This window comes from Anabrus simplex, chromosome 2 (assembly GCF_040414725.1).
Source record: "Anabrus simplex isolate iqAnaSimp1 chromosome 2, ASM4041472v1, whole genome shotgun sequence".
Classification (NCBI taxonomy): domain Eukaryota; kingdom Metazoa; phylum Arthropoda; class Insecta; order Orthoptera; family Tettigoniidae; genus Anabrus; species Anabrus simplex.
The window spans coordinates 506700374-506844552 of NC_090266.1; positions in this window are offsets into that span (position 1 = coordinate 506700374).

Here is a 144179-nt window from a genome sequence, read left to right on the forward strand (position 1 = left end):
AACCACTAGTGCTTATCATCAACACCGCTACTAAACTAAGCAACTGCGTGTTATGTCATAATTAGCCATAATTACATTTTATGTGAGGTAAAAACAGTGTCAGTAAACTTTTAGCACCAGGCGGTTAGGGGCGAGCAGCTGTGAGCTCGCATCCGGGAGATAGTTTGTTCGAATCCCGCTGTCGGCAGCCCTGAAGATGGTATCCGATGGTTTCCCAATTTCACAGCAGGCAAATGCTGGGTCTGTACCTTAATTAAGGCCAAGGTCGCTTCGTTCCCATTCCTAGGCCTTTCCTGTCCCATCGTCGCCAGGAGACCTAAAGCAAAGAGCAAAAGAACACTGTGAGCGGTAAATGTGGATGGCACAGTAGTGGTGAAAATTTTATAAAAACACGCCGCGCCATTTGCAATTCCCGCATTGTTTCCAGTGAATGTGGGGAGACCGTACGTCGTTCACACTAACTGCGTAAAGTTGTAAAGGGAAGGTAGTTTTGGCCAAAGGTGGCTATACAGTATAACGTCATTTCCATGGGGGGAGATTAGCAATCAAACTACGGTATTCCGAAATGCCGAACCGTCATGTAAATTCACATCCAGGAAACAGACGGTCATTATAATGCCGAAATCCTGCAGTTGAATGAGAAAATATCATTGTTTTACTTTATTGCGTGTGCAGATCGGTGATTTGATGAACGCGTTCGGTTCGCTAGGAAGAGAACGTGCGAAGGGCATTTTTGTGTCGTTATTTTCAGGTGAATGATACCGAATAAAAATAAAAGTAAGATTATGTTTTGTAAAGCCACTACCGGTCGATATGGCTGGATAAATATTGAAATAGGCCGGTGGGCCTTTTATGATGTAAGGCCACGTACGTCTTTCCTGGTATGTAAACTCCCTTTTATAAAGTGTATTTGTTTCTTCATTATGTCACCATTTTATTTGTGTATCTGTGACGCATTATGGTCGCCCTTTTATTTAGTGAAAATATCAGAGGAATACGACTAAAGGTCATTTTCTTACGTTTCTTGGATAATCGGGAAAGCCGCGAAACTAGCTTGTGAAATATTGTACAGTAGTCGATTTGATGGCTGTAAAACGAATATAATGTCTAGAGGGAAGTATCATTTCCGTACGTTTATTTATTATATTTGTTGTTTGCCCAAGTTATGATATCAATTTATCACGAAATTCTGTTCAGTGTAAAGATGAAATTCCTAAGTGTAATCCGTATTTTTACCATTTAGAGCGAATGCGTAGTAATGACGGGATGCCCGCTGTTGTGGAAAGCACACACTCCTGTGTTCGGCGCTGTAAATTTGTCAAGGGAAGGCACGAGGCGAAAATGGTGTGTGATTTGTGGAAGGCAAATGTTATTCGAAGGGTCTGCTAAAATCTGTGTAAAATATATGAGAGGAAAGCAACGGTACACTTTTTGTAATCAAGTAGTAAGTTTCGGTTTTGGAAATAATTTGTTGTCAAATTCAGATATGCGAGGAGAGTTAGTTAGTTAGTTTGTCACAGATTGTGTTATGTAACAACATAGTGGATCACGTAGGTTAAGAGAGGTGTTCCATATTATTTCGTGTAGGGAATTTGTTGTAGCAAGTGGTGCAAGTGTTGCAGAGATAGGAAGGAATTTGGGTCAAGTTGTTGAAATCCTGTTGTGCTGAAGAGACTTTGTGCCGGGATTTTCATTGTGGGGAACCCGAGGATTTATTTCGTGCAAATTAATTATATGGCCATAGAGTCATTCCATAGGTAGGATCCCATGCGAAACCGTAGCACCGTGATGGATAAGAATATTTCAAGTGACGTTTGCAATTACATCTCTTCGTATATTCTGTGTTGGTCAAGAATTGTATTTCATGCGAGTTGTCAGTGAGGCGAGGTTTTCATTTGATACAGATCAAGATAACGTTTGTGTTTTTATAGATATAGCAAGGTTGGGTCTTCTTTCCAGGTAAAAAGCCACCTATGTTTTGTCGGCGGTCGAGCCAGTTCATTATTAGAAAGAAATTTTGACAGATATTGTCATTTATATTAAATGTTTGGAAGTAGATTTCATTATTTTAGAAGAGAATCGCTTAGTAGAGAACTTGAGATTCATTATCGGTGTGACGGAAATGACACGGTGTTATGTTGTGAATAACTATTTTCAGGTTTGTCAAAATTTGAGAACCCGTAGTGTTGCAATGTGCTTCGTGTTCTTGAGGGCTGTCCGCAGTTTTGCGATTATTGTATTTCAATGTCACGATATCTTGTCAATCCATAGAGTTCGTGATGGATGATTGTGTTGTTGTTGTTGTTGTTTCCAAGGCACATATGTACGTTCAAGTGATATGAGGTCACACTTGTAGAGCACGTGGGGTGCAGTTGTTCATCCACCCTAGAGTTAGTGAGGTGCATTAGGACAATTGAGTCTCATCGGTCTGAAATCATATCAAAGGAGGTGACGGAATTTAGTCCAATTTAGTCCGTAGGCGTTATAAGCGATTTGACTTCTGTTGTTTTATTTTGCGTTGTGTGTAAATTTATGCAGATTATAGGATTTAAGTTTAGGATTCTGTAAGTTAGTTTCTTAATAATTATTAGTGTTATAATGTAAACTTGTTGAGTGACATCATGGAGTAAATAAATGCTACCGGTAGTTATGACAATGTATTTCGCCTTCCAGCTGCGGAACAACTATGAGCATAAATCAAAAGCAGATTAAATATTTTCTTCAAAGGAATATTTCTGGTAAACATGTCCAAGTGATAACGGGAATTTAATTGAAACAGTTAGGAAGTTCAGACAAACCACTTCGTCCGGGATAGATACATTTGTTGTTAATTAGGATTATGAGATTGCTTCATTTATTAATTTATTAACTTCAGTGGAACCGTATTTTGAGAATTAGCTTAAAACCAAGTGACTAACTTGAAAATGTATTCTGGAAATCTTAGTTTTATTTGCTGGGGAATTTCAACGTATTAACGTAATGATTAACGGGACCTGTCCGATGGCAAATAACTTTACTGCCACAAATGTTGTGAGCGTTTGTTGTTGTTGTTATTTTGATTCTGATTTGTTGATCATCAGATGTGCTGGGGATTGATTAATGTGGAAACCTTGGTCATCAACTACTTTAACTTAATTGTGTTCAGGCTTCAGCTTAGAAGTTTGGATGGTCATGGCGCCATCAACCCCAGTGACTTAGAGTAGGGCCATATGCCAGTATAGTATTATTTTCCTTGCGGTCATCATCCACAATGACTTCAACGTAAATCACAAAGTTAGATGTCGGTTCATGACATAGCCGTAGGTCACATCATTTCAATTAAGGGTCCATGCCATACAACCACTGTGTGGCACATACTGATTGGACTGCCTTAATTACACCAAAAGTCCAGAGCTCGTGTTACGGGGGCTGGATCATCATGAATCATTACGGTGGTACATGCAGTCTCACATGAAAACCGATCTAAGGGATCTCCAGACCTTCTTTCTTTCATTCTTAAATTAGGACGGTTTTTTCTAGTAAGGATACCCCTCAGGCAATTGAATTAATGGCTCCAATGCCAGCGCCTCTCATCATCTTGTTATTACTATTTTTTTAAACGGGCAGAACTGAGTTCGTTGGTTAGGTGTTGTGAAACGTCACAAGTTGACAATTTTCGTCTCAAATGGTAAATAAATCATCCATTTCTTTTAACTCGAGTCAAATCATTGCAGGCAATAGTTTAAATTACTGAAACCCACCTCTTACCTAAGCAAGTGACGAAGAACCTATAAACGACCCAAGAGAGAGATCGCATGCCGATTTGGTCATACGTAAGGAAGGTAGGTATCCTTCGATGTGCCTTAAAGGGTTCAATATATATACTACCATTCATTAATGTCAATACACCTAGGTATTTCAGATTTACGACACAAATCAAACGTTATTTCTCACAAAAGATAATTATATTAAGTTACACATATATAATACAATTTCAAACATTATATTTTACTTACGTCAAAGTATCGTCCTTTGGAGTTAATGACTGCATCAGAAACTCGCGGCATGCAGTCGCTAAGTTTTTGTAGGTATAGAGAATCTATATGATTCCACACATCCTTAACAACATTCCAGAGATGTTCCTTGCTGGATATATTACCTTCCCTGATACGTCTGTCCACTTCATCCCATACCATATTAAAGGGGATTACAATCCGGGCTTTGGGACGCCCATACCATATCATTCAGTACTTTCTTTTTCCTTTGATGCAATGTAGTTCGTACAATATGCCGACCGATGTTTTGGGTCATTATCCTGTTGTAAAGTGAACCTTTTCCCTATTAAGCGCAATCCACTTGGTCTTGCATGATACTGAAGTATGCTGTGGTACTGCTTCTGTTCCATACATCCTTCTATTTTCCCAATGTCACCAACTCTATCTTCGGCAAAACATCTCCAAACCATAATAGAACCTCCACCGTGTTTAACTGTAGGTAGAACACACTGCTGGGCTACACTTTCCCCTACAAATCAGCGAACAAATATTCTCCTTCTGGTTCCAAAAATCTCGAACTTCGATTCATCGGTGAATAAGACCTTAATCCACTCTTCCGATGTCCAATGACTATGTTTGCTAGCCCATTCAAGTCTCTTCTGTGTATGTATGTGCCTTAGAAGGGGTTTTCTTGCTGTGACACATCCTTTCAAGCCGGCTTCAATCAGTCTCATTTTTACTGTTGCAACAGATATTGCTGTCGTGTTCATTTCTACGAATTCTGATTGAATTTGGGGCGCTTTTTTGAATCTATTTCTCTTACTGGTAATTTTGATATATCTATCATCACTTTTAGTGGTTTTACCAGGTCGTCCTGGTCGTGGTATGTCCTTATTGTTACCTGTTGTCTTCTGGCGGTGAAGGATGTATTGCACTCCCCCTATAGACACACTAAACTGTTTCGCAATTTGGCGAAGGGATAAACCTGCTTGACTAAGTGCTACAATTGCAGCACCTTTTTTTCTATGGATATCTCCACTCGTGGAGCCATACTAGCGATTTGCACACTTCAACTGTCACGAAGGAACGGACATGCACGAACCACATGTTATGTATCGTAGCAAAGCTTGCCGTTCGCTGCAGATATCACATCACTATAGGGAGCAACACAGGTGCACCAAATGCGACGTCCGTCGGCAAATAGGTAAACAAACATATCGGATAGGTACATAACGTTTATGTACTCAACATTGTTTGGTAGATACTATTGAATCTCGACGACCATAAACAAAAATCATGACATGTGTACAGCTGTTGTACTATTCCTTCTCTTCCTCAACTGTACCCACGCTATTAGACCTTATCTACAGAGAACTAGATGTCAATTATTGGGTGTATTGGAATTCAAGAGCGATATATATCGAATATATGGTCGGAAACAACGTGAACCAGGTATATGAGCGTTAAAGGGTTGGTCATGCTGATAACTAATTTGAAAGAAATAATATGATATCTCGCAACGTATCATTTTAACTGCTGCTGGAATTAGCCAATCAGATCACTTCGTGGCCGAATGCAAGTGGGTTTAACGAGGCGTCTTGGTAAATATGTACGTGCTTTAAGAATGGCATGGGGGCAGACAGAATGAAACTTTGCCAGAGAAGGGATTTTAATACATCTGACAGGATCGCGCTACGGTGACACCGGATGAAAGCAACGGTGTGATTCTGTTTGATTGCTGATTTCTCGGCATGGCTCCCAAGCTGTTCTTACCTCACGTAGAGATTTAGTAACACCGTTGCACATAGCCCATTTGAATTCGTCCGCGAAGCGATGTGATTGGCTAACTCGAGCAGGTGATAAAATGACAACGGCGATAAATACCGAATTACCTGTTTCAAATTATTTATCAGCATAACCAACCCACTAAGGCTCATCTACCCAGTTCACGTTGCTTCCGACAAGCTTGTTTATATAATGGATGGTAAAACTGCGTGTGGACGATGACCTTATTCCCCTTTAAACAACAAGCAACAAAAAGCAACAACAAACAACAAAACTCGGTAACGCGCCGCATATTTCTATTAAGGGCAAGCATTATATTTTAATAACGGTTTGGGATTGACAGCTTTTTGCAGAAGGGAAGAACAATATGTCCGCGTGATTATTAAACACTTAGTTTGTTATACAAAACTCACTTAGGTCCATATCTATTCAAGAAATGATTTAAATTTTAATTAAACTTAATGATTGTACTCAACAACATTACCCAGTGGATGGAGGCGATTCCGGTACGAGTACTGAGAAAATGTAGGGATATGTTTAAAAATTCACTGTTAACAATAGTTTGGCTCGGATTATTTTCAAACGTTTACAGCAGAGACTCGAAACAATGTAGTTTATAGTGACTTTATATTTACGTTGATGTGTACTGTTTGAGAAGAAACCTTCTACATTTTATAGGGAATGAAAGTGACGTTCTTGTATTTGCATTGGCTGTTTCACAACGCCACGAAAACTAGGATAATCGTTGCTTCGGAAAGTTTGAGGGGAAGAATCGGGAACAATAGGTGAAAGATTCATTTAACTTACCAAGAATTTCAGCTTGATGGGGCGATTAGTTCATGAGAAACAGAGTGTGTACTTTGGCGTGTTTTGCCGTCCGTTACTTGATTCCGAGCACCATGTGCTCCCATTCCTAATGTTATGCGTCGCTCAGTTCAGTAAGGTTTAGTGCTGTTATCGTCTGATTTATTAAAACTTAATTACTTTTCTTTCATTCAAACTGCATTGTGTCATTTTCCTGCACCATGCAATATAGTATTTCAAAGTGGCAGCGTGTCAAGTAATTAAGAGGTTTCAAGGCGTTGAAAATATTATAGGAATCCTCACCAGATGCTGTCAACATGCAGATGAGTGAAAGGATTGTGATTTATACTGTTAACCTCCATTAGGTACATAGAAGTCGGAAGAAATTTAAGTCTATATGCTCCCAAGAGGAAAGCGGTCAGACTGTTTAAAACTCTTTAGAAAGAAAAAAGAAACGCTGACTAGGACCGATTCATACATACAAGGACCGGGCTAGTTGGCCGTGCGGTTAGGGACGCGCAGCTGTGAACTCGCATCCGGGAGATAGTGGGTTCGGATCGCATTGTCGGCAGCCCTGAAGATGGTTTCCCGTGGTTTCCCTTTTTCACACCAGGCAAATGCTGCAGCTGTACCTTAATTAAGGCCACGCCCACTTCCTTCCCATTCCTAGACCTTTCCTGTCCCAACGTCGCCATGAGACCCATCTGTGTCGATGCGACGTAAAACAAATAGCAAAAAAATAGCATAGGCCTACATACAAGGAAGGCAGCGATCATCACATTCAAAGGTACTTTGACATCTCGCTACTTCAAAACATTACAAGCTAGAACAAAATGAATTCAGACTTACAGGGATCTATACAACGCATGGAGGTGTGTGGCATGTGAAGGAATGGTCTATACAACGTATGGAGGTCGGCGTCGAGGGGTTAACGAATTCCAATACATTTTTTACTGAAAATGAACATTGCAGATCCGGAAATCGAACCCGGTACCTCTGGCGTGGCAGCCGGCAACGCTAGCTACCTCTCCACGGAGTCGAATAAATAATAATAAAACATTATTTTCAATGGGGCATGTTGCTTTTCTCCTTCCCTCTTTTACATTCAGTTGGAATTAATAAGTTATAAATGAAAAGTAAAAGAAAAAAATTCTTACACTATAAAACTCAATACACGGTGCGGGGTGTCACCCTTGAGAGCACTGCGTCACGTGTCCCAAAACTACAGGACAAATGCCTCAGCCTGCTTTCAAGGCTGTATTGATGTAGTAATGCTCAACTGCACATCCAGAATGTTTACATCTTCTAGTACTGTCTATTAAAACTCCTAAATGCAAAAGAATTGAAAAAAACACACAAAACAAAACAATAAATTAAGAATTCTATAAAACATTCACAAGGAAAATATTTTACTTACATGTTTAAAACCAGCAACTCATAAAAATATAGGAGAAATCTTGCACACAAGTAATAGAAGCCTTTGCTACTGAGCTAACTCAACTACTCTCAGCACATATAGTGACATCCAGCGCCAAGCTTTCAAACTGAAGGGGGTGTGGCAAGCCTACCGGTGCGGCGCGTCACCCGGTCTTGCCACATATATATTTAACAACACTACGACTAACCATAATTGTTCCTTTTCCTTTCTTCAACCTGGGACCTGGGGGGATGTTTTCATTCCCTAGTAGTAGCCACCTAGTAGGTAACGCCTTCTCTCCGGCTAGGAGATCTCGCGGGGTTTGGAGGTTTGCTGAAGTTAGGAGATGGGTAAAGGAGGAGATTGGTGTTGTAGATGCGGTACGCTCGGCGGGCTGGGATGCCTGCTGTTTGGAGTTCTCGTAGTATGTCCCTTGTTGTGATGGCAGGGTCTATGCCTCGAATTACACAGCTCGGAGATGGAAGCTGCTGAGGTGCTGGTGTTGCGGCGGCTGCGTTTCCTTGTGAGGCTGACTGTGCTGCGATGGTTGCATCTGATTGGTTGGCAGGGGGTTGCTGGGGTCTAAGGGGTGTGGAATTTTGGGAGGTGAGGGGTCTTGATATTACTGGAGAAGGATGGCTAGTCGTGGTATTAATGGTGGGAGTGTGGGGGGAGTGTGGGGTGTGTAGGCCGAAGTAGTAGTAGTAGTAGTAGTAGTAGATGCGGACGAAATGGAAGTGGGGGCAGTGGAAGCTGCTGGGTTGTTCGAGGTTGACATTCGTTAACGGTGAGAAGGGTGGAAGGATTATTGAACATTTGCAGTAATATGTACTCTGGAGTAGGCACCACATCATGGAGTCTGCTGTTGATGGTCGCACCCCAGGCTTCGAGGACTGCCGTTTCATCCCCATCTCGTAGGTATGCCAGGACCTGCGTTGAAAATATTTTACTTACATGTTTAAAACCAGCAACTCGTAAAAAATATAGGAGAAATCTTGCACACAAGTAATAGAAGCCTTTGCTACTGAGCTAACTCAACTACTCTCAGCACATATAGTGACATCCAGCGCCAAGCTTTCAAACTGAAGGGGGTGTGGCAAGCCTACCGGTGCGGCGCGTCACCCGGTCTTGCCACATATATATTTAACAACACTACGACTAACCATAATTGTTCCTTTTCCTTTCTTCAACCTGGGACCTGGGGGGATGTTTTCATTCCCTAGTAGTAGCCACCTAGTAGGTAACGCCTTCTCTCCGGCTAGGAGATTTCGCGGGGTTTGGAGGTTTGCTGAAGTTAGGAGATGGGTAAAGGAGGAGATTTTATTAGGGTGATGTGGAGATGTGGCCTCTTCGCTAAGGGGTGCAGTTCTGGTGTTGTGCTTTTAATGAGAATTGTTACATAGAGTTACACATACATAGAGTTGTTACAGATACACATAGTGATGGTACAGTTTGCAGGTTCGATGTGAAGGTTTAGTAAGGAGTACTAGGGCAGGGTTGCGATGTAAGGAACTGGAGGGTTGTTGTAATATTGGCGATGGAGGTGGCCAGAAGGCGAAGAAGTTCTAGTATCGGGTGGGGTGGTAGGAAGAGGCTGGTTTGGGGACCGGGTAGCTGAACGGCTTGCGGGGGTGGGGTGGGTGGCGAGGCTGGCCGGGGGCGACGATGAGAGTTGTTAGGAGGGGAGCGCATGGTATGAGGTGGGGAGCGAGAGTGCGCCACTCGGTACTGTTGACTGTGGATTCGAACGCAGGTGGTAATCAGGTGATGTACTTCGTCTTCAGAGGGGAGTTGTAGCCGTACCATGAACGTTGGGCTATTGGTGTTGTAGATGCGGTACGCTCGGTGGGCTGGGATGCCTGCTGTTTGGAGTTCTCGTAGAATGTCCCTTGTTGTGATGGCAGGGTCTATGCCTCGAATTACACAGCTCGGAGATGGAAGCTGCTGAGGTGCTGGTGTTGCGGCGGCTGCGTTTCCTTGTGAGGCTGACTGTGCTGCGATGGTTGCATCTGATTGATTGGCAGGGGGTCGCTGGGGTCTAAGGGGTGTGGAATTTAGGGAGGTGAGGGGTCTTGATATTATTGGAGAAGGATGGTTAGTCGTGGTATTAATGGTGGGAGTGTGGGGGGAGTGTGGGGGAGTGTAGGCCGAAGTAGTAGTAGTAGTAGTAGTAGTAGTAGATGCGGACGAAATGGAAGTGGGGGCAGTGGAAGCTGCTGGGTTGTTCGAGGTTGACATTCGTTAACGGTGAGAAGGGTGGAAGGATTATTGAACATTTGCTGTAATATGTACTCTGGAGTAGGCACCACATCATGGAGTCTGCTGTTGATGGTCGCGCCCCAGGCTTCGAGGACTGCCGTTTCATCTCCATCTCGTAGGTATGCCAGGACCTGCGTTGAAGGTAGAGAAGTTGATCGATCCCGGAGCCTGCGAACATCGTGGACTGGGGAGCCGGACTTGCGAAGTTCGGTGAGAATGAAGTTTTCCGTGAGGGCAGTGTCCACACCTGTGATGAGGCAGGAATACATGTTTTATTGGGGAGGCGACAGCCAACTAGGCGTCTGCCTATTTATTTTTCTTGGGCCGACTGAGTTGCAGATAAAGTTGAGGGCCACCCAGCCTAAAAGTTTTTGAGGTGTGTTGCTTCGATTCCGAGTTTGGTGAGGAGATGCTTTCTTCAACGTCACACAAACTCGCCCAGGTATTTTGGCGACGATGGCTAGGGAAGGGCTAATTGATTAAGGCACACCCCAAATGGAAAACCACAGAAAACCATCTTCAGGTCTACCGATATTAGGGTACGAACCCACTGTCTCCCGAATGTATCCTAACAGCTACACGACTTAAATCATGCAGCCTAATTCGTTCAGTTAACCATAATCGTTTAAACTGACCGTACAGGAGGGAAGTACATACATTTCGAAAATACTTTACTTCGATAAAGAAATATTCATTTAATAAACTACATGCTATATTTGTAAATTGCATTTTTATCTTTTGTAAGAAAATTACCCACGTTAATATTGTCTCAAAGCTGCAAATTAAACGCTCTTTCTTTACTTAAGCGAAGAGGCTTGTAGCTCCAACGTCTGACTTGCAGAAACCAAGAGAAATATCAGGGAACAACGAACCGTTACTTAATTAAATTCGGTATCGACTTTCGTATAGCTGCTGAGCAGCCATGGTGGTTAGAAGCCTCGCAGCTTTCCTTGCAGCACGTGAAACTTAAATGAATCGCACTCAACACCGAGCAAAGTTACAACCGTAGATGAGGACGTTCTGTAATATAAAGAGAGGATTTTAAAATATATCTGTGCTAGCACTCCCACTCTAAATCAAGGACAACATGTAATCTGAAAAATGCCATGAAATAACCAAATATTTGATGGTAAATGATTGTGACAAGAGCTCTTAGGGTCTCCAACTAAATCATGAGATAATGAGGATACGTTTTCGTCGACTGAACTGTTGTACTGCTATAGGAGGGTCACAATACAATATATTATCGTCAGTGAGGAAACAATGCCTCGTATGGTACAGTGATTTTCCTATCAATTAGTTTCCTTATGACTTGACACGCCTCCCAGCCACATATGGACACGCAGTCCATCAGAACTGTGGTGGTTGCGTTCAATTTCCTATGCGGAGGTGTAAAGAAAAATAACCATATTACAGTATACTGCAGGAGATCGTAAATACGTAATGAAAACATACCTCCTATAGTATGGTGTGGTAAGGTTCATTTTCCCTTTAACTTATGCATAGGAAAATGAACAGAATAAAAGTTGTTCTGATTGATTTCGTAACCATAGGCTATGTGGCTGGGACAGTGACCACGCTTCAGGAAAGTAATGGATAGAAAGAGCATTGTCACATACGAGTCTTCGTTTTTTCATAGACGTACCTGTTCAATGTTCACGTCCATTCTGTAGTGATTGTAACAATTTTACCGCATCAAATCAACACTACCGCCATGCAATAGTGATAAAAGGGGCCTCTCAGAAAGTACTTGAAAGCACACCAACAATGCAATTTATTTGTCGTTATAAAACAACAGCGAATTATATTTCATTACATAAAATAACATATTTATTACTTTCCTAGGCTGAGCTACACAAAGTTATTTATAACACATTTCTTTTTAAAAATACTATTTGTTTTAGGTCGCACCAAAACAATCACATTTTACTCTGACGATAGGTTAGGAAAGAGCTAGGACCGGGAAGCAATCAAAAGTGGCCTTAATTAACTTAAAACCCAGCATTTGCCTGGCGTGAAAAATAGGAAACCACAGAAGAACATTTTCAGGGCTGCCGACAGTGGGGATTGAACCCACTGCCATCTGAATGCAAGATGCAACTAAGCGACCGAATCCGCGTAGCCAAATCATTGGCTATGACAGGTCATGAGAACACATAAAACTCTGCAAATTATTATTAATTATATGAACCGCACTAATAAATAGGAAGTACAATATTTTTGAGGTTCGAGGCCAGTATTCTCGACGGTGGTCGCCTTAAAACAACAATCAATTTCCTTCTGGTTCTTTCCTGTCTCTTCTGTTGTATTTAAGTGAATTTTCTTTGTTTGTGCCATTGCTTATGTCGGTATATATGTAAAATGACAGGTTGTACAGCTTTTACTGTGTGTATTTGTGTCCTTTTTTAAATGTTTCTGTATATTTATTTTGGATTAATAACTGTTGTACATATTACGAATCTTTGTAATTCTGTGCTATGCCGTTGCTGATCCTAATATATAAATAAATATATTATCATCTACCTGATATCTCTCTTACGAGGCACCGGAGTGTTCAGATGTTATTCTGGATCAGGGTTCATTAACGTCCATTCAAATCTTGTATTTTATTACTCTTAAATATAACCAGACTGGGTCGGGTTTTAGTACCGCAAGCTTGGGCATAGAAGGAGAGCGTCTAACCAACCAACACCTCAACAGCCATTTGCTCTCTAAAATAAAGCCAAGCCTTCACAGAATTTTTCTAGCTCGAAATAGACGATAGCTACGTACGCGTTTCACAAGTATCATGCTATTGAATGGTTTCAGTACATTTCTGTTACAAGGTTCATACAATTTGTTAAACTGCCGAATGAAAAGCGTTCATTTCTCGTTACGTATGTAAATGTGTCTTAATGAGGTATGGAGATGCTATCCACGCTATAAACACCAACTACAAAGAATAAGTAAACATATGAACCTCTTTTAATAACTCGGCCTATGATTGTATGTATACTGAATCCTTTAAGTGGACCCGCAGTCATTTACCTCAGCTGCATTGTAGGTATGTATTCGTAGATTCTTGAAGTCTCAGGGTGTTCACGGGCTCTTCTTCCACTTGGTGACATGATCGATGGGGAGAAAGAAAGGCCTAACTACTTTAAATTAAAGGGAAGAGTAATACTGACTCCAATTTATTTTACTCAGAAAAAATAAACGAAATCTGTAATGAACGGCGAAAGGAATAAGTTTTATAAAACAAATGTCGAACCAATTAAATATAATTAGGCAAATAAATAAACACAACTACATTGATTCCTTATGACATCTGTATATATAGCCTGGTGCGCTGTGTGGACCGAAAGCTGTTAACATTGATTAATGTTAACGCTGAACATAGAACATTATTGGTTGGATTTTGATTGTTTGAGACAACACAGTTTTCTACGATGATTACTATATTATCGTGCTAACTTTCTGGGTAACGTTAAGAAAGTTGCAACTCAACAATATACATCTACATAACGTATTCCTCAAGACGTAATTCATCTTAACTGAAGGAGTCAGTCCCAGCTCACCAATCAACGATATTATTAACAAGAATACAACATCCCTACGCTCACATCAAACACTAAAGGGGAAAAATAATCCAATACCAGTGAAACACTAATAATTTGAAATATACAACATAGTCAAAATATTCATTTTGCATGGAGTTCCATGTTGTTACGACCATTCTACATCAGCTAGGTTACCCAACACTGAATCGGAATGTTTACCCCCCCCCCCAAAAAAAAGTACCCTTGTCTTACCGAGATGTAGCTTGTGACCCTCAGTGATCATCCCGATATCGACTAACCAAAGCCTGAGAAGCATACTATTCTCTAATTACAGCCTTGCAAATTGGGGAGAGGTGCAATCTTGAAGGCGCATGTAATATGCTCACCCAAAAGGTACATAATTGCAACCATGAAGTTCAATATCGTGGAAAAACCCTCGGAGCTGCCGGTTGATTGGAAAAAATGGCCAGGATTTGCTGTAAAATGAATATCTGAGCGATATTTCCTTTCATATGTGAATAATAATGTCGTATTAACTTTCCTTCTAGGCAGATTTTCGCCTCATTTTTTCATGTCTTTTCTGTAATTTAAAAATGTCGTGTGAGGTATTTTCCAAATATCGTTTGTCTTATTGCGAGTATGAGGTACATGTCGCTGTGGTCTTGCGTTAATTTTGTCATATTTTGTCGTGTCAGGAAGTGCTAAATTGTTGTAATAATTAAATTGTTGGTACTGCTGCGTCAGGAATTAAAATATTGTCATTGATCCTAAATTACCGTTATCGTCGTGTAAAGAAATGTATAATAGTCATCATTTGTTAAATTGATTTTATTTTCGTGTCAGAGAGGGTAAATTTGTCAATATTGCTAGTTGCTTTACGTCGCGCCGATACATATTAGGTTTTATGGCGACGATGGTACAGAAAAGTCTACGAATGGGAAGAAAGCGGCCGTGGCCTTAATTAAGGTACAGACCCAACATTTGCCCGGTGTGAAAATGGGAAACCACGGAAAACGACATTCAGGGCTGCAGACAGTGGGGTTCGAAACCATTATCTCTCGGATGTGAGCTCACAGCTGCGCGTCCTAATCGCACGGCCAACTCGCCCGGTAGATGAGGCTACAACCCTTGCAGTGATGTTAAAGTTGTGTTTTACTCTTCCCTGGTTAGCTTTACCTAGCACGCTGTGCAGACACCACAGGAACACAGGCACACTTCGGAAGTCTTCAGCTACACCGATAGTCGTAGATACAAGCTACATCTCGGTAAGACGGAACTACATTCCTTGCATTGTCACGTAAGGTCCGAATCTCTAATTAGAGCAAATGAACGAAATGCTGTATGTAAACTCCTATTGTTGACATGCGAAGAAGTATTGCGAGCTCTGATGTCGAATATGTCGTAGAGGTCTAATCTGTAAATAACTCTATGTAACATATACTAGAATACACGCCTTGAAATAGGAGATCCGACTGGAATTAGAAGAAAACAAGAGAGTTGCATAGAGGACCGATGGTCGCAATAACTCTACAGAAATAGCAACACTCTTAACCCGGTATCCAAAGAAACATAAACTATAGGTGGACGTTAAAATGTTTGCTTTAAGTGCAAGTGCAAGAATGGTAAGCTACGAGTCGATGTTGAAAGGCTTGTTTAAACACTGAATACTGATTACTGTTATTAACCTACAGAATTTATGCAATATTAATGTTAATTAACAGAAAGGTAAGCCGTAGGAGAATTCCAAGAGGATTTTTAAGAGCAAAGTAACGATGACATGAAGTAAGCGGCCGTGGACTTAATAAAGGTACAGCCCCAGTATTTGCCTGTGAGAAAATGGGAAGCCACGGAAAACTATCTTCAGGGCTGCCGACAGTGGGGTTTGAACCTACTAGTAGATTTTTTACAAATGAAAGGCATTAAATACCGTGCTAGCCTCTACTGATAACCTGTGATGACTCTGTGAGTAAATAGCTTCAAGCGAATAGTAATTCTGTTAGGATGTTTACAAGTAGAAGACCCTGGTAACTGTGTTGTCTATACTGATGGCATGTGTATATTGTGAGTTAAGAACTACAAGAAAATGGTAATCCTGTTAACATGTAATAGTATATTTTACAAATGCAAGTAACTAATAGCCATACTGGTCCTAAATGAATAACTGAGGAGTCATGACCTACAACGTGTCTATGAGTCAATTATTACAAGTTTATAGTAATTATGTTAGAATTTAATGGGATGTTTTCAAGTGCAAGGGACTGATGATTGTACTGTCTATAAAGAAATGAAAAAGACGAAATGTCGCTACGAGTGAAAGAAAGAAGGTATTTTATTAGCAGGACTGATATCCGCATTGTCTTTACATGCGATACCTCTATTAGACTGATTACTGTAATAATCATTGCCCCGAGATCGATTCATGGCCAGGCCAGGGATTTTACCTGGATTTGAGGGCTGGTTCCAGGACCACTCAGCCTGCGTAAAGACAGTTGAGGTGCTATATGTCTCGAGAGTCAAGATGAACGGCCGAGAGGATTCGTCGTGCTGACCGCACGTCACATCGTAATATGCAGGCCTTCGGGTTGTGCAGCGGTTACTTGGTAGGCCAAGATCCTTCAAGGGCTGTTGCTCTATGAGGTTTTGGGTTGGTTTGTTCACAAGTAGAAGACTCTGATAACTGTGTTGTCCCTACTGATGGCATGTGTTGTTTTTGTGTTAATTACTACAAGAAAATTGTAATGTAATAGTATATTTGACAATTGCAAGTGACTAATAAAAGAAATCGCTCAGGAGTCATGACCTACTACGGTATGTGTATCTATGAGTCAATTATTATAAGTTTATAGTAATTATGTTATTTTTCAAAAATATATTTGTTCAAGTGCAAAGGACTGATGATAGTACTGTCCTAAAAGAAATGTCTCTAAAGGCATTATAATAGTAGGATTGATAACCGCATTGTCTTTACATGCGATGACTTTAAGTGTAAAAGGACTGATTTCTGTAATAATCATACATTTGGTAATATTCACACTGTGGTATCACCACGTAGAATGATGACTCTATAGAAATCAGAAATATCAACAGCTTAAACCGGAAACATAAACTGTGGGAGATTATTAAAGGGTTTGTTGTAAGTTCAAGTGAGTGATGATCGCAATAACCTTACAGAAACTACAGTACATAATACCGATAGTACGTAATGTTTTATCGTCAACTAACTACAAATAGAATGTAATCCTGTCAGCATTTGCTATGCACTGATGGCTATACTGCTCCTAAAGAACTTCAGGTGAGGAGGTAACTTGCAACTTCTTGCTACGGAAACGATGTAATCTGGCTTCGGCGGGAAGTAGCTGTTACCGCTCTAACAATGGGGTAGGACAGGGTTAGAACTGGGAAAGAAGTAGCTGTGGCCGTGTTTTCACCTGGTGTGCAAATAGAAAATGACGGAATACTAATTTCAGAGCTGCCTACAGTAGGGTTCGAACCTAGTACCTCCCGAATAGAAGCTCACAGCTGCCACACGGTTATTAGGATGATCCTGAGGAACCATGTTATGTATGATTCGAGCATGAACGTCCTGCTCTATTGCTAAATAGTTGAGAGTGCTGGACTTTGGTTGCGGGGGTCCCGCGTTCGATTCCTGGACGAATAACACATATTACGACGATACTAGGGCACCATGTTATGTATGGTTTGAGTATAAACGTCCGGCTCTATGGCTAAATAGTTAGCGTGCTGGACTTCGGTTCCAGGGGTCCCGCATTCGATTCCCGTCAGAGTTAGAACATTTAGCTATAATTGGTTATAAGATCACGGGAATAGAACGCCCAATGGAGATACAAATTCAAAAATAGCTTTCACGGTCGTAGACCTTACGATGACGGGAATAGAACCAGTTTTAGGGTGGTTAGGCCGTGTGCGTTTTCAGAGTTTCGCCCAGACGTGCCATTTGGGCTCATCAGTTGGATTGGCACGCCCCTCCAGGAATCTGCTTAGCAGTGGCAGACGAACTGCGTGGTCCCGCCATGTAAGCAAATAGGGATTGCTAATCTGCTAAAGGACAAGGAAATTCTTCCCATTGAGAGACAATTCCTTCCGCATGAAGTTCATTGATAATATAGTCATCGGAGGTGCCAGGTCCAACCGACGGATCACGCAACTGACTAAACTGTGACGAGGGAGATGGGGTGTTCAGAGTTGGGGTGTAGAGGGGTTTAAAATATACTGATGACTCTAATTTTTCTGCATCTATTGTTTGAGCAAGTCTCTGAGCTTCTCCGTTGAGCTTGAGGAGCATCCCATTAGAAGCAGGGCGGATGTCAGCGATCATTTCACGTCTCATATTGTAGCGGAAAAAGGTATCGAAAATGTGGACCGGGGAACGGAAATCTGGGGTGGATTTGAGCAACAGAAATATACGAGTGCCAGGAGGGGGTAGCTGAAGTGAGCGGAGGTTGTTGATGGGTCAATGAGTTCTGGAGGTGGGTAGATTGGATGTGGCAGTTGGGTCATCGAGAGGCAGTAGGTGTTCACTGTTCATAGAAGTTGGTGGCGCTCCGGTGACGGGGTTAGTACGCAGTGATGGTGGAGCCACAGCATGACGCCGAGGAGCTGGTTCCTCTCCAGCAGGGAGTAGTGAAGCTGTGCACCTAGACGTTATTCGAGCGTCGTGGTGGTTACGGTCGGGTACATGATGTTGCTAGAAGTTCACTGCTCTGTGCCGCCGAAATTATCCCCGTAGGTAGAAAGATGATATTCAGTTGTAGAGATTGTATACTACTCGGTCCGTATGCAAGCCCGAGGAAACACTGTATCGCCGAACCACCACTAAGTACAACTACAGAAGATCAAAAGTCCAGGGGTGAGATCCCACGAATAGCATTCCGTCTACCTCTCACGAACACGTTTTCAGGCATCTATTAAATGCCGTGCCGGATTTGGGTATTTGAGCTCCATTGCACTGTACGACGAAGGATGCCCAAGTATCACCTTTTTAATATTTTTTACCTTTGCTCTTCTCGCTGACTGAATAATGATGCTGAGGAGCGAAAAACTTGTGGCTTGTGTGTAAATCGAAACTCGCATGAGTTGGCTGAAGAGTTTAATGCGTTACAACGGCATAGGAAGCCTTCTCTTGGAATCTGCTGATTAGTTTGACCACAGCATTTTGGGAGGTGGGCATACCTGGCCTTATCTTTGCCGACAACATATTCCTGTTCACACTAACGACAGCTGCAATGTAAAAGCATATTGGCTGTATTGTTAAGGACTGTTAAGTGTGGAATACGAAAACTTACGTGAAGAAATCGACAGCAGACTAATGGTGTGCCAAAAAAGGGAACAAATTTAAAACGAAGACAATATGCTGTTTCAAAGGAGTAAATATGTATATAGTTAAAAAGACAGAATATTTACGAATTATATATATCAGGAAAAGGAAATTGTATTGAATACATCAAGAGGACAGAAATGTTTGGCGCAGAGTACAGAATACGAGAAAACAGAATGCCTTATATTGATTTTATGGTGCAAAGAAATGTATGTTTTTTTTTTTTTTTGCTAGTTGCTTTACGTCGCACCGACACAGATAGGTCTTATGGCGACGATGGGACAGGGAAGGGCTAGGAGTGGGAAGGAAGCGGCCGTGGCCTTAATTAAGGTACAGCCCCAGCATTTGCCTGGTGTGAAAATGGGAAACCACGGAAAACCATTTTCAGGGCTGCCGACAGTGGGGTTCGAACCTACTATCTCCCGAATACTGGATACTGGCCGCACTTAAGCGACTGCAGCTATCGAGCTCGGTAGAAATGTATGTAATGCAGTAATCAGTGTAAATCGTTATTCGTTATACTAGGAGATTGATTAAAATAATTACAGGTTTACGAAGATGTGCAGGAAATAGTGGTGTAAGATTACTACGTACGGATAATAGTATAATTAATTTTAGGTTAAAAAGAAGAGGGGGATGAGAAATTCTAGATACAGCTTACCGACGCCAAATGTGGTAACAGGATGGGTACTGGGCTTATTATATAAACAAATTACTAGAAGGAATTGGAATCGGGAACTATTTGGACAGAAATCTAGAAGGAAGTAAAATATGTAGGGAAGTGGCACGGAGAGAATCAGATATTGGAATTCAAATGTAAGGAGCAGAAATCAAAAATAAGAGAACTCTGGAGAGATTCATGAATGTACAGAATATCCAAGCATGACAATAACAAATGAGGAGTTGACAAAAAGGGAATGTAGAGGAATGAGATGGTGGATGATGGGAGTTCATAAAACCAAGTAATTTGAAGAAATTGGGAAAGAAAATATCATTCACATGCTAGCAGGAGATTTCTTGAGATAACATGAAATTACAAGCGCATAAGGTAGAAATAAAATAAAGAGAGAATCTAAATATCGTACTATTGTTAAAATCATGAACAGAGAATGTAGAAGGACAGGAAAACTATCGAAAGTATTCGGTAACTGTAAAAAGTTATGGGAGAAACATTAAAAACATGAATGAGGGAATGGTACATGCATTTGAAGGTGTGAATAATTAGAGACATAACCATGGCAAGTAACAATTTGAAAACAGTGGAATAAGCATTAGTACTCATGGTCAAATATAACAATCGATGGTTATATTAAACATACAGAAATGCTTGTAAACCTGACGTGATGAGCCAAGTCTCATCTTTTCTGCCTCGGTAAACCGAATTTGTGAGATGCGGACTGCATAAATTGCCATTTGCCCGTAAATAGTAAAAAAGAACATATCTGACTTGAAAATAATATACGGAAAATTTGTAATTTCCGAGGTGTCATGTCTATATGGGAAAGTGGATATGAGGTTTACTAACATGTATGTACTCAACACAAAATTCTACCTCAAAAGTATGGAACAGAACAGAGCCAGCGATGAACATCTTAGACTCCTTTAGTGTCTTGCTGTGTTTTAATATTTTTTCAGTTTTGTTACAATCTTTTGCGTATTTTGCATTTTATATCTTGTAGTATTTCTGTTCATTAATATGTACTCCGTAGTGTATTTATTCCAAATTAAATTTGTTCGTGTTTGTTTGTTTGTTTGTTTCGGCTTTAATGGGTACGTGCCTAATTGCCAATAGCCTTATACTCTCTCGCCAGTTTCTGGTAATCCGGAACTGAAAGAGGGGAATATGCTATTATAGTCCATATGCCGACATCGTATGACACGGGGTACCGAATAGTGTTCTCGGCCCTTCAAAAATCGTACAAGGCCTACGTCGGCCGGGTTTGAATCTCGCTATCTAGGAATCCGAAGGCCAAATACTATACCACTGATCCACAGAAGGATATCGTACATTATTTAAATGCCTGACACCAAATCAAGGTACTTAATTAATTTCTGATGCAAAGAAAACCCGCAGGAATATTTTCTTATATTTGTAAAACATAATTATCAATTTATTTTTCTGTAGTAACAAAGTATTTTGTTACTTTCAGAATAGCATGTCTTCAGCTAACTTAAATCATGTATAGCGTCGAGAGAACATAAATAGTTAGAGGTTATTCTTTCGTAACCAGTCTCACGAACATAGACCTGGAAATAGTAGTTCAATAGGAAGAGGAGAGCGAATATAACTTTTCTATACGGATTACGGACTACACTTTTTATTTGAAATTAGGAGATACCACTAAAAGGAAAGAAAGAGCAGCCCTGGTGACTTCACATTTCCTTCCTCTATTCCGAGCATAAGTTTTATTGAAACTGAGAAATATACGAGCCTATCGGGAAGGAGCAGAAATGGCAGTCTTAAATGAATTATTGACCATAACTTTAAAGAAACGCCATTGAATATCATGTTACTACTGGGATCTACCTGAAAGCGTTCTTTTATGCAGGATTTCATTGTACGGATGGCTTAGCTAAGGAGAAATGCAAGCAGAAGCAAGTTTTTAATATTTATACATGCGCGTGTGGTTCGGTAGTTTGCATTTTCCAGTAGGCGGCTGGTCAGCACTGGCCGATATTGATTGGGAAATTCGGACGGCTTCTGCCTCAGCTGAAAAGTGGTGAGCCACTTCACATACGACCAATGAACTGATTAATTTCTCTGCGAAGTGATTTACGTTAATTCCAGTTATATTCAAACGATATGTGGGGAACACAGAAATTCCATAAGTGACAATGTACATTAAAGAAAGGCACGACTGGTAATGACGTATTAGACATTAGTATAGGAAGAAGCTTTCCCATCACCATACCGATACTGGATTGACCGTATACTAATTATTTAACTTGTGCCGCAAGGCTCTCAATTGATTAAATACCAGTACTGTAAGTGTACTGACATCTAAGGAATCAGTCCAATAAATGGAGAAAGGTTTTCAATTCTAACGGATTAACATTGATGTCGAATCTCTCGATTGATAAATAAGTTTAAGTACACTAACTAAGAAGTAACCAAGGCTCATGATTTAAAAATACTCTTGACATCTTGATGAATGAGAATGTGATTAAAAGAAGGTTATGGGCTATGATAGACAGGAATACCCTGTTTGACGTCGAAAAGTAAGAGATGACCGCAGAAGACTGTACATAAAAGATGAAATACCTGCTCTTGTTTGAATAAATAGGAACAATGTCAGAGTAGAAAGACGTAGTTCATCAAAATAACACCTGAAACTACATTTACCCCACGGCACTTAACGCCTTTGAAAGGGCTTTGGCCTGCCCAGCGACCGTTGCGCAGCCCGAAGGCCTGCAAAATACGGGGGGCCGTGTCGTCAGAACGACGCATCCTCTCGGCCGTTATTCTGGGCTTTCGAGACCTGGGCCGCCATCTCGCCGTCAGATAGCTCCTCAATTCTAACCACGTAGGCTGGGTGGACCTCGAACCAGCCCTCAGGACGAGAGAAAAATCCCTGACCTGGCCGGGAATCGAACCCGGGGCCTCCGGGCGAGAGGCAGACACGCTACCCCTTCACCACGGGGCCGGCTTGAAACTACATTTGAATGTGGGAAAAATTCTTAAAATTTCACACACGACTTACTGATGCACAAACCTACGTCCTTCAGAAAAATGTAATTTTTTTTTATTTGGGAATGGATATAAATGGATGTCTGCAGAAAGAGAGTGAACGGACAAATTGGTCGCTCGCAGTACGCATGATTCTGTCCGCACAAAACGACGAGCTACACTCGCTATTATCAAAAGAGCTAAAAAGTGCATTGAAGTCGGTGGTGAGATTTTTGAACATGTAATCTGAACTAATTCAAAGGATATGTTCGTGCATCAATAAAGTCATCAATAAGTCATTTGTGTTTAATCTAACTTTAACAATGGCAGGAATGTTGGTTTGTGGTTAAAATGGTACACGCAGCTCACATCAATTGGGGGTGTGCTTGAAAAGAGCTGCACCACCTCTGGACGAGGACACGAGTTTACTAATAATCCAAGTGGTGCTATCCCTGAACAAGACTGAATTATTGAAGAGTTTATCAGATCATTTATACTCAAGCAACAAGAAGCCACATTCTATCCGCCTTACCCCTTACGTTCCTAAAGCATACCACTCTGAAAATATAACAGTGAAAACTGCAATTTACTGCGCAGAGTACAAAAATATTTTTGACGTCCTAGTAACTCCTAATGTATCCGGACAATATACTGCACTCGCTCAAAGCCTGAGTCCCAACCAGTATTTGTCTCAGGGGTGTTACTGCTCGAATCTAACGCAAATAATAAACAACAACAAAACATATGAAGATACAGAATCTTCAATTAAATATATGGGCGCCGTTTAATTAGTACTATAGGGTTGAACGGGGTACTCAAGTTATTACATTTAAGGCTCATCATAAAAACAAACAAAAATACACTAAAACAGATCAAAGGGAAAAAGTGGAGGCTCCGTCCTAGGAAATAGGACGGATATTTTAAACGGTCACGAAGGGTTTGCTATTCTATAAGAACAAGAACTTGAAACTGTTTCCTTGCAAATGCTTAAGGAGCATTTCATTAAACGATAAACTGGACCTTGACCCTTATTTTGTCCATAATGTGGCAAATCATTCCTGAAAATTTTACATAGTAAATTTGATGCTGTAGACCACCGATCCAATTTCGATAGCATATCTTGGTTAAGAACCCGGGGACGGTATTGTGCTATCCCGGGTTGGTCTCATCTCAATAAAGGCGGAGGCGATGACATAATTCATGTGATCGCAACCACCTTGCCAACAGGTAAATGGTCTAGACCAGAATTGGTCGTGGCGTTGTCACAAGGGTCGTGTTTCAACCCTCGGCAATCAACGGTTCAACCAATTTCCAGTTTCATTGAAATAATTTAAAAAAGTCTAGGAAAGCAACAGATATGGTACCTGCCACCTGGGTGACTGCCCTAAATGCAGATCAGCACTGATTGACAAAAACTTGACATTATTACGTCATTTCGCCAGCTGACTTCCCTAGTCTCCGTCCACATCATCATCCGAAATAATTCACATAAAATATTATTATTATTATTATTATTATTATTATTATTATTATTATTATTATTATTATTATTATTATTATTATTAGTGGAGATCATCATTATCGTAACACTTAATCATCATTGATTTAGTATTTTAATTTCATTTCTCACTGTTATTATTATGATTAGGATTAACATAGGAAATTCTTAAGCTTCTTCAAATTATTATTATGGTACATTAATTGCACTGGTTACACGGCAGTTAAATATTACTATTTTTAATGCATAACCCTTTAGGGTTGCGATCTTGTTTGGCACTAAGCAATCAGTTAAGACACGATTTACCTGGTATATTATTCTTATTCTTATTGTTATTCTTAATTTGAAATTTCACTTTCGAATCTTTATAATTTAGTCGCATATGTTAAATCCGTCGCCTTTGCTGGCAGGACCTAGTGTTTACAGTGCACTATGTCTTCTGGTATGGGCTAGAGCAATTTTGTTACCTTCATTGATCTGTCTCTGTCTTATCCTTGGCTTTGACAATATGAAAGTGACTGAGGTATGAGCGATGCTAGTAATGCCATTCCTTCCGCAGCCAGTCCCTGCTATGAATGGTGTAAAAACGTTGCTCGTAGGGTCGGTTCGTGCATGCATTTCAGTGGGCTTGGCAGACTGATATGTAATAGCAACTTCTGGCTCGGTGGGGAAAGCAACGGGAAACTACCTCACTCATTATTTCCCTAGTACGCCTCTTCAGTGATACCTAGGCCATATATGACAGCTAATTGCAGAGCTGTTGAGGATCTGACCAGCCTTAGGGCTGAAAAATAAAAACATACAACAACATGTTGAATCCCATTTGAACCACCAAGATCCGATTTCACATCGGTCGGGAAACAATAACGGTAATCGAACCACAACCTTACATCATTTCGTACTGTTATTAATTTATGTGGACACCATGTTATCTCAAAACAAATCTCAAATCCCATGACACGTCGCGGCTGGGAATCTCCATCCGGTCCCTGCGAGGGGTAAATTATTCCTTCCTTCTCATTTGAAGTCCATTTATTCCACTGGAAACCTTCACGACATTTTATTTATTAATCCTCGGTGCGTGGACCTTTTCTGCCACTCATAACACCGGAATCGGCATATAATATCGACGTAGGCCTCAGGATTCATCTATTTCTTCAGCAACATCAGTGCGACTCTATTTTATCCCATGCCGGATTTTTGTCCCGCTTGACTTCCAAAATCAAAAATGGGCATAACCCAATGTGAGCCTTCAACATAGCGTGACCATCATATAAAAGTGCCTCTATTGCTTCTGAAAAAATATTTTGATTATTATTGAGTCAAAAAGCATTAAATCAACAAATAATATTAGGAAATCAAATTTACTACTCGAATAATTAAAGTGTTCCACGAACCACATGGTATCTCCACACTTAAATTACTTTAACTTGAAATCATTCTATAAAACTAGGCCCGTGCCTTATTCACACAGCATTATTATTAAACACTCATTTAGATATAACCCGTGTCCATTTATCACTCCGATACCTCTAACGATTATTATATTTGCTGTCCACTGGCGAGACTTCGCGGCACACATAATCATTGCTATTTACATTCAAAACTGGCACTAAGGAACGCGTGATACACCGGTATCACCTTCAACGGCTCGGCACGCACTCGAGTTTCGAACCTTTATAAATTTAATCAGCGAAGTTACTTTTTATAGCGCCTCCTATAGTATAATGTTTGCAACTGCTTCTCCCCGGCGAATTTTAATATAGGTCCATACCTAACCAGGAGTATGAAATCTCATGTTTTTCCTTTAAGAACTAACTGCCAGCTTCACAACCGTCTCCAGCCGTGGACTTTCCCTGACGTCATTTCCAAGAATCTTACGCGCCGTAATTAACTTGTTCTGAATATCACTTGGCCTTCTGGCTCGAGATTTTCCGTTGACTCGGAAATAACCATCCCCTTCTCTTTACAACTTGGCGATAATTCTGGAAATAATAATTTTGCTGGTCATTTTGTTTCATAATCTCCAGAGAAGAAAGAAGTCTGTGTGGGTTGAGCAATACTCCGAACTGGCCCGAAGGCCTACAATATATAATGCAAGATGTTCTGACTTAGCGAATATGAAATCTATTCCTTAATATATAATTCTAATTGAAGGAGCCAGCTAACGCTCCACCACGGTACAATACGTAAAGAGAAGATACTGCACCCGTCCACCTCCCGAGTCCCAGACTAGCATTTATCTCAGGGGTGTCGGTTCATTATTTAAGTCATGAAAAATATAAATATAGAGGCATCAGTGAACACGGGAATGAACGGGGCAACTAAAAGTAAAAATGGGGAAAGCTCGATTGTAACATGAATTTAAGGACTCCATGATAGGACTAGGAATTGACATTTAAATTTAAAAAGGGCATAACATCTAACTACAATAAAAATATTATGAGAATGGTTTCTTTTGAAATAATTGCCAGAAGGAGCAGTTTATTGCGCCATCCGGGGCGCTGAATTTTAATACATTTGATAACAACGATTTATTTGACAACACGTTAAAACAAATCACTTGCTTCACCGCAAGTGATGACAATATGCTGATGATGTTCATCCTGGAAAATAATTACAGTTGTGGGGTATAATTCACTGATCGATCGCATGAGGATCAAACCTATGTCCGTAGGACTCGAGAGCCCGAGGATAAACCATGTTTATTGTCGGCTTCTCGATTTAAATTAGATGAAGTACCTCCGACTGTCTACATTTCCCTGAGGTCGGCACACGGGATGGGAAATTTTATAATGATTTCGGGAAGTGTAATCACGAACGGGTTCTATTTTATATCCAGCTGATGCCATGCCACTGGAACTAACATCTACAAATTATTTACACACGAGCTGAATACTGCCCAACTCGGCCACATGGTTTCAGTAGGTTAGTGTCTCGATGAGATAACATGAGGAGTAGTGGGGATTACCGGCCGATGACCTCCACTCACTCCGCAGACGAAAATAAACAAACCAGGTATTACGGCTACTTGACTCACGCATGTGCCAGCTAGTTACGAGAAAACCATGATTATTACTCCGATGAAATCGCAAGCTGAATGATGTCGTCGTCAATACTTTAATTCATTATTATTAAAATATTAACGTTATTATTATTATTATTATTATTATTATTATTATTATTATTATTATTATTATTATTATTATTATTATTCTCCTTCTTCTTCTTCTTCTTATTATTATTATTATTATTATTCGATAATTCCTGACACCGCCACGTTTTATTATGATCCTGATTATTACGGGACGCAAAACACAACTGTTATTACCGTTATTATTATTATTATTATTATTATTATTATTATTATTATTATTATTATACTATCACTCATGTGATGATTAATATTATTATGATATCACTCATATGATTATTATTATTATGGGTTCTGAGTTCGTCACGTCCACAAACATCTCAACATACCGGTTACATTTACGAATCTACAATTATCACCAAACCAGAATGTGATTATTATTATTATTCTGATAATTCTTGTTATACTGATCACTACGATTTATCACCGTTCTAACGTTATTATTATTATTATTATTATTATTATTATTATTATTATTATTATTATTATTATTATTATTATCGGTCTCACACCATCAGTTACATTCCTCTTTAACATTTATCCTAGTTTATTTATTTAACACGGCCCAACTTCTTGATCTGAAATATTTATTATTATTATTACGGTATCATGATAATCATCACACGTCATTTTTAACTATCACAACATACGATCATTTATGTGGAATCTGAACCTCTCATTATCTTTAGGTCCGTAGTCTTACAACGAATAGCTGCGCAGTCTATTTACTTCGTACATGCTGTCACGGGTTCGAATCCTGCCCGCTACGTAATTCAGTATTACTCTGTTACATTGCTCGTACTTTTACACTTATTTATCTGTGTTCATCATTAATTTCATACATTTCCTCGTATCATATTATTTCAACACAGCTTCATCATAGGCTGTTTCCCATACGGAATTTATATCTCTTTCTATCTCAACATTATTTCATTCATGTAAATATCACAGTTTTCAACTGACTTAAATTTCTCATCTATGACATCATACGACCATTTTATATCCTGACTGCGTGATCTTTATAATATCTCTCTTCCCATCTGATTTATTTTTGAGGTCATTCTCCACAAATCATCGCAACAACTTGGAATTATATTGCCAACATTTGACAATCATGATGACGTAATTCATCATCCTACGTGTTCCGGCTAATACTTGCAAATGAAATATCTGACATTTATTTATAAAATATTGGACCGTAATTTAAATAATATGTTTGTTAACATATAAGGATTATTAGCACCGATCTCATTACTCATAATTATTAATTCACAAAATTAGATTATGACACAAATTCTCCGAATTAGAAAAATATACCGTCATTAACGATTCCTGATAATTTCAAAATATTATCACTCAAAATTTACTATTACTCACTGTTCACATAGAAAGACGATGTCTCATGAATTATTATTATTATTATTATTATTATTATTATTATTATTATTATTATTATTATTATTATTATTATTAGTGGCATTCCATCCAACATTTGACAACGTCAAACGCAGACTATTAACATAAAAACCTAAACACAGCTGGCCAGACACATGGCTGGATTTTCCCTAACCATTATTATATAACTTGTCTTCAAATGTATAACATAAAAGCAAACTCAGGGTCGAATTGAACACTACACAAAATCAAATTTGTCGAAAAATCTCGACTATAAAATACTAATAATACATGCATGACTTAACCACTATCCTATACCTACAGAAATTATATGTACAATAAAATGAATACATATTTCGACTCGATATTTACGTTAGAATTATTTAATCCCGTTCGTTATACAAATTTAAAATGGCATCGAGAAGCGACCCATTTTGTTACGTGAAGTAACCAAGTCAAAATCAAGCTACTACCCTTCACTTGTCATAGTAACATTCCCAAATATTATTTACATTTTGGTACTCATCTGGTAGTTGTAATCCTTAGGGGCATAGCAGACGAGAGACCCATTCGGCCCTCTCTGCTGTTTAGCCTTCCATCACGGCTGGTTGCACGTCACATGTAACTTCCTGGCATTCCGCCATACTTATTAAATTATCACACATTTACTATTTCAAATATTAACACTGTTGGTATTCACAGAAATACTATCATAACACTTAATCATCCTAGACCCAAATTCATTTATTTACACTGTTATCTCTTCGTCCCTGTTTCGCACCAAGGACTTAACACAACGGCGGAGTGTCAATATAAACGCCCGACGCGCTTCGCGTTGTCCGGCCCGTCCGAATCCCGTCGCACTCTTGAAGAGTTCATCATGATAACGGTTCGATTCCTACCATACAGGCTCCATTAATTTGTTGTTATTATTATATACTGTTAGACACACAGCAGCGTACCTCTGCTACTGTTTTCGGACAAGAAAGTATTTTCTCTCCTTGGAGATACTATCTACTCTTTAGACTTCACAAACTATATATCTCAAAGTATCAAATCGTAACATGATTTGGAATGTTTAACTTTACTCTACTGACTGGAACAAGACGTAAATACTACAAGTCACTTCGCCCACACGCGAGCACATCATGTAAGTACATGTGGTCGTTCGTACAAATGCAAATTAATTCAGCGTCAAAGTAAAATTTCAGAGTAAGCTTCACGACGAGTTAGCGTCAACCTGAATTGAGAAGTAAGCTCCACGACGAGTTAGCGTCAACATGAATTCAGAAGTAAACTGGTGAGTGTTCATTGCGCTCATATTTATCGGTGAATGTCTTCCTCGTGGCTTAGCTGACGTCATGTCTCAGAGAGAGGGGGGTGGGTTTTTCTCAAATCGGCACTTGCACTCCGAACTGGAAATTATAATTTATATCAAATTAATCCCCTCATTTGGAACTTACACTGGATCGAATATGGTCTCCAACGATCATAGATTTCGGAGATATGGACGGATTTCGCTCCTGACTTTTCGCGGGCTTGAAAGCGTCTCTCTCAACGTGGTCACATTCCAGCCAATAGCAATCGAAGTGCTCAAATTCCAAGAAAGTCCGTCTTCAATTTATTTAATTTGTAATTTATTATTGATTATTCTTCCATGCATGACATCTAAAAAGTTCCTTAAATTCATCCATATAACTGCAATAATTTATTGATGATTACTTTCGAAGCCAACTTTATTATTTCACCCAGATCTTTCAATGTGGTATACCTGAGTCGTCAACTAAATTTTGTGATTGGTCTACGAGCGAGCGGTCGATTTGAATTTTCACTTGCAAAAACTTAACCAACGATTGCTGTGGAAACGCTGTAATTTTCCATTCTCTGATTCCGAGAATCCGTGACGTAGCGGAAAGTTTGTGCTCACCCAAAATATACCTTCGCAGCGCTGATGTTGCAACCATTCTATTGTTTCTGGCTCGCCTTTCTCTTCTTGTACGAAACATATTTGTGGAAATCCGTATCTTCTGGTCGCTAAATGAATAGGCCCCCTGCTATGAGACAGCTCTCTACACATTGTGACAAGCTAATCTCCCAGGCTCCAACCTGTCCCGTCCTTAGTTCATGTTTCAACACTACACAGATGAGATATTGTCAACTAAAATTCTGTACTTCAATAGATGTACCCTATCTTCTTTCATATATCAAATCATGATTAAATTATGACCCCGATCATGCGGGTTCAATACATACATTACAACGAAAGTTATGTTGAAAATTACCTGGATTTCTTTTCATAGGAAACTAAAAATTACAGAATTCACTTAATACTCAAAGGAACGTTCACTGTTCATTGACCTTCACGGCCCGTGACGTAACCACAAGGTTGCTGCCGTTGAAGCTCATACACTGATCGCTCGCCCGCTCACTTCTACGTTATATGCCCGCGGGACGAAAAGCCCAGCGTGAGCACCTCTGACCTACTTACAAGTTGATTTACGGCGCACCGACACAAATAGATCTTATGGTGAGGATGGGACAGGAAATGGCTAGGAGTGGGAAGGAAGCGACCGTGGCCTTAACTGCAGTACAGCGTTTGCCTTCTATTAAAAAGGGAAACCACTGAAAACCATTTCAGGGCTGCTAACAATGGGATCCGAACCCACTATCACCTGAATACTGGATACTGACCACATTTAAGCGACTGCAGCTATCGAGATCGGTCCTTTGATCTGTACCGAACTGATAATTTTCACTTCTCACCATTTAACCCAAAGCCATTAAAAATTACACACAAGTTTCAACAGTTTGGACTATCTATTTGTCAGAATGGAAGTGATACAGCCTAATAACAACTTTCATTTTTTTCCCTTCTTTCGTAATTTTATAAATATGGGATAGGAGATAGATATAACATTCATCTACACGGTGTGTGCATGTAGGTAAACTTAAAAATTACTGTATTGGTAAATACGAAATTGGTACTTTAGTACTGAAGGGGAGAATTCATATATTATGTTTAAATATTTTTATTTTTCGATAGTGATTTGACGGCGTACCAACTCAGATATGTTCTTCGGTGACTACGGGGTAGGAAAGAGCTATGACTGGAAAGGAAAAGGTTCTGACCTTAATTAAGCTACAAACCCAGTATTCTCCCGATGTGAAGATAGGAGACCACGCAAAACAATATCCTGACTGCCGACAGTGGAGCTCGAACCCACCATCGTCAGAATAGCAAAAGAAACCAAAACGAGCAGCCAGCTCCCTCGGTTTTTAAATATATCTTGAAAGCAAGTGTATTATTATCAATTGCATTTTAAGATACTCCTTTGAACATTTCTATTATTATTGTTTCTTTAATATTACACGCAATCACATTCTCCGTGTTCAATTACTTTCACTCATACATCACCCTAACGTATTTGTGTCAACTTCAACTCATGACGAGAACAATGTAGTGGGGTTTAACCTTTCAGATGAATACAGTAGTCAGTGCAGTCAACTTCTTGCAATACTATCAGACGAATCCAGTTGTCAGTAAAGTCAACCTCTTACATATACTGTCAGATGAATACTGTCGTGAGTAAAGTCAACCTCTTGCACATACTATCAGATGAATACTGTCGTCAGTAAAGCCAACCTCTTACACATACTATCAGATGAATACTGTCGTCAGTAAAGCCAACTTCTTACACATAGGCCTACTATCAGATGAATACTGTCGTCAGTAAAGTAAACCTCTTACACATACTATCAGATGAATACTGTCGTCAGTAAAGTCAACTTCTTACACATAATGTCAGATGAATACTGTCGTCAGTAAAATCAACCTCTTACACCTACTATCAGATGAATACTGTCATCAGTAAGGTCAACCTCTTACACATACTATCAGATGAATACTGTCATCAGTAAAGTCTACCTTTTACACATACTATAAGATTAATACTGTTGTCAGTAAAGTCAACCTCTTACACATACTATTACATTAATACTGTTGTCAGTAAAGTCAACATTTTACACATACTATAAGATTAATACAGTCCGTGAAGTAAACCTCTTACACATGCTATCAGATGAGTACAGTCTTCAGTAAAGTAAACCTCTTACACATACTATCAGATGAATACTATCGTCAGTACAGTAAACCTATTACACATACTGTCAGATGAATACAGTCGTCAGTAAAGTAAACCTATTACACATACTATCAGATGAATACAGCCATCAGTAAAGTCGACCTCTTACACGATTTTTAAAATTTTTGACCGGCTATCTCACGGAATGTTCGCTGATCTAAGTTAGAATTTGATTCACTTTCAGAAGACTAAACACATTCTCTGATCAGCTGGTTGACAGTATTGCTAAAATATCATTAACACTATCCAAAGCGGAAATGTACACTTTCCCATACGTTGTTTATTGGATATCAAGCAAAAGCCGCACAGGCCTTAGTATCTGAAGTGCTCCTACGATCCGCCCAGAATTCAAAACACAGGACGTAATGAACCTATTGCACCGAATATATCTAAGACTCCTTAACGAGAGAATTGATAAACGTTAGAATTGTTTCCATTGTTTTCACCGTTTTCGACAAACTCAAACTGCAACGCAGCTGCTACCGACGGCTTGTGCGTAAATCCGCACGTGCATGGTAGCTGGTCTCTGTTGTTTCCAGCTCGTTCGCTACAAGATCAAGAGATCACTTCAGATTTAAATAATACTAGCGAATGTACCCGTGCTTCGCTACGGTATTCTACATTGTACTCAAATATCGAAGTAAATAGTGTACATGCAGTAAATAAGATTGTTTTAAAATTGCATGTCTTTTAGCGTTATCCGAGAAAGAGCATGGGGAGGTCCCCGTACGTTGTTTCCAATGTAAAGTGTTTGTTACGGATTTGTGATACAACGGCAGGCTCACTTGCCTACTGGCATTCACAATCGAGTTGGGAAGTTTACATTATAATTGCAGACCCCATTGCCTACTACGCGGACAGAATCGATTTGAGGAGTTTTCGTTAAAATGGCAGCCCCTTTTCCTACTTCCAGACAGATTACAGTTGAGGAGTTTCTATTATAATGGCAGGCAATTACCTTACTATCACTCGAAATTGAGTTGTGCAGTTATCATTATAATGCCAGGCCCATTTTCCAACTGCTAGCCAGCTTACTGCCAGTCACACCAAGTTGGTGAGTTTCCATCAAAATAGCAGGCCACTATGCCTAATGCCAGTCACATTTTAGATGAGGACATTTCTTTATAATGGCGGACACCCTTGCCTACTACATGTAATAAATATCATTTTTGGTCCGTATTGATGATATTTGATTGAAATAATAACATTAAGTTATTTATTAGACCACCTAATCAATACAAAATCGTCTTGGATGATTTACATAAATTTGTTAGCTAATAGTGGTACATGTTTCGCCTTCCCTGAAGGCATCATCAGCCATAGTCTTAACCTTAAATTAAAAATAAGCGTCTAAATAACATGTAGTAATGAAATGAATTTTAAAATCTTGAAGAGATTTGAAGTAAAATAATATTAAAAATAACAATGATGGTTTGATAATACAATGTGATGAGATATAATAGTGGAAGTATTAACAAAATTAACATTAGAAGGCTGCTAAAATAAGTACAATGGATAAAACAACAGATTGTTATACAACAAGTAGTAAGATTGCATAAAAGTAAAGTTGATAGTCTGGCGGTTATAACTAGACGATGGCGAAAAATCGTATATAATCAAAGTAAAGAAGAGAGAATAAAAGTCAAAGTTAGTTGAGAGATCCGAAGTTAATCATGATCTTGAAGATAAAAGATGAAAGTCAGATGCATATGGTGAAGTGGTAGAACACGTTGAGGATATGAAGTTGGTGAATAGAAGTTGAAGAACAGTTTCAAATAGGATCACTATGGACCATCTCAAAATTTGAAGTGATGTTCAAATGTTGTAAATTGTGAGTTTGTAGATATTCTAGTTGAAAAAGTATATAAAAGTGGAATCTGTAAAAGGAAGCAAGAAACGTGGAGTTAATTGTGTGAAAAGATATTCGAAAATATTGAAGTAGAATCGTGTGCACTTACCATTTGACGGTGACAAAGATAGCTTGTAACATTATCATTAACATTAATATTATCTTTGTCACCGTCAAATGGTAAGTGCACACGATTCTACTTCAATATTTTCAAATATCTTTTCACACAATTAACTCCACGTTTCTTGCTTCCTTTTACAGATTCCACTTTTATATACTTTTTCAACTAGAATATCTACAAACTCACAATTTACAACATTTGAACATCACTTCAAATTTTGAGATGGTCCATAGTGATCCTATTTGAAACTGTTCTTCAACTTCTATTCACCAACTTCATATCCTCAACGTGTTCTACCACTTCACCATATGCATCTGACTTTCATCTTTTATCTTCAAGATCATGATTAACTTCGGATCTCTCGACTAACTTTGACTTTTATTCTCTCTTCTTTACTTTGATTATATACGATTTTTCGCCATCGTCTAATTATAACCGCCAGACTATCAACTTTACTTTTATGCAATCTTACTACTTGTTGTATAACAATCTGTTGTTTTATCCATTGTACTTATTTTAGCAGCCTTCTAATGTTAATTTTGTTAATACTTCCACTATTATATCTCATCACATTGTATTATCAAACCATCATTGTTATTTTTAATACTATTTTACTTCAAATCTCTTCAAGATTTTAAAATTCATTTCATTACTACATGTTATTTAGACGCTTATTTTTAATTTAAGGTTAAGACTATGGCTGATGATGCCTTCAGGGAAGGCGAAACATGTACCACTATTAGCTAACAAATTTATGTAAATCATCCAAGACGATTTTGTATTGATTAGGTGGTCTAATAAATAACTTAATGTTATTATTTCAACCCTTGCCTACTGCCAAACACAATCGGGTAGGGGAGTTTTAAACAAAACTGCATGCTCACTTGCCTTCTGCAAGTCAAATCGAGAAGGGAACTATTCATTACAATAGTAGGCCTTCCTTACTAATGACAGTTACACAGGAGTTGGAGAAGGAACCCTTTCCTACTGCCAGTCAAAGTCGGTGTGGGGAGTACTGATTACAATAGCAGACCCACCCTTTCTCGATCGTTACAAATCGACATCAGTGAATATATATAGATCGACATACGAAAGTATATGCGTGTTTACAATATTGAGGACCTTCATTTACAGATTAACTGCTACTAAACGTACGTCATACCGACAAAGGATTATACCATAAGACACGCCAGATTTAGTGGCCTAAATGGCTGGTCCTTTGATATGTCATCTATTCTTGGGTCAGATTGAGTTAGAAACGTGGAACAGGGTAAAGGTTTTGTAAGATTATCTCACATTACATTACTTTTCGCATAATTATGTGACAGCTACATACAGAGTATTTGGCTCACATATGGCTACTGGGTGGGCCAATTTTCGTGAAGAGTTTGATGATTCTGTATTTCATATAAGTAATTGAAAGTATGAATTATGCATGTGAAAATTCCAAATTGACTTAACTTCGATTAATAGAGAAAAATCAAACTTAAAAGGGATACAGATAAAAAGTCATAAGACCAAGGTTGTAGATCATTCCAAATTGAACGGAGATTGTGCAATCCGTTATGTGATAGGAATTTCCGAAGGTCTGCACCATCATGGATGTTTTCCGTTCGTTACAGGCTAAAAAGTATAATTTTGTCAAATTTCAATCATCTCCTTTTTCTTCTGGCAGATTATGCAGCAATCTGGATTTTGGGCGGGGCGGGTAAAAATTAGGACTTTCAGGAAACTAAACCAAAAATTATGGAGATGGTCATTATTACCCCTTAAACGGAAAGCTGTGCGAAAATTTCGCCAAAATAGTCAGTGTAGAGGCACACAGTCGTTACGATTTGATTTATATAGATAAGGAATCTGCTCCATGTAAAACACATTTTGGGCTATGTCCGCTGGACTTAACCTGCAAAAGTGACCATTCATGATATCTCCCTTATTAATCCTCCTGAAGAAAAAATGCACATGAAAAAAAAGTTTAGAGGTGGAATTCCATCACGTTTGGTCGATTTCCAGTCAGGTTGGTCGTGTTCTGTATATATTGTGGAAGAGTAAAGTCACCATTTCGGTTCCCTATAAACTGCCAGTCCATTCCGGAACATGAAATGTTATTTACATTTAAAACCTTCCTTTGGACAGGTGGGTGCTAAATATAAATTTTGGTTCGAATGTCTTCAGTAGTTTTCAAGTTGTAAGGAATACGCTTTGCACGCACCCGGTCGTGAGTTAAGTCCGATGGGACTTGTACAGAAAAACGGTCCGTTAATGATATCTCCCTTATTAATCCTCGTATCGAAATGATGCACATGAGAAAAAGGTTTAGAAATTAATTTCTACCAAGATAGGTAGATTTCCATTAAGTTTGGTTGTGTATATTTTGTGGAAGTGCAAAATCACTGTTTCTGTTTCGTATAAACCCCCAGTCAGTTCAGGGATTTAGAAACAATATTTGCCCTTAAACCTATCAAGGACAGGTGTATTCTAAATATGAAGTTTGGTGGACATATCTGCAGTAGATTCTAGCACTCGCGTACATACGAAGTGATTAAGGAAGGAAATAATACAGTCAAGACAGCTGAAATTAAGAGAAAATGGATTATAAGCTGAAAACAGCCGCATAACGACAAATATGTAAATGCCAAGTGAATGTATTGGAAAATCAAATGCCCCTCAATAAATTATGCTAGTGTGAGTTATGGATATAATAAAGCTGTAACAGAGGAGAAATTGGGGTCCAGTGATTCTTAGGTAAACAAATAATAAGAAGATGACTAATGGTGGTATTACTTAATCTATTCGAGGGCGGTTATAACATCCAACGATAGTCCGCCAATATCCTGCAGATAGGCCGATTGGCGCCTCTCTTGCCTTCTACCCAAGGAACAACCACGAATTTAAAAGCATGATGAGGAAAATGGCAATACGTTACTTCCCTGCTGGCATGCAGTCATAGACGTTGCCATGGTAACCTGTAGGTTCGTTGTCGGTCTGTCGGTGACTCAATGCAGAGCATGATACCAGCGGAAAATAGTAAATTTCTCCGTCATGTGAAGAGTAAGGTAAATTATGAACATAACGAAAGTTGTTTATAATGAAGAGACGTTTCACGTACGGTAAACGAAGTTTACAGAAAAACAATAGTATAAGAGAAAAATGAGGAAAATCATTCTGGATTTCCTATAAACCCCCCGTATATTCAAAGATTTTAAAATAATATGCATATCGAAACCTTCCCCGTTATGAGTATGATCCGAATATCAAGTTTGGTTGCGATCTATGCAGCCGTTTCGAAGTGATGGTGGAAAAACCATTCAGGTTTTCCTATAAACCCCCCGTCTATTCAAAGATTTTAAAATGATATGCATATCGAAACCTTCCCCGGGATGAGTGTACTCTAAATATGAAGTTTGGTTGTGATCTATCCAGCCGTTTCGACGTGATGGTGGAAAAACATTCTGGTTTTCCTATAAACCCTCCGTGTATTCAAAGATTTTAAAACGATATGCATATCGGAACCTTCTCCGGGATGAGTGTACTCTAAATATGAAGTTTGGTTGAGATCGATCTAGCTGTTTCGACGTGATGGTGGAACAGACAAACAGACAGACAAACAGACAAACAAACAGACACGAACCGTAAAAACCACGGATTCGGTTTGAGTTGACCTAAAACGGATAAATATCTGAAAAATTGGCAAAACAAAAGAAATTACAGACAGCGGACCCTCTACAATTTTATTTATATAGATTTTGCAACATTATACTGTACTTACGTATCACTAAGTACTTTTACGGTTTTCGGAGACACCGAGGTGTCGAAATTCTGTTTTGTAGGTGTTCCTTTACCCGTTATAGAAAGCCAAGAATAATGGCCGAGAAGATTCGTTGTTCTGACTACACGACACTTCGTAATCTGTAGGCCTCCGGGCTGAGCAGCGGCCGCTTAGTAGGCCAGGGCCCTTCGGGGCTTTTGCGCCATGGGGAGGGGTTAGGTGTTCTTGTTAGATGCCAATTCATCTACAACACAAGGCGAGCGTATTTGAGCACCTTCAAATACAGACGGACAGAGCTGGAATCGAACTCGCCAACTTGAACTCTAGCACTTGAGTCACACAAGGAGGCAAATGAAATGTTTCCAGTCGAAATGATGTACAGTTGCGAATACACTTTTGAATACTGGAAAGGCAGGAAGTTTTATGTGTATCTAGTTAGGGAGAGCCAGAAGGATGTTCGTATGAAACACTATTATTACAGAAGTTCGATATGTTCGCCATTGGTATACGACTCGGAAAATTCGCAGGCAACTCTCTTCGACAGTGTTAAGCACCTCCTGTTTATGTGTCATATCACGGGTAAATTCAAACACACGTTTTCTTGGCTGTTGTACTATTCCAATCTCTCTGTGTTTCGTCTTATGTATCACGTGCCCACAAAAGAAAAATAGAGAGAATTTATTTCGAGCCATCTCACTGACCATCCATTGAGGCCTATAAACTGTACCGTCGAGGAAAGATTTCACGAATTTATAAAATGTCACGCTGTTATAATGGTCCCTTTCCTATGAATATAGTGTAGGCTGCAGGAAGCTTGGGTGTTTTTTCCTAATGTTCATAGGACAGCCAAATGGGATTCTCCTACTTCTACAGTGGTTTGTCTACAACTCCTACCAGAATATCCGTCGACAGGCAGAGACATCCTCTCCTCTACAGGAAGAGAATGTCATAGTCCAGTGTTGTTCGGGTGCGTTTCTCATTTCTACACTCACCTAATCCGTGTACGGCTATCTCAATCGCGCGCCGATGGTGAAGCCCTTCTTTGAGGAAATAGAAATCTGAACCACTTTCCCCATAATCCTGTTGAAATAGTCCCTTGGCGTGAAATGTGCCACAGCTGCAGTATGAGCTAAATGCGTTCACATCGCACACATTACTTATACTGCTCTGATACAACCTACTCCTGGCCCCTCTCAAGCTTTGTATCATTCTGCCTACTCACTTGAGCTTGTTCGAGGCACGAAATTCTTGCAAAGTTGAAAGAGGGTCTTAAGCGATTTACGTAATAATTAAGCACCTATGTATGGCATGGACATACACCAACATTTTTGAAATACTATTGTTGAAATAAATCACCAATTCCTTTGTTCCCTTATCCACTCGGTGTTTCAACCCTTGAAAGCAGTGGATCTCAGTGAGCATTGCCTTTTTTTTTTCAAGTTTAACTGATTCACCTACTAAAATCGAAGGATATGCTGTATGATAAATATTATGTAGATGGAGAGATGTTTGCGCTCTCAACTATCGACTTCGCGTACGCAAATGTTTTATATTCAAGCAACATTTACTTTCAAATCTATAAGCGGAGTCATCAAGAGTAAGATATAGTCGAAGCACTTAATTGTACCTAAGAGTAAACGTGCAAGTGCGTCCAACTGTACATGACACATAGATATAGATTAGATAGATATAACTGTAAATTCGTCAGTGATGGAACCAAACCTCGTATGGCACAGTGATCTTCCTACCCATTACGTTCCTTAGGGCTGGTCACGCCTCCCAGCCACATGTTCATATGCAGTCCATCAGAACAATATTCCTCGTGTTAATTTTCCTAAAACTGAAACTTCAATACAGTGAGTAAATTCGTCGTACAAACGTATATTCTTACAGGTCAGGTCCATTTTCCTTTACACATGAGCATAGCAAAATGAACACAACGATAGCTGTTCTGACCGACTGCATATCAATAGGCATTAGCTGGGAGGCGTGATCAGTCTTAAGAAAATAATGGATAGGAAGAAGACTCTAACCCACGAGGTTTGGTTTCTTCACCGACGAACCTTTTAACGCATACATGACCAAAAAATTCAGTTTACCATCACAATACTGGAGGAGGTTTCCCTAGAGGAATTCATGGATACCAATTTTAAAATTGGCTTTGTGTCGCATCGACACAGTCGGTTTTATGGCGACGATGGGACAGGAAAGGGCTAAGATTTGGAATGAAGCGGCTGTGGCCTTAATTAAGGTACAACCCAAGCATTTGCCTAGTGTGGGAATTTGAAACAATTTTCAGGGCTGCCGATAGTGGGGTTCGAACCCACTATCTTACGAATGCAATCTCACAGCTGTGAGCCCCTAAATGCGCGGGCACATCTCTCGGTTTCATGGATACCACTGAACATTAAATTATCCTGCTAAGGTCTAGGTAATGTTGCTCCCTCATTTATAGATATTAATTGTAATGTGTGAAACACAGTTTTCCTATCGTACAACGAATATTTGGTACGTAACAGCCTGAATAATAATATTGGTTAGGCATTTGGTTATTTTACTCAATGTTCTGAAAACAAGTTCGGACGCAGTAAGGTAAATTCAAAAATTCTCACATGTTAGAGACCTGGGTAACCACACATACTAGCATGTTAGAGTGAACACATTTCAGCAAACATTTCTTGCACATCAACATCTCGTAAAAACGAAATTTGTTCAGGGGACTTTAAATGCATATCATTATTATTGTTTACAACATGTACACTGAAACATTGTAAACATAAACCTATCGATGCTGATGAATTTAAAAGCATCGAGTTTAAAAAGGTCAGTTGATCTTTTATGTTACATGCTTTACTTTGCACTGATCGGCTACATGGCTAAATGGTTAGCATGCTGGTCTTTGGTCACAGGAGACCTGTGTTCGACTCCAGGCAGGGTTGGGAAATTTAACCATCATTGGTTAATTCCGCTGACATGGGAGCTGGGTGTATGTGCTGTCTTCATCATCATTTCATCCTCATCACTACGCGCAGTTCGCTTACGGGTGTCAAATCAAAAGATCTGCACCTGGGGAGCCGAACATGTTCTCGGACACCCCCGGCACTAAAAGCCATTCGCCATGAATATGGTTTGGTATTTTCCCATTTTCCCACTAGGCTGTACCTTAATTAAGGCCATGGCCGCTTCTTTCCTATTCTTAGTCTTTTCCTATCCCATCGTCGCCGTTTGATCTGTGTCGGTGCAACGTAAAGCAAATTGTAAACTGATCAAGGCTACGCGGGGTTAGAATAGGTCTTACGTTGACGATGGGATGAGACAGGGCCAGGATTGGAAAGAAAACGATCGTGACCTTTATTAAGACCTGGTGCGATAGCGAAACCACAGAACACCACCTTCATGGCTGACGACTGTGGGTTCGAGCCCACCAGCTCCCGAATGCCAGCTCACACCTACACGCCGCGAGCAAATAATAAAATCGCTCCGTGAATCTGTTGATAGGGTAATAATTTGCTTTCAGCGAAACAAATATTTTTCATACAGTTGGACCGCTAAGGAAGTGGTGTATGTAAGTTACGACTGAACTGAATTAGGCAGCGAAATTACGTAACATTGAAGGGTGTAAAGAACTTCACTACAATAAAGTAATTTAACGCAATTACTTGTTACCGACTAAGGTCAAAGGTTTCATGCATGTAAGATTCTTACACTGTCTTTTGCAATTCGTGAGTATATCTGCAATTATTTTGGCAACTATCTGCAAGAGAGCAGACAATTTCTACATTTGAGGTGCTACATACCTACTTACCTACCTACTTACCTAACTAACTGGTAATACTTTTCAATCCGTACGCTGATGGGGTATAGTAGGCCTCCCAGTGGGCAACGCCCTCTCTCAGACCAAGCGATGTGTTACGGCGATGTGAGCTGTAGAAAAGTGTGATGGGAAGTGGCCGCGGCCTACAAAATGAACTATCAAATTTTCACCTTGTTGAGGAGAATGGAAAACCTCGGAAAAGCGATCTCAGGACAGCCGACGTTCGGACCAGCCCACCGCCTCCCGAATTCAGTGCTGTAGAAGCAAAGGCACCGCTAAATTGAAGCCATACTATTCGGCCAGGTAACACTTTGACTTGCGCCTGGACCTGAAGATGAGAATGGGTTATTCCATCTCCGAAGTCATGGAGGCACTAGTGGGCTCTCTACGAGTCACCGAGTTAAGAGTGCCCCCTGAGAACGTGATTCGGAGAATACCACCGCCACCATGGTCAACTGCCGTTGAGTACAATGTCTTGTTGTTGAGGGTCACCGTCGGCTAGCTCGGATGATAAGCGGGCTAGAGTGAAGCAAATCACTAGCTAATTTCATGATGGACAACAACGAAGTGTGAGCAGTTATCTCCTTGCAGGAGTCACCATCTCACTTGGGTACCTTTGCTCACCTCACGTCACAAGGCACAATGATTGCGTGGGAAAAGGAACAGGACATTCCAATAAGGAAAATGGTCTCTTGGTCAGAGCAGTCGTGGTACAAGTTGGTATATGACAGGGGCGATTTCTCCGAGCATGCTACGCTTGCTGCGCAAGCGCAATATTTTTCTAAAGCAGGTGAGTTAAAAAATTTACAATATGTACCGTATCTGTAATAGATCTGTATTATACAAATCGCATGTTGCATATATCTTGGCGAGTCTAGCGAGGCTTGCTCGTGTCTTAAGAGCTTCAGCGGAGCTGTCGACACAGCGAGAAATGTGTGCGCGCGCAGGTTTCTTCTCTCCAAGGCCGGTTGCAAGCTGTTACGTTTGTAATGTGTAGTTGGAAGCTCTGGTCTGAGAGCTACAGAGCTATTATAGTGTGTTGTGTCAGTGAGTAGTGTACTGTAAGTTCCTGATCATCTATTCTGAATTATTTGACGTACTGCAATGGGTCCCGAACCGTGCATTATTGACAGCTTGTTATCAAATCCATTTTCTCGGAGGACTATCCAAGAGAAAACAGACATGATTAAGAATGGCAGGCCCTGTCCGGCGCTGGCAGATTTAAAGACACGGCACAGGGAGAAACATAGAGAATATGTACGTCCGTTCTCTGTATCTCAATATAATAATACGCACTGGTTGACAGGGTCCAAGAAACTGAATAGACTGTTTTGCTTGCCGTGTTTACTATTTTCTGCTGATAACGGTGTATGGTGTAAAAGTGGCTTTGACAATTTGAACACCCTGACACTGTCCATTACAAGACATGAGAAATCTGCAAACCATATGAAGTGTTTCTTGCAGTGAAATAGCTTTGGGCGTACAAGGATCGACCACCAGCTGGATGAACAGAAACGCATCAGTGACCAACTTCATAATGAAAAGGTAAAGAAAATCGTGACATACTTAAACGACTGATCGATGCAGTGTGTTTTTTTTTAGCAAAACAGGAACTACCATTTCGCGGACATGACGAGTCTGCAACTTCCGTAAACAGAGGGAATTACATCGAACTTCTACAAATTATAAGTGAATATGATCCTTTTCTGGCAGCTCATCTGAAAGACTCCACCATTTTTAGAGGGACGTCGTCTGCAATCTAAAATGATTTAATAGCAGAAATAAGTTCAGTAATTGTGAGAAGAATAAAGGAGGAGCTCAAACAAGCAACTTTTGTGGCAATAATATCGGACGTTTCGTCCGATATCATTAATAAGTCACAACTCTCTACTTTACTCCGATTTGTAGATGAAAGTGGTGAAATTCAAGAGAGGTTTCTTGGTTTTGCTGACGTTAGTAAAGATCGCACTGCTGGAGTCCTCTTAAATCATGTTCGTGCTGTTTTAAAAGAGTTCAGTTGTGAGGAAGAGATTGTGGCTCAAACGTATGATGGTGCTGCAGTCTTAGCCGGTCATGTGAATGGGCTTAATAAACTACTTCAAGACCAGTATCCATATGCGACATTTGTGCATTGTTATAGCCACCTATTGAATTTAACACTACAGCAGTCTGCTTCAAAAATCAAAGAATGTACAATTTTCTTCCAAACAATGTCAGGACTTGCTGCTTTTTTTTTTCAAAGTCTACAAAGAGAACAGCTGCTCTTCGAGATTTTGTTCAGAAGAAGTTGCCAACAGTAGCACCAACGAGATGGAATTTTGCTTCACGTCTTATTAATACTGTGAAGGAATATTATAATACGCTGGTGAAATTCTTTCAACATGTACAGGATACTTCAGACGACTGGGATGAAGACACTACATTGAAAGCACAAGGATTTTTGTTCTTCTTACTTAAGTTCAACACTAGATTTCTGCTGGCAGTTTTCTCCAAGATTTTTTCATTCTCCGATACTGTGTTCAGTATTTTACAAACAAAAAGTGTGGATATTCAGTACTGTGGTAAGAAGGTTGAGGAGCTCTTTTTAAATATCCAGTCTAAGAGAGATGAAGATTTTGATAGTTTGTATGGACATGTTGATACTGAAATTGATGTTTATGGAGGACAGCCGTGCTCTAAAAATCGAAGAATTAGTGATGAACCAGAAAAATCAAAATACAAACGTCTATTCAGTGAAATTATTGACAATGTACTTGTCCAAATAGGAGAGCGTTTCAAATGCATAAAGAAATTTGTGTTATTCTCGCTGTTAGATTGTGATTTGTTTGAGAAGCACAGAAATAGGTTTCCAGACAGTGATGTTACTGCCCTAGAAAAGACTTATGGGTCATTTTACGACATTGTTCGCTTAAAAACCGAATTAAGTGTGATGTATTTATCTTCTGATTTTAAAGAGAAAAGTGTTTCAGACTTAATACAGTTTATGCATACTAATAAATTGTAAATGGGTATGCCAGAAATTTTCAAGCTCATCAAACTTGTAGCAACAATTCCTGCTACTACATCCTCTGCAGAACCTTCTTTTTCAACACTGAGACGCATTAATACATATTGCAGATCGACTCAAGGTCAGGAGAGGCTATCATCATTAGCTACGTTGTCCATTGAAAAAGGATTGCTTGCAAAAATTAGATTACAGTCCTCTTTCTATGATGAAGTTATTGATGGTTTTGTAAAGAGAAGCTGCAGAGTAGAGCTTGTTTTCAAGTAGGAAGATCTAATAAATAGTTGCAATTTGTCTGTGTACATAGTTTGACGTTTACTTGTTTAAATTATATAATCACTGGCTTGTCATGATTTGTTAATAATTATAAAATGTGTCTGATTGTTATTCTTTTGGCCATTCTTGAAAGTGTGACGTAACAAGTTTGAATGCATGTTCATGTGACCGATGATTAAAATGTTAATGTGATTTAGCGATTATTGGGTTTATAAATGTTATTCGTTCAGAACTATGCATGTCCCACCCCACCAACTCTCACGAATAGAAGAGCAAGCCTGACTTTTATGACCAGCATTCGCCCCTGGTATATGACGATGGTAAGATACGAGTATGTCACCCATCACATGCTACATTGGGTCCCTTTTGCCAGTAGGTTATAGCTCAGTCCATGGTGGAGATATTCTCGAATGAGAACTGTTCAATTGGAATGAAATGAGATCACTGGTAAATCAGACAACGTCCCTCGCCAGCGAGCGTTACAGGAACCTGGAGTCTGCTTCAATCATGTCAATCCATTTAATCGTCTCCAGAACTCCGCATGAAAACATCTCCAGTAGCAAGACAATGCACCGGCCCATCGCTCTCGAACTGTGGTCAGTTGGTTCAGTTAAACCTCCATAGACATGAGGATGCTTCCCCAGTACAGAAGGTCACGCGATCTCAATCCGATTTAGCGGAAGTGAGATGCTATCAAGAGGATTCTGCGATCCCTGGAACCTGCTCCCAACAATCTCCGTGCATGATGAGATACTGTGTGGCTGTCATGTATCAGTATGGCTGCCTAAAGCTTTCGATGCATCATAGAGTACATGTCACGCCATGTTCTGCCATCAACATTCTGAAAAGAGGCGCTACATGTTATCAGCCATCTATCTCTAATTCAATTGCTCATCACGTGAGCCAGTTGCGCCTACGTTTTTCTTAAACACAAAAACACAAGAACTTAGTAGTACCATATCCAACATTTTACAGCAATTTTACGTACAGTCGCTGAAAGATGAATAAGCACATGGTATTGTATAACTTCCCCACATGTACATTCGCACAAGCATGGGTCCATCGAGTATTGTTCACACATTAGCTCTTATTAATCCGGTAAATAAAGCAAGACAAATGTCGGTTGTAATTAGGATTATTCCTCCAGTAGTATAATGAAAAGAAATCCGTGATTGTACCTGTGCCAGGAAGTGGTTAGGCATAGATCGAGTTTGATTCACGTCCAATGCCTACTTTTATATATGCATTTTAATATACTTCTCACAATTCACTCATAGATGACGTTGATAGCTAATTGCTTATAGTTAATTAATCGTATCCATTACATACTTTTGTGTTCCTTGTGAAACATGCGATGTCCAACGGAATATAGTGACACATTTTACTAGCTACGGTCTGATTTCCTTGCACGGAGGTACATGGATTCCGAATCGCGATTACAAGCGTCATTCTTATAATGGCAGGGCTAGTGGATCGTAGGGCAGCCATATTATCGCTGGTGAATTTCTTTCTTCGGCAACAGAATCCGTTCGTAGGGAAGCGTTTCCAATTCAAATGCTAGATGATGGGCCAAGCTTAATCTGGAACATGATGAAAATACAAAAGAAGTAATCACAGGCCGTATCAGTATCTCTGCGGGAGAGCAAGATGAGCCCTCCTAGCATCACTAGAGCAGAATCCCATCCTCTCAGCCATTTTACTGAGGGCTTTGTTACATGGTGTGGTGTAGTCTGCACGTAATAGAACTACAGATGCAGGACTCCGAAACTAAGTTACTGCTAGGAGGATACACTTGACGGAGGACAACATAATTTATCTCCTTTCATATGTAGAGGGAATGGTGAACTTTACGTGGGAAAGATAGGGTCTTCAGCAATAAAGTCACGTTTTCCCGTTGAGACGCGCGGCAGATACGCGAATACCTTGAACCCATCGCCAGGTATGATGATAAACGCGCTGCCACCTCTCACAATAGTTACCGTTTTAATGTTCATTTCATGGGCCGGTTTACTTCACACGGTATAGGGATATTGTTGAGAATTGTGGGAAACCTCAATGCCGAGATTTACAAACAGCTTCTGGGTCTCAGATTGATTCCAGCATTGGACATCATTCATTACGAGGGACAGCGCATTAACTTCCACCGGAATAATCACTCTGTGTCAGTCAGTTCAGAGGTGGTTTGCTTCGCAGGCAAGGATCAAGGCGATACTTTGGCCTCGGAATAGTCCTGACTTCTACATCATTCAGCGTGTCTACCGTCTATCAACAGGACTCTGGGAGAACGCCGTCGTCGCGCGAGTTCAAACCAAGTGCTGTGGACAAGGCTACCGAAACTTTGGGAAAAACTCTGCAACAATTGTGAAAAACCGGCTAACTGACAATGCACTTCCTAACCATTATTTTCCTTAAGACTGGTTACAACTCTCAGCCACGTACGGATATGCAGACCATAAGAACAATTGTCCTTGTGTTCATATTCCTATGTCTATGTGTACAGGAAAATGAACCTTACATATATTATACTGTAGGAGCGAATCACGCATACATATCTGCAGCAGGCCTATGCTACAAAGCATGTAAGGTTCATTTTCTTGTACATATAAGCATATGAAAATGAACACAAAGACAATTGTTCTGATGGATTGCACATCCGTACGTGGCTGAGAGGCGTGACCAGTCTTCACGAAAGTAATGGTTAGGAAGTGCATTGTTACTTACCCGGTTTTTCACAATCGTTACATAACTGGCCTTATAGATGGTTTATTTTCGATATTCACTGCTTCTATGCCCAGTCGACTCCCACCAGTCATAGAGGGTAATGATTGACAGATCTGATACCGATTTTTGTTTCTGGATTTTCATGTGTAGGGACTGATATTAATTCTCAAGGCAGATTCTTATTTTCTTTCCGGTTTAGTCCTCGAGTGGAAAGAAAAATCTTCATGGAATGAGTTAAATGTATTCGGATACTATGCGTCCACTTCTCTCCTCGCTATGAAAATCAGTATAATGAAACCGATGGACATAATAGCTTGCTAAGTGCGTTTTCGAAGGTACACCAGCTTCCAATTGCCACAATGACAGTTCAACCCAATACCTCCACCCGCACAGCCAACACGCAGCTCCTTCACTCATACCGTTTCCTTCTGATGTATCCCAATTTGTTTTTATTTGTAATGAACCCGCTCACCTCCTGAGTCCCAGACTAGCCTTAATCTCAGGGGTGATCGGTTCGTAAAAGATGTTAAAAATTTCTATCTTTAACAAAAAAAAGTATATATATATATATATATATATATATAGGCGCACCAAATGAACATAGGGATGAACGGGGCGTGCAAATTAAGGTAAAGGGGGACGGCTCATTCATAGATACTAATTATAGAACTCCAAAATAGGACTGGGAAGTGACAATTTAAATTCCATGGGCATACTGGACTAACTACAATAAAAAGATATGATAACTGTTTCCTATTGAATTTGCAATAAGGAGCAATTTATTTAATGAATTTGCAAACTGCAAGTGATGACAATTATTACACTTAGAGACTTCCACCCTGAAAAAGAATACATAAATTTCGATTCACCTCACTACTCTGGTAGTGTGAAATTTTTGGTGAATTCGCCCCATTGGTCACTGGGGATCGAATCCACGTCCGTATGAGTGGACGTTTCACCGCTGGGGATCTTCTTTCTGAGACGTGGGCGTGAGAGTAACTATTTACTGTCATCTCTACGTTCCGTTGGATATGAGTCACTACCGGTATGTACATTCTAGTAAGCCGGATTCCCACTGTGGAAATGTTATCGTAACTAAAACGGGATCTAATTATACGGACAAACTCTAGCCTACTATAACCAGATTTACACACATGCCAGAGATAGCTCGTCAACTCAAAGCTTATCTCAATATTTACATTTGTCAATACAAGACGTACGGAAAGGTTCCTATTTATACTCGCATAATTAAGACATGTGCCGTCCGTGGGTTATTTCGCACATACCGCCAACTATCACCCATGTGGAAAACCATTTGGTTCCGACCAATTCGACACATGACGACTGCCCCTATCATATCTTCCTATGATTATTAAATAATGATCAATATCATCAATTTCAATTATCATCCTATATTTGATTATTATCATTTGTCATCCGGGATGATTATACGTTAACCTTAAACGACGTTTCAAACGAAGGGTCGTGTTTCCTCGTAATAAATCCGCACAAATTAATGATCAGTTTCATAACAAATTATTATTATTATTATTATTATTAGCATTATATTCGTAACTCTTATTCATCACGGATTTAATATTTTAAATCTATTTTACCATAATTATTATTCTCAAAATGATCTAACAAATTCTACCTATTGCTCCTCTTCGAATTATTATTATTATGATTATGATAACTTAATTTCAAATGTTACACTACCGCTAACGATATTTATGGTTAATACATAAGCTTTTACAATTTCTGTCTACTTGTGCACTAAGCAAACAATTAAAACAAGATTTACTTGGTTTATTATTAGTATTAAATTGAAAGTTTTATATTTTAATTTCCACTCTTTTGAATTTAGTCACATATGTTGAGTCCCATTATGAACTACCAAGATCCGACTTACATCGGTCGGGACACCACGGTATTCGGAACCGCAACCTTCATTTTCGTACTGCCGTTAATTTTATGGGGACACCATGTCCTCCCAAGGCACATCTCAAATTCCATGGCACATCGCGGCTGGGTAAATACATCCAATACCTGCGATTGCTAAATTGTTCCATCTTTTCATTTGAAGTCCATTTATTCCAATTGAACGCTTCAAACATTTAATTCAATAATCAATCCTCGGTGCGTGGATTCTGCCACTCATAACACCGGAATCGGCATATTATATCGTCTTAGGCATCGAGATTTATTTATTTCATCATCAAAAACAGTACGGCTCAAATTTTACCTCATGCCGGATTTTTGTTCATCACGACTTCCAACATTAAAAATGGGCTCAAACCACTCTGGTCTTTCAACATTTCATCGTATACACATGCCTCTATCGCTTCTAAACAAATTTGTATGTTTATTACAGGGTTCAAAAACGTTCAATCAACAATTTCCGTAAAAACCAAATTTACTGCCCGAATTAAAGTCCTTTACCCCACGTGTTATCTCAACATTGATTGTTATTTTAACAAGCGAACTCATAAAGCATTATTATCATTATTATTATTATTATTATTATTATTATTATTATTATTATTATTATTATTATCATTATTATTATTTCTCATGACTTTCCGTACGCAAACATACAATTTATACACACTGGCACTTTCATAATCTGGATGTCTGGTAACAAATATTCCTAACTAAGGTACAAATAATCACCGCAGTGATTGAGAAATCAAATATAAACTGGGTTAGCATAAAAGAAAATCTGACACTTGATATGAACTTCGATCAAAATATTTACAAACAGCATGCATTAATTGAAAGATATATCCCATATTTACATTATATACAACAAATAAATAATCAATTAATTAGTCTAACCCATAATTACGTTAATGTAAATTAGTTCGTCCGTCTATCTTAAATAAATTCTGGATTCGGAGAGCGATTCATGCGTTACGTTAAGTAACCATGATTAATTTACACTTACCCCCATCTTGTCGCGATAACATCCCCAAATATATAAAATTTGTGTACTCATTCCTGTGTAGAATTCCATTGTCTCGTGGCGATTGAGAAGCCTCATGGCCCATATTTGTTTACGCGTTCATCTTGCGGAACTTTATGATACAACAAAACACTCCTGGGATTTTACCCATTGTTAATGCCTTAATTATGAATTTACAATTATTTATACAATAAAACACTTACAGTTACATAAAGACCCATAACACTTTCACAATTCATTTTTTCACTTGCGCCCGGAACCACAGGCTGTGACACTTTACGACGATGTGTCGTTTTATTCGACCCGGCGCGTATCGCGGTAGTCAACCGGCACTTCCTGACGTATATCTAGGCCGTCTAGTGATCGCCACTCTCCTATAGTTCCCTGCTACAGATAATTGTTTCACCGTCTATCTTGAATGTATTATTTCAGGCTCCGCACACTGCCTTCAAAAAGTACTATCGGCGTTCCGTTAATTATTTATTTTCAATCACATGAAACCTTTATAAGTGCATTAAATTCAACATACAGTTTTACTGAATATTAACACCCGGTACTATGAATAATCTCACTGTTCGTCTTCACTCTCATAACGACTCACGTACTTTCAGCTCTAACTAAGAATGCGTCCCGAGGTATTGACTTACAGAGTCAACGTGTCAGAGTATCAAACTATTTCAAACGGCTGATGGTGTCAGGTTCCACTATCTGGTATTTATGGACGATCTGATTTCCCGCCTGGGTCATCCGCGGTCATACCAGAGGGAGGTGGGTTGGTTATCCTAAATCGGCACTTGCAGGTGGATTTGGATATCTTAATTTATCCCACTTAATAAACTGACGATACACATTCACGTGTCGTATTCTGATCACATATCGTTCGGCGATCACGAAGATATTACTTGATTTCTGTCTTCCACTTCTTCGCGCGCGCTAAGTCGGCGTCTATGCTGGTGTGACCTTCCTGACCAATACCAGTACAGCGTGGGTTTTTTCCTAGAATTCTTTATTTTACTTCATCAAACTTACAATTAATCAACAAGGAGATGATATCTAAAAATCCCATCTGTTCAATTCGTTGATTGGAATATTTTAGTTATTATTATCTGGGGAGATAACTCGAGTTCATATTGTATTCTGTCATGTTGGTGCATCTGGGAGCTCTTTAGAAATTTTATCATTGGCTGTCACTGCAGCGGTTCGTTTAAATATCTTTTCCTGACAACTTAACAACAAGATGCCTGGAGGCATGAAAAACTTTATTGCGACATTTTCTCCGTAGTCGTGACGCACGGGCTGCCCCATGTTCAAGAATAAACGCTCCCTCATTTCCTCGTAGCAATCGGCACTGTTGTTCTGAATGCCCTATTTAATCCTCTTAGCTTTCGACAAGGAAATATATCACCCATTATGACAGGCTTAACTCCTGGAGACAGATTGACGTGAGCACGTCTGACAATGTTGAAATCCTTCCGTCTACACCAGACTGACAATGTGTATATTTCAATATTCTCATATGCCTTACTTTATTTTATACTATCAAATCATGATACCTAAAGGCCATCTCATCCGGGTACAGTATAGACTGAATTGAAGCCTCAGGGTACATGTTTACTTTATTTCTTGTTTACTTCTGGAGCCCAGAGCCAAAACTCAAAGGAATGAATAAAGTACTCCCGTAAATTATAGGCCTACATACAATCCCCGCCACTGCTGTGAATGTATTCAAGTTCATCGTATTGGGACTTGTCCAATACAGTTATCAAGTGTGCGCTCATTGTTTTTTGAGCGACAGTATATGCAATTTGGTAAGGTTTCCCCTGTACAATACACAAACAGTACAAGAGGCAGAAAACGAGTCCCAGTTTGAAAAGCAAAACCTCTTTATGTAAGCTAAAGTCCATGAATCTAATCATTTATGAAAAATATTACTGTGCTGTACAAACTACACTACCCGTCAAAGAAGTTAAGCACCCAGAAGGAGTGGTCCAATATTATGCCATTTCGGTATACTTGTACATGCATACCATTGATGCACGAGTGAATGATGAGATTTAAAAGGATCTGTAATGTGTGGAACACCCGCCAGAATGCATTAGTGATGGCACCGTCCTGTTGTTGATACGTTGTTACCAGTCAACTGCTGTGAGTCAGACAGTCAAGCAAGACGTGCAGAGAGGACTACGTACAGTAAGAAGCATCCACGATGCCTCTCAGACGCTTTAGACAGCCTATCCACCAACTGACAGCATTTGACAGAGGCCGCATTGTGGGACTGCGTGAGGCTGGTTGGACGTATTGTGCAATTTCCAGGCATGTGGGTCATTCAGATGTCACAGTGGCCCGATGTTGGACTCAAAGGGTATATGAGGACACTCTATCACGTCGTGCAGGTTCGGGTCGACAAAGAAACACCACCCCGAGGGAGGACCGTCGTATGGTGCGCCAAGCATTGCGAGATCTCATAACTTGGGCACCCGCCATCCGCGAACATGTACTGGAGATTCTACAACACTCTGAGTTCCCGCACAGTGTACCGATGACTCACATCCGCCGGATTGAGGTCCTACCGCCACATGTGCCGGTTGCCATTGACACCAGAAAACCAACGCCTGCGTTTTGAATGGTGCCTTGCCCGGGAGGCATGGAAAGAGAACGACTGGCGTCGCATTATATTCAGTGATCAGTCCTGCTTCTCCATAACCTCCGATGAGCATCGTGTGCGGGTTTGGCGGCGTCGAGGTCAGAAGGCATATCATGTCCATATTGCGGAAAGACACACAGGCGTAATCCTTGGCATGATGGTGTGGGGAGGCATAGGATATGAGTTCAGATCACCTCTAATAGCTCTTCGGCAGACTTTGACGGCACAGCGATACATCACAGATATTCTGCCTCCGCACGTCGTACCCTTTATGGCACAGCACCCTGGAGCAGTGTTCCATCAAAATTAAGCACATGCACATACAGCACGTGTGTCTATAGAATGCCTAGAGCATGTTGAGGTCCTCCCGTGGCCAGGAAGATCCCGGACCTCTCCACCATCGAACACGTGTAGGATGACAATGGAAGGGGACTCCGTCCCAGTACTAACCTGCCAGATCGGCAGGGACAGCTGCAATAACTGTGGACGAACATGCCTCAGAAGAGGATCCAAAGGCTGTTGGACACAATTCCGAACCTCATAAGGGCATTGTGGCCGAGCGGGTGGGAGGTGCGTCATCCTACTGACCTGGCACCAACATTCCAGCTGTAACGGCCAACGGCCTTGACTCCTTCATCCCATATTGTAATCATTTCAGTAAAGGCCCATGGTATTTCAGAATATGTAGTTTCATTCACTTTCAACCACTCCTTCTTGGTATTTAATATTTTGTCAGGCAATGTACATGCAACCCTATACTGTAGCTGTCGCTGAAGAAATGTCTATCTAAGTGGTGCACAAAGGAAATGGTGGAGTGGTATCACAGAAGACGTAATGGGTTACGATCAGTTACACACATGCCTATTCACGACCATTTTGTACAGTCTGGTCACTTCAAGGGTGATAGAAGCGTATTTGTCAAATTATGGCATAAACTATGGCCCGTAAATGGTGTACAGCAGACGTGATGGATTACGTCATGTGCTTACTACTGTTAGTTTGTTATATCCGAGGCCCTCTCTTTTAAGTTCCGGTTCAGTTCATTTATAACTGCTAGGTTCTACAGTCTCCCAAAACTAATTTTGAATAATTAAATTTATAACCGGCCGAGTTGGACGTGCAGTTAGGGGCGGGCAGCTGTGAGCTTGCATTCGGGAGATAATGGGTTCGAGCCCCGCTGACGGCAGCTCTGAAGATGGTTTCCGTGGTTTCCGATTTTCACACCAGGAAAATGCTGGGGCTGTACCTAAGTAAGGCCACGGCCGCTTCCTTCCCACTCTCAGCTCTCTCCTATTCCAACGTTACCATAATACCTATCTTTGATGGTTCGATGCAAAGCCAATTCCAAAAAATATTAAATTTATAAACTATCTGAGAAAGAAAATAAATCGCCGGTGCTGTGCCAAAACCACGAATGTGATAATGTTCTTCCTATTCATTATTTCCCTTAAGAGTGGCCACCTCTCCCAGCACATATTGAAACGCAGGCCATCAGAACAGTTTTTATATTCTTCATTTTTTATGTGCGTGTGTAAAGGAAAATGAATATTAAGTACGCCATACTCTAGGAATGGGTTAATAGGTTATGCAAATATACATTAATATAGTACGGTACAGTAAGATTCATTTTCCTTCGTACCTGTGCATATGAAAATGATCTCAACGAAACATTATCTACTGGACTGCATGCCAATATGTGGCTGGGAGGCGTGACCAGTCTTGAGGGTAATTATGAAATTATGAACAGCAACATGAAGAGCATTGTCACATTTGTGGTTTTGCCACAGCAGCGACGATATGGCAACAGAATTATACCTGACAAAGAAACAACTTAATTAAACTAGAATTATACTTTTGTTCGTGAAAGAACAACATCGGATTCTATCAAAACATTCAAATAGTCTATATTTAGAGATTTAAAATATTTATTTTTATTTCAATTTAAATCTTTAAAAGCTTGATTTTTGAAACGTATCTTTAGGAAGTCCTCATTGATTTCCACTCTAGCATGGAATGCACGCTATTGCAATACCGTTTACCGGTCATTGGTGTGATTTCAGGTGGCGAGTTGACTTTGCGCTATGCCATACGTCCCCGCCCCTTTCCGCCGCCCTGGCTAGATCAATGACACGTCATAGTTTAATTTTTAGGATTTTTTTAGTGCTTCCATATTATTATTATTATTATCGTAAAATAACTTTTTATTTCATCAGGTGTGAAAATTTAGTTTTGCTTGGCCTAAATATACGTCGCTGCCGTTTGTTACTTGTCATTCGAGTTCATTCAAATTACCCTATCATTAATTTATTATCATAGCAATATTACTATAGTAATTTAAATCGTTTTTGAAAGCTATTCAGGGGTAGTCTGACGAGCTTTCAATGGGATGGCTTGTTTTCCTTAACCTTTATGTCATTATCGCATATATGAATGCCTTTCGCCGAATTTTATTTGTAGTTTAATTACTACTATTATCTTTTACCAATAAGAAAAAAAGTTTTACAAGGTATACATTAATTCAGTTCATGCATTACTCATTTAAATCATCAACATAAATTTAATCCCAAATACACAACAACAACAACAACAACAATACCTTCGATGGGTTAGGCTAGTGTGATGTTAAGCCACTTTCAGAAAAAAATTCAAAGTATAATTCACCTGCCATGCATTTGCATATACTGTGGATACTCATAACAAACATTTCATGTATAGGTTCGCGAGTTAACAACATATACCAATGTGTGTACATCTGCAAGATTCCGTGCAGTCTCCTGTGCGTATGATATTCAGTAATAACATTCTTTGCGGGATGTTCAAAAGTGTAAATTATTACGGAAATAATTTCTATCACGTTCGAAATTGGAAATCTTGAAGTGGAGGGCATTGCGAAGAAGTGCAGTTGGGCTCTTAATTAGCTCTGTTTTCCCGACGCCAAGACGCCTTGCTGCCTGGAGATGTTCTCTTTTTCCCTTCGGGGCTCACGCCGACACAGCCAATTGTTGGTGATGCGATTGTCCCAGTTCGTTGATTACTTCTACAGATTAGCGCGTGCAAGGGAACAGCTCGCTTGGACTCGGTACACACAATTAATTGGCCGCTGTCTTAAATGGGACCACCGCGTAAGCGCATCTTACAATATGAGTGGGTTACAAACCAATCGGTTTTGAATAAATATTGTCAAAAATAACCTCCTTTGTCAACACATGTGAATGAGTTTAAGAGGTCGTGACATATTCTAACGTCCTCGCTTCCTGAAGCTGCTAAGTCAAGGCTTGCTTCTGTTCCGTTGGTAGTTATAAAACTGCCGACAGCAAGCAAGCTCGCAGTTTCACGTGACTGTTAATAAAGTAATCATAGCTAACAAGCCTCCATTTGTACGTGAAGACAGAACCATAGGTGGTCTCTACCGCACAAACCGGGCGAGTTGGCCGTGCGCGTAGAGGCGCGCGGCTGTGAGCTTGCATCCGGGAGATAGTAGGTTCGAATCCCACTATCGGCAGCCCTGAAAATGGTTTTCCGTGGTTTCCCATTTTCACACCAGGCAAATGCTGGGGCTGTACCTTAATTAAGGCCACGGCCGCTTCCTTCCAACTCCTAGGCCTTTCCTATCCCATCATCGTCGCAAAAAGACCTATCTATGTCAGTGCGACGTAAAGCCCCTAGCAAAAAAAAAAAAATCTACCGCACAAATTCCCATCCAGGGACAAGAAAAAGCAAATGTCAATTGTTTAATTCATGCTTGAATCTTGTGATACTCTATGCTGTCAGTCGAGAGAGGGTAATGATGGTATAGTCCCTCAAAAGGAGAATGAGAACATGGTATGGTACCTTCCTCGCATTTAATATTCTAACAGACTTAATTTTAATGTATTATCAATGGTATTCCATTTCACACCGGGCAAATACCATAAGTTAATTAAGGCACCGTCTGCCACCTTCCCATCTCTAGCACTTTCCCATCCTTGCGTCACCAAAAACCTTCGATGTGTTAGTGTGACATTAAGCACAAAGCATAAAATAAATCAAAATATAATTCACCTCCCATTCAAATGCAAACCATGTGCATACCCATAACGAACATTACATCTTCTATAGGTTCAATAGTTTCTAAGAAATGTGCAAGCAAAAAGCAAAGTCATCTCCATACAGGGCATTATGGCCCTTGTTGGGGTGAAGGGTAAAGACTTCCACTATCCGTAACCTCGACACATGATGGGGTACAGTGGTTAGCTCTAGGTCCGGTCGCCTCTGTCCCCAGGAATTAACCTGGTACTCATTTTTGGTGTAGGCTGAGTGAACCTCAGGACCATGTGTACCTGCGAGAAACTTACAATACCATGAGATCATTCCTATATTGAGTGACTGTACATGGATGATCATAACACGGTATATAACCCTACACTGTACAACGTTCAACTTCTGACGGCCAACCGTTTATGCAGATTTCCCTGCACAAAATTAACGAGGTATTTTACTTGAAAGCATGAACTCTTGGTCTTCTTTAATATCTTGAGAAATAGATATGCCTGTTTTTTAATTGGAAGGATTATTTTAATAACAAATGAATGCATTGCGATATGTTTGTGTGTTAAACATTGTTAAAAGCACAGTATTGTAAAAAGATGTCAGTTTATTTCTATTTTTTATACCTTTCCTACACAAGTATACATATTTGAGTCAGATTCCATCGGATAACTCCGCATATACACCTAACGTTACCTACCGGCGGACGACGTAGCTCCTTTACATACATTGTCGATAGTATGTTACTTCAAAAAATTAATTTTTCCTTTGAGACAAACTATACAGTCATAACACCATCTTGAATCTCCTAGTTGGTTATGAAATAGTAACAAATATCTCTAACTTGTAACAAAGGGGTAATGTTAATAAAAAATACAATTAGATCGTACTTCGCAATATGGACCATCTTATTGAAATTGTACTTGTCACTCTGAGGGTTAATTATAAATATATACTTTCATGTACAGACATCTTCAGTAATGGTAGGTCGACGTCAACGAAACAAGAGTTGGGGTTGTCCTTCACAATGTGTATGCTCAAAGGGCGAACAGTTGGGTTGAGCTGTCTGAGGGGGAAATATTATTTAGAAGTTTAGGTTTTGGAAGTTATTTTTGAAACGAACGGTATGTAAAATTCTTTTTCAATATTGCAGAATAAATTTAAAATCTACACTGACTGACAGAGCAAGTGCAACACCAAGAAGGAGTGGTTCGAAAGGGATGAAAGTTGGAGAAAAAACAGAGACGGCACGGACGAATAATTGATGTTTATTTCAAACCGATATGCAGGTTACACAATGTGCACGGCATCGACTCAGTAGGATGTAGGACCACCGCGAGCGGCGATGCACGCAGAAACACGTCGAGGTACAGAGTCAATAAGAGTGCGGATGGTGTCCTGAGGGATGGTTCTCCATTCTCTGTCAACCATTTGCCACAGTTGGTCGTCCGTACGAGGCTGGGGCAGAGTTTGCAAACGGCGTCCAATGAGATCCCACACGTGTTCGATTGGTGAGAGATCCGGAGAGTACGCTGGCCACGGAAGCATCTGTACACCTCGTAGAGCCTGTTGGGAGATGCGAGCAGTGTGTGGGCGGGCATTATCCTGCTGAAACAGAGCATTGGGCAGCCCCTGAAGGTACGGGAGTGCCACCGGCCGCAGCACATGCTGCACGTAGCGGTGGGCATTTAACGTGCCTTGAATACGCACTAGAGGTGACGTGGAATCATACGCAATAGCGCCCCAAACCATGATGCCGCGTTGTCAGCGGTAGGGCGCTCCACAGTTACTGCCGGATTTGACCTTTCTCCACGCCGACGCCACACTCGTCTGCGGTGACTATCACTGACAGAACAGAAGCGTGACTCATCGGAGAACACGACGTTCCGCCATTCCCTCATCCAAGTCGCTCTAGCCCGGCACCATGCCAGGCGTGCACGTCTATGCTGTGGAGTCAATGGTAGTCTTCTGAGCGGACGCCGGGAGTGCAGGCCTCCTTCAACCAATCGACGGGAAATTGTTCTGGTCGATATTGGAACAGCCAGGGTGTCTTGCACATGCTGAAGAATGGCGGTTGACGTGGCGTGCGGGGCTGCCACCGCTTGGAGGCAGATGCGCCGATCCTCGCGTGCTGACGTCACTCGGGCTGCGCCTGGACCCCTCGCACGTGCCACATGTCCCTGCGCCAACCATCTTCGCCACAGGCGCTGCACCGTGGACACATCCCTATGGGTATTGGCTGCGATTTGACGAAGCGACCAACCTGCCCTTCTCAGCCCGATCACCATACCCCTCGTAAAGTCGTCTGTCTGCAGGAAATGCCTCCGTTGACGGCGGCCTGGCATTCTTAGCTATACACGTGTCCTGTGGCACACGACAACACGTTCTACAATGACTGTCGGCTGAGAAATCACTGTACGAAGTGGGCCATTCGCCAACGCCGTGTCCCATTTATCGTTAGCTACGTGCGCAGCACAGCGGCGCATTTCACATCATGAGTATACCTCAGTGACGTCAGTCTACCCTGCAATTGGCATAAAGTTCTGACCACTCCTTCTTGGTGTTGCATTTGCTCTGTCTGTCAGTCAGTGTATATCCTTTAAAATGTGCCTTTGCTGGCGGGACCTATTGTTTACAGTGCACTATGTCTTCTGGTCTGGGCTAGAGCAATTTTGTTACTTTCATTGATCTGTCTCTCTTATACTTGGCTTTGACAAAATTAAAGTGACTGAGGTATGAGTGATGCTAGTAATGCCATTCCTTCTGCAGCCAGTCCCTGCTATGAATGGTGTGAAAATATTGCTCATAGGGTCGGTTGGTCATGCATTTCAGTGGGCTTGGCAGACTGATATGTAATAGCAACTTCTGGCTTGGTGAGGAAAGCAACGGGAAACTACCTCACTCCTCATTTCCCTAGTGCGCCTCTTCAGTGATGCCTAGGCCATCTATGACAGCTGATGGCAGAGCTGTTGAGGATCCAACCAGCCTTCGGGCTGAGGACTAAACATATATACATACATCCTTTAAAATGTTATTATTTATTAATATATCAATAAAATTCTCTAGAAGTCAGGCTGATGTCGAATGTCTTCCCATAGTCACTTACAATAATCCAGGAGATTCCGGAGATTATTCCAGAACTGGAATATCGAGACACTTAGAAAGGAACCCCCCCCCCGTGAGACGAGCATTGTGAAAGGGACTGTAGTATTCTCATTTCTTCGTTTGGACACAGTGTTCTAACACAATGAAGAACTACGTGACAAAGTATATCTACCGAAACCATACATGAGGTGTTATTTCTACTAACTCACCATTTTAGGAACTACTAATCCATCTCAAAACATCAGTAGTATAACGTCCCTACAGATGTGTGTGCTGCAACTACCTTTCATCATATCGTTTACCTGTACGACGCCGGCATTGGAGTTACTTACCTGAATTGGAGGAAGAAACATTTTCTGTTAAGCCAGATAGTGACATCTCATGCTTCCCGTGGTATGAGAATTCCCTGTAGTACAAATTCCCACTCCGAGATCGCAACACAGATAAAGAGTTTCTACTTCTTACACGCTTTACGATTGTGCAGACCAGCAGCATTGACCCGCCAACTTACGTAATTGCTGTTGACAGAAATTCCAAATCTCTCAATCATGCACCAGATGGTATGGAAAGGTTTCATCTCATTTGCGCAAAAGCTGAGGTTTCACTCTCAGGGTTGGCCTAATTGTTGCCCTTTAATTGCTTTTCGGTGGTCCTCCAGGACTTGCTTTCATCCTGATGACCAGGCCTTTATCCATCCCTAGACAGTCTTCACTTTACATGGATTACAAGTAGTATTTGTTTGCGAGACGTATATGTCTCATACATAATGTACTGTACCAACTATTCGAACTCTATTTGTGAAAGCAGGAAAAACTTGTCCCCTATTAATCACCGCAGACTTATGGTTCTTTTGTTCACAATACTTGTAAATTATTTATGCCATCTAACACTGTTTTAAATTACAAAAGTAAGTTTTTCCGCAACCTGTATTTCTTTCACCGAACACCGTACTGAAGGAAATTTAGCCTATTTACCAGAAATGGTGCACCTTCAACAATTTCGTATTCTTTATTTGACAATTCAGTTTCTCAAATCTCATCATCATATAAATTCATGATTTTCAAAAATTTTCCTATCAAAATCTAATGTAAGGTATATGGAAATCTCCTTGCTGAGGAGGCAGTGTGCCTGCTTCTTACCAGAAGGTCCCGAATTCGACTGCTAGTTCGTACACAGTTCACAATTCTGGAATGACGGCTGGGACATGTTCGTTCAGCCTTGTGATAACAACTGACAGCTGTTTGATATGATAGTCTACACGCTAGTCACATGAAAATCAAATAGTTTCACACCTTCTGACTATGTAGCAGTTATCTCGGCAGATTAAGGCTATTAATATAGCACGGGTTCTGTTAACTTTCGAAATATGAAACGGTGATAGATTTAAGTTTGGTCCACCATTACAGTTTGACCATGAGTTTGAGCTAAGCTCTTTTTTAAGATTTCTTGAGAGATACTCGAAGTATCATCTCACATAATTTAGTAAATAATCGAGCTTACACTCATTAGTGATTGAATTGGAGATACCTGGCTGCGTGTAACAGTGCGGCGAGGCAGGTTCTCCGCACGATAATAAAGTGTGTTAAATCATACTGTTCCATGACCACCGCATACCTCCCATGATGCAGAGATTGTTTGGAGCAGGGTCAACGGCGTGCACACCTCTCTCGACAGCATCCCAGATGTGCTCAATGGAAGTAAGGTCGGGTAACCTTAGGGGCCACGCAAAAATCCTCATCTTCATTACAGCGTTCATCGAACCAATAATTCACGAGCGACTGGACAGTACATAGCCTCACTGTACGTGGAGGCCCACTGTAATGTGCTAGAGGTGAACAAACAGGTGAGCATGATATGATAGAAAGTTCTTGTATCGTTCATCGGTGACGGACGTTGTCAGACGCACCAGAGGTCCCATTTCATCCCACGCGAACAATTACCAATACGATGATACAACCACGTCCGTCCTGAACTCAACCCTGCTGACAAGATAATCAGTTGCCTCGAGTGCTTGGAGACGCACTCCCGCCCTGCCATGTCAAACTCATATGTCCAGGCGATCTTTATCTATGGGTGCCCACCCAGCAGGAGCTGCAGGAGCCGGGTGCCTGCTTGCTGGTTTGAAAGGGATGGTCGCGCTTGTCGCTGGTACTGAGTAAAGCTGGTGAAGGACCAACAGTGCAAGCGGGCAGCCTACCGGCGGACGAGCAGGTCGAGCAGCTGTTAGACAGAATTGAGCTCCAGAGATGAACTGTTTCTCAAGGACTCTGTTGGCTGAGATTTCTACGTAAATAGGCATTTGTTTTCTCATTAACCACACTTAAAATCTTATATTTTTTAGGAATTAGGATATTTGTTGTGATTGAAAAGTATTTATTTTACACATTTCCGGATAAAGTATATATTTATAATTTAACATTTTATTTTGAATATGTTCCTTATTCAAAGTTATTTTTCTCGGAAAGACATTAACGTACAATTTATTATACAAGCATCAATATTTCAAAGGTGGATTCTGATATTTCTATGAAATATGCAAACCAAGTTCTGCTCTATGCACATTAATTTCTTTCCTGCTTGCTTTGGCCTTGACACATAATCCGGTGTGATAATAGGGTGAATCAATCTGTATCAACAGTGTAAAATGTTCGTCATTATTTTAATACTTATATCAGAAAGGTTAATTATTGCTCTGTGGCTTTCGGGTTCACGCAACGAATCCTTAACCTCACTCGTTTCACAAGTATAAACATTTGATACAGTGCAGATATTCTTTACACTAATTTGCACCATATGTTTATAAAAGAGTTCATATTTTATTCTTTCCATTTGCAAATTTTTTATTCCATACCTATATCAATATTTAGCCGCTTTTATTGCATATAAATCCTATCACTGATTATCACAAAGGTTTAGGAGCAAAAAAAGAGGGTGTCCATGAAATAAATAAGAAGAGAAGTCACTATGGTATCACCACTTCTTCGAAGAACTGAAGTAACATACTGTAGTGATAGATTTTTCTCTTATGTAAGAATGAGTCTAGAAAGTTTTGATTATACTTCGAAAAAGATAGAGCATCGTAAACTGAAATAATGGTGACTTTATTCCATAGCTAGGATGAAACACTGGACACTATTTTAACGCTGTATATTAATGTCAACCCTATGATCAAACTGAATGTCTTCCAGCGACTGGGAACCTGCGTGCAGGAATACAATAAACATTCCTGCTAGCATGTATGCACCGACAACCTGTTCCGAAAAACCAGCTACAGCCTTCACTGTGAGCTGCTTAACATAAAATATAGTCTAAATCTGCTTGAAATATGCCGGGTGTTTGCGCTGGTAGCCAGCAAGCAGGTAAGCAGCTCCCACTATGCGTGTACCTTATGGTTTGAGAGTTCATTGGTGGTGTTCCCGTGCAATATCATCCTGTGTACCTTGTGACGTGCGGTCAGCAGTGGTCCCCAAATGGGACGGTGGTTTCTGTACCTCACTGCGAGAATACCTTCCTTGATGGTATGGCTGCACACACTTCGTTGTTATCTACCGTCGAATTTGCGAGTAAGCTGTTCCGCTGTGTTGCGCCTATCCGCTTTTAATATTCAAGTCCGTCGACGGTGACACCTGTCAACGACACGTTGTACTTCACGACAGTTGACCCTGGCGATGGTGGCTTTCCCGAAACCTATGTACTCATGGTACATTCCGAAAACGGTGGCGCATGGAAGACCCATTGCCGGCACTTCATCAGAGACGGAACAGTGCATACGAATGGCACCGACAACCTTGCCGCAAACAAACGCGCCGGGATCTCATGTCTTACCCATGCTGTGATCACCTGTTACCCACACGGCTAGACGAGGTCTGACAACATCGACCTCGCCAAACTACTGTATTATATTCGCCGGACCGAACACAGCGTCATTTTGCCAAAACGGAACCTATCTCAAATTCAATTGCTCATCGGTATTTAAGGATTGTTACAACGGCCATGACTGACTGCATTGACTAATTTGAACCAAGGATTAATTCTACCATCAAGTCTCGCAACAACCAACTGATTTTCAACAGCATAATTACTTAGTAATTTTGAGTCAATTACTCATTCTTGTTGATAACAACAACCTGATATTCAACAGCATAGTGAATTTGTAATGTACATGAACAACTACATTGCTGATTCTTTAGTGTTAATAACAGTGCTCACACGTTTATCTCAGAGGATGAAGACATCGTAGTCCTAGCAGGGTTTCAGTCGACATGTTATGGGAAGTGGCATGCAATTTGCCGATACTCCACTCAATACACACTGATCCCAGCCAGCTCCCGTCCCATCCTGTTCCAGCTCTTCCGACATTTTACAAAAGTTTGTAAACCACACCGCGGTTCGGCCTGGCTTCACGCTAGCTAGAAAGCTTTTGGCGTGAGCTCCGAGCGTCAGCGATTGATGGATTGGAAACATAATGCATGGGCGTTTGCATCATTGCCAAACGCTTGGCGATAGATTGGGATACATTTTTTATTTTATTTCCGCACAGCGTGCCGGTCGCTCAGTCAGTGGAAACAGAAACGATACTAGTATACGAGTAAGTGAAATGCATGTCCATTGTGTCCATTGTGTGATGTGTATGTGAGAACCCCACAGAACCGCCACAACTGATTGCAAAGCTGTCGCTTGTCCGAACACTGGCTTGCCACACTGCAAAACTTCGCCATTACATGGGCATGATCTATGGGAGAACGAACAGCTGTCACTTGTTATTAATTGATAAGAAATCCGCAATACTCTGCGACTGATTTACAGGTGAAGGATTTTTTTTCTGAAATACGCACAAATAATACAGAAAGTAGTCCTCTGAAATGTTAAATAGTTTGTAGGAATATTAAAATACGCAAAGGTGAAATCATTGTCTGTATGTAACCTGCCATAATTTTAATTAATTTCGTGTGGCTATTTCTACCCGAGTGCAGGCCTTGTAAGGCAGACCCTCCGATGGGGGTGGGCGGCATATGCCATGTGTAGGTAACTGCATGTTATTGTGGTGGAGGATAGTGTTATGTGTGGTGTGTTAGTTGCAGGGATGTTGGGGACACCACAAACACCCAGCCCCCGGGCCATTGGACCTGCCATAATTGTGAACTGATGACAGGTATATCGAAACAGCACTCAATTTTTGATAGTGTAGCCGATCACATACACACATGATTCAAGGCGTTACACATCTAATCAGGAAGTCGAAATGGTAAAAAGTAGTCAAAAATCACTCAATCAATGCCATTATGATGGAATATTGAAGATTCAAATGGGATCAACAATCAGAACTGTTTTCATGGAAATTAGTGTAAATATGCTATGCAGTTCTCTATTCAACACCAACAGATGATTAGAAATATTATTCTTATTCTTATTCTTATTCTTATTCTTATTCTTATTCTTATTCTTATTCTTATTCTTATTCTTATTCTTATTCTTATTCTTATTCTTATTCTTATTCTTATTCTTATTCTTCACTAGGTGATGTACCCGTGCTTCGCTACGGGATTCTCAGAAAGACTGATTAGCTGGTTTTTCTAACTGAATTTAACATAGGTCATTACGAAAACGTCAGTAGGAATGTAGCGATTTAAAGCAATGTTATCATATAAAATACTCGATCAAATTAAAAACCGCACACTTTCTCACTTTCAACGAACAGTACTACGGTGCCGATCTAAGAGCCCAAAGTTCCAGAGCTGGAATAACCAGGTCGCAGACTGCCGCGACCACTCCTCTGTCATTATTCCGTTAAATATTCACACTACTCATTCCAATCAGTGCCTCAGAGTAGGGATTGAATAAATCGAATGCTATGATGAACCAGTGTGTTACGTACCAGTAATATCAGAAAATGTATGAGCCAGAGGAATGGAATGCTAAAGAAGAAAGTTATCTAACTCCCCAGCTACTTGCCGCCAATATACAGGCTGGCTGTTACAGTCGGTACGACCAGGCGAGTTGGCCGTGTGGTTAGGGGCGCGCAGCTGTGAGCTTGCATCCGGGAGATAGTGGATTCGAACCCCACTGCCGGCATCCCTGAAGATGGTATTCCGTGGTTTCCAATTTTCACACCAGTCACACCTAGGCCGCTTCCTTCACACCCCTAATCCTTTTCTATCCCATCGTCACCATAAGACCTACCTGTGTCGATGCGACGTAAAGCAAATTTAAGAAAACCTCGGTACGCTGCAGTAATCCTATCTATCGGGGATGGGAGGAAACAGAAGACAAAAAGCACATCTTAACAAACAATGGTCAATGTAATGTTATTGTTGATAAATTTTATGAGCTTTCTATATTGAAGACCTTCACAGTAGTTTTCTTTCGACTCTGTGATATTAGGGCGCTTTACAAAATTATTTATATCGTTGACTGTAGTTCCTTATTCTCAGACTTTACATACCTATTTTCACTAAATTCTTTTTACCCATTTTCTCGTGACTCGGCGCTGATATGGACTTAGTAACAAAAATCCAAATTCATGAACATCTCTGTGATTAGATGCTGTACGGTAACAATGTATAAGACATAAGTGATCGGAAATGTAATAACTCCTTACATAACTACTACTAACATACGACATAACTAAAGTTAAGTTAGTTATGTGGTATATATCGATACGCCCACTAATAACATAAATAACTTATTTGAGGATTACATTTCAGGCCTTGCCCTAAACTACCATTTCATTCAGCGTGAATAAAATAATTTATAGCCTCGATTGTAGTAGTTCATCACCCGACTTTACATACCGATTTTCATTAAATTCTCTTCAGCCGTTTTCTCGTGATGCGTGTACATACATACATACATACATACATACAGACAGACAGACAGACAGATAGACAGACAGAAATTACGAACAAGTAAAAAAATGCATTCCCTTGTTACTGTGGACATAAAAGGTACAGAAATACCATTCTTTTCAAGTTATGAGCAATGTACAAAAAAACCGCTTATTTTATATATAGATTACACATTTAAGGCCTTCCCCAAAACTGCCTTTTCTCTCAGTGTGAATAAAATTATTGATGGCCGAGATTATAGCGACTTATTCCCCGACTTTGCATACCAATTTTCGTGAAGATACGACCACTAATATAATAAATATTTGAGAATTAAATTTTAGGCCTTCCCCTAAACTACCATTTTTCTCAGCGTGAATACAATTATGTATAGCCTATATTGTAGCGACTTATCTTCCGTCATTATCTACCGATTTCAATTAAGATACGACCACTAATAATATAAATATTTGAAAATTAAATTTTAGGCATTTCCCTAAACTGCCATTTCACTCAGCGTGAATACAATTATTTATGGCCTAGATTAAATCGAATTATTTCCCCGACTTTGCATATCGGACAGACAGACAGACAGACAGACAGACAGACAGACAGACATACAGACAGACAGACAGACAGACAGACATTACGGAAAATTAAAAGATGCATATCCTTGTTACTATGGATATGACCGATACAGAAATACCTTTCTTTTCAAATTCTGAGCAGTGTACAGACAAAACTCTTATCCTCGTATATAGATTGATATTGAAGCTTTGAGAAAACTTTGATCATTGTAGTTTTGTAAAATTCTTATAATAAATTGGACCTTAAGTTCTGGATTTCAAAAGAAATATCACCATGGATGAAGAAAAGCAGCATACCAAATGTGAGCGTTGAGGTATGAACCTCCAATCAGTGAACCATGAATCTTCAAATATCTACTGCAGGAAATTAAATGCTCACTTATACTTAATTACAGAAAGTTATGAAGGAAATAGTTCCTTTCTCCACACAACAGGAGGTGAATTTTGCAACCGACTGAAACAGAAAAGTGGCTAGGCACTCAGCTAATGGAATCAAAATACCGTATTTGAATCCTGCTCTGTCGTCTAACGTTGAAGACTGTTTAAATGAATAATCTCTTGTGGATATTGTCCTTAGATTCACTGGCATGATAAATATCATATTTCTGGGTAATGATTTGGCATTTTGGAGTCTCGTAAAACTAACAATTGTTACAAAAGTACAATAGTTACAACAGTACTTTCAAATTCACTTTATTATTATTATTATTATTATTATTATTATTATTATTATTATTATTATTATTATTATTATTATTATTATTATTATTATTATTATTATGCATATATTTCTCTGATTTCATGTTCTCTTGTTCCGTATGTGTTTTGTAAATACTTTGTATCACCTACAATGTGAGAAGTTTTGCATCTGTTGATGATAAATGAACGAATCAATTCAAATCAGTGTAAAATTATTCATCCCTTTTCAATATCCAAGAGCTGATTCAAATATATTCTTTGTAGAGTACAAATTGTTTCGAAAGTAATTCCAGTATCCACTTTCGTTACTCATCAGTAAAATAAATCAGAAGATGTGCATGACAAAAATTGGAAAACATTCTCATCGGTAAATTCTCAAAATCCGTCTAATCGTAGGCGAGATTCTACACCCCATGGTCCCCGTTATCTGTTTTTATTACATTAATGAGATAATTTATGATCGCCAAATAAAGATTACCGAGCGTTACTTTTACCTGCTCACCGAGTTATTAAATAGGCCTTAAATCAAATGCTATTTTAATTTGGATCAGTCTCCTGGAAATTAAATTCCTTGTTAGAAATCCCCTGCGTGCTTAAGAGATTTTCTTCTATCCTTGAGGCATATCAAATATTCTCTTCACAAAAGTAACGAATGATATCACAAATTCTTAAAGGCTATGCACGCACGACACCAATAAATCTTGGGTTTTTGAGAAGGCGCGAAAGTACCGTATTAGAAGAAAAGGAGAGTATGAGAGGGGATTCCATCAGACGTGTAGCCTATTCAGTGCCATTCAACTTACTGAATGCTAGGTCGGCGCTCTCCTGTTGCAAACGAATTATGAGATCCTCTTCCTATGCATTACGAGATTAATATATAACTCTCTTCGAAATCAATATATCATCGCCATTAAATAATAAGGAAGTCCGACAGGATAGGTATGTGGTAAAAGCAGACGAAAAATGTCCATTCATATAAGGCCTAGACCCATAAGTTAGCATCCAATCTGAAGTATATATGACAAATTTTCATCCACTCATTTCAGTTCTCAATACCTTGGATGGAAACAAATTAAGTAACAACTTGTGCACGCATTTTGAATGCTGGTGTGCCCATTTTATTAATAAAAGCCGTACATATCACGAAAATATGCTGTCTATTATATATCGTCGGCTTACTTCTAAAACCTCGAATCTTACAATGTTCTTCCCACACATTACATTCCTTAAGAGTTGTAACGCCTCCCAGTCACATATTTATATGCAATCCATCAGAACCTTTTACGTAGTGTTGATTTTCCTGTGCATACGTGTGAAGGAAAATGGGCTTTACTATTCAGTATTGTAGGGATGTTGTTTTCATGGCGAATTTAAGCAATTCTACCGTTTAACGTATTTGAGGTTCATTTTCCTTTACACATAACCATAGGAAAATGAACAAAACGAAAATTGTTCTGATGGTCTGTACATCCATATGTGGCTGGGAGGCGTGACCAGGCTTAAGGAAGAAAATGGATAGGAAGTGCATTAGGAGATACGAGGTTTTAGAAGTAAGCCATCAATATCAGGTCACGCAATGACGGCGTTGGTTTAAATATAGCAGAGAAACCGCCTTAACATTTGTTAATATTAGTAATCTTACATGTACACCCATGAGAACCATGTGACCTACAACTGTGGGGAGGCTTGCGCGTTCCTACGAAGCAGATAGCCAAACCATAGGTGAGACTATATCGAAGGGATATACGTCAAGAGAGCAGACTAAAGAATGGGTCATCGAAAGCGGGGTAGCAGCCTTTCGGAAATTGCAATGGTGGCAGTCTGCATGATTGACTAGTATGGCCTTGTGTAATAATATTTAACATGAATTAGCTGTGTTGATACTGCTACGCGTCTGAATGCAACGGGAAACTAAAGACGTTACTAACTCCACATGACATGCAGCTCCGTCTGCATAAATGAATGAATGAATGAATGATATACTGATGATAGCTTACTCTCGGGTAGAATATTCCGGAGGTAAAGTAGTCCCGTATTCCGACTTTCGGGTTGGGACTTCACAGGAGGGAGCAATCATCAGGGAGATGAGTACTGGCTTTCTGCATTCCAGAGCGTGGGATGTTAGAAGTTTGAATCGTTGAGGTAAGTTAGGGAACATGAAGAAGGAAATTGACAGATTAATTTAGTTTTAGTTGGTATATGGGAAGTATGCTAGCAGGAAGAGCAGGATATTTCGTCAGGCAACTACCTAATTTTCAACACAAAATCAAACATGGCAAATGAAAGAGTTTGTTTAATAACGAATAAGAAAGGGAAACGGAAAACTATTACGATCAGAACAGTGAACCTATTATAGTTATCAAGATAGATACCAAGCCATTGCCCATCACAATTATGCAGGTCTATATCCCTACTCGTTCAGCAGATGATGAAGAAATCGCAAGAATATCTGAATAGACATCGTCGCTTCACCGGTAAAAGGTTGTAATTCACAAAGCTCTTCTTATCGATTATTCTCCTTAAGACTGGTCACGCCTCCCAGCCACATATGGTTATCCAGTCCATCAGAACAAATTTTGTTGTGTTCGTTTTCCTATGCCCATGTGTAAAGGAAAATTAACCTTACTGTACCGTGCTATACGAATGCATGCTTGCATTACGTATTTACGCACTCCTATTGTATAATGCATGTTAGGTTCATTTTCGGTTATTCGTCGGCAGTCGTAAGAAGAATAATCGATAGGAAGAGCTTTGTGGATTACAACCTTTTACCGATGAAGCGACGACATGATACTGTATAGGCTTTTGGGCTTATGCCGTGTCATGAAAATAAGGTGAAATTCTTAACGTTTCGCAGGGAACTGTGCTCTGCGTCCTCAGAAGGAATCTCGACTAACCACGATAAAAGCTTCTAAAACAATCACACAGACAAATCGGCCATAGCTGAGCACGCCCTATCGTCAGGTCATGATGTCATGTTCCAAGATGCTCGAGCTCTTACCCACACTAGACACTACTGGTCCAGGATTATAAAGGAAACTCTGGAAATACGTAGAAATCCTAACAATTTCAACAGGGACACCAGCTATCAATTAAGTAATACCTGGTTTCCAGCCATTAAGAATTTACCTAAGTAGTTCCCTTCCCGGTCCCTTCACTATTGTTATTTCGTCTCGGTGTTTTCCAAATTTGTACGTTCCTCGTGGCCAGATGTTTCTTTCCAGACTTGTGTCTATGCCATACATCTGCCAATGCCATGTGTTACGCAAACACGTTATGTGAACCGCTTAGACTGATTGTGATGGTTCGGTGAGCTTCCGCGTCGAACTCTAGCGTTGCCACGTCTTGGGGCCATCTGGTGGCGAATGAACGTACTATTTTCCCACTTCTATTATAACTTCCAAATTTAAAGTGTCATCGTTTAAGAAACATTTCTCGTGGACAGTCGAGATTTCTTCTGAAGACGCAGAGCACAGTTCCCTGTGAAAGGTTTAGAATTTCACTTTATTTTCTTGACACGGCATAAGCCCAAAATCCTATACAGTATCCTGTCTTTAAGTGTGGGCCGTGAAAGCATTAATGACAATATCTGAATAGATTTGATACAATACAGTATGTAAAAGGAGGCAAGAATCCACTTATGATTGGATACTGGAATGCAATGGTAGGTCAAGGAAGAGAATGTAATGCCGTGGGAAATTTCGGTTCGGCACGAAGAAATGAAATAGGAAGATGGCTATTGTATTCAGCATAGATCGCAATTTACTCCCTGCTAATACTTGGTTCAATCACCACAAACGACGGCTGTACACATGGGCAAGAACTGGAGACACAGGGAAGTATTAAGTAGACTTCACTATGATCAGGCAGAGGTTCAGAAACCAGGTGTTGGATTGCAAGACGTTCCGTGGAGCAGACGTGGACTCTGGCCACAACGTGTTTGTCATGAAGTGTCACCTGAATTGTACGATATTATAGAACGGAAGGAATGTTGGAAGATGGGATCTAGATACGTTGAAAGAAACGAGTGTGAGGGATTGTTTCAAGCAACGTGTTGCACAAGGAATAAGTGAAAAGGCTGAAGGAAACTCGATAGATGAACGGTAGACATTCGTGAAGAATGAGGTCAGTAGGCCTGCAAGGCAAGATCAATTAAGAATCAGTGGATAATTAGGAGGATACTAGACCTGGTCGATGAACAGCAAAAGCACAAGAATGCAAAAATGAGGAGGTGAAAGAAGATTACATTCGATTAAAGAATGGAGTAGATATATCGTGCAGGTCAGCTAAGGGAGAAGGGCTGAAAAAGAAGTACAAGAATGCTGAATATTTTATGGTCTTAGGAAAGGTACATGCTGAATACAGAAAAATTAAGGAAATATTTTGAAGATATAAACATATGTGTTACAATATTCAGAGCTCAGATGGAAAACCACACCTAGGGAAGGAAGAAAAGGCAGGGAAATGGCAGGAACTTATTAGGCAAGTGTAATAGGGGAAAGAAGTAGATGATAATATCCTGGAACAAGAAGAAACTGTTGATTCGGATGGAATAGGTGACCCAATTTTGAGGTCTTAATTCGCCAGAGCTTCGAGAGGAACAAGATAACTCGAATTGAAGACATACCCTCAGAATTTCCGACTGCCTTACGAGAAACCAGCATGCGGAGATTATTCAATTTAGTGTGTAAGATATGATACAGAGGAAGTGCCATTCAATATTAGACAGAATGTTGTTATACTTATTCTAAACTAGCTGATGTACCAGCGCTTCGCTACGGGATTCTCCGAAAGACTGATTTGCTGGTTTTTCTAACTGAATTTAACATAGGTCATTACGAAAACGTCAGTAGGAATGTAGCGATTGAAAGTAATATTATCATATAAAATACTCGATCAAATGAAAAACCGCACACTTTCAAAGAACAGTACTACGGTGCTGATCTAACAGTCTAAAGTTCCACAGCTGGAATAAACATGTCGCAGACTGCCGTGAACACTCCTCTGTCATTATTCCTTTAAATATTCACACTACTCATTCCAATCAGTGCCTCAGAGTAGGGATTGAATAGCTCGAATGCTATGATGAACCAGTGTGTTACGTACCAGTAATATCAGAAAATGTATGAGCCAGAGGAATGGCATGCTAAAGAAGGAAGTTATCTAAATCCCCAGCTACTTCCCGCCAATATACAGGCAGGCTGTTACACTCGGTACGACCAGGCGAGTTGGCCGTGTGGTTAGAGGCGCGCGGCTGTGAGATTGCATCCGGGAGTTAGTGGATTCAAACCCCACTGCCGGCATCCCTGAAGATGGTATTCCGTGGTTTCCCATTTTCACACCAGTCACACCAGACTGTACCTTAATTAATGCCTAGGCCGCTTCCTTCACACCCCTATTCCTTTTCTATCCCACCGTCGCCATAAGACCTACCTGTGTCGATGCGACGTAAAGCAAATTTAAAAAAACCTTGGTACGCTCTAGTAATCCTATCTATCGGGGATGAGAGAAAACAGAAGACAAAAAGCATATTACAACAAACAATGGTCAATGTAATGTTATTGTTGATAAAGTTTATGAGCTTTCTATACTTCAGGCCTTCACATTAGTTTTCTTTCGACTCTCTGATATTAGGGAGTCTTACAAAATTAATTATGTCGTAGACTGTAGTTCCTTATTCTCAGACTTTACATACCTATTCTCACTAAATACTGTGTACCCATTTTCTCGTGACTCGGCGCTGATATGGACTTGGTAACAACAATCCAAATTCATGAATATCTCTGTGATTATATGCGGTACGGTAACAATGTATAAGACATAAGTGATCGGAAATTTAATAACTTCTTACATAACTACTACTAACATATGACATAACTAAAGTTATATTAGTTATGTGCTATTTATCGATACGACCACTAATAATAGAAATAACTTACTTGAGAATTACATTTCAGGCCTTCCCCTAAACTACCATTTCACTCAGCGTAAATAAAATAATTTATAGCCTCGATTGTAGTGGTTCATCACCCGAATTCACATACCGATTTTCATTAAATTCTCTTCAGCCGTTTTCTCGTGATGCGTGTACATACATACATACATACAGACAGACAGACAGACAGACAGACAGACAGACAGACAGACAGACAGACAGACAGACAGACAGACAGACAGACAGACAGACAGACAGACAGACAGACAGACAGACAGACAGACAGACAGACAGACAGACAGACAGACAGAAATTACGGAAATGTAAAAAATGCATTTCCTTGTTACAGTAGACATGAAAGATACAGAAATGCCATTATTTTCAAATTCTGAGCAATGTACAAACAAACCTCTTATTTTATATATAGATTACACATTTGAGGCCTTCCCCTAATCTACCATTTCACTCAGTGTGAATAAAACATTTTACAGCCTCGATTGTAGTGGTTCATCCCCGGACTTTACATTCCGATTTTTATTAAATTCTCTTCAGCCGTTTTCTCCGACATTGCATACCAATTTTCGTGAAGATACGACCACTAATGTAATAAATATTTCAGAATTAAATTTTAGTACCTCCCCTAAACTACCATTTTTCTCAGCGTGAATACAATTATGTATAGTCTATATTGTAGCGACTTATTTTCCGTCATTGTCTATCGATTTCAATTAAGATACGACCACTAATAATATAAATATTTGAAAATTAAATTTTAGGCATTCCGCTAAACTGCCATTTCACTCAGCGTGAATACAATTATTTATGGCCTATGTTATATCGACTTATTACCCCGGCTTTGCATACCGATTTCCATTAAGACACGACCACTAATAACATAACATAAACTACCATTTCACTCAGCGTGAATAAAACATTTTAAAGCCTCGATTGTAGTGGTTCATCCCCCGACTTTACATTCCGATTTTTATTAAATTCTCTTCAGCCGTTTTCTCGTGATGCTTGTACAGACAGACAGACAGACAGACAGACAGACAGACAGACAGACAGACAGACAGACAGACAGACAGACAGACAGACAGACAGACAGACAGACAGACAGATAGACAGACAGACAGACAGACAGACAGACAGACAGACATTACGGAAAAGTAAAAAATGCATTTTCCTTTTACTGTGGATATGACCGATACAGAAATACCATTATTTTCAAATTCTGAGCAATGTACAGACAAAAATCTTATTCTATATGTATAGATAAATCAGGAGCTGACAAGTGTGAAGACCATCGCACCATTAGTTTAGTACCTCCCACTTACAAAATTTTAACACGTGTTATTTTCAGAAGCATGGAATGACAATTTGAAACTGTTTTGGGAGAAGATCAGCTTGGCTTCAGAAGAAATATAGGAACACGTGAAGCAAACCTGACTTTACGTCTAATGTCATAGGATCGAATTAGGAAAGACCTGACTACGTATATTGTGTTCGTAGTTCTAAAAAAGGCATTCGATAATGTTCATTGTACCAGGCTATTTGAGATTCTGCATGTGATCGGGATCAGACACCGAAAAAGAAGAATTACGTATTATATGTACAAAGCCAGTCTGCGGTGATTAGAATCGAAGGTTATGAAGAAGAAGTAGCAATCTAGAAAGGAGTGAGGCAAGGTTGCAGTTTGTTCCCTCTTCCTTTCTATACTTACACAGAACAGGCGATGAATGAAATCAAAGAGGGATATGGAAAATGAATCACAGTCCAAGGAGAGGAAATCCAAACTCTGAGTTTGGTCGAGGATATCGTTATTCTATCTGAGTGACCAGAAGAACTAGAGAAATTGTTGAATGTTATGGACACCGTTTTGGAGAAGGAGTACAAGATGAAAGTAAATAGATCCAAAACAAAAATAATGGAATGCTGTCTAATGAAATCAGGTAATGCAGGAAATATTAGTTTTGGAAATTATATAGAAGTTAGATGGATGTTTTTGAAGACATCCGTCTGGAGCGTGGCATTGTATGGAAGTGAAACATGTGCAATAACTAGCTCAGAAAGAAGGAGAATAAAAACTTTAGAAATGTGACGTTACAGAATAATGCTGAATGTGAATGGGTAGATCGAATCACAAGTTTAGAAGTATGGAATCGAATTTCTGTGAGGAGAACGACGGCTAAATTTAACCAGAAGAAGTGATAAAATGATAGGACACATCTCAAGACACCCAGGACTTGTACAGTTAGTTTTTGAGGGATGTGTACGCGGTAAATGTGTTAGAGGTAGACCAACGTATGAATATGACAAGCAGATTTGAGTGGATGTAGAATGTAACAGTTACGTAGAAATGAAAAGTTTAGCACAGTACAGCGTGGCCAAGAGAGTTGCGACAAACCAGTGTATGGTCCGATGACTCAAACAGCAACATCTTACCTAGAAAGAGAAAAAGTGATCTCAAGGACTCTGATATGAGTTTTAAGGTGCAAGAAAAAGATAGACAAACATAAGGAGATTAATACACTGACTGACAGAGCAAATGGAACACCAAGAAGGAGTGGTCAGAACTTTATGCCAATTGCAGGGTAGACTGACGTCACTGAGTTATGCTCATGATGTGAAATGCGCCGCTGTGCTGCGCACGTAGCGAACGATAAATGGGACACGGCGTTGGCGAATGGCCCACTTCGTACCGTGATTTCTCAGCCGACAGTCATTGTAGAACGTGTTGTCGTGTGCCACAGGACACGTGTATAGCTAAGAATGCCAGGCCGCCGTCAACGGAGGCATTTCCAGCAGACAGACGACTTTACGAGGGGTATGGTGGTCGGGCTGAGAAGGGCAGGTTGGTCGCTTCGTCAAATCGCAGCCGATACCCATAGGGATGTGTCCACGGTGCAGCGCCTGTGGCGAAGATGGTTGGCGCAGGGACATGTGGCACGTGCGAGGGGTCCAGGCGCAGCCCGAGTGACGTCAGCACGCGAGGATCGGCGCATCCGCCGCCAAGCGGTGGCAGCCCTGCACGCCACGTCAACCGCCATTCTTCAGCATGTGCAAGACACCCTGGCTGTTCCAATATCGACCAGAACAATTTCCCGTCGATTGGTTGAAGGAGGCCTGCACTCCCGGCGTCCGCTCAGAAGACTACCATTGACTCCACAGCATAGACGTGCACGCCTGGCATGGTGCCGGGCTAGAGCGACTTGGATGAGGGAATGGCGGAACGTCGTGTTCTCCGATGAGTCACGCTTCTGTTTTGTCAGTGCTAGTCACCGCAGACGAGTGTGGCGTCGGCGTGGAGAAAGGTCAAATCCGGCAGTAACTGTGGAGCGCCCTACCGCTAGACAACGCGGCATCATGGTTTGGGGTGCTATTGAGTATGATTCCACGTCACCTCTAGTGCGTATTCAAGGCACATAAAATGCCCACCGCTACGTGCAGCATGTGCTGCGGCCGGTGGCACTCCCGTACCTTCAGGGGCTGCCCAATGCTCTGTTTCAGCAGGATAATGCCCGCCCACACACTGCTCGCATCTCCCAACAGGCTCTACGAGGTGTACAGATGCTTCCGTGGCCAGCGTACTCTCTGGATCTCTCACCAATCGAACACGTGTGGGATCTCATTAGACGCCGTTTGCAAACTCTGCCCCAGCCTCGTACGGACGACCAACTGTGGCAAATGGTTGACAGAGAATGGAGAACCATCCCTCAGGACACCATCCGCACTCTTATTGACTCTGTACCTCGACGTGTTTCTGCGTGCATCGCCGCTCGCGGTGGTCCTACATCCTACTGAGTCGATGCCGTGCGCATTGTGTAACCTGCATATCGGTTTGAAATAAACATCAATTCTTCATCCGTGCCGTCTCTGTTTTTTCCCCAACTTTCATCCCTTTCGAACCACTCCTCCTTGGTGTTGCATTGTCACTGTCAGTCAGTGTACTTGGTTTTCGCGACCGCATTGCACTCGAAATCAACTTGCATCTTATTCGATGGTGTTCTGTACAATGTGTACATACTGAAGAGATGCTGTCAGGTTGGCCATTTCCTTTTTGTACTCAACATTTCTTCAATATGAACGATATGTTCTGAACACAATCTAGTAAGGTGAAATTGAATTTCGAGTGCAATGCGGTGGTGAAACTTCAGTAATCAATGAATTCACCTACAATTAGGGGCTCACGCCTCAGTGCACTTTTGTTGGTAGTAACGCCAGAACTATAGTTCAGATACGCATCAACAGAACAATTACGATCTAGGCCACCATACCTCAATGGTAAGATCATGCGACTTCAAACCGGAAGGGTGTGGGTTCGGATCCCACCGGCGTCTTGTTAGCCATTTTCGTTCTACACTCAATATACCTTCAGAATGTACAACTTTTAGCACGACCTAATAAGCTGAAAGTATATTTTGAGAAACGTAAGGCAATCAGCACTTCTCATGAAGGTAATAATAATAATAATAATAATAATAATAATAATAATAATAATAATAATAATAATAATAATAATAATAATAATAATAATAATAATTGTTGCCGCCATTCAAGAGACGCCTGGAGTGTCTGCAATTGTATCCCAAGAAGAGGTTTCTTAAATTAAAAGGAAATTACTTCTGAGCGGATTCTTTCATTTACGCACTCTCAAATACCAACTGAGTGTGTCGGGATTCCATTGCACTACCGTCAGTATGAGCCATAAAATGAACCTGTCTGATCCTGTCTTCTCCGGAAGAAAATAACTTGCCAGTGGGATCAGTTCGAGGGGTACGATTACAATTCTGTAAGTAAATAGGCCTCAATCTCGCGAACCATTTCAGAATTCAACCTTGGAAGTAAGACAGAATACGCCATATGTCATACTCCATCATGGACGATCTAGGTATATCAATGCCATTGTTACTACCTGAAGACAAGTGAATACGTCTCCTGTAGATACTGCAACTCCAAATCTATACAACCGAGGGTTTAAAGAAAACTACGTGGTCTGAATATTAGAAATTATTTCCGTAAGAAAATGTTTAAGTCATTGAAAGTGTTGGATATAACATGAATCTATGGACTCATGGTATCTGAAGACAACCGTACATTTTAGTAGGATTAGTGAGAATATACTTTGCCATATCCTGTAATATTTTTATAAACGTTAGATTTGAATATCGTATGGTACTGGCATATCGTTGCAGACGAAATGAATCTCTTAGTAGCGGTCTACCCACAGTCAAATTGTAAATGGCACCGGTTTACCAAGTTCGATTACTATGCAATTGTTTCACGAACATGCTAACTATTACTTTTGCATGAGTGATCTGAGTAATATATATATAAAATAAGAGTATTATTTGTACACCGCTCAGAATTTGAAAAGAATGGTATTTCTGTATCGGTCATGTCCACAGTAACAAGAAAATGCATTTTTTACTTTTCCGTAATTTCTGTCTGTCTGTCTGTCTGTCTGTCTGTATGTATGTATGTATGTATGTATGTAATTAATTGCGGCCAGTATCCAGTATTCGGGAGATAGTAGGTTCGAACCCCACTGTCGGCTACCCTGAAGATGGTATTCCGTGGTTTCCCATTTTCACACCAGGCAAATGCTGGGGCTGTACCTTAATTAAGGCAACGGCCGCTTCCCTCCCACTCCTAGGCCTTCCCTGTCCCATCGTCGCCATAAGACCTATCTGTGTCGGTGCGTCGTAAAGCAACTTGCAAAAAAAAAAAAAAAACAAAAACGTCTTGACATATTCTGTGGCCATGTATATCAAATATCATTCGCATTTGCCTCCTTTTGTCTTTAAATTGTCGAAAACAATATAATGAGAGTTTTTGTTATTTAGATTTTAAAAAGTTAAACCAAAAAATGGGCAATGTTTAGAATGACAGAGTGATTATGTGAGGGAATATTTTTCTACTGTGGGTTCGAAATGTTCCTTACGTGATTTCTTTTGAAAAAAATTAGATGTCGTTTTCTACAAAGACCACAAAAGAGAATATCTCACCGAGCGAGTTGGCCGTGCGGTTACGGCCGCGCAGCTGTGAGCATGCATTCGGGAGATAGTGGGTCCGAAACCCACAGTCGGCAGACCTGGATATGGTTTTCGGTAATATCCCATTTTCACACCTGGCAAATGCTGAGGCTATACCTTATCTTTTGCAGTTGGCTTTAAGTCACACACACACAGATAGGTGTTATGGCGATAACGGGATAAGAAAGGGCTAGGAGTGGGCAGGAAGCGGCCATGGCCTAAATTAAGGTGTGAAAATGGAAAACCATGGAAAACCGTCTTCATGGCTACCGACAGTGGGGTTCTAACCCACTATCTACCGGATGCAAGCTCACAGCTGCGCGCCCCAAACCGCACGGTTAACCCTTAATTAAGGCCACGGATGTTTCCTTCCGACTTTTAGTCCTTTCCTATCCCATCGTCACGATAAAACCTATGTGTGCCGGTGTGACGTGAAGAAAATGATTAGAAAAGGAAGAGAATGGCTCTAATTATGTTTTATTGTAAATAATATAAATATAGTAAGGGATTTTTCTGAAAATCATTAAGTGATAACTTGCCTTAGAGCAGAATTCTGGAGCAGGATAGAATTATACATAATTATTTTTTAAATTTTAAATAGAAAATGTTCAATATTACCTGAACGTAAGTTGAAGTTCACTACCTTTTACATCAGTTCGGTGTCCACTTGGATGTAATGTACAGTATACGCATACATTGAAGTATTATTGACGTTCGCTGACATTTTCAAAACTATTTCCTTCAGAATGATCATTAAGTTGACTATTGGTAGGACTACATTACTTAAACTAACTTACTCCACTTTCTGGTCAGACCACTGAACACTGGAAATGATTGTTACTTTACTCCATTCAGAAGGTAATGAGAGTGGGTATACAATCATCTGCTTCACGGCAACGAGCCGAATCTACATGTTATGTACAACAGGACTGCTCAAGAGAGCGTTTGTGTCTCTCCATCACGAAGGGCCAACCCATTTGACGTTGTCCAGTATAGTCCATTTGGATGAACGAAATCAAATTTTGGGTAATCCATCGCGCCCGAATGCTGAATGGACTTTCGAAACTCCTCACAGACTACTTTCGTCATATGTGTATTCAATACAGGCCCAGTTGAGAGGAGTAACTCTGTTGCAGTTTCGAGGTTAATATTCTCTCAACACGTCCGTGAAAACGAAAGACACCACATACTGCAACCATTCAATTCCCTTCTCAGTTTGTCTGTTTATTGATTTTCGTACCCTTCCCCACGCTTCGCATCACGAACAACGGCTTGGAAAGTAATAATATGTAAGACGGGCTGAAGAAAACAAAACTTACTGTATGTTATGTGGCAGGTTAGGTCCTGGGAATTTACCCTCGATATTTATATGATTACTTGCACTTGCCTGCACTAGTCAAGCTTAGGAACAAAGAAGCTTGCTATTACTTTCTTCGAGACAAAATGTGATATTTTAGCACCACTGAACACTTTAAGTAACAACTTTCGGGGCATCTATGGGGACGGGCCGTGCTCTGCATGCAATTCACCAGCAACGCCCTCACTTACGTAGCATGCACACTACCAATGGGACAGGTATAAGTGTATACTACATTTTGCTATTCCCTCTGCTAGGAGATACATACAAGAATAAAGTATGAATTATGGGATATCTACAACATAATAGGCCTACTACAGGTAATACAACAAGCAAACAGATGTCTCGATTAGCGAAGGATGGGCTTAAAAATTAATCATATTTTGCCTGAACGAAATGTGGGTGCTGCAAGCCCTAAACCATACGGAAATAAAAGTCCTGCAGTTATTGAATGGGAGAATCAATTGACATTTCCCTGACCTAATAAGATCATTCGATTAAGATCCATCATTTAAGAGTTAATTTGCTGTGGAAATTATAGGAGTTCACTCGTTCAAGAATGGCTGATCGTTTCCTCGAATATCCATGCCATTATTCAATCGATAATACGAGTATACCTTAAGGAGCCTTAAAATTAATTTAATTTTATACATTTCTGATTCATCACACATTCCACGCCAGTTATTGATATCCTACTCATTACCATATGTTTGATTATTTTTATCCCAATGAATAAACGCCATTTATTAATTCAAGTTAATGATTTGTACTTTGTAATTGCACAAGTAAAACCTATTTGCTAAACGAGGGTAATGCAATGTTCGTTTTCATACATTTAATTTGGATTAAGTTACGTGCTCCGGAATTTAAGGATGGTATTAGCTAGGAATAAACGGTGGAACCTCCATGTAGCTGTCAAAACTGGATCCGTCTTAGATTAAAGTACATTCCTTTCCTATTCGTGCCATTGTAGACACAATATCTCACTGTTGTCATAATATTCCTTTTATTTCGTCCCATTATAGACACATTATCTCACTATCGTCATAATAGGCGTCGATATGACGACATTAAGTGAACTCTTGGACTTACCGTTCCATTGTTGGTCGTCTGCCTCGGCTACTTCGTTAGAGCAATGTCGATTCTCGGATCTTGAGGTATTTACGGGCTTTTTTCTGTCACTTCATTAACCAATCTACAGGGTTCAGAGGATAGAGTAACTACTTCAAACGAGGAGCAAAATGTGTTTACTAAAATGTTACCGGTATTCAATGTAATCAGTATAATTAATTTCACTTAATAGGTAAGCAAAATCAGTTAAATTTGACACAGCATATTTAACACAATCACAATGCATAACGTGAGTGGTAAAAGTATCTTGAAGTTATTTATATTATTGTCTTCCAATGAATGAAACCGCAATGAATTATTTGTGGACAGCAAAACCATAAAAAGAATAGAAAACCTGAAAATCGGGCAAGAGTGATCCAAAAGATAACTGAGAGTTAATTAACACGATCCGTCCAAAATCTGACCTTCAACAAGTAGAATTCCATATTTCCATTTAATTAATGTTATCCACCATTCGACTATCCTATCGGATATTGGAATATCACCCGAATCGATCCCTAATCGAACCAAATTTACCATCAGTTGTTTTGGATAGGTTGTGAAATATTAAATTAAAGCATGGTGCTTATTACAAGTACAGCCATGTATTGTCATCTCTTGACACCCTTAAGTTACAGAGGAATCCCGATGCTGAAACATGCATCATTCCAAACAGATGTTCAGAAGGAACCAACAACACTTAATCCAAGGGGATCTTACGTTACGTCATTCTGAAGGAACAAAACTTCGAAATGCAGGGAAAAATTAATTCATTATGCATTTAGAAGAAACGCCAAACACTGAAATTAAAGAACAGTGATCAATCACTTGAAAATGTTCTTACTAAACCAACTTTCAGGTTATGAAACAGTTACGTCGTTAAATTCGTTGAAATATATGTCCACAATATAAAACAAACGACATGATATCTTTCTAGTTCTCAATAACTACGACTACAATTACAAATCTGTCTACCTACACTTGTTCCCTTAAACCAAGCTGCAAGTCATCGGTAGATCAACGTTTCACCTAAATAATGTGAAAAATGAAAATAAAATATAATAAAAGCTGATGAATCAAAACCGAATTGGTTGTGTAAATCCTACAAAAATTAACTAAGTGTCAACACTCTGCACTATCAAAACATACCGTACACCCGAACAATAAATGTGAAAGTAAAGGAAAAGAAACAAATGGAAACGAAAGTTCATCGAACTTGAACGCACGCGGCTAAGTAGTAGGGATCAGTCTCCATTAGCCAGATTTCCACGTGGGACAAGCCTTACAGTCATGTCGCTACTGATGCAACGCTATTATGGGAGCACCTTACGGCTAGTAAAGATTATGCCGAAACATGGCCTAAATAGTACCTCCCAATATATCCACTACTGCAAACTCTAAAATCTTTCAAGTCGATTCGTAAAAATTTCTAACCTATGACTTGGCTATGTACAGACGGTGTCCTAATCCTGTCGTTGAGCCAACGTTACAGTACGGCATAACTCGAGTCTGAGGCTCTAGCCGACCCGCAATGTCAACACTCCAAACTTGCATGATCGTGAAATGTCCAGTGAAGTAACTTCAACAACATACGCAGGCTAAACTCTCAGTCTAATATAATTCATTCTCTCACCCGCAATCTTTCGAATCCGCGATGTTTTCGTCTCGTACAAATACAGAATAACATTCAATTAATAATAAATATTCTCTTGACCGTGTGTCAGTATGTATTTTGTTCGTGACGTCGGCTATCACAAAATGCACTTCGCTGGTATCGAATAGAATCGTCACGTTGACTTAACTGCAGTTACCTACGGTCCTACATAAAATAATAACCATCGGATAATACCAACTTGTACTTAATATAGGCGGAAAATCGCACTCACTTGGATATGACGACCTTTACATTTTTCAATCGCTTGGATCGCTACAGGATACCGCTCCTCTTATACAGCTTGTCTCAGAAATATTACACATCAACTTATACATCATGCACAAAAATTTCTCTCCATCGAACTACAGGGACTCTTATCCTCGGCGTCCTGTGTATTCTACATCTTTCATAAATTACAGGCTCACTCTGCCTTTCACTTTCTTCCTAATTTTTCTCATAATATTTCATTTCCATTACAATCCTTGTTCTTCTTGTTTGAAACTTTTAAGTACAAGCGATCCCGTAACCAAACAACTTTATAACGATCTCGAAATTAACTTCTCGAAATTTTTCCAGACCTCACTTGTCAGGAGTAAAATAGCATGCCATAATTGTCTGTAATACAAATACACGATGTCCCAAAATTTAAATTTTCCAAAATCCCAAACTTTATCATACTTCACTGGATTTCGATATAAACTGCAAATCTCGCGTACCTAACTGCTGAATGCATTGTTGTTATTATCTCAATGTAATCCTGACGTGTATATTATTATTATTATTATTACATTGTTATTTGACTTTATCACACTTATAATGGTTATTTTTATCGTTACCGTTATTATAAATTTTACCGACCCGAACATTATTTCACTGATTTTCATTGGAACATTTAACTTCACTTTTTAAAAGAAATTTAAACGCAGTGTAACGTCTCGCGCGCTGACATCATTAACAGATAATTCGTCTCTACAATGGAATAAGGACAAGACACATCATCGTCATCGCAACGTAGTTAATTCTACACAAGCCACATATACAACGCTGTGTTATTATTTATTAATTAATTCAAAGGGACAATCATTTACATCTCTAACTACAAAAACATGATATTTGAAATAGACAGACCTGTAGTTGTTCCGCTTGACGTGGCGTTGTCTTGGCTACATCCTGATAGCCAGCAACTTCTGAATTTAGCCATTCATAATGTTAGGAAGCATTCTTCTCTTAAATACAACCTTATCAATACACTGATTCTGCACTCGTCTCGAAACAACACACATTAATTTTCTTGGAAGTAATTAACGTAATAATAAATTTTATTACATATATGTACACATGAAATGAACCACACAGCCTCGTGTCGAGTATTCAGCTGATGCGGTTTGCGGAAATTTCCCCTTTCCTCTTCACCAGGCGTTCCATAGTTATGAATGTCCGTGTGACAAATTATGTTATCTCTGCCAGATTCGAATAGTCCTCCGTTACCGATTCCCAAAGTAACCTTGTCCACAATAATTCCAAACAGTTATCTGTGACTTTTCTGTCTTTTCTGTCTTCCTACACAGAAGTTCAGGAGTCCTACCAATATTAACTTATGATATTCCCACCTACCAGGATGGATGGCGTAAAACAATGATTCAATATATAAGTTGACTTCACTCCCCATTACCACTTTGTTAAATTTTCGTCTCTCAAACCAAATGGCTTTTGAGATTCCCGAGTCTATCTCGCACACTTTAATTTTAGAAGTCCTCTTTTTGATATCAGTCGACGTAGGTTCATCCTCTCGGACGACTGAATGATAACTGACTGTCTCGCTGGTAGAGGGGGTATTTATGCATTTTCTATAGACGGGGTACTTTGCCTTATCTATTATTGAGGACCGCTGGACCGATTTATTTGAACTCACCCCAGAAATTCCGCCTGTTTTTCCAATCACAACGGTTCAGTTCGCTGATTTCTCTTTCTTCTTTAACGGGCGTAATTAATTAATTAATTACGTGTACGATAATTCCCGCGCAATTTGACCGTATGTCCTTGACACGTGTTATCCCACTCGGCCAGTATGGATGCTCGAAAGCATTTCATAGCTGACTCGATGCAGCCCTACGAGACTTCACATTTTCAATATCGAATGATTTTTATAGGTTTTTATCTCAAATCATGGACTTATATGAATTATAAGTACCCAGCCAATCTTTTAACCTATTCCCTTGTAATCCGTATCCACGAATTCGTTAGTGATATTTTTATGATACTGAAAAGTTCACACTTTGCCAATTTAATTGAAGAATTAATTATTTCTCTTGGTCAGGAATGGAGGAAGACTTCACTTTTGCCACGATGGTTGCGTGGCTGCTTTAATGGGTCTATTCACGACTAATTCCCCTCGCAATATTACACCTTTTATCCTTTCTAATCTAATTTTTGTTGATTATAATCACCTCGGTAATAATATCCGCTATGAAATAACCCCATCGATTACTGTACGAGGCCGGCCTGGAAACGATGCCACGTGTCAGTGTTAGTCCATACACTTACAATCTACTTCGTCTCCTTGCGATTCTGTGGTCACAGTCCTGTGTATCTAGGTTGTGTGCATTGAAGTAATTCTGATGCTGAAGATGGTGATTTTAATGAATGTCCTCTGCTGAGTACGGTTCATGTAAACGTAGGAGATGAAATGGTGGATCACAGAAAACCACTTCTAGAATAGCCAAAATTGGAACCTACGTTTCTTCCTAATTATGCTACCTGTACGTAAAACTAGCCTTAAATTTGTGGCGGTGTCAAGAATCGAATTAAAGCCGATTGTCCGGATATTAATATGCTTATTCCTAAAGCACAATGGTTGTGCCGATGCGAGACAAACAGCCACGATTTTTGACTCCCCCCGTTACTTCAATTATTTCAATTATGAATTGCTGTACCTGGTTACGTGTTGAAGATTTCAAGGTGGGTCAACTGTACTATATATTCTTCGAAAAAAGTGAAATTTATTTACATTATATACATATATATATATATGCCTGCTGCTGTTTATTGATGGATACAGTACTTTTGTAAAGTGTAGCTTTCACAGAAGTCCCAGTCTCATGCATGGCTGTGACAATATGGAAGCTGCTGGGGTATGGGTGGTGCTGAGTACTGACATTCAGAACACGGCTAGTGCATCTGAGTGTTATGAAAGGTGTTGCTCATAGGGTCGGTCATGCTGCAATAGCACCTTCTGACCCAGTGAGGAAAGCAATGGCAAACTATCTCACTCCTCGTCTTGCCTACTGCGCCTCATATTGGTGCTTCCATTCGTTTTTGCGGTTTCCTTATAACCGCATAAACTTTGCTGGTGCTATTTGAGGATCCAACCAGCCTCTGAGCTGATGACCTAACAGACATACATATATATGTAAGTACATATCGATGGCTTTCTTTAAAAACCTCGTAAGTCCGAATACACTTCCTATCCATTATATTCCTTAAGACTGGTCACGCCTCCCAGGCCCATGTTTATATGCAGTCCAAAAGAATAATTTTCGTTATGGTCATTTTTCTCTGCCTATTTGTAAAGGAAAATGAACCTTAAATACATTATACTCTAGGAGTGTGTAAATTTGCCATGCAATCAACATCCCTACAATACGGTACGTTAAGGTCCATTTTCCTTTAGACATTAGCAAAGGAAAATGAACACAGCGAAAATTATTCTGATGGACTGCATTCAAATATATGACCGGGAGGCGTGGCCAGTCCTAAGGGATATAATAGGTAGGAAGAACATTTGGACATACGAGGTTTTAAAAGAAAGCCATCGATATCTTATATACAGCGTGGTCGGAAACAATATGAATCCGGTAAATGAACATTGGATGGATGGTCGTACTGATAAATAATTCTACATCTCGTGCCGTTGGCATTTCATCAGCTGCTGATGTTAGCCAATTAGATCGTTTCGCGTGCGAATTTAAACGGGGGGAGGTGGTGTTGCAAAATCAGCAGGTTGCGGCAAGACCGGCTTGAGAACAGCAATCGACGGGGAAACTTCGCCAGGGGAGGAATTAAAATTTGGAACATTCGAGCTGACAGAGTCGTGTCATGGCAAATAGACTACCCTACAGTGACACCGGCTGAAACTCACAGTTTGTTTGTGTTTGATGATAGAGTTCGATAGCTGCAGTCATTTAACTGCGGCCAGTATCCAGTATTCGGATGATAGTGGGTTCGCACCAGACCGTCGGCCACCCTACATATGGTTGTCCGCGGTTTGCCATTTTTACACCAGGCAAATTCTGGGGTTGTACCTTAATTAAGGTCACGGATGCTTCCTTCCACTCCTAGCCCTTTCCTATCCCATCGTCCCCAAGGGACCATCTGTGTCGGTGCGACATAAAGCAACTTGTAGAGTAATGTGTTTAATTTCTCGGCATGGCTCTCAAGCAAGTCTTAAACCACGTGCAGATTTAGCAACACCACCTCGTAAAGCACGTTTTAATTCACCCGCGAAGTGATCTGATAGGCTAACTTCAGCAGCTGAAAACGCGACAACGGTGAGAGATATCGATTTTTTTTTCAAATTATTTACCAGTATGACCAACCTCCTAACGCTCATATACCGATTCACGTTGTTTCCGACCACCCTGTATACGTACAAGTTTCCGACATTTCAGTTCTCATTATCGGGATGGATAATAGGTACATATCTATTCAAGTTAATCTTCTCTAATGGCTGCGGATAGGGTATGAGTTATATTCGCAATACCTCCTGCTTTTCGTAAAAGTGACGAAGAGGGATGAACCGCAAGAGTTATAAACTTAACAGAATGGGGTAGCGACCAATCACTTCTACCAGGCTAGATCACTTTAACATTTCTTACCCGACATTCATAGGTCAACGCTAGTTCTCTCCCGAAACTTCTTTCGTACTCACGTATTTACTTTCCATGTCTTTCCGTCTGATCGTACCTTCATTCATCAAAGTGTCGTACCATCTCTCCTTTTCGTATGATCATCATGCTGTATGCCCACCTCCGCAGCGTAACGGTTAGCACTATAGGCTACCGTCCTCAGAGGACCGGGATCGTTTCCCGACACTGCCAAGGATTTACGAAAGGCAAGGGGATTGGTTCTTGCAGCTCACATCCTTCGGTATGTGTCTGAAAAAAAGCTGTATCACCTTGTGATGAGGAAAAGGGTTTACTTTTTTGTATCGAGTTGTATTTTGTCCTAAAACTATGATTACCATGAGTTTTTCTTCTGTGAGGAAAGTAATAGCAAACTTCTTTATCCCTCAGCTTACTTAGTGTAAGTAAGTGTACTGTGTAGGAGTTTCGGAGATCTCTGTAATCATATAGCCATGGGGGTAATTTTCGAGGACCCACTTGGAATAATGAAGGACGTACAACACATTTTGTTTTTTCACCTCCGACTTCCATATTACTCACCAAGCTAGATGCGAAACATGGGCATGGCTAGATGTATCAGTAAAAAGACAAACCGAGAAAGGAGTTGAATAGTTACAATATTAGGTTTCTTTAGTTTGATTCGATACCGAAACACAGCACAGTTCGCAGAACAAGCAGTGCTGATTACATTGTGGTATACCTGGAACGCTTTCAAGTCGGCCTTAACAGCTTATTAGTTCACGTGCAATGACAGTGAAGGAGCTTGGAAGCCGAAAATTTGTGCTTCTATTCCACATCACTAAACTATCTATGATTTTGGAAGTCATCTATGTTCCAATTCACTCACAATTTATCCTACTTCACTTATAGTACTGTAACTTTCACGCCTATTCAATTGCTACAGATTTTAAGGGAAGGCGGATAGCTGCAATTGTATCCTTGAAAGGGACGCTTTGTCCTAACAGGCTATGACTGTATATTGCACCTTCGCTGTTGACGATACCAGGACTTCAGTGGCAAGAGCATACCCTCATGAAGTCTTATTAATCTCAGCCGGTGGTTGCTATTATTTGTAGTCATATCGTCTTCTGACTTGCAGAGCAAGATGAAGATATTAACTAATCTTTCTTGAAATGAAATAATTTTCCAGAATCGACATTTATTTAACTAAAACAATTGAAGTTGAAGGATCCAGAGATTAAAATCACCAACATATTACAAGCCACTCATCGAATGAACCCATTACTGTTAGGAGATAATCTCCATTCTAACTTGAACAATTATGAATTATGAAGTCAAATGGGTTTCTAATGTAAGATTAAATGCTCCTAAAGTTCAGTCTCCAATAATAGACAACCAAGAGTGGGCAAGAACAAAAAACGCGTTGTATCACTCGCAATAACAACTGGCATCGTGACCTTGTCACTAAAAATGCTTGGAATGTCGTAAATGAACATGTAAATGACTTTAAAAATCCCGAAATAATCTCAAATTAACACTGAACAAGGAAATGCACTAACAAAATAGATTTTATGGGATGAGAACTAAATATGTCAGAATAGGTTATACAGTACTGATTCTGAAAATGTAAAGAGCTTTAAAACACCGCCAATGACCTCTGTATCCCACGAAACCATCTTCCGAGATTTAAACCTAAATACTAGTAATAATAGACACGAGTATTACTGAAAAAACCCTTAAGATAAATAATACATTACGTATGTATTAATTTTTTAATGTAGCAGTTTGAGTCCGCCTCTGTAGTGTAGTGGTTAGTATGATTAGCTGCAACCCCCGGAGGCCCGGGTTCGATTCCCGACTCTGCCACGAAATTTGGAAAGTGGTACGAGGGCTGGAACGGGGTCCACTCAGCCTCGGGAGGTCAAATGAGTAGAGGTGGGTTCAATTCCCACCTCAGCCATCCTGGAAATAGTTTTCCGTGGTTTCGCACTTCTCCTCCAGGCAAATGCCGGAATGGTACCTAACTTATGGCCACGGCCGCTTCCTTCCCTCTTCCATGTCTATCCCTTCCATTCTTCCCATCCACTCGCAAGGCCCCTGTTCTGAATAGCAGATGAGGTCGCCTGTGCGAGGTACCGGTCGTCCTCCCCAGTTGTATCCCGGACCCAGAGTCTGAAGCTCCAGGACACTGCCCTTGAGGCGGTAGAGGTGGTTATACCTCACTGAGTCCGAGGGAAAAACCGACTCTGGAGGTTAAGCAAATTAAGAAAGAAAGAAAGAAAAACAGTTTGAGATTATTTCGGGATTTTTAGAGTCATTTACCTGTTCAGTAGGATTATTCCAAGCATTTTAGTGACATGGTCACGATGCCAGTTGTTATTGCGAATGATACAACACGTTTTCTTTATTCTTGCTCACTCTTGGTTATCTGTTATTGGTGACTGAGTTTTGGAGCATTTAATCTCAGATTAGAAACACATTTGACTTCATCAAATGTTGATCATGAATTCATAAGAACCATGAAATGTAACATCTGGTCAATAACGAATAATTAAGAATTCAAAAATCGAGTGCGCAGTTTCCGAGCATTTCATTTGCTGAAATAAGGAAAATTGCCATTGATTCCTATATATATTTAACTGTGTGCTCAAGATGGCCGTGAGCTACTGACTTGAAAATTCACATTTAAGGAGTTTGTAATATATAACGTTCGGTTATGTTAAAAATGAAAATTACGCATCACAAAAATGAATTAACAGATGTCTGAGATGTCTGAGATTGCTCTTGGTAAACTGTCAGAGTGTAGTAAATAAACAATTAAAATTCGGTACATCGATGGAATCTTATGAGACTGATGTGGTGATAGGAGTGGAATCGTGGTTGAGAGAAGGGGTGGGTAATAGAGAAGTATTTCCAGAAGGGTACACAGTCTATCGTAGAGACCGAGGAGATAAAAAGGGAGGAGGGTGTTTATTCTGGTGAAGGAAACATATTGTTCACATGAATGGTTTACCGATGAAAGGGATGAAATATTAGGGATAAAATTAATTTGTGATAATATGAAGGAGGTGGGAATTATAGGAACATGCAGGCCTGGAAGAGAGGAAAGAGACATGGAAATATTTGAGAAAATAATAGATTATACTCATAAAAACAATAATAATGATGTGGTAATAATTAGGGGAGATCAAAAACTTGCCTGAGGTTGAATGGAATGGAGCTGCAAGTGAAGCCCATGAACAGAAACTGGCAAATAAGTTAATTTGGGAGGGAGGATTTACACAAGTAGTACAAGAACCGACTCGTCTCAATAACTTACTAGATGTATTCTTGGTTAAACCATGGGAAATTGTTGATAAAACTGAGGTAATTGAAGGAATAGGTGACCATAAGGCTGTAATAATGGATGTAGGACTGGTACCAAAAAGGCTTAATAAGAGGGTCACACAGGACAAGAAATTGTACAGAAAAACTAAAGTTGATGAATTTGGGACTTACCTTAAATCACAATTCAGTTGTTGGATAAGTGAAGGGAGTAATGTGGATACACTTTGGGCTAAATTCAAAGGATTCATTTGTGAAGGAGAGAAGAGGTTTGTACCTGTTAAGAAGGGTAAAATGACCTCAGACCCTGTTTATAATACAAGGGAAATAAGAAAATTAAAAAGAAAATGTAGAATAGTAAACAGGAAAATCAAAGAAGGTAGGGAGAGTAGAGAAAGTAGAAAACAGCTAATGAGGGAACTGAATAGAGTGAAAAAGGAAGCAAAAGGGAATTATATGAATGGCATTCTTCAAGAGCGTAATGACCACAAAGGGAAATGGAAAAAGCTGTATTCATATATCAGGAATCAAAAAGGAAAAGGAATCCAAATTCTTACAATGGTGGGAGAAGGGGATGAACACTATTTAACAGATACTGAGAAAGCAAACCTCTTTAGTAGGGAATTTAGAGATTCAGTAGATAATTGTCAGGAGTTGGAAACCGAAACCGAAGTTACAGAGGGACAGACACAGAGGGAAACAAGAAGCTTCACGTTCACAAATGAAGATATTTTCAGAGAAATCCAACTGCTTCAGCAAGGAAAAGCAGCAGGAAGTGATCAAATTACTGGGGAGGTGATAAAGACAATGGGGTGGTACATAGTGCCTTATTTAAGACTAACAAGATACCCGTGCTTCGCTACGGTATTATACTGAAATTTATAATTGAATGCTTATTGTTTTAGATATATAATCCGCCGAAATTCGCGATCTGACCAGTTTTCTGCGAGAATCCGCCATAATTCGCGATCTGACTCGTTTTCTAATAGATTACGGAAAGTTTCCTCCCATTTTCAATCTTTCTTTCCAGCAAACGATTTCGTACTTCCCGGGCTAGGTCCAGGTATTCTACCCAGTTAGTTGGGTCCCTAAATCTTTGCCATCTTTTCCTATAAGCATTTTTAATATGAATCAAATCCTTCAGGGGATCTGTCGTGGTGTCGTCTTGGGTGCCTTGGCGGTAGCCTACTGAACCCGCGGCCGGACTGCATTCTTAGTCATTAGCCGTCCAGGACCCGTTTCCAGCGTGGTCCGCACATGTGACGACGGTCCAGAACATTATTATTATTATTATTATTATTATTATTATTATTATTACTATTATTATTATTATTATTATTATTATTATTATTATTTTATTATTATTATTATTATTATTATTATTATTATTATTATTATTATTATTATTATTATTATTATTATATGTTCTGGACCCCACAGCAATATGCAAGACCGCTACTTGGCGGTATATTACATCTGCTGCCATTGTCATTGTTGACAATGTGGCCAGCACCATTGTCCCGCGTAGGCAAGTGTGCGGGATTTCTGGCGATACGAATGACATACTTCCGTGTATTAGTGACCTTATTATAGAGGTGAACAATTTGACGGTCAATATCATTCCTATCGTTTATTTCAAATGTGTTTAAATTTTTATTTATATGCCAGGAGAATCTACTCTAATCTAAGAACGTTCTCCGAAGGAAAAGATGGCTGTTGAAAAAGAACCCAGGAAAGATTAGAAATGATTGGTTTATGATCAGAATAAGTACATCGAAAATCTACAGCCTGTTTCCAGCCATTCGACAGGGTCGGGAATGGAATGAATAAAGCCCCGTGTAGCGGCGACAATAGGAATTTTGCCGGCTGCCAAAACACTCCTCTGGGGCAATGATCGATGAATGACAAATGAAATGAAATATTGGACCGTGTTTCTGGAATGAATGATGACAGGGAAGACCGCAGTATCCGGAGAAAAACGTGTCCCGGGTCCGTTTTGTCCAGCACGAATATTATATGGAGTGACCGAGATTTGAACCACGGAACCCAGCTGTGAGAAGCCGGCGCGCTGCCGCCTGAGCAACGGAGGCTCCTTATAAGTACATCATGAACAGTAAAATCAATTGGTCTCACCGCCTTTTACACCCCACCGCCGTTAAGTTTATTTACCCCCACCCCCCAAAAAATTAAAAGAAGGTGTGTTTCTTTATGTTTAAATCAGATTCCAAATACCAATGTTCACGTTTATTACCTTCAGTGTTGAGATATAAGTATCCCCTTAAAAATAATTTACTTTTTTTAACTTCCTTTCACACTCCCCCCCCCCCCTCACAAAGTGATATTAAAGCAAAAAATACTTGTTCCTTTAATAGTAAAGGATCTTCTAAATACCAATTATCACCACTCTAACCTCTTTAGTTTTTGATTTATGTGTCCTCATGAAAGGAATTCAGCTCCTTTTCACTCCCCCCCCCAAGGATATTTCCCCCCCAAACGCGCTTTTCTTTGTTTTTAAAAGGGATCAAAATACCAATTTTCACGTCTGTAACAACTTTAGTTTTTATTAGATGTATGTATTCTCATACAATTAAGTCAATTAATTTTTTCAATCCTTTAACCCCCCAAACCCCCTTCATTGGATTTTCCGAGAATACGTGTTTGTTTACGTTTAAAGCAGATTCCAAAAATCAAATTTCACGTGTGTAACATCTTCATTTTTGAGATATCAGTAGCCTAATTTAAAGAATTCAACACCATTTTCAGTCACTTTTACCCCCCCCCCCACTTCCCAAGTGGTATTTCCGAAAACTAAAAATACACGTTTCTTTATTTTTAATAGAATTAAAAAATTACCATTTTCACTTCTGTAACATGTTAAGTTTTTTAAGATATACTGTAGAAATTCTCATTTTAAAATGTCGCCCCTTTTTAGTTCCCCTTAACTGGAGTTTCCAAAGACAAATCACCTATGTTTCTTTTCACTTACAGGAGATTCCAAATACCCACTTTTTACGTCTGTAACATTTTACGCTTCTCAGATATTCTGTAGATATAGTCTTTCAAAAAATTCACCCCAATTTGCCACTCCTGTTTAACCGCCATTAATTGAATTTTCCAAAAGCAAAAATATACGTGTTTCTTTATTTTTAAAGGAGATCCCATTTACAAATTTTCAGTTCTATAATATCTTCAGTTTCTGAGATATATGTATCCTCATTAAAGGCATTCAACAGATTATTCACCCTTTTACACCCCTCCTATTGGGATTTAGAGAAAACAAAGAAATACGTGTTCCTTTATTTTTAAGGGAGATTCTAAACACCAATTTTTACATCCGTAAACGTTTAAAGTTTTAAGATGTAGACACACTCATTTTAAAAATTCACCCCCCTTTTTCACCCCCCATTATTTGGATTTTCCAAAAACGTAAAAATACCTGTTTCTTTATTTTTAAAGTAGATCCCAAATACCAATTTTCAGGTCTGTAATATCTTCTGGTTCTGAAATATAAGTAGCCACATTAAAGGCATTCAACTTCTTTTTCACCCTTTTCCACCCTTCCTATTTGGATTTTCCGAAAACAAAAAATACGTGTTTCTTTATTTTTAAAGGAGATTCTAAATACCAAATTTTACATCTATAAACTTTAAAAGTTTTGAGATATAGATACACTCATTTTAAAAATTTCATCCCCCTTTTCACCCCCCTTTATTTGGATTTTCCCAAAACGAAAAAATTCCTGTTTCTTTATTTTTAAAGTAAATCCCAAATACCAATTTTCAGGTCTGTAATATATTCAGTTTCTAAGATATATGTATTCTCTTTAAAGGCATTCAACGCAATTTTCACCCCCTTTTCACCCCTCCTATTGGGATTTTCCGAAAACAAAAAAACGGCGTGTTCCTTGATTTATAATGAAGATTCTAAATACCAATTTTTACATCTCTAAACTTTAAAACTTTTGAGATATAGATGCACTCATTCTAAAAATTCACCCCCCTTTTCACCCTCGCATTAATTGGATTTTCCAAAAACAAAAAAATATGTGTTACTTTATTTTTGAAAGCGATCAATAGTACCAATTTTGAGGTCTGTAATATCTTCAGTTTCTGAGATTTAAATAATCTCTTTAAAGGCATTCAACCCATTTTTCACCCCCTTTTAACCCTGCTATTGGAATTTTCCGAAAACAAAAAAATACGTGTTCCTTTATTTTTAATGAAGATTCTAAATACAAATTTTTACATCTCTAAACTTTAAAACTTTTGAGATATAGATGCACTCATTTTAAAAATTCACCCCCCTTTCACCCTCGCATTAATTGGATTTTCCAAAAACAAAAAAATATCTATTTCTTTATTTTTGACAGCGATCGAAATTACCAAAATTGAGGTCTGTGGTATCTTCAGTTTCTGAGATATAAGTAGCGGTATCCTGATTAAAGGCATTCAACCCCTTTTTCACCCTTTTTCACCCCTCCTATTGGGATTGTCTGAAAACAAAAAAATACGTGTTTCCTTATTTTTAAAGAAGATTCTAAATACCCATTTTCACATCTGTAAACTTTTAAAGTTTTGAGATATAGACACACTCATTTTATAATTTCACCCCCCTTTTCACCCCCTTAGGGACGGAATATCCAAAAATCCTCTCTTAGCGAGCACCTACATTATAATATGAATATATCCCCAAAATTTCATTTCTTTATGTCCAGTAGTTTTGGCTCGGCGATGATGAATCAGTCAGTCAGTCAGTCAGTCAGTCAGTCAGTCAGTCAGTCAGTCAGTCAGTCAGTCAGGATTTCTCTTTGGCTATGTCATAAATAATAGTGTAATACCAAAGGAATGGAAGGAATCTATAATAATACCCATTTATAAAGGAAAGGGTGATAAAAGGAAACCAGAGAACTACAGACCAATCAGCCTGACCAGTATAGTTTTTAAAATACTGGAGAGTTTAATATCAAAGTACATCAGAGGGATATGTGATGATAAAAATTGGTTCATGAGGAGCTAGTATGGATTTAGAAAGAAATTTTCTTGTGAGGCACAACTGGTGGGATTTCAGCAGGACATATCAGATCAATTGGATTCAGGAGGACAGTTAGATTGCATAGCCATAGATCTTTCCAAAGCCTTTGATAGAGTGGAACATGGAATATTATTAAAGAAATTGGAGGGAATACGATTGGACGTAAGGGTTACACGTTGGGTAAAAACATTTCTAAATTCAAGCGTCAGAAAGTCAAAGTAGGAATTAACGTATCGCAGGAAGAGAAAGTTTGGAAGGGAATTGCACAGGGTAGTATAATCGGACCGTTACTTTTCTTAATATACGTAAATGATTTAGGGAACAATATAACATCAAAAAATAAGATTGTATGCAGATGACATAATTGTTTATAGGGAAATAAATACCATTGATGGTTGTTCAGAATTACGAAGGGACCTTGAGAGTATCCAGCAATGGGTTGAAGAGAATAACATGAAGGTTAATGGAGGCAAATCAACTGTTACAACATTCACAAACAGGAGTTTTAAAACTGAATTTGAATATACTTTGGATGGGGTAGTTATCCCAAAAGATGGCAAGTGCAAATACTTAGGTGTAAGATTTGAAAGTAATTTGCACTGGAAGGGTCATGTGGATGACATTGTTGGGAAAGCATACAGATCTTTACATGTCATAATGAGGCTACTTATAGGATGCAACAAAGAATTAAAAGAGAAAAGTTACTTAAGTATGGTTCGTCCATTATTGGAATATGTAAACAGTGTTTGGGATCCTCACCAAGAATACCTAATTAAATAAATAGATAGTGTGCAGAGGAAAGCAGCAAGATTTGTAACAGGGGATTTCAGGAGAAAGAGTAGTGTGTCAGAAATGTTAAAGTAACTAGGGTGGGAGACTTTAAGTAAGAGAAGGGAGAAAACTAGACTTATAGGTTTATATAGAGCCTATACAGGAGAAGCAGCATGGGGAGATATCCGTGAGAGGCTTCAGTTGGAAAATAATTATATCGGCAGGACTGACCACAAATATAAAATTAGATGGAATTTTAGCAGAAGCGATTGGGGTAAATTTTCATTCATTGGGAAGGGTGTGAAGGAGTGGAACAGTTTACCAGGGGTAGTGTTTGATCCTTTTCCAAAATCTGTACAGATATTCAAGAAGAGAATAAACAGCAACAGAGAAAATAAATGAAATGTTAGAGGGCATTCGACCAGTGCAGGTTAATGTAAATAAAGAATGTGTGTGAATAAATGAATTCCATCCCCTGGTCTAAGGAGTTTGGAGAGCCAAAGTAGGGGACTGTCTGTAGGGGTGAAGTACAGTGGGGACTTCGAGGGCTCTGGGACCGCTACGGTAGCTGTGAAGGCCCTTTAGGAACTCTGAAAAGTGGTGGTAAAAGGGGCTCTGGTTAAGACGCAGCAGGTCGTTATGCTACTTAGTTTCCAGAATGGGTAAAGAAAAGAAAAAGTAAATAAATGCAATGTAAATTTTAATCTTATACCATTTGAAGTAATTCCACATACTGTATATCAGATGACTATATTTGTAAGTAGTACAGGAGATATTATAAGTAGAATTTTGTAAACAATGTAAATTTATTAAGGATGAGCTGTGTGTTTAATAGAAAAAAATTGTTAGCGTAAATTATATAATATTGTGTTATAGGAAAATTTTATTCTCTTGTTAATTTAATATTTAGTACTTGACAATAATGTATTTTAGTGTACCATTTGCCACCGAGGTAAACACCTCATTTGCAAATAAAGAGATTTTTATTTGATCTTTGATTTGATTTTGATGTGGACGACTAAGGAGTAATTCGGTTTCACTAAACCTGCGTTCAACCGCACTCGAAAAACAAATGACAACATGACGTAATATTCCAAGTAATTATTTACCTTCAAAATGAATACGCATAAAATACCTGTCATTAACAATTAACACTGAATAAGGAAATGCACTAACAAAATCTAACAACCGTATGTTAGTGGTCAGAGTCAATAATAATTTCATGAGATTTCTTGGGATGAGAACTAAATATGTCAGACTAGGTTACACAGTACTGATTCTCAAAATGTAATGATCTTTACAACACTGCCATTGACCTTTATATCCTGCGATACCATCTTCCGAGATTTAACCCTGAACACTAGCAACAATACACATGAATATTGCTGAAAAATACCCTTAAGATAAATAAATCCAAAAGAGAAAAGAAATAAATTAAAAGTAATCACTACCACATCAAGTGACCAGCACAGTCCTATTGCGTCGAACATCCAACTAAGCTATGGCCGAAAGTCCAATATAACAAAATTGCACAACAGAGGTTAACAGAGGTTAATTATAAAATTATAAAATCCACCTTTGTAACAATGAGTCCTTACATGAGAATTCACCTAACCTACACACCTGGCGGTTACTATTGAGGATTAAAAATACCTCCATTGTCGGTGGTTAGTAATTAAAATATTAAAATCCAAACTAAATAATTCTTGGTGAAAAATTCGGATGGTAGAAACGACTTGAATATTCCAGAAAGAAGATGTGTCCCAAACCCTCACGAAAACTATCCTACTCTTTATTGCAAGGTTAGAGTCAATATACGGCGTTCCCAAAGGACGTAATGAACTAAACGTGAAGTCATTAGCATGGGTAAATATGACATGAATGTGCATAACAAGATCCTTCCATTTACTTTTTAAATTTAGATCATTGAGGCCACAGAATGATCTACTCTCAATTAACTTTAAATCAGTAGGCAGACATTCAAACCATTACGTTGCCCACTACCCTCGCTAAATGAAAAGTTATCTATATACACTGACTGACAGTGACAAAGCAACACCAAGGAGGAGTGGTTCGAAAGGGATGAAAATTGGGGAAAAAACAGAGACGGCACGGATGAATAATTGATGTTTATTTCAAACCGATATGCAGGTTACACAAAGCGCACGGCATCGACTCAGTAGGATGTAGGACCACCGCGAGCGGCGATGCACGCAGAAACACGTCGAGGTACAGAGTCAATAAGAGTGCGGATGGTGTCCTGGGGGATGGTTCTCCATTCTCTGTCAACCATTTGCCACAGTTGGTCGTCCGTACGAGGCTGGGGCAGAGTTTGCAAACGGCGTCCAATGAGATCCCACACGTGTTCGATTGGTGAGAGATCCGGAGAGTACGCTGGCCACGGAAGCATCTGTACACCTCGTAGAGCCTGTTGGGAGATGCGAGCAGTGTGTGGGCGGGCATTATCCTGCTGAAACAGAGCATTGGGCAGCCCCTGAAGGTACGGGAGTGCCAACGGCCGCAGCACATGCTGCACGTAGCGGTGGGCATTTAACGTGCCTTGAATACGCACTAGAGGTGACGTGGGATCATACGCAATAGCGCCCCAAACCATGATGTCTCGTTGTCTAGCGGTAGGGCGCTCCACAGTTACTGCCGGATTTGACCTTTCTCCACGCCGACGCCACACTCGTCTGCGGTGACTAGCACTGACAGAACAGAAGCGTGACTCATCGGAGAACACGACGTTCCGCCATTCCCTCATCCAAGTCGCTCTAGCCCGGCACCATGCCAGGCGTGCACGTCTATGCTGTGGAGTCAATGGTAGTCTTCTGAGCGGACGCCGGGAGTGCAGGCCTCCTTCAACCAATCGACGGGAAATTGTTCTGGTCGATATTGGAACAGCCAGGGTGTCTTGCACATACTGAAGAATGGCGATTGACGTGGCGTGCGGGGCTGCCACCGCTTGGCGGCGGATGCGCCGATCCTCGCGTGCTGACGTCACTCGGGCTTCGCCTGGACCCCTCGCACGTGCCACATGTCCCTGCGCCAACCATCTTCGCCACAGGCGCTGCACCGTGGACACATCCCTATGGGTATCGGCTGCGATTTGACGAAGCGACCAACCTGCCCTTCTCAGCCCGATCACCGTACCCCTCGTAAAGTCGTCTGTCTGCTGGAAATGCCTCCGTTGACGGCGGCCTGGCATTCTTAGCTATACACGTGTCCTGTGGCACACGACAACACGTTCTACAATGACTGTCGGCTGAGAAATCACGGTACGAAGTGGGCCATTCGCCAACGCCGTGTCCCATTTATTGTTCGCTACGTGCGCAGCACAGCGGCGCATTTCACATCGTGAGCATACCTCAGTGACGTCCGTCTACCGTGCAATTGGCGTAAAGTTCTGACCACTCCTTCTTGGTGTTGCATTTGCTCTGTCAGTCAGTGTATATAACTTGTCCTGACTGACTGACTGACTGACTGACTGACTGACAGATTCATCATCGCCGAGCCGAAACTACTGGACATAATGAAATGAAATTTTGGGGATACATTCATATTAAGATGTAGGTGCTCGCTAAGAGAGGATTTTTGGATATTCCATCGCTAAGGGAGTGAAAAGGGGGGTGAAATTTTAAAATGATTGTATCTATATCTCAAAATTTTAATAGTTTACAGATGTAAAATTAGGATTTAGAATCGTCTTTAAAAATAAGGAAACACGTATTTTTTTCAGAAAATCCCAATAGGAGGGGTGAAAAAGGGTGATAAAGGGGTTGAATGCCTTTTTTCAGGATGCCGGTACTCATATCTCAGAAAATGAACATATTACATACCTGAAAATTGGTACTTTTGATCTCTTTTAAAAATAACGAAACAAGATTTTTTTATTTTTGGAAAATCCAATTAATGGGAGGGTGAAAAGGGGGGTGAATTTTTAAAATGAATGTATCGATATCTCAAAATTTGAAAGTTTACCGATGTAAAAATCGGTATTTAGAATCTTCATTAAAAATACAGAAACACGTATTATTTTGTTTTCGGACAATCCCATTAGGAAGGGCGAAAACGGGGGAAGAACGGGTTGAATGCCTCTCAAGAGGATACTTATATCTCAGAAACTTAAGATATTACAGACCTGAAAATTGGTGTTTGGGATCTCCTTTAGAAATAAAGAAAGAGGTATTTTTTCGTTTATGGAAAATCTAAATATGGGGGGTGAAAAGGGGGTGAAATTTTAAAATGAGTGTATCTACATCTCAAAACTTTTAAAGATTATAGATGTAAAACTTGGTATTTAGAATCTCCCTCAGAAATAAAGATACACGTACTTTTTTGTTTTCGGAAAATCCTTATACTCTTATAAGGGTGGAAGGCGGTGAAAAATGGGTTGAATGCCTTTAATAAGGCTACTTTTATTTCAGAACCTCAGGATATCACAGACCTGAAAATTGGTATTTGGGATCTACTTTAAAAATAGAGAAACAGGTATTTTTCGTTTATGGAAAATCTAAATATGGGGGGTGAAAAGGGGGGTGAATTTTTAAAATGAGTGTATCTACATCTTAAAACTTGAAAAGTTTACAGATGTAAAAATTGGTATTTAAAACCACCTTTTAAAATAAAGGAACACGTACGTTTTGTTTTCGGAAAATACCAATAGGAGGGGTGTAAAAGGGTGAAGAATCGGTTGAATGCCATTAATAAGGATACATATATCTCAGAAACTGAAGATATTACAGAACTGAACATTTGTACATGAAATCACCTTTAAAAATAAAGTAACATTATTTTTTTCTTTTTGGAATATTCAATTACTGGTGGTTAAACAGGAGTGACAAATTGGGGTGAAATTTTGAAAGACTATATCTACATAATACCTGAGAAACGTAAAATGTTACGGACGTAAAAAATGGTATTTGGAATCTCCTATAAATGTAAGGAAACATAGGTGATTTGTGTTTGGAAACTCCATTTAAGGGGAACTAAAAACGGGGTGAAATTTCAAAATGAGAATTTCTACAGTATACCTCAAAAACTTAACATGTTACAGAAGTGAAAAATGGTATTTTTTTATCTCTATTTCCTAAATACTACTTGGTTGGAGGGGGGTGGGTGGTAAAGTGACTGAAAATGGTGTTGAATTATTTTAATTAAGCTACTGATATCTCAAAAATGAAGATGTTACAGATGTGAAATTTGATATTTGGATTCTGCTTTAAAGAAACGCGTATTCTCGAAAAATCCAATGAACGGGGGAGGGGGGGGAAGGTGAAAGAATTGAAAAATTAATTGACTTGATTGTATGAGAATACTTACGTCTAATAAAAACTACAGTTGTTACAGACGTGAAAATATAAATTTTATCTACTTTAGAAACAAAAAAACGCTTTTTGGGGTGGGGGACCATCTTGGGGGGCGGGATTGAAAAGGAGTTGAATTCCTTTCATGAGGTCACACAAATCAAAAACTGAGGAAGTTAGAGTCGTGATAATTGGTGTTTAGAAGATCCTTTACTATTAAAGAAACAAGGTTTCTGCCGGAAAATTCAATTGCGGGGGGGGGGGGAGGAGGAGTGTGAAAGGAAGTGAAAAATGTTAATTATTTTTATGGGGATGCTTATATCTCAAGACAGAAGGTAATAGACGTGAATATTGGTGTTTGGAATCTCCTTTAAACATTAAGAAACATGCCTTTCTGTTATTTTTTGTGGAGGGGGTGTTAATAAACTTAACGGCGGTGGGGTGTAAAAGGAGGTGAGAATAGTTGATTTTACTGATCATAATGTACTTATAAGGAGCCTCCGTTGCTCTTAGGTGGCAGCGCGCCTGCCTCTCACAGCTGGGTTATGTGGTTCAAATCCCGGTCACTCCATGAGACATTCGTGCTGGACAAAACGGAGGCGGGACAGAGTTTTCTCCGGATACTCCGGTTTTCCCTGTCATCATTCATTCCAGCAACACTGTCCAATATCATTTCATTTCATTTGTCATCCATTATCCATTGCCCCAGAGGAGTGCGACAGGCTTCGGCAGCCGGCAGAATTCCTATTGCCGCTGCCAGATGAGGGTTTATTCATTCCATTCCTGACCCTGTCGAATGACTGGAAACAGGCTCTAGATTTCCGATGTACTTATTCTGATCGTAAACCGATCATTTTTTAACTTTCCTGGGTTCGTTTTGAAGAGCCATCTTTTTCTTCGAACGTTCTTAGATTACAGTACATTCTCCTGGCATATAAATAAAAATTTAAACACCTTTGAAATAAACGATAGGAATGAGATTGACCGTCCAATTGTTCACCTCTATAATAAGGTCAACAATGCGCGGAATATGTCATTCGTATCACCAGAAATCCAGCACACTTGGCTACGCGCAACAATTGTGCTGGTCACATTGTTAACAATGACAGTGGCAGCAGATGTAATTCACCGCCAAGTAGCGGTCTTGCATCTTGCTATGGGGTCCAGAACATCTATAATAATAATAATAATAATAATAATAATAATAATAATAATAATAATAATAATAATAATAATAATAATAATAATAATAATAATAATAATAATAATAATATTAATAATAATAATAATAATAATAACCTAATTCAACTGATATCACCCACCCTAATAATAATAATAATAATAATAATAATAATAATAATAATAATAATAATAATAATAATAATGTTCTGGACCGTCGTCAAAGGTGCAGACCGCGCTGGAAACGGGTCCTGGACGGGTAATGGCTAAGAATGCAGTCCACCCGCGGGTTCAGTACCGCCAAGGCACCCAAGGGGACACCACGCCGGATCTCCTCAAGGATTTGATAAATATTAAAAATTCTTATAGGAAAAGATAGCAAAGATTTAGGGACCCAACTTACCGGGTGGAATACCTGGACCTAGCCCGGGAAGTACGAAATCGATTGCTGGAAAGAAAGATTGAAAATGGGAGGAAACTTGCCGTAATCTATTAGAAAACGAGTCAGATCGCGAATTTTGGCGGATTCTCTCAGATAACCAGTCAGATCGCGAATTTCGGCGGATGATATATAAAATAATAAGCATTCAATTATAAATTTCAGTATTATACCGTAGCGAAGCACGGGTATCTTGCTAGTCTTCCAATATAAATACACTGACTGACAGAGCAAATGGAACACCAAGAAGGAGTGGTCAGAACTTTATGCCAATTGCAGGGTAGACTGACGTCACTGAGGTATGCTCATGATGTGAAATACGCCGCTGTGCTGCGCACGTAGCGAACGATAAATGGGACACGGCGTTGGCGAATGGCCCACTTCGTACCGTGATTTCTCAGCCGACAGTCATTGTAGAACGTGTTGTCGTGTGCCACAGGACACGTGTATAGCTAAGAATGCCAGGCCGCCGTCAACGGAGGCATTTCCAGCAGACAGACGACTTTACGAGGGGTATGGTGATCGGGCTGAGAAGGGCAGGTTGGTCGCTTCGTCAAATCGCAGCCGATACCCATAGGGATGTGTCCACGGTGCAACGCCTGTGGCGAAGATGGTTGGCGCAGGGACATGTGGCACGTTCGAGGGGTCCAGGCGCAGCCCGAGTGACGTCAGCACGCGAGGATCGGCGCATCCGTCGCCAAGCGGTGGCAGCCCTGCACGCCACGTCAACCGCCATTCTTCAGCATGTGCAAGACACCCTGGCTGTTCCAATATCGACCAGAACAATTTCCCGTCGATTGGTTGAAGGAGGCCTGCACTCCCGGCGCCCGCTCAGAAGACTACCATTGACTCCACAGCATAGACGTGCACGCCTGGCATGGTGCCGGACTAGAGCGACTTGGATGAGGGAATGGCGGAACGTCGTGTTCTCCGATGATTCACGCTTCTGTTCTGTCAGTGATAGTCACCGCAGACGAGTGTGGCGTCGGCGTGGAGAAAGGTCAAATCCGGCAGTAACTGTGGAGCGCCCTACCGCTAGACAACGCGGCATCATGGTTTGGGGCGCTATTGCGTATGATTCCACGTCACCTCCAGTGCGTATTCAAGGCACGTTAAATGCCCACCGCTACGTGCAGCATGTGCTGCGGCCGGTGGCACTCCCGTACCTTCAGGGCTGCCCAATGCTCTGTTTCAGCAGGATAATGCCCGCCCACACACTGCTCGCATCTCCCAACAGGCTCTACGAGGTGTACAGATGCTGCCGTGGCCAGCGTACTCTCCGGATCTCTCACCAATCGAACACGTGTGGGATCTCATTGGACGCCGTTTGCAAACTCTGCCCCAGCCTCTTACGGACGACCAACTGTGGCAAATGGTTGACAGAGAATTTAGAACCATCCCACAGGACACCATCCGCACTCTTATTGACTCTGTACCTCGACGTGTTTCTGCGTGCATCGCCGCTCGCGGTGGTCCTACATCCTACTGAGTCGATGCCGTGCGCATTGTGTAACCTGCATATCGGTTTGAAATAAACATCAATTATTCATCCGTGCCGTCTCTGTTTTTTCCCCAACTTTCATCCCTTTCGAACCACTCCTCCTTGGTGTTGCATTGTCACTGTCAGTCAGTGTATCTTCACATGTAACATTCACAGCCCCAGCTCTCTGATACCCAATAACACCTTCGCCATACTGTAATGCTTTTCAAGCTGATAGGCGATAGAGGTCTAAGCGCTGATTGCCTAATTCGGCTTGAGTCTCAAGTAGATCTACTTACCTTATGAAGTTAACTAGTTTATAATTTATTGAAAACTTATTCTAGTTATTATTTACTCCCATCTAATAATTCCACACTTTGGCGTACTTATAGCAAAGTTTCAGATTTCGAAAATCCTGGCACGGCACAGTGTCGCAGATCTAACCCGCACAACTTCGACAGAAATAGTGATCAGTCCCGTACACTGCGGTTATGCTTTGGCGGCAAACTTCCCTCGTAATTCACAATCGACCAGGTCCATTTTATTAAATCGGTATCCTCAATGTAATTTGATTCAATATTCCTTGATTTGCGATTCCATCTACCCATTTCACTTCATTATTCTTCTGTAATATTACATTTCAAGAACTTTTATCCGTGCAATATATTTTACATGTTTCATTTCCAAACAATACACACTCCACATAGACGTCTTCAAAACATCTCCCTACTATCCATATCTATCCAGCAAAGTCTGTGAACTATTATTAAATCATTAAAAACCGGTTATACATACAGCTTCATACACTGAGTTCATTCCTAACTTAGACTTTAGATCCATTTTACCAGTACCGTTCTGTCATTGCGTCCACCTGTTTGTACCAGAAATCATTCTCACTACCTTCATGTCTGTTACTTCCAGCTTATGTCTACCCAGCTTTCACCCTCCGTACAAGAAAGTTGGTATGAAAACAGACCTATATAAAGATAGTCCCATAGAGGAACTAACTCCTTTCTTAAAGAATACCAATGACCGCAACTGGAAGGTAACTGCATTAGCTTTGATGCAACTTTTTTCAATTTAACTGCTGGAGTCCTGCGAGAATAAGCATACTTAATACTTGACACGATCCGCCTGCTCCAGATTGCGTTCCCTGTCTAACAATCAATCTATTTTGATTCCCACCCTAGAGAAATCACTTAAGTAACGGAAATGCTCATTTTCGTATAATACTCGCTGTACCGCTGTACCTCAACCCTGATAATTTCACAATTTGAAAATCCCTAAGAACGTTAAAACTTTTACGGCATAATATTCATCTACATCCTTTAGGAACTCATTTGCTTATCGTACATTTTCTGCATCGCTTAATTTTATTGACTGCATTTCATTTTTCGTTTTTATTTCTCAATTTTCATCTAGTACTCGTTCTTCCATAGTGTATGTATTGTGACTTTCTTATTTCGCTGACTAATTTTACAAACATATAAAACTGCATTTAACTTGAAAAATCTGAATATCTGCATTTAAAATGGAAATTATGAAAATTAACATTCATTAAATAAAATACACACTCGTCGGACCTTGTACTCACACTTACTTGTTACCTGCTTACTTACACATACGTTATTTGAAGGGCGCCAGCTACCACTCAGTGCAGCAATAATAGAATGAGACTCTTGACTATCTCTAGGGAGTGGGGTAATAAGCTTTCTTTTGACAACATACCATATAAGTTCTGGGAAAAGGAGATTGGCGTTCGGTTTCCCCATTAATTTTGAGGTTAAGATATTTTACTGTCAATGAAATAAAACTATGAATTCGTTTGATAGAACAATATATATTCTTTAAATAATATATCAAAAAATAGTGAGTCTTGTTGAGATAAAACAGATGAGAATATGAAATTATGATATTGCAACTGAAAGAAACTAGGCATGAATTTGAATTCTTCTTGACCGGACATTTAACAATTTATACGAAATATTTCCCTCACTGATTCACTTGACTGTACCTTCAACACTTTGAGAGTAATTACGACGTAATCCTTTGATCTGGTGTTTACTGTAGATGTGTCACGCCTAACTTGGTAATACATCCTTGTGACTGCTTCTTCTCCATATCATCTGACTTCTTTGTAAGTCAATATGGTATTACCTCATAGCAGGTGGTGTCCCTCTCTGACTCCATGGTAAGCCCTTGCGTCCATGTCTTCAACTAAGTGACCGACCAACCTTTGGCCTCACTCTCTCAAAGACCAATGATTAATGGCTCACTGAGTCTTCTCCATCTCTCGTTCACACTCGTTGACTGACCGACTGAGGCCTCTTCATCTAGTAGACTACTTCACTGTTCAGCTTCCGTTTAACTAATGACTGACGCTACAATATGCACCCACCTTTTATAGACGTTGGTTGACACAGCCACGCAATCTCCAGAAATAACAATGACATACTCCCACAACGCTTCAAACTGTTGCATGTAATGGTGAAATCCCCTGGGGCGGCCGACTCTCTGAGCGAAATGCTAAAAGCTCACGATGACGTAGCCATGACGTGGCGATGACTTGGCAGAATCGCCGGTATAGCACAATATAACAACGTCACATCCAAAATCTGATACATCGAAACTCTCACTGTACAGGTATTTAATGTTAATCTACATATACGTATATATGCATACACTCAATTATAAATAATAATTATAACAAAATAATAGTAATCGCATAGATAAAATAATAATAATACGGACATAATAATAATAATAATAATAATAATAATAATAATAATAATAATAATAATAATAATAATAATAATAATAATAATAATAATAATAATAATAATAATAATAATATACATATTATCTTGTAATGGGATTTGAACCGTTACAGTATCACTTCGCAATTTGTCTATATCGTGTATATAGTCCGATTTAATAAAATACTCTGCAAATATCATGGTGTTCATTTCTTTTACTTGAATTATCGTTTCATTTTTAAAATTCTCGTTGATTTCTGTTGCTGTCAATCCACGTGAGCATTTAAACGGAGGGGTTGAACCTTCCTTAGTACCTCCAGGATAGTTACTTCGCTTTCATGTTCATCGATTCCCGTCACGGCAGTTGGGTTTTTGTGAGTACCAGTATATATTAAATAACACTTATTTCTGGGTATCTTATCTTAATCACCTTCATAATTTCGAAGAACATGCTCCAATCAGTGGTATAAAAGTCCTTTCCTCGATCTAGAAATGCTACCACGTGCATTTGATATTCTTAATTTTGGATCCCATAAATTCATATATATAACTACCAACGTGTAAAATAACTTCTAAACCAATGCCATACCAGTTTGTGCTATACGTCGTTTAATGATATAACGTTAGGCCAAAGCAGCTAAGCCGAATTGGGATTCTGCATTTCCACACACGACATGGTAACAAACGCTATCTCACAATCAGCTCACAAAAGCACACTCACACAAATATACACACGCGTGCGCACAAGATTGACTACGAATTATGTCCTTACCCATTTGAATTGAACTCTGTAGTGTTTGGGTCATCAGTCCTTAGACTGGTTTGATGGAACGCTCAATGATACCATATCCTGCTCTAATCTTTTTCATTTCCACGTAAATCCTACGGCACTACAGCCCTTGAAGGGCCTTGGCCTTCCAAGCGACCGCTGCTCAGCGCGAAGGCCTCCAGATTACGAGGTGTCGTGTGGTCAGCATGACGAATCCTCTCGGCCGTTATTCTTGGCTTTACCGGGCGAGTTGGCCGTGCGTGTAGAGGCGCGCGGCTGTGAGCTTGCATCCGGGAGATAGTAGGTTCGAATCCCACTATAGGCAGCCCTGAAAATGGTTTTCCGTGGTTTCCCATTTTCACACCAGGCAAATGCTGGGGCTGTACCTTAATTAAGGCCACGGCCGCTTTCTTCCAACTCCTAGGCTTTTCCTATCCCATCGTCGCCATAAGACCTATCTGTGTCGGTGCGACGTAAAGCCCCTAGCAAAAAAAAAACTATTCTTGGCTTTCTAGACCGGAGCTGCTATCTCACAATCAGATAGCTCCTCAATTCTAATCACGTAGGCTGAGTGGACCTCGAACCAACCCTGAGGTCCAGGTAAAAGTCCCTGACCTGTCTGGGAATCGAACCCGGGGCCTACGGGTAAGAGGCAGGCATGCTACCCCTACACAACGGGGCCGGCTTCCTACATCCCACAGCTGCTCTACTTTTCTGTCATATTCATTCCTTTGTCAACCCCTACCGTTCTTACTACAAAAACTAAACATCTACATCTCTTCTTCTGGTCAAATATTTCACCATATCATTCTTCTCACAAGAAATCGATTGAGTATCTCCTCATTCATGATTCGGTCTACCCACCTCATCTTCAGCACTATTTTGTAACACCACATTTCAAAAGCTTCCAACCTCTTTCTTCCTCTGCTGGCTGTCATCCATGTTTCACTTCTATACAATGCCACGCTCCAGACGAAAATCTTGAAAACATATTTAACAATATTCGAAGTGAGCAACTTTATTTTCTTAAGAAAGGGCTTCCTTGCTTGTGCTAGTCTACATTGTATGTCCGTCCTCGTTAAGTCTGCCATCTTTAGTGGTTCTGCTACCCAACCAACAATATTAATTTACTTCTTTTAACACATCATTTCCTAATCTATTTATCCTGCATCATCTGACCTATCAACAACATAAAAAACTTCCAGTTTTTTGAATACCTGAGAGATTAGTAGAGTAGAATCATCCACATTGCACGTGAAGTTAGGCACACACAAAACAACAGCAAACAGCATTAACGGAATGCTCAGGATATATCTTCGTTTATTTGAACGTTCTCGTATATCCTCTTGGATTGAGTGCGGTCACTATGATCCAGGGCAGAAACTGCTTTGTTTCTGTTTCTCAATGCATTTTCATTGTCGTCCAAATCTAATACGGCTCCTTTCCTGTAGCGGTAGTATTTCTGGACTATCATCCTAAATCGAGTTAGTGATCTCTGTGTATCGACCTCAGAGGTTGGCTGAGGAATCAATGAAGCTTTTGTCTTCGCGAAGGATGGGACGTAGGAGCAACATTATCTCATTCCTGAGCACAAGGGATATAAACAACCTAATGTAACAGTAAAGTGAATTTGCTGAGTGGACGTACTACGTACACATCAAACAAGAAGATATGTATTCCTTCTGCAAGCAGATGTATCCTTGGATTTGGAGCCATTTATTATTTTTTTTAGCTAGTAAAATGAAATCGAGCAAGTCGGTCTTATCAATTTACTTCATTTTGGCTATCAGTCCCGTGTAGATGTGCATGAAGAAAATATTAAAATGTGTAAAATTTTCGTGGTGGTTGTGGTGGTGGCGTCTTAAGAGGATGTACAAGTAGGCAACAATACCCTCATAGTAATAATAATATTGTTGTTGTTTTTGCGTCAATGTAATTACATTTACGCTTTTTGGAGGTGTTATACTAATAATGGAATAACTCTAATCTTCAGAAAATTAAGATATCAGGATCAGAAGGGAACATGAGTTCACCATGGGAGATCAGATGGGAAGGATGAAAGTGTTGTGAGGAAAATATCCAATATTAATCTGCCTTTAGTATGGTTTACGTTGTGTGACTGATTATTAGGGCGTAGGTTTACGCAAAGGTCCGCCTCTGTGGTGTAGTGGTTAGTGTGATTAGCTGCCACCCCCGGAGGCCCGGGTTCGATTCCCGGCTCCGCCAATAAATTTGAAAATTGGTACGAGGGCTGGAACTGGGTCCACACAGCCTCGGGAGGTCAATTGAGTAGAGGTGGGTTCGATTCCCACTTCAGCCATCCTCGAAGTGGTTTTCCGTGGTTTCTCACTTCTCCTCCAGGCAAATGCCGGGATGGTACCTAACTTAAGGCCACGGCCGTTTCCTTCCCTCTTCCTTTTCTATCCCATCCAATCATCCCATAACCCACCAAGGCGCCTGTTCAGCATAGCAGGTGAGGCCGCCTTGTCGAGGTACTGGTCTTCCTCCCCAGTTGTACCCCCAACCCAATGCCTCACGCTCCAGGACACTGCTCTTGAGGCGGTAGATGTGGGATACCTCGCTGAGTCCGAGGGAAAAGCCAACCCTGGAGGGTAAGCAGATTAAGGAGAAGAAGGTTTACGAAAAGTATATCTAGATGAGATAATATACGACCTCAGTATTCTCCTGAAATTGTGGTATCGTGGGGGTGATAACCGTGGGAGAAACTTACACTACTTGTGTAGTGCAGCTTCATCTCCCTAGATGTGATACCTTTTCTTTATATACATATATTTTTACAACTTTTTTAACGTCGCATTAACACATGGAAGATTTTGGGCGACGGTAGACGTGACTGAGTCACCATCTCACTATCGAGAAAATAGACGAAAGAAAATCAAGATATAGTGACAGAAAAATTTAAAAGAATCTGAACAGATAAACAGAAAGATTTACTATGGTTTTGTAACGATTGCCGACCCATGTACGGTTCCGAAACTAGGGATTTAGTACCATTTTACACGTGGCTATTTACGACCTGGCTCATAGGAAATACAGTACGAATGACAATATATCCAGCGGCTACTCGGACATGGTATTGTTTCGTTGGATGGAAGTGTAAGCACCGTATCGTAAGCTAAGTACTTCCTCTTAATGGTGGACTATATCGAAAACTCGCAATCTAAATTCTAAAACTTGAAAAGGCATGGAGGTGGTGTTGTTTTGGTAAAAAAGATTCTGAGGACCGAATATAAGGTAGGGAAGTCGAACTTAAAGCAGGAGGTCAACTTTTAAGAACTCAGAAAATGTGTTCTCCGGAAATGGCAGAATGGTGAGAAATTCAAGTCCAGATGTAGGAGGATTAGGCAATTAATTTGCACTTGCAATCACTAGGAATTTTCTAAGCGAGTTTGTGAAAGAAATAATCTTTAAATGGCTCTTTGTTTTGGGGCTGTCTATGTGGTGCTGAAGGAAAAGTTGTGCGATTTCGGCATATCATATGTAAAAAACCGGGAGGTAATAAACATGCAAGTTTCGAGAACTAAAGATGGTACGAACTAATGCGATTAAATGCAGATTATATATAATGAAAAAATCGTGCCTGAGCTAGTTGCTAACGCGCTGGATGGAGCTTGGCTTCGGAGATGTAACCGTATGAAGCGTAATGTGTAGGTTAAGTTACCTAGGAAATGAATGTCGTCGGCCGTGAAAAGTACGAGAAGCAGAGAGAGTGGGCAGTGGGTGATGCTGAGACTTTATTCTTATATTCTAATATTCACGTAAGATGTATAGAACTGGAACTGCGAAAATTAGTTCTTATAGGCGCTTAATTCATTATCAGTGGAACTTGCTGCCACACTCAGTAGGTCAGACGACTGCTTTCATCTGCTCATGATTGTAGAATCGAACCCAGTTCAGTCAGTCATTATTTAAGCGTGTATGAATGGTAAGATATATTTGTCACTGGCGTCACTGACACGTTAAAAACACCAGTCTCAAATTTCACTTTCAAATTGAACATGGAAACCCATAACTGCCTATAATCAAATGCTATTTATTTATTTATTATTTATTTATTTATTTATTTATTTATTTATTTATTTATTTATTTATTTATTTATTTATTTATTTTTTATTTATTTATATATTTATTTATGTGTTTATTTATTTATTTATTGTAAACAGAACTGTTGGCCAGAATTTTCTTGATTTAGGTGGTATGTATAGCTTACTCACAAATGCAAAATTGGAAGTCCAGGGCCGCAGTGAATTGTCGCTAGGAAGAAATGTTAGGTAGCGAGCTGACAAATGGTTTGTGGGATTACGTGAGGTTATCTGAATGCTTGCCTGTTGCACAGTGGTCCCAGTTCGGTTAATTCCAGGCTTGTCCCTAAGCGGGTAGGGAAGGGAGGTTCTTTTGACCACTTGCCTGTCCACGTTACTGGCCATTGTGGCTTGAGCACAACCCTTCGAGCAAATTCTCTACCTCTTGTTCACTTCTGAACCGAGATTGGCAGGACACATTGTGAAATAATATACAATGTTGAAATGAACCAGTAATTTCATAACAGCTGAACAAAACAACCCATTTCCCCATTCACGCGCACCTCACGCTACTTTTCATTGAGATAATTACAGCTAGTATTTGTTCTTTTTTGCAGTTCGCACTGAAATTCAAGGATTCCTTCGGTTGCAGTACGGTTTTATTCGATCGACAGTTGATTACAACACTGACGCAATATTGTCACAGAAGAAGTGATTTTCTGCTACCTCTCATAAAGTAGGTGAAATATAGAATACACTACATACATTATATCGACCACACATGGACATGGATGCGTTACACTGAGCTCAATGAGGCGATATGGCTATTTCCAGAGTCCATTCCCAGCAAGGAAAGCCTCCGTGGTCTCTCTTCTTCGTTTGTTTTTTACCTCGCACTGACACACATAGATCTGATTGCAACGATGGGACGGCAAAGGGCTAGTGGCGCGAAGAAAGCGAAGAAAGATACAGTCCCGGCATATCCCTGGTGTGGAAATGGGAGACCACGGAAAACATTATTTAAAGCTACGATTACGTCCTTCCCCGTCCTAGCCAAGTCGTATCCCATTTTCTGATAAGGAACGTTATTCTACTCATTATGTATTCATGAAAACGGTTTAAATTTCTCTTGTCTTCCATTCTATAATTTTATTTTGTTTAAATTTATTTAAATGTAGATTAACAAAATGTAAGAAAAACTGCAAAACAAATTGTCATTACTAGCATCTATTTGTACTCGAGAATTAATGTGCTGTGCATTCTGATTGCTACAATTCATTCTCTTACCAAAAATATGAAATTCATGCCTTACATTCCATGATTTTCATCTTAATGTCAGTTGCTTCAATTGGTGTAAGTTTAAGACTTTTTTTTGCTAGGGGCTTTACGTCGCACCGACACAGATAGGTCTTATGGCGACGAAAGTTTAAGACTTAGAGTTCGTATTTTTCAGATATTTCTTCTTTCACCTGTTGCCCATGAAAGATCCGTTTTTCCCTCGGATTCAGCGAGGGATCCCTCCTCTACCACTTCAAGGCAGTGTCCTCGAGCTTCAGAATCTTGGTCGGGGGATACAACTGGGGAGAATGACCAGTACTTCGCCCAGGCGGCCTCACCTGTTATGCTGAACAGGGGCATTGTGGGGCGATAGGAAGTTTGGAAGGGATAGACGAGGAAGAGGGAAGGAAGCGGCCGTGGCCTTAAGTTAGGTACCATGCCGGCATTTGACTGGAGGAGAAGTGGGAAACCACGCAAAACCACTTCCAGGATTGCTGAGGAAGGAATCGAACCTCCTCTACTCAGTTGACCTCCCGAGGCTGAATGGACCCCGTTTCAGCCCTCGCACCACATTTAAAATTTTGTGGCAGAGCCGGGAATCGAACGCTGGCCTCCGGGGGTGGCAACTAATCACACTAACCACTACACCACAGAGCCGGGCCTTTTGTAGATACTAATACTTAATTTCTTCGAAGTTTATGTATATCTGCTTTGATTTTGATTTGTTTATATATATGAGGTATTTTATGGCGTAAGTCCACTTCAAACCTTTAAAAAATATTAATGTACGGTAAATTCCAATTGCTGCCTTATTTCTGAATAATGTTGTGTATTTTGGTTTTTATATACTAAGTTCTTCCTGACATTTGTTGTTTTTAATAATTAATATATAGCGACTAAGAGTATCCGTATCTGTAAGAGTGAGATGTTTCAGTAGGAAATAGCTGCGCGGTATTAGGCATAATAGATGTTCGTGTATAAGCTACAGGGAACAAGAAGTTTCGAAACCTTCTTGATCCATGCCTTTTTAAAGTTTCATTTCCTATTCTTCTAGGCACACTACGAAGACTTGACTTTTCTTAAGTCTGAGATATGTTTCTAAGTACATCAAACAGACATAATCATTATTTCCAGCAGCCTCCGTGACACAGACGGCAGCGCGTCGGCCTCTCACCGCTGGGTTCCGTGGTTCAAATCTCAGTCACTCCATGTGAGATTTGTGCTGGACAAAGCGGAGGCGGGAAAGGTTTTCCTCCGTGTATTCCGGATTTCCCTGTCGTCGTCAATTCCAGCAACACTCTCTACTATCACTTCATTTCATCTGCCAGTCATTAATCATTGCCCCAGACGAGTGCGACAGTCTTCGGTAGCCGGCACAATTCCAATCCTCGCCGCAAAATGGGGGCTTCATTCATTCCATCCCCGACCAGATTATTGACTGGAAAACAGGTTATAGGTTTTCATTCATTTCAAAAATTATCGCCACGTAAGCACCGACTGCGGATAAATTCATTTTGAATACCACCTGAAACATAATGCTGGACCCATTTAACCAAGTAATAGGTACATAGTCCGCCTCTGCGGTGTAGTGGTTAGCGTGATTAGCTGCCACGCCCGGAGGCCCGGGTTCGATTCCCGGCTCTGCTACGAAATTTGAAAAGTGGTACGAGGGAACGGGGTCCACTCAGTCTCAGGAAGTCAACTGAGTAGAGGCGGGTTCGATTCCCAACTCAGCCATCCTAGAGGTGGTTCTCCGTGGTTTCCCACATCTCCTCACGGCAAATGCCAGGATGGTACCTAACTTAAGGCCGCGTCCGATTCCTTCCCCTTCCTTGTCTATCCCCTCCAATCTTCCCATCCCCCCACAAGGCCCCTGCTCAGCATAGCAGGTTAGGCTGCCTGGGCGAGGAACTGGTCATTCTCCCCTGTTGTATCCCCCGACCTAATGTCTGAAACTCCAGGACACTGCTCTTGAGGCGGTATAGGTGGGATCCCTCGCTGAGTCCGAGAGAAAAATCGACCCTGGAGGGTAAACAGTTAAGAGGGAAGAAGAAGAAAAATCCAATGGCCATGCACAAGCCCATTGCACCTCCGTCGGTAATAGCTTATTTTACTGCAAATAGCTCTTTTAAGAGCTGCTTTGAAATGAACATAAGCGAGTACATGCAACATTAGAACTGATCATGATTTAGATTTGTCATCTACAATCAGACTCATACAAACATTTAACAATGAACTAAAGAAAATCGTCCTATTACGACTTGAACCTCCGACTAAGGAGCACAGAGTTCCTCCTCTAAATTCAGGCGCGCTCGGCTACCACGAGCTGTGTATTACAGGTGTTATATCAAGACTACTTCTAGTCATTGCGCCATCATATTCTCTATAGATGAAGTTTCTTTGATACAGAATTTTCACGACTCTTTACAATCATTTATTTTTGTTATTGTTAATGCTGATTTTGTTGATACGCATAAACTAATTATAGTAAGCGTAGTAAGACCAGACTTCGCTGTGAGTGTCCAAGGCCAATGTTTCTAGGTTAGGCTATAATCTGCGGGTTACATAAATCGGAGTGAATAGGGGTACCGGTAGCTGTACCACTCGTTGTATGGACATGAAAGTGGACCAGAACGAATTGCTCGTAAATTTGAATTGTGCAGTTATGAAAGTAAGTTATGTAAATTTGAAGGTCAAACTGATAGATAGGGTCGTACATGAGTATATTCTGAAGCATTTAGATTTGAGGAGAAAGCTTTGGTCAAATTCGACCACAAAAAGAGTTGCTTTCACATCATATACCTACAGACAAGTAGCATTTTTTCGAGTTTTGGTTAATTTTGGGAGTGAGAATAATTTAGGGACGCCAAGACATGACAAAGAGTAGTGTAGATGTAGAATCCAGAGCTACATGGAAATGGAAAGATTACTAGAATAGAGCGTAGTGAGGAAAGGTTTATTAGTTTAGTGTACAAACAGTTGATTTAAGCACCAAATAAGAGTGCTGAGATTGGGCCATCAATATCAATCGCAGAGGGTGAAACCGCAACCAAATTAACTACGTAGCCGTTTACATAATTTCGCTCCTCAGACAAAAAAGTATATATTTCAAAGAGTGTTAAAATTTATGCAGTTCTGAATAAGATAGCATTGCTCAACAACTCCAGAGAAATGAGCTTCTCACATGGCGGTGATTTCTTGTAAGTCTCCTTTCAGACGTCGTCATTACGAATCAATCATATGAATCAAATTACTTTTTTACTGTCAAATGTTGTAGGAATAATCCAGCTGATTTTACAATTAAATTTCTCTAGCCATCGTACACAAGAACTCAACTTTCGAACAGAACTGCAGATAGCCTAATTTTCGTACTTTCTCCAGTAAAATAAGGTGGATTACATCTGTGGACGTTTATGGAATAAATTCAGTATAAACCCATTGTTGCTTCATGTCAGTTATAAGCGGTATAACGATGAACAATACCGACAGCCCTGGAGGATATTCTACGTCTACACCAGGTTCACATGTTCTTGTAACGAATTATTCAAAATGGATACGAGTTAGTTTAGTATCTTCCATAGCACCTTTTTCGAGTGCAAAGTAGAGTCGCCACATGAAATTTCATTTTCTTTGGCAAAGCAAACACTAATCGCACTGTTCTCAGGTTTTACTCTCTTAAAGCGGCGATGAGTTAACATTTCGTTCAATGTCCTGGAGTAATATTCCACAAACAGGTAATATATCCCATCCTGTCACACACATGATAGTGTTAGAGTTACATATGAAATTGAAAATATGCTAGTTGCTGAAGTATGCCACTGCTCAGATAAGGCCATACATCCTCCGATAAGAACCTTTGCACATAACTTCCACAATTCACAAATCATGTTCTGATTTTCGTACTGATAAGCCGTTGATTTACATCGGTAATTAAGGGAAGCCTACCAAGGAAAACTTTGCTATCTACGCTTATTCTCCGGAATGATTTAAAACACATCTTTCCGCAAAGCTGAGCCAAAAGGCATTTGTAATAATGGGTGGACTTTGTGATAAATAACTGGGGCGATAAATAGCGATAGTACGACTTCTACAAACCAACAAAATATATAGCAAATTTATGGATATGCAGCACTTAAATCAAAAAGTGGAGCATTAATTGAGCATCATTTATCAATTTCAGTTGCCTAGTGCTAGTTTCAGTGGCAGTCAGGAAGAGAACAGCTTATGAATTTGCAAGTCAAAGTGAGGTGGTGTCGGCTGATGGCATTCCAAGTGATCCATTCTGTGCTGATTAAGTACTGAGAATATTTAAAGGTACATAACTGTGCATTCAAGGAATTTGGATTCTTTGAAATTTTCCATACCAGTTGTCTCGAAAATCTTTGTGTTTTTGGTTGTTTTACAAAATTTTAGAGGACAGTAAGACCTTAGTCAACGTATTTATGTGTGTAGGATGTAAAACAAAACAAAAAACCAAACAAACTCCGTGGCACTACAGCCCTTGAATGGCCTTGGCCTACCAAGCGACCGCTGCTCAGCCCGAAGGCCTGCAGATTACGAGGTATCGTGTGGTCAGGACGTCGAATCCTCTCGGCCGTTATTCTTGGCTTCCTAGTCCGGTGCCGCTATCTCACCGTCAGATAGCTCCTCAATTCTAATCACGTAGGCTGAATGGACCTCGAACCAGCAATCAGGGCTAGGTAGAAATGCCTGACATGGCCGGGAATCAAACCCGGGGCCTCCGGGTAAGAGGCAGGCACGCTATCCCTACACCACAGGGCCGGCTGTAGTATACAACCTACCTGACACAGAGCACGTCAATACTGTCGGTAGTAAATAACAACTTTTACAAAAACTAAATAATTATCGGTTATATTATTTAAACTTCTTTCTTTCTTTCTTAATCAATTTTACCCTCCAGGGTTGGTTTATCCCATGGGATTCAGCGAGGGATCCCACTTCAACCGCCTCAAGGGAAGTGCTCTGGAGCATGAGACACCGGGCCGGGGGATACAACTGGAGAGAATGACCAGTACATCGCCCAGGCGGCCTCGCCTTCTATGCTGAAAAGGGACCTTGTGGGGGATGGGAAGATTGGAAGGGATAGACAAGAAAGCGGCCGTGGCTTTAAGTTAGGCACCATCCCCGCATTTGCTTGGAGGAGAAGTGGAAAACCACGGAAGACCACCTCCAAGACGGCCACTCATTTGACCTCCCGGGGCTGAGTGTACCCCGTTCCCGTCCTCGTACCTCTATTCAAATTTCGTGGCAGAGCCGGAAAATCTGGGCCTCCATGGGTGGCAGGTAATCACATTAACCACTACACCACTGAGGCGGACTAGGCCTAAGTTATGGAATTAATTTCTGGTTATACGTGTCTATAGGGATAGTGTGATGTGTCACACATTTTGAGGATGTGAAGAAAAGTACATAAGCCACACGGCCCACGAACGCCGTAGCCTAATTTCTACTGATAAATGTCCCGCATGCACTAATGATGAATGGAATGTCTACTAACTGATTTTTACAGGGGCACTACTGCCAGCAGGCAGGTGACGTCAGAATATGAAGAGATAAATACCGGACGGTCGCTCGCAGCATGTACCTCAGCGCTACCCGTCTAATAGAACCCTTTGCCTTCGTAAGCCTCGTTTTCGACCGCATAGTACTAGGCCGTTGTATGGTACATTTAGTGTGTTCAACAACGAGACAGACATCATATAAAATGTGGAGATTCTGGTCGGAATGCAGCCGAAGCCCGCAGACGGTATGCGCAGGAGCTTCCAAACAGATGTCTGCCTTCCATGCACGTATTTCGCCGAAGAGAGCTACAGTTAAGTGGTAATGGTTCATTAAAGGCACATACCAGCAGGGATGGGCACGTCAGTACAATGCAGAAGTTGTGAAGAATGTACTGCAATTCTTTGAAAGCATTCCTTAACACGGTTAGTTCAATTCACTTAACACTTATGATAAATTAATAATAATTATAATAATAGTAATAATATACAAACCACTATTTTTACAACGTACGCATGTACAGTGTTTACTTAGGCCAAAGAGGAGCTGCGGATGAGCTAGGAATATATTAACGTCAATACAAAGGATCTTAAAGGAGAGTAAGTGGCACCCATATAAGGCGCACCAACACCATCAACTCTATGGAGACGATTTTGTTCGCAGTGAAACATATTGCCGAAGAACGGCTACGCCATTACAGCAAGATCCACCTTTTACTATGAATATTCTGTGGAGTGATGTATGTTACTTTTCGGATGATTCCATCGTCAACACTTACACTTTCAGTTCTTGCAAACCCCGCTGGCTCGAGCACAGCATATGCAACTGCAGTGGAGTTTAATGTGTGGTGAAATATTGTGGGAGACTACATAATTGAGCCTGTTTTATAGCCCCTAGGCTCAGCGGTAGATATTATCTGGAAACTTTAGAGACCGTCGTGTCCCTAAAAATCTTCTAGAAGATATTCCACAGCAGCTAGTACTGCAACATTGGTTCCAGCATGATGGTGCACCACATCACTACTATCGAGCCGTTAGCGAAAATCTTTTTGCACGATATCCTGACCGGTAGATAGGTCGTGGTGGACCCTGTCATTGGCCACCACGATCTCCTGATCTCACACAGCTGAACAGTTCCTGTGGGGATTTATCAAAAACAAAATGATACGAAGCTGATCCAAAAAATGATGTACAACTACAAAGAATTAGTGAGGCCTGTGCTGCAGTGTTGAGGCGTGTCCATACAGACACTGCGAGATGTGTTCAGCACTGCGTGCACTAACGAGGACATGGCTTGCTTTTTAAAATTGGCTTTACGTCACAGAGATAGGTCTTATGGCAACGATGGGATAGAAAAGGGCTAGAATTGGTAAGAAAGCGGCAGTGGCCTCAATTAAGGCTCATCCCCAGCATTTTCCTGGTTCGAAAATATGAAACAAAGGAAAACCATCTTAAGGTCTGGCGACAGTTGGGTTCAAACCCACTATCTTCCGGATGCGAGCTCACAGCTGCGAGCCCCTAACCACACGGCCAACTCGCCCGGAGACTTGTTTTTGAGCAAATCTATTATGAGTAGCTGTAGAAGGAAACGTTCTGGTAGATCCAAGTATGACATTTAATTTCCTAAGATCTGAAGCTATAATTCTATGTATTACTTTTTGTTTCATACAAACAAGTCATTTATAGAGTGGAATGTCTGCATATGTATAAATTAAAAAATATTAAATTTTCTATTCTGCATTTTGGCGTACTTACAAGTGCAGCGTGTTTTAGAATGTATGCAATAAAATGACTGCTATCCGTTTCACATCATCCGAAATAGAGTACGTTGCAGCACTCCTTCGAAAACAAGTGATTAGGCATTCCATGCTTCACTAGTGCATGCGGGACATTTGTATGTAGAAAGTACGGCGCTCGCGGGTCATCTAGTATGCATACATGCAATAATAACTTTCTTAAATTTAACTTAATTTCTTTTACTCTAAACAAGGATTATTGATTGTTACTTCCTGATAATAAATAGTTCATTTATAGTTAATAGTTCATAAAAGATAAAGAAAAGGAAACATAAAAGTTCTTCATAAGAATATAAATAGCCTAAACGTCGCTTCTAGTTAAAATATTTCCCAAGCTGTCAGTATGCATAGCCAGGTCGTCGTAGTTCTTTGATGGTAAGTCACTTTGCAGTGTTTATTGTTTCCTACAGATGGCTGTGGTATCGCCTTATACCTCTACATTGCGTGCAGCCATGACGAATAATGGTTGTGGTTTAGCCTTTGCCAAGGAACGAACTACCTGAAGCGTCTCAGCGTATTGAACGGACTTTTAACGTTGTCTAGCGGCAGAGGCTACGGTTGGGAATAGGTGATTGGATGTGTGGGTTGGCGTGTTATAGAGTAAGTTGGGGAGCGATGGCGCACATTTTGTAATGATCGTGCAGCAAGTCTTCGCCAATACTTCGAATAGCTTATTTTTATGCTAGACGTCATTCCTTATTTCTCTCCTCACTGCCTTTTGAAGGAAATGGTCATAATGTAAGTGGATTACAGAAAGACATCGTTTATTTGAAAGCGTGTCACCTGCACCATATCTCCCGTAGTATCAGGGTGAGGTGGTGTTATGTAGTTGATATGCTAAGGAGGGAAGAAATTAAGAATGAACTATGATTACAGGTTTAATACATTTATTTACCTCATTTATAATCACTTGTTCATTATTCCTTGGTCATTAATGAATCAAGTAATTATTTAAACTTTCAAGATTTATCCCTCAGTCCTTTTAAGATATGTTTTTCCTTACTCGCTTTCTCGTCCACAATCATTACACAAGTTCTTATACACTGAACACAATTCATGCAGCCAGGTGCACTTAAACCACTCGTCCTTCTTTTTTGTCAAATAATAGTTCTCCCAGCACTCCACACACTTGTTGCAATCATCAGATTTGGCATTATTTTTCCCATCTTCAATCATTTTAACTGCTTTATTGGAATGAGGTTTTCCTTCTTTGCTACTATTTCCCGTTGTGGCAGTGGTTGCAATTTATCTTTGCACTTTGTTCTTTTTGTTCACTGGGATTTCTCTTTTGTTGGAGATATTACGCTTTAAAGATGCATTGCAGGCATGTACCACAAACTTCGATTAGGCTGTAGCTGCTTCATCTTCTCCATAATTAATATAATATGACACAGAATTAAACAAAAAACATAAAGGCTATATATATATTTTATTAACAAACTGATCGGGAAATGGAAACGCATTCTACACAAAAATGGAATTTCAAAGAATACCGCGCCATCTCTCCCGGAAATGTAGCTCGCCATCTCACCCGACATTTGGGGAGAGATGGCGGACCCCTGGCCCAGGAACTGCGTTGGCCCAACATGGCGTATATAACACCAGCATAGTCATTGACTATCCTAGTCACCCGCCTGTGGCAATGAAATGTTAATTTAGCTTCAACAACCCAGTCACTGGGCTTTTGACCGACTCGTTGGCTGAATGGTCAGCGTACTGGCCTTCGGTTCAGAGGGTCCCGGCTTCGATTTCCGGCCGGGTCGGGGATTTTAAACTTCATTGGTTAATTCCAGTGGCTGTTTATGCTGTCCCCAACATCCCTGCAACTAACACACCACACATAACACTATACTCCACCACAATAACACGCAGTTACCTACACATGGCAGATACCGCCCACCCTCGTCGGAGGCTCTGCCTTACAAGGGTTGCATTCGGCTAGAAATAGCCACACGAAATTTTAAAAAACAGGGCTTTTACGTCACGCCGTAGCAAAACTTTGAAAGTAGAGAAGACGTACTTACCAGAAATATCCAGGTTTTCAGGCGAAATTACTTGCACTATGTGACATCCAATAGATAGCTTTTGTTCTCACGTACACACTGTACAGACGTGCACATTAATGGTGTCCCGACATAAACAATCAACACTGCCCCACTCCAGTACTGAAAAGGAGGGGAGAGTGTGAAGGGGTAGTGTTGAAGGCCACTCCAGTACAAAACAAGAAGGAAGGGAGTGAAGGGGTAGTGCCGAAGGCACAATGACTCACCTTCTCGCTCAACGCATTGCTGCATGTATACAGCCTGCTGCAAGACTCTTTTGTGATTGAAATGGGCACACTGGCGGATGTATTGAAGTACAGCATTAGGTAACCTACTCTGATAATTACAGAATCAAGAGATAAAGGAGGTTTTTAACCGAATTTTTTTTTTTTTAATAGTTAGGAATATTTTGTGGCTGCGTTATATCGGGTCGTAATTTGAAAATATCTTTTACTGGTTTCTAACTTTGTTCTGGACTTCAATGAAGTTATATCATCATAATTTACCACCTCGGATATAGAATTACGATACATTCTATAAAAAGAAAATTAATATGCTAAAATAAGTTATTGATGTATTGATGTATAACTGTGTAAGCATTTCTTTACAAAAATAACTGAAGTTCGTCGCCATAAGACCTATCTGTGTCGGTGCGACGTAAAGCCCCTAGCAAAAAAAAAAAAAACTGAAGATACATTTTACTTCATGAGCAATAAGAAAATAATGTAATATCATTCAAATTCAATTTCCATAAAATACAAATTCGTGTCATAAAATATACAACAAAAATGCAATTATTGCTACATTTCAACATAACTAATTATTATAAAATTAACACATTTTTACAGAAATATCTTATAAAAAGTATGAACGTATCACATCTTCCTCGAAAATATATAAATAAAATAAACGTACGGTAAAATAATATTATAAAAATAATTATAAATATATAATAAAATAATATTGCCATATTTCTACCCATCTCCAAACTGACTTAAGACTGCACGATATTGCTTGAGCTATTGCTTGGGGGACCATGTGAGCCTCCCGCATGCCAATAATACCGCCTCGATTCACCCGTGATTAGATAGGAGCCATCTTACAATGTTACAGTATAACGAAATGTAGGCCGGAATACACACACTGTGTATTCAGCACTACCTGTTCACTCCCTTCCCCTCCTTTTCGGTACTCAGGTGGCCTTCTAAACTACCCCTTCACTCTCTCCCCTCGTTTTCAGTACTGGAGTGGGGCAGTGTTGATTGTTTATGTCGGGACACCATTAATGTGCGTGCGTGTACACACGAGAAGCAGTGGTCGAGCGATCTAGCGGCCGACTGCCGCACTGGCCTACCTGCGCCATCTCACCCGGTGCGCCATCTCTCCGGGATTGACTTATTTATTGTTACTTTCTGATAATAAATAGTTCATTTTATAATTAATAGTTCATAAACGGTAAAGAAAATGAAACATAAAAGTTCGTCTTCATAAGAATATAAATAAACATTGTTTCTAGTTAAAATATTTCCAAAGCTGTCAGTATTCATAGTGTCCGGCTCCATGGCTAAATGGTTAGCGTGCTGGCCTTCGGTCACAGGAGTCCCGGGTTCGATTCCCGGCGGGGTCGGGAATTTTAACCATAATTGGTTAATTTCTCTGACACGGGGGCTGGGTGTATGTGCCGTCCTCATCATCATTTCATCCTCATCACGACGCGCAGGTCGCCTACGGGAGTCAAACCAAAAGACCTGCTTCTGGCGAGCCGAACTTATCCTCGGACACTCCCGGCACTAAAAGCCATACGCCATTTCATTTCAGTATTCATAGTCAGGTCGTCGTAGTTCTTTTATGGTAAGTCACTTTGCAGTGCTTATTGTTTTCTACAGATGGCGGTGGTATCGCCTTATCCCTCTTCATTGCGTGCAGCCATGGCGAATAACGGTTGTGGTTTAGCCTTGGCCATGGGACGTACTACCTGAAGCGTCTCCGCAAATTGAACGGATTTTAACGTTGTCTAGTGGCAGAGGTTGCGGTTGGGAATAGGTGATTGGAAGAGTGGGTTGGCGTGTTATATATATTAGAGTGGGCGAGCGGGAACAGTGAACCTCTGGTCTTTGAATTGCAGCTTTTGTTGTTGTTGTTGGAAAAGTTTCATTAAATATCATGACATACGGGTTGTGCTGATCAATCTGGTCTTTAAGGAGCGGTCGTTTGGCCCTCAGCGAGCATACTTTGCCATAGTGCAATTTCAATTTTATAGCAATGAAGACGGATTCAAAGGGAAGGACGCGCAACGCATTCTATTTCTGGAATACGTAGCATCGAGATGTGTTTGAAACTCTAAACCAGCCGGAAGCTGAATTTGGAAGAGAATGTGGGGTCCTTGTAAAGGGTGAACATTCCGTAGGACTGAAGTAATGAACCTCAGAATCTTTTCAATGGAGGGTTTGGGGAGGGGTATGGGTGGTTGAGGAGGAAGAAGTTAATAATATTATTGTATTTACGTCCCACTAACTACTTTTACGGATTTTGGAGACGGTAAATCTACCGACACGAGGTTGGCATATTTGAGAACCGTCAGATAAAACCGGACTGAGCCAGGATCGAACCTGCCAACTTGGAGTCAGGAGGCCAGCACTCTATCATCTGAGCTACTCAGCCCGGCGAGGATGAAGTAGTTGCGGGTATGTCAATAGAGGTAATAGGCAGAATGGATTCAGGGTGGGCAGCTAGATTCAGGGTTAGCCCTACATTTGGCAGAGAAGTTTGGGTGGCTTTTTTGCAGGTGTTACATTTTGGCGTAGTCCTATTTGAACAAGATGCAGAGGCATGAGAGCCGCTGCAATTAGCACGCACCTAATCACTAAAGCTTGACTGAATTGGAAGGTGATCGTAATCTTGGCTTCATTCACATCTTTGGCGTTGTGGAAGTGATGATCTAGAAGGATCCGCATGATGACGTCGGGCGTAGACTAGGGCTCTATCCCGCAGTAGCTGTTCCAGCGTTTCTGTGTTCCTGAAAAGGATTCACATCAGTGATTTTGGGCTGTTGGCGTTGCGGATCTGGATAACCGTAAATATCTGTAGTCCCTGCTGCTGTAGTTGGGCCACCACTTCATCTCCATGTAGCTTCTGTACACTCCATAAGGTGCCATAGATAAATTAGGTGCTGGTCGCGTCAAGAGTGGGTTGCGCTGCAGCTGCTCGGCGAAATTCTGAACCATGGCTTGTTTGCCAAAATGGGCCAGTCCAACGCTATTAATGAAGAAGGAGTAGAATAGTCCAGATATCTTCAAGTTGTACCTGACCTTACTCCTCTAAATTTCGAGATTAAAGTCATTTTGGAAATTTGACAGGTACCCTGTAATGATACTATAGATAGCCTTCAGGTATTTCAAGTTGGGATCAAGTTTCTTCCCTTTGATTATGTAGAATGGGCCCGGGAGTCCAGAATCTGGAACCAGTGCAATTGCGCTATCGAACTTGGTTCGGCAGGGCTGGATTACGCGCTATCTAGGCTTAAATGATCGTTGTCAGTGGCATATATCTTGGCGAGCGATTTCTAGCTGCTAGGTGGAATGGTGCAACTCCGTCCATCCCGATGATTTTAAGTGGCGTTATTCGACTGGTAGACGGAACTTTAAGTGTGTGTAGTGTTGTGCACGTGCTTGCAGATGGCGATGGGCTGCCATCTGGGCAGACCGCTCGGCGCTACCGACCATCCGGACTGGGTGAACCACGGTCCTCCATTCTCCTTGCTGGTTTGGTGGATTTCTCGTCCGTAGGATTAGTATGCGATGTTGGTCGTTCCGGATTCGTAGGTTCGTTGTTCGCCATGGCAGAACTTCAGACTTGGATATCTAGAGTTGACTGGACAGTCGTTTCTCTTGGAGTACCTTGACTGGAGATCAATTTCATATTACTACTTGCCATAACTTTTCACTCGATGATGTGTGTATTGTATGATAAAGGAAAAAGTTATGCAAGCTACGTGTGTTGCAAATGTCTTACGAGCGTTCTAGCTAGTTGACCAGGATTTTTAACCAACAGTAGAATAAGAGAAATTAAGCTATTCATATTCATAACAAATTAACAGGAAGAAAATACTGTACTGCCAACTTAATTTCTGTCCAACTCTTGTCAGTTTTCATTTTACATCTATTTTCGCATATTTGTACTAACTGAATGGAAATTACTGGTGAGCTGAAGTTTGCTCCGAATAACTTATACATTTTTTTATTCCTTGATTTGGTGTCCCATTTTTCTTTAATTTCCAGTACTTTCCAGTTTTAAAAATTACGATAGCCTATGTTTTCGTTGCGTTATAGCTAGAAATATCATGGAATTTTAATCATGTACAAAGTTACCACTGTCAGAATTAGAAGATTCCATTACAGAGACTTAGATTCACTATGTAATTTGGATGATGGCAGTGTACTTTGTTTTGGAATTTGCTGTACGTCACACCTACGCAGATTGGTCTTATGGTGACGATGAGATAGGAAAGGCCTATAAGAGGGAAGGAAGTGGCCGTGGCCTTGATGAAGTTACATTTGTCTGGTGTGAAAATGAGAAACCACTAAGTGTAATGTATGAGGTTGTTTAACTACCATGGACTTCATCATCATCTTCACCTTCTAATACTTATCCTTTCTTCCAACTTCCTTGGGTTGGCAGTTAGTGTGGACTTGGCCCAGTGTTATGGAAGAATGTCCTTCCTGATGCCAGTCCTGTGTGGAGGTATGATGGAATACTGTTGCACCGTATTGTCATATTCCTTCGCGAATGCTGGAGTATGCACTCAGTTAATAAGGAGTGCCGAAAAATATGACTAAAACGCCAAAGAATACAGCTGAAAGGTATATGAATACAATTAGAATCAGAAGCTTGGAAAATAAGGTCGAGTTTGTTCTTAAAACTTGTAGCATATGTTTGTACTTTTCCCTTGTTCATGGGAACATCCGTACATTTAAACCTGTTTGCTTCGAGAGAAATCCTGTTTTATTCACTTGAGACACCGTTTTTCTGGCAATGACGTGTACTTTGAGTTTCGTTGTCACTCATTACAAAAATTATATTCTGCGATTTAAAAATTAGCCTCATATAATTAATTAACATACCAATATTAAACAGAGCAAAGTGACTAAACGACTGAAAGAGCCATCAATAAAGTTCTGTTTTACGTATAAAAGAGAAACTTTCAAATATTAATTCAAACATAAGTGAAGTAACCAGTAATGAAAAATAAATCACCCATCGCATGTTATCGCAACCGATTCAATACTGTTCACCACTTACCACTGCTAAAAACAATTCTGTATTTCATCATGTATACAGAACTGATTTGTATCGCAGTTGGCAAATACGAATCATAAATCTGTCGTGCAGTTATCGGAGTCCCTATATTTGTTTGCGAACGCCAGTTGCTACCTCAATATTGTCGAACACAATATATACAGAGGATTGTTAAAATGATGCTACCAAAATCATAGGACATGATCACTTAATAACACGTTCGTAATAATATAAATTTCATTATTAACGTTTCCCAGAGTAACATTTTATAAAATAAATTAATAGCCTAATTTTGTTTGTACATTTCAAAGTTTGACCATACTTCTTCTATATCTCGGGTTAGGTATACAAAAGACGAAAATAGTTTCAGTTCATTTCGTTATCCGTTCGTGTGTCTCATTGTTTGTGGTGACGTCACAGGAAAGCAGCTGAATGGAATTGCTTGAATCTCGGTACCGGTACTTATGGTAACGGAAATCCTCGTTGTGCACTATGGTATGTATAAACAAATTGAGGCGCAGCGATATTAAGGGGCCAAAACGGGAGATGTCAAATCTCTACGTTAATATTAGCTCAATCGAAAAACCATTAAAACAATTTGAGCAAACTACGTAACTTCGAATAGTGCACAGTTGATGGGTTATTACCGTGTAGGGAACAACAACGAATATATTCGTAACTGCCATGTTTTCTTACAAACCCAGAAATATCTCAGGAAATATTGGTTGTATATAAAAAGTTTACGTAACAAAAATGATAGATACTTCCATTTCCAGTATTTTATATCCGATACATTTCTTACCGTAGAACTAGAATAATTAAGCTAATCATGAATTTAGCATTTATCAGCGTGATACAGGTGAGCAACGAAATGAGAAGGAAAATGGAGAAGAAATGACTTATTAAGGAGGGAGTTGAAAGCCATAAAATCACCGAGCCAGAGGAATAAAACATGTAATGACCTACGATGTTTCAAATTCGCCATTAACAATATCATTACACTGATACACTATTGTTATTAGATGCAGAGTGCTCAGACTCTTCTGCTGTCACTCATCTCCACTAGACTACTACAACGAAGAAAGCTAACCTGTCAACGAAAGATACGCAACAATAAGCGGTAATATATGACAAGTTGAAAGTATCATACCGACTCTTATAATGATGTCTCATTTGATATAACAGTTGATTTTCTGCCGTTAATTAAAATTAGTAGCACAGAAAAGCCTTCAGCTTTTGCTTTATGTACTTAAGAGTTTTTGCCTGCTGCCATTTCTTGATGGATACAGTACTTTTGTATCCATCTGTTAGCACAGGCCAGATTAAAGTGTAGCTTCCACCGAAGTCCCAGTCTCATCCATGGCTGTGACAATATGGAAGCTGCTGGGGAATGGGTGGTGCTTAGTAATGACATTCAGAGCACGACTAGTGCATCTGAGTGTTATGAAAGGTGTTGCTCATAGGGTCAGTCGTGCGGCAATAGCACTTTCTGACTCAGTGAGGAAAGCAATGGCAAACTACCTCACTCCTCGTCTTGCCTAGTACGCCTCATTTTGGTGCTGCCATTGGTTTTTGCGGTTACCTTATACCGCATAACTTTTGGTGGTGCTATTTGAGGATCCAACCAGCCTCTGGGCTGATGACCTAACAGACAGACACTTTAAGAGTTTATCTTACTCTATGATATTGTGCTTTACTCTAGGAAATGTTGATGTATTCACAAAGACGCACACAAAATGCTGTCAATTACGTACATTCATTTATTTTCTACTTATCTTCACAATTAAACACACGTTACAAATCAACAAACCACCATCATTAACAGCTGCCTATCATGAATCACAAGGAGGCTATAGACTGCTATCTTGAACAGTTGACTGCTGACTGCCACCCAGCATGTCCGCATAAACACAACACTAGTCCACAAAAACAACACCTGTTAAACAATAGCTCAACACCACCATCAAGACCACTTCTTATATATTTGTTGCCTGGCCAGGCTTCGAGAAAGATATGTCACAAAATATCTTCTAGTAAATTCTAGAGTGCCGAATAACCTATTTACAATGTAAATAGTGACAAAGATACGTTATTCTGGATGTTACAGTGTGTTGCACAATGTTACTGTGGATTGTGCTTCATATATACAGGTAATAATATATTATATACTACTAATTCCAGGTACTCACATCAACGAAACTCATATACACTGACTGACAGAGCAAATGCAACACCAGGAAGGAGTGGTCAGAACTTTATGCCAATTGCAGGGTAGACTGACGTCACTGAAGTATGCTCATGATGTGAAATGCGCCGCTGTGCTGCGCACGTAGCGAACGATAAATGGGACACGGCGTTGGCGAATGGCCCACTTCGTACCGTGATTTCTCAGCCGACAGTCATTGTAGAACGTGTTGTCGTGTGCCACAGGACACGTGTATAGCTAAGAATGCCAGGCCGCCGTCAACGGAGGCATTTCCAGCAGACAGACGACTTTACGAGGGTTATGGTGATCGGGCTGAGAAGGGCAGGTTGGTCGCTTCGTCAAATCGCAGCCGATACCCATAGGGATGTGTCCATGGTGCAGCGCCTATGGCGAAGATGGTTGGCACAGGGACATGTGGCACGTGCGAGGGGTCCAGGCGCAGCCCGAGTGACGTCAGCACGCGAGGATCGGCGCATCCGCCGCGAAGCGGTGGCAGCCCCGCACGCCACGTCAACCGCCATTCTTCAGCATGTGCAAGACACCCTGGCTGTTCCAATATCGACCAGAACAATTTCCCGTCGATTGGTTGAAGGAGGCCTGCACTCCCGGCGCCCGCTCAGAAGACTACCATTGACTCCACAGCATAGACGTGCACGCCTGGCATGGTGCCGGGCTAGAGCGACTGGAATGAGGGAATGGCGGAACGTCGTGTTCTCCGATGAGTCACGCTTCTGTTCTGTCAGTGATAGTCACCGCAGACGAGTGTGGCGTCGGCGAGGAGAAAGGTCAAATCCGGCAGTAACTGTGGAGCGCCCTACCGCTAGACAACGCGGCATCATGGTTTGGGGCGCTATTGCGTATGAGTCCACGTCACCTCTAGTGCGTATTCAAGGCACGTTAAATGCCCACCGCTACGTGCAGCATGTGTTGCGGCCGGTGGCACTCCCGTACCTTCAGGGGCTGCCCAATGCTCTGTTTCAGCAGGATAATGCCCGCCCACACTCTGCTCGCATCTCCCAACAGGCTCTATGAGGTGTACAGATGCTTCCGTGGCCAGCGTACTCTCCGGATCTCGCACCAATCGTACACGTGTGGGATCTCATTGGACGCCGTTTGCAAACTCTGCCCCAGCCTCGTACGGACGACCAACTGTGGCAAATGGTTGACAGAGAATGGAGAACCATCCCTCAGGACACCATCCGCATTCTTATTGACTCTGTACCTCGACGTGTTTCTGCGTGCATCGCCGCTCGCGGTGGTCCTACATCCTACTGAGTCGATGCCGTGCGCATTGTGTAACCTGCATATCGGTTTGAAATAAACATCAATTATTCGCCCGTTCAGTCTCTGTTTTTTCCCCAATTTTCATCCCTTTCGAACCACTCCTTCTTGGTGTTGCATTTGCTCTGTCAGTCAGTGTATATATATATATACATCGCATGTTTTATGACATAAAATTACAAACAATGCGATCGTAAATAATAATGATATTAATACTAATAAGTGGATGTAAACACTTCATAGCCATACATCACAAGTCATAATAATAATAAAATAATAATAATAATAATAATAATAATAATAATAATAATAATAATAATAATAATCATCATCATCATCATCATCATAAAATAATCATTCGAGCTAGATACTTGCATTATTTACCCATGGGTTAAAGAATATTGTTTTAAAGTTATATCAATTCATTACACTTGCGTCAGTGTGATGTTCTTCAGGTATTTGTACTTAGAATGAAGATTAATATTTGTTTTATAGCTTTCAGGGACGTTGAAAAGCCGAAAATTTTCCGCCTCAAGAGTTATTTGCGCAGCATTAAATCTACCGACAGAAAGCTGGAGGTTTTAGTTCATTAAAGTACCACCGGACTGAGACCGAATTCACAAACTTGTACTTAGAGAGCAACTTTTCTACCATTTCAGCCACCCAGTGACTGTCCCGCTCCATGGCTACATGGTTAGCGTGCTGGCCTTTGGTCACAGGGGTCCCGGGTTCGATTCCCGGCAGGGTCGGGAATTTTAACCTTAATTGGTTAATTTCGCTGGCACGGGGGCTGGGTGTATGTGTCGTCTTCATCATCATTTCATTCTCATCACGACGCGCAGGTCACCTACGGGTATCAAATCAAAAGACCTGCATCTGGCGAGCCGAACATGTCCTCGGACACTCCCGGCACTAAAAGCCATACGCCATTTCATTTACCCAGTGACCGGGATGAAAAGAAGTACCCGATGATAGCTTTTAATTTGTTTTCCCTCCCGAATTTCTAATAATAAAACATATCGTTCGTGGTGCTTTTCGAGGATTTTTCACAACATTGAATACCGTTTCAATTCTATTCATATCCGGCCACTTGGCTGGAAGATCAGTGCAGTAGCCTTCAGTTCAGTGGCCCCGGATTAGTTTCCCGGCTCGAAGACTAGGTGTTTGTAACGTCCCGAACACCCCTGACACTCACACATTACACATCACAATATCCTCTAAAATTACACGCAGTTTTCCATACACGGCAATGGTGCCCACCCCCGCTGGAGGGGCTGCCTTACAAGGGCTGTACCAGGTTAGTAATATCTATAGGAAATTATTATTATTATTATTATTATTATTATTATTATTATTATTATTATTATTATTATTATTATTATTATTATTATTATTATTATTATTATGGTTCATGGTGTGGGTTACTGCAGTCACGTCCTAGTTTGTGAACCATGAGCAACGGCTGAGTGGCCTAGTAAGTGGTCCTGAGAGTCGGGATACCGGTTGCTATGGAATGGGAGTGGGCATCTGGGATATATTCTGAGTCATGCCCCTCCTTGTGCTCAGGCGGCTAGGACTATGCAATTCACCGGTGGACGATAACCCGTTAGAGGAGAGATCCTCACTTGGACTATGTGCAAGTAGGGTAGCATCCTGCTTCATGAATTTACCGAGCTCAGATCATTTTAAGGAAGTCTCGGACCTATGGCAGTAACGGAGTCCCACTCGCATTTGATAGGCGAGGGACTCCTTGGAAACAACGTGGCGAACGAAATGGTATTCGATGGGGAGCTATCAATATTAATGGGGCTTATGGAAGAAAGAAAGTAGAACTGGCTGAGTCAGCAAAGAGGATGCATCTGGATGTGCTAGGAGTAAGTGATATTCGGGTAAGGGGAAATAACGAGGAAAAGATAGGAGATTATAAAGTGTACATGACGGGTGTTAGAAAGGGAAGGGAAGAGTGTGGGGAAGTGCTGTTCTTCAGGAATACTATTGCATGCAACATAATTCCTGTTAGGCACGTAAATGAACGAATGATGTGGGTAGATTTGTCAGTTGGAGGAATTAGGACTAGAATTGTCTCCGTGTATTCACCATGTGAGGGTGCAGATGAGGATGAAGTTGACAAATTTTATGAAGCATTGAGTGAAATCGTGGTCAGGGTCAACAGCAAGGATAAAATAGTGCTAATAGGCGATTTCAATGCGAGAGTTGGGAATAAAAGTGAAGGATACGAGAGGGTGATTAGTAAATGTGGGGAAGATACGGGAGCTAATGGGAATGGGAAGCGTTTGCTGGACTTCTGTGCTAGTGTGGGTTTAGGAGTTACGAATACATTCTTCAATCATAAGGCTATCCAGCGCTACGCATGGGAGGCTAGGGGTACCATATCCATAATAGACTATATCTTAACTGACTTCGAATTCAGGACATCTGTTAGGAATGTACGAGTTTTCCGTCTGTCTGTATGTACACGCATCACGATAAAACGGCTGAAGAAAATTTAATGAAAATCGGAATGTGAAGTCGGATGATGAACCGCTACAATGTAGGCTATAAATCATATTATTCACGCTGAGTGAAATGGTAGGTTAGGGGAAGGCCTGAAATTTAATTCTCAAAATAATATTTTTTATATTAGTGTTCGTATCTTCACGAAAATTGGTATGCAAAGTCGGGGAAGAAGTCGCTGTAATCTAGACTATCAATACCTTTATTCAACTAAGTGAAATTGTAGTTTAGGGGAAGGCCTGAAATGTAATCTATATATATAAAGCAGTTTTGTCTGTACATTGCTCATAATTTGAAAAGAATTGTATTTCTGTATCGGTCATGTCCACAGCAACAAGGAAATGCATTCTTTACTTTCCGTAATGTCTGTCTGTCTGTCTGTCTGTCTGTCTGTCTGTCTGTCTGTCTGTCTGTCTGTCTGTCTGTCTGTCTGTCTGTCTGTCTGTATGTACACGCATCACGAGAAAACGGCTGAAGAAAATTTAAAGAAAATCGGAATGTAAAGTCGGGTGATGAACCACTACAATCTAGGCTATAAATTACTTTACTCACGCTGAGCGAAATGGTAGTTTAGGGGACGGCCAGAAATTTAATTCTCAAATATTTATATTATTAGTGGTCGTGTCTTAATGAAACTCAGTATGCTAAGTCGGGGTAATAAGTGGATATAATCTAGGCCATAAATAATTGTACTCGCGCTGAGTGAAATGGCGGTTTAGGGGAATGCCTAAAATGTAATTTTCAAATATTTATATTATTAGTGGTCGTATCTTAATGGAAATCGGTAGACAAGGATGGGACATAAGTCGCTACAATATAGGCTACAATGTAGCCAATGGGCTATAAATGACCGAAATTCTATATATACAGGGCGCGGCAGAAATAACTGTCGAATTTAATACTGTATAGCTCTAGCTATGTAGTATTTGTCGATAAGATCTCTAATAACGCAACTATTTGAAAATTAAATGTTAGGCCTTCCCATAAAACTACCATTTTTTTTATCGTGAATAGCAATATTCATGAACTAGATTCTAGGAACTTATTCCCCGTCTTTGCATACCAATTTTCATTTAAGACAACTATTAACACATATTTGAGAATTGAATTTCAGGCCCTCCACTAAACTACCATTTCTCTCAGCGTGAATAAAATTATTTTGGCCTCTATTGTGTCGGATTATTCCTGGACTTTACATACCGATTTTCAATAAATTCTCTTCAGCAGTTTTCTAGTGATGCGTGTACAGACAGACAGACAGACAGACAGACAGACAGACAGACAGACAGACAGACAGACAGACAGACAGACAGACAGACAGACAGACAGACAGACAGACATTACGGAAAATTAAAGCATGCAATTACTTGTTACGGTGGACGTGACCTATACAGAAATACCATCCTTTTCAAATTCTGAGCAATGTACAGGCAAAACCCTTATATATATAGATTACATTTCAGGCCTTCCCCTAGACTACCATTTCAGTTAGTTGAATAAAATTATTGGTAGCCTAGATTATAGCGACTTATTCCCCGACTTTGCATACCAATTTTCATTAAGATACGACCACAAATATAATAAGTATTTGGGAATTAAATTTTAGGCCATCCCCTAAACAGCCATTTTTCTCCGCTTGAATACAATTACGTATAGCCTATATTGTAGCGACTTATTTCCCATCTTTGTCTACCGAGTTCCTTTATGATACGATCACAAATAATATAAATATTTGAAAATTACATTTTAAGGCATTCCCCTAAACTCCCATTTCACTCAGCGTGAATACAATTATTTATGTCCTAGAGTATATCGACCTTTTACCCCGACTTTGCATACCGATTTTCATTAAGACACGACCACTAATAACATAAACACCTGAGAAAAAAGTTTCAGCCTTCTCCTAAACTACCATTTCACTCAGCGTGAATAAAATAATTTATAGCCTAGATTGTAGTGGTTCATCACCCGACCTTACATTACGATTTTCATTAAATTTTCTTCTGCCGTTTTCTCGTGATGCGTGTACAGACAGACAGACAGACAGACAGACAGACAGACAGACAGACAGACAGACAGACAGACAGACAGACAGACAGACAGACAGACAGACAGACAGACAGACAGACAGAAATTACGGAAAAGTATAGAATGCATTTCCTTGTTACTGCGGACATGAACGATACAGAAATACCATTCTTTTCAAATTCTGAGCAATGTACAGACAAAATTGAAAACCCGCACATTTTTTCACTTTTAACGAAATGTACTACGGTGACGAACTAACAGTCCAAAGTTCAAGTCCTGGAATGAACAAGCCGCAGACAGCCATGACCACTCCTTTGCCATTATTCCGTTAAATAGGCACACAGCTCATTCCAATCAGTGCCTCAGAGTAGGGATTGAATAACTCGAATGCTATCATGAATCAGTTTGTTACGTACCAGTAGTATCAGAAAATTTATGAACCACAGGAATGGCATGCTAAAGAAGAAAGTTATCTAAATCCCAAGCTACTTCCCACCAATATTCAGGCAGGCTGTTATACTCGGTACGACCGGGTGAGTTGTCCGTGCGGTTAGTGGCGCTCATATGTAAGCTTGCATTAGGGATGCAGTGGGTTCGAACCCAACTGTCGACAGCCCTGAAGATGGTTTTCCGTGGTATCCTATTTTCACACCAGGCAAATGCTGAAGCTGTACCGTAATTAATCCAGGGCCGCTTCCTTCCTACTCCTAGCCCTCTGCTATCCCATCGTCGCCATAACACCTATCTGCGTCATTGCGACTTAAAGCAAATTCAAAACGAAGCATTCTCGGTATACAGCAGGAATCCCATCTATCGGAGATGAGTGGCAACACAGGCTCAAAGCACATCACAACAAACAATGCTCAATTGAATGTTTTTTTGGATCAATTTTATGAGCTTTCTTTCTGTATTGTAGTCCTTCATATAAAATTTTCTATCGACTCTCTAATATTAGGGCGTATTACAAAATTATTTATAGCGTATACTGTCGTTCCTTATTCTCCGACTTTACATACCGATTTTCATTAAATTCTGTTTACCCATGTTCTCGTGACTCGGCGCTGATAAGGAATTAGCAACAAAAATCCAAATTCATGAATATCTCTGTTATCATAGCCAGTACGGTAATTATGTAGCCTATAGGACCTAAATGATCGGAATTCTATATTGTCCCCTTCAAATTTGGTGATCTTGAGAATATTTACGACAAGTTAACATTAAAAGTTTTATTGTTCGCCGGGAACTATATTTGTCATTTGGGAAGCAGTCAGCGAGCTCCAAACCAGCTTTTTTCGTCATTCAGAGGGGCGATGTATTGATCCACGTTCGACCAAGGGCAAGGTAAATCACGTGACTAGCCTGTGTTTCCAGCCTGCCACGCGCGGATGACCTGAATGCCAACAAGCTTCTCGAACAATCATAGCCAATTATAAGAGACCCCGGGAACCAAAGATCGTCTTCAAAAGGTACACGCCTCCCAAGTCAAGGATATAAAAAGCCATGTTCAATGTAAATCGCTCTCTACTCTGCTGTTCTCTACTCTACTCTCTGATCTACGTTATTCTGGTGTTCATCGTGACCACGTGGGAGAGAACTTTGCCGTACGAGCAGACGTCCGTTCTGCCGAATTTAGTGGAAATTACTTATTAATTCATACGGAGTAAATTCCAACTTAGGAGATGCAAGTTAAGTGTATTTATCCAGGAAAACATTCAGTGATTCTGCGTGTGTGAATATATTTTAATATTTGTCGTCTCAGTTACAGCCTGCACTCCTGGAACGCGACAGAATTCATCCCGGTGATCGCAGTGTACATCAAGATGGATTATTCCTCTACAATGCGCATCTTAACTTCATCGTGGGACGTATACTGCCGTATCTCCATGACCTTCGAAGTATGTGACGCGTATCTGGACAGAGAATGTGACTGACGGGAGAAATGCCGGAATGACTGACTACAACCTGGAATCGAACCTCATCTAAACGTTGAGTACCATTTAAATGTTTATTTCTTTCTCATCTTTGTAAAGCTAGAAGATCTTTCTTCTTTAAATCGTAGATCTATTAGTTTTGTTGTAGATGGAAGCATTTCATTTTTCCATTTCTTGAGGTGTCATGGTAGTCGAGTTTCGTCTGTGTGACTGAAATTTGGAACCTATTAGATTAGATGTGTAGTCTGTCTTTGAGTGAGTTCCCATGCATATAAGTTAGCTATATCTAAAAATCACTGACCACGCGATAAACTTTATGTATTTGCCTGTGGTATTGAAAATAATCGGATTTGGAGTTACGTGTACAATCTGTGAGATAGGATCGAACCTAGTGTCATTTTAAGATCACTTGTAATCTTTAGGATCGAGTCATCTAATTTTAAGATATTTCATAAGGATTGATAGATATAATAATCACTTGAGTAATAATAAAATCAAGTAAAGATCGGGTTAAAGTGGAATTAAACGGTCGTGAGCTATAAATTATCTTAGATTCCTTATATGTGAGATTTAATGTGCTCTGTTCATGATGTGCCTGGAATACGGCAATCCTGCGGGATGTTAATTATGTAATTTATTAACTGGAGAATTCTTTATTGGTGAATGACTTGTTGTGTCTTTGGGAGAACAATGGAATTTATTGTAAGTGGAGCACGTGTTGCGTATGCATTTCACGAATAGGGAATAATAATAATAATGTGATTGAGGCTTACGAACGCGATGTTTGCGACTCGTAACACATGTGATGGTAATGATTATGGAATCTTATTGGAATCTTCAAATAAATTTCAGGAGTTAGATGAATCTCCATCGTTGTGCCAGGAATATTTCAACTCAAGTGATATCCCGAATTTCGATCACTAGCCACCCTTGAAGAAAGAGTATTTTCCGTACACGAATTTATCCTCTGCAGACTGTTGACGTGACGATGCTTAAAAATAAAGAATGAAATTAATAGGGGCAGGATTCGCTGTAAATAATCTATATAAAGGAAGTACGTGTTAGCTTGTATGAATGTGGTGTGTGTGTGTTGTAAATATGAATATATTCCATGTCTTTTGATGTTTCAATTTGATTTAATCTGGTCGTGCATTTATGGCGACACAGATTGTGTTCAACGTTGTGTGCCACCTTGAGAATTAATTTTTGCGCACCTTAAGGAGAAATTTAATGAGTTTTATGTCGAGGAAGACTAGAATAGAATGTTATTTTGCCGTTATTAAGATTTAAGGGAAATCGTCTCGTTATTTTTCCGCAAAGGCAAGCGATTTGTAAATTAATATTTTAATTAACTTACACGTGGATAAGAAAATTTCCAATACATTTATATTCAAATTTCGAAACATTTTAAATTAATTTGAAAATTTGAAGGCTATGCAAATGTCAGAATTAAATGTTCACAAATGGCATAATTAACTTGAATTCTAGTAATAATGAGTCATAGTAATTAATTGAAGAATATTATTTAAAATGTGAATTATAATTGCCATGTGGATTATTCAATGAGATACACTAGTTAGAAAACACGATCGTGTGATGATAAAGGGAAATGTTACACAGACAAGGTTAAAGATTATTACTAATAATAATTAATTATAAAATTTTGAAATTAATTTTGATTTTCACTAAAGCTTTTCCTGGTGTTCTTGACGAATATTATACACTTTAAATACTGAGATTCATCAGAATTCAACTTTGACCACGTGTTGAGATTACTGTACATTCATGGAACTTTTAGCAACTTTTCGTGTGAAATAATAAGCGAGACAGCTGTCTAATAACTTTGCAAAAATCCTTTATTGAAGTCTTGAACACTTTCAAGTAAATATTTTAATTTTAAAGGCAGTGAAGGCCTAATTCTTCTTTGTAAATTTTCATTCCAGCACAGTAATGCTGTAGGACGAGAAATACATGTGGTTCTAAAATACTACTGAAGAGTGAGATATTATGAATGTTCGTTGTAGGAAAAAATCCAGCAAGGATATTTTTTTGTTGTGAAATGCTTATATTAATAAATGTAAGAGTGTTGTTTTTGAAATTTTATTTTGCTTGGACGTCAACCCCCTTTACCCTTAAATGCCTCTAGAAAACGGAAGCCAGGAACGAACGGTCCACCTCGGGATCTCTCACTCGCTGGCTGGGCTTAGCCAGGCAATAATGGGGGAATTTAAGATGGTTTAATCCACCGTGGGGCCTCGAGATTGGCTAATTCCATCATGCGTTCGATGATGGGCTTATCGAAGCTTGAAAATGATCTTGTGCTGTCCAGTGTTCACGACATTGACAAGATCAGATGACCAGTTAAGTTAGGCTGACTCTGATACATTTATTCGCCCAAATTCTTGTGGCTAACATAAGCACGTGTTAAATTTAACTTATATGGATCTTGTTTAAGACAAAATTCTTGCTGGTGATTAGGAATTTTGAATTTATTGCGACGATGTAATTAAGTTAAATTAGGCTGATAATTATGACCGATATTGTTAAAATTCAGAACTTTCATGGTATCGACAAATCATTGCCTTTTCTATTAGATGGGTTCGATTCCTAACATTCCCCCATCCCGATCGGAATCCTTCTCTTGCCAGAGTAGCCATTTAATGAATTATTGTTATTATGGAGGATTTACGGCAGATGTTACTGGCAATGGAGGAGAGATTTAACCCTAACTTAAATGCTAGCCAAGCTAATTTAGAGAAGAAACTTAGTGACAATCAGGCTAACTTGGAAAAATCACTCATGACTAGTCGAGTCAGTTTAGAAAAAGGACTTTCTGATCTTAGTGACGCTCAGATAAACTTGGA